General features: G+C 42.3%; 2 protein-coding genes across 3 annotated transcripts; both read right to left on the bottom strand.

Annotated features, from left to right (window-relative positions):
* Positions 1–7739: 7739 nt before the first annotated feature.
* On the bottom strand, positions 7740–14050 carry IL9R (interleukin 9 receptor). Its single transcript, XM_055338162.1, is given in 9 exon segments — positions 7740–8351; positions 9872–9899; positions 9901–9954; positions 11284–11358; positions 11871–12121; positions 12321–12466; positions 13020–13198; positions 13313–13499; positions 13888–14050. Coding segments are annotated over 9 exon segments (1695 nt in total).
* A 44059-nt stretch (positions 14051–58109) lies between these two features.
* VAMP7 (vesicle associated membrane protein 7) lies at positions 58110–123499 on the bottom strand. 2 transcript variants are annotated; one of them, XM_055338427.1, is made up of 9 exons: positions 123375–123484; positions 122975–123084; positions 113331–113485; positions 107679–107736; positions 105563–105700; positions 103007–103097; positions 66029–66096; positions 62950–63042; positions 58110–59981 (listed from the first exon to the last, which is right to left on the bottom strand). In XM_055338427.1, exons 3-9 carry the CDS (start codon positions 113474–113476, stop codon positions 59913–59915), a joined length of 663 nt encoding a protein of 220 aa, XP_055194402.1. In that variant the 5' UTR covers positions 113477–113485; positions 122975–123084; positions 123375–123484; the 3' UTR covers positions 58110–59912. The 2 variants fall into 2 exon arrangements, with proteins under 2 accessions (XP_055194402.1, XP_055194403.1); XM_055338428.1 differs by lacking the exon at positions 122975–123084 and having other exon boundaries at positions 123375–123499.
* Between the last annotated feature and the right edge of the window lie 1971 nt (positions 123500–125470).

The following is a 125470-nucleotide window of genomic DNA, read 5'->3' as shown; positions in this document are numbered from 1 at the left end:
TAACCCTAACCCTAACCTAACCCTAACCCTAACCCTAACCCTAACCCTAACCCTAACCCTAACCCTAACCCTAACCCTAACCCTAACCCTAACCCTAACCTAACCCTAACCCTAACCCTAACCCTAACCTAACCCTAACCCTAACCCTAACCCTAACCCTAACCCTAACCCTAACCCTAACCCTAACCCTAACCCTAACCCTAACCCTAACCCTAACCTAACCCTAACCCTAACCCTAACCTAACCCTAACCCTAACCCTAACCCTAACCCTAACCCTAACCCTAACCCTAACCCTAACCCTAACCCTAACCCTAACCCTAACCCTAACCCTAACCCTAACCCTAACCCTAACCCTAACCCTAACCCTAACCCTAACCCTAACCCTAACCCTAACCCTAACCCTAACCCTAACCCTAACCCTAACCCTAACCCTAACCCTAACCCTAACCCTAACCCTAACCCTAACCCTAACCCTAACCCTAACCCTAACCCTAACCCTAACCCTAACCCTAACCCTAACCCTAACCTAACCCTAACCCTAACCCTAACCCTAACCCTAACCCTAACCCTAACCCTAACCCTAACCCTAACCCTAACCCTAACCTAACCCTAACCCTAACCCTAACCCTAACCCTAACCCTAACCCTAACCCTAACCCTAACCCTAACCCTAACCCTAACCCTAACCCTAACCCTAACCCTAACCCTAACCCTAACCCTAACCCTAACCCTAACCCTAACCCTAACCCTAACCCTAACCCTAACCCTAACCCTAACCCTAACCCTAACCCTAACCCTAACCCTAACCCTAACCCTAAACCCTAACCCTAACCCTAACCCTAACCCTAACCTAACCCTAACCCTAACCCTAACCCTAACCCTAACCCTAACCCTAACCCTAACCCTAACCCTAACCCTAACCCTAACCCTAACCCTAACCCTAACCCTAACCCTAACCCTAACCCTAACCCTAACCCTAACCCTAACCCTAACCCTAACCCTAACCCTAACCCTAACCCTAACCCTAACCCTAACCCTAACCTAACCCTAACCCTAACCCTAACCCTAACCCTAACCCTAACCCTAACCCTAACCCTAACCCTAACCCTAACCCTAACCCTAACCCTAACCCTAACCCTAACCCTAACCCTAACCCTAACCCTAACCCTAACCCTAACCCTAACCCTAACCCTAACCCTAACCCTAACCCTAACCCTAACCCTAACCCTAACCCTAACCCTAACCCTAACCCTAACCTACCAACCTAACCCTAACCCTAACCCTAACCCTAACCCTAACCCTAACCCTAACCCTAACCTAACCCTAACCCTAACCCTAACCCTAACCCTAACCCTAACCCTAACCCTAACCCTAACCCTAACCCTAACCCTAACCCTAACCCTAACCCTAACCCTAACCCTAACCCTAACCCTAACCCTAACCCTAACCCTAACCCTAACCTAACCCTAACCCTAACCCTAACCCTAACCCTAACCCTAACCCTAACCCTAACCCTAACCCTAACCCTAACCCTAACCCTAACCCTAACCTAACCCTAACCCTAAACCCTAACCCTAACCCTAACCCTAACCCTAACCCTAACCCTAACCCTAACCCTAACCCTAACCCTAACCCTAACCCTAACCCTAACCCTAACCCTAACCCTAACCCTAACCCTAACCCTAACCCTAACCCTAACCCTAACCCTAACCCTAACCCTAACCCTAACCCTAACCCTAACCCTAACCCTAACCTAACCCTAACCTAACCCTAACCCTAACCCTAACCCTAACCCTAACCCTAACCCTAACCCTAACCCTAACCCTAACCCTAACCCTAACCCTAACCCTAACCCTAACCCTAACCCTAACCCTAACCCTAACCCTAACCCTAACCCTAACCCTAACCCTAACCCTAACCCTAACCCTAACCCTAACCCTAACCCTAACCCTAACCCTAACCCTAACCCTAACCCTAACCCTAACCCTAACCCTAACCCTAACCCTAACCCTAACCCTAACCCTAACCCTAACCCTAACCCTAACCCTAACCCTAACCCTAACCCTAACCCTAACCCTAACCCTAACCCTAACCCTAACCCTAACCCTAACCTAACCCTAACCCTAACCCTAACCCTAACCCTAACCCTAACCCTAACCCTAACCCTAACCCTAACCCTAACCCTAACCCTAACCCTAACCCTAACCCTAACCCTAACCCTAACCCTAACCCTAACCCTAACCCTAACCCTAACCCTAACCCTAACCCTAACCCTAACCCTAACCCTAACCCTAACCCTAACCCTAACCCTAACCCTAACCCTAACCCTAACCCTAACCCTAACCCTAACCCTAACCCTAACCCTAACCCTAACCCTAACCCTAACCCTAACCCTAACCCTAACCCTAACCCTAACCCTAACCCTAACCCTAACCCTAACCCTAACCCTAACCCTAACCCTAACCCTAACCCTAACCCTAACCCTAACCCTAACCCTAACCCTAACCCTAACCTAACCCTAACCCTAACCCTAACCCTAACCCTAACCCTAACCCTAACCCTAACCCTAACCCTAACCCTAACCCTAACCCTAACCCTAACCCTAACCCTAACCCTAACCCTAACCCTAACCCTAACCCTAACCCTAACCCTAACCCTAACCCTAACCCTAACCCTAACCCTAACCCTAACCTAACCCTAACCCTAACCCTAACCCTAACCCTAACCCTAACCCTAACCCTAACCCTAACCCTAACCCTAACCCTAACCCTAACCCTAACCCTAACCCTAACCCTAACCCCTAACCCTAACCCTAACCCTAACCCTAACCCTAACCCTAACCCTAACCCTAACCCTAACCCTAACCCTAACCCTAACCCTAACCCTAACCCTAACCCTAACCCTAACCCTAACCTAACCCTAACCCTAACCCTAACCCTAACCCTAACCCTAACCCTAACCCTAACCCTAACCCTAACCCTAACCCTAACCCTAACCCTAACCCTAACCCTAACCCTAACCCTAACCCTAACCCTAACCCTAACCCTAACCCTAACCCTAACCCTAACCCTAACCCTAACCCTAACCCTAACCCGAACCCTAACCCTAACCCTAACCCTAACCCTAACCCGAACCCTAACCCTAACCCTAACCCTAACCCTAACCCTAACCCTAACCCGAACCCTAACCCTAACCCTAACCCTAACCCGAACCCGAACCCGAACCCGAACCCGAACCCGAACCCTAACCCTATTCTATTAGATTTTAAAAATATTTTAAATTTTTTAAAAAGATTTTTATTCACGAGAGATACACAGAGAGAGGCAGAGACAGAGGGAGAAGCAGCCTCCGTGCACGGAGCCTGCTGTGGGACTTGATCTTGGGACTCCGGGATCACACCCTGAGCCAAAGGCAGATGCCCAACTGCTGAGCCACCCAGGCGTCCCAAAAATTATTTCAAAATTTTATTTTAAATGGGCTTCACACTCAGTGTGGAGCCTAATGCAAGGTTTAACCTCACAACCCTCATATTAAGACCTGAGCTGAGATCAAGAGTTGGACACTTAAGTAGCTGAGCCAACCAGGTCCCCCTCTTATTTGACTTTTAATTTCTATTCTCTTTTCCCCCCAGAATTGTCACAGTTATCTTATTAACTGAAGTTCATTTTGTGTCTAGTTCCCCTCTGTTCTAGCTTTGCCGCTCCAAGGTCCTGTGTGTGGCACCACATGACATGTGGTCATCATATCTCTTCAGACTCTTCTTGGCTCTGACAATTTCTGAGATTCTCCTTGTTTCAGTGACCTTGACAGTGTTGAGGAGGAAATGGTCAGATGTTTCATAGATTTAGCTCCACGTCTGTGATGGATGGCTGAGTGTCTACATCAGGCATTTGGAATTGTGCGTTGTTTTCTACTCATTACAAAAGAAAAGTCTATGTAATACGTTATCTTTACCAGTGTGAACACCTGGTAGTTATTTTAGGCTTTGGTTTCATTTCACCAGTAGAGTGTTCGATCAATTTATTCCTGCTGTGGCTCTTTCTGTTGTCTCCTGTTTCCTTTGACATAATTTCAACTTGGTGGGATTCTCATTATTGGTATTCACTCACTTTCTGATACTTCAGGATTATCCTGGCTCCTGTATTCATTATCTTAGTTCCTAGTGCCAGCCGTCTCTTCCAAAAGCCCTTTTTATAGAGAATTGTATAAAAAAACTTGTATACCATGGGAACTAAATCTGCTCAGATGACAATGTAAGGAAATATATGCATGTCTTCCAGCCTATGTCTACACTCCTAATTTTAGAGATTTTAAAGAAAGATTTTATTTATTCTTTCATGAGAGACACACAGAGAGAAGCAGAGACATAGGCAGAGGGAGAAGCAGGTTTCATGCAGGGAGCCCGATGTGGGACTCGATCCCGAGACTCCAGGATCACGCCCTGAGCCAAAGACAGACACTCAATCGCTGAGCCACCCAGGTGTCCTGCAGGACCAATCCTTACATTGATTTTCTTTGAGGGTGTGATAACATATATAACAAAGTTTTCCTCTCATTAATTTTTATTTTTAATTATGGTAAAATAAACATAACAAAATTTACCATTTTCAACATTTTTTAAATTTTTATTTATTTATTCAACAGAGACACAGAGAGAGAGGCAGAGATAGAGACAGAGGGAGAAGCAGGCTCCCTGCAAGGAGCCTGATATGGGGCTCGATCCCAGGACCCCGGGGATCACGCCCTGAGCCAAAGGCAGACAGACGCTCAACAACTGAGCCACCCAGACGTCCCATTTTCAACATTTTTAAGTGAATATTCACATTGATGTGTAACCCTCACCAGTATTTTTTCTCAACTCCATCCACAGAGCATGATAATTTCAATTTTTTTCACATCCATTTTTTTAGATAACAGCCATTCCCTGGGTGTGAAGTGGCATCTCACTGTGGTTTTCATTTTCATTTCCCTGATGTATAAGGATGTTAAGCATCTTTTCATGTGTTTGTTGGGTTTGGATTAGGCCAAGATTTGTTGTATATGACACCAAATAACATTCAGAATTTAAGAAAATGTTTGGAAATGGAATATCTGATATGACTTTGATATCAGAATATATAAAGAGCTCCTACAACTCTACACCACAAGGACAAGCAATCCAATTAAAAAATAGGCAAAGGACTTGAACAGGATTTTCTCCCAAGAAGACACACAAGAAGCCCACGAAAAGATGTTCAACATAACCAACCATCAGGAAAATGTAAATCAAAATCACACTGAGGTACCACTTTATACCCATCAGAACGGTGATTTAAGGGATGCCTGGCTGGCTTAGTTGGAATAGCATGTGACTCCTTTTTTTTTTCTCTAGGATTTTTTATTTTAGAGAGAGTTAGACTGGATGAGAGGAACAGAGGGAGAGGGAGAGAGAATCCCAAACACATGCCATACCGAGTGCTGAGTCCTACATGGGGCTCGATTGCATGACCCCAAGATCATGACCTGAACAGAAACCAAGAGTTGGACACTTCAAATCGAGTCCCAAGCATGGGACTCTCGATCTCAGGGTCGTGAGTCAAGCCCCACATTGGATGCAGAGATTATTTAAATTAAGAAACTTAAAAAACATTTTTTTAAAGGACACTAACAACAGTTGGTGAGGATGTGGAGAAATTGTAACCTGAGTACATCATTGATGTAAAATGCTGAAGTCACTGTGGAGAACAGCTTGGCAGTTCCTCAAAAATTCTAAACATAGAGTTACCATATGATTTAGCAATTCCGTTCCTAGGAATATACACAGAAACTTAGAAAACAGGTACTGAAACAACTTTTACATGAATGTTCACAGCAGTGCTGCTCACAACAGGTAACAGCCCAAGGGTCGAGCAGAATGGCTAGGTGCGGTCCCTCCACACAATGGAATACCATCGAGTCACAGTAAGGGTTGAGGCACTGATACTGCAAAGTGGGCGAACCTTGAAAACACTATGCTGAGAAAAAAGGCCGTGGAAAAAGTCATGTATCGTATAACTCCATTTCTACAAAATGCCCAGAAGAGGCAAATCTATGGAGACGGGGAGCAGGCAAGGGCCTTCAGAGGGCCCGAGGAGGGCCCGGGGGGAGCGACTGCTTAACGGGAAGGGGATTTCCTGTGGGAGTGACAATGGTCAGACAACATCACCATGTACTGAATGTCACTGAACTGTACACTTTGAAAGAGGGTTAAATTATGTGGATTTCACCACACTGAAAAAGAAAGAAAGAGGGGCGCCTGGCTGGCTCAGTTGGTGGAGCATGCAAGTCTTGATCTTAGGGATGTGGGTTCAGCCCCCACGTTAAGGGGAGAGATGGCTTAAAAATTCAAAAAAAATCTTAAAAACAAACCAAGAGAAACCGTTGGACATCCTCCCCCGTCAGGGAGATTCCCCTTCCCTCGCTGCCCTCAGTCTGGCCTTCCAGGCCTTCCATGGTCCAGCCAGCCACGTGTGGGGCCCTCGAGCTCCAGCAGCATCATGCACCCAACTCCCTGGAAACAGCAGCCGCATCAAGGACTGGGGTTCCCAGTCGCTGGCTCTCTGACTCCTTCAGAACCTGGTGCTCAGCAACTTCCTCCTCCCAAGATCTCCCAACCTGGCTCTGCTGTGAATTGGATCTCAGAGCACACAATGTCCAAGGGTCATCTCATCTCCAAAGGGGGAAGCCAGAGTTTTCTGGGCACAGAGGTGTGCAGGCGACTTGCTCAGGGGAACTCAGAGCAACGTGGCCAAAGGGGCAAGCATGGCTCACCTCCCATCACGCAGCCTCCAAGGGGTGCATGTTCAAGCTCCAGCCCAAAGTTGGGTCTCTGCATGTTACCGAGAGAAAATGTGATTCACAGGGTCTCCGGCCACGCAGAACAGGCGTCCCAGCTGTGGGTGGTCACTCGTCACATGCAGGTTCCCTGGGTAGCCACGAGGGCCACACAGTTGCTGCTCTGATACCAGCCCAGGGGTCAGCTCCAGGAGGTAGATTCAAGCTATTTTTTTAAATACTTGGTTAGAACTAAAGATGTCTGCACCTCACTTCCGTCCACACCCTTCCTGCTCTCTACATGCTAAAAATACATTCTGGGTCCTGTTTCACCCCTACTGACCACAGTCTGGCTCCTCTGAGGCTCCCCATAAACCCCCAGGGGCGCCACTGGCATGCAAAGGGGAGGGGGAAGCCTATCTGAGGCAGAGAGGGCCTGTGCCTTTGGAAGCCTAGGGCTGCAAGTGCTTTCTTCTGCATGGACCACAGGGGTCACCAGATCCCCAGGGGCAGGCACCTCCACCTCCACTTGACCCTACGTGTAAAACCTCAGCACCTCCAACCCCAGAGAGCCTGAGAATAGACTGACCCCATCCCTTTGTGCTCCTCTGGCCCCTCTCCCAGCCAGCAGCAGTTTGAAAGACCCACTGGACCCCTTCTAATCTCAGGAGGAGAGGGACCTCAGGAAGGCACAGAAAGAGGTCATAGCACCTCCCTTGCGTCTGCTGGGTGTAGGCAGACCCTTTAAGGGGGTGAGGGCAGAACAGGCTGTGGGCCCACACCCATCTTTTCTGAGGGGTCCGAGTGAAGCCAGAAAGCAGGGAGGGAAGTGGTGGGCCAGGGTGTGGGTGCTGAGTGGCAGGATGCTGAGGGGAGGGGAGGGGAGGGAGGAAGGGGTCACCTGCTGGCCTCTGTCCAGACAGGATGTCTGTGCAGAGGCTCCATTCTCAGAGAGACTTTGGTCCATTTTCCACAAAATGGACATTATGCAGCTGGCCAAGTCGGGGCTCTAGATCACACCCGGTGACTGCAGAGGGTAGGAGCGAGGCCAACACCCTGAGGTCCTCATGCAACCCATTCAGCAGGGTCTTTCCTCTCACCATGACCCACTCCCACACAGGTACTTCCTCGCCAGGCATCCAGGCTATGCTGGTCACCAGAAAGGCCATGGGCCAAAGCCGGGCTGGGCCCAGAGCTCCGTGTGCTTCCTGGGAAGGTAGAGGGTTAGCAGCCCCCAGAGCAGCCCAGTCACCACTGTTGCCCTCTGACTGTGGGGGAGCTGGCATGGGGGAGGTGCTCGCAGGGACCCAGTCCTCCTGCAGCAGGTAGGCAGGCAGCTGCCCTCCATGTAGCACATGCCCTGCTCCCAGCACAGCCCCTGGGAAGCCGGCACCAGGGCCCTCCTCCTCATCCTCTGGGACCACTGACTGCCAGGGATCCACTGGGTCATAGGTCAGCCACGCAATGACCTCCTGGACACTGGACTCCGAGGCTCCTTGTGGGGAACTGACAGGGTCTGGGCTCAGCAGCAGGCCAGTTATGTGGACCCCGATCCAGGTCTAGTACAGAGAGCATGGGGTGGGGGTAGGGGAAGGGCTCAGGCTGCATGTTCAGGACTCTCTCTGGAAGCAGAGAAGAGGAAGGACTCCTGAGAGTCCTTCCCTCCTCCTCCAAGAAGCTTTCCTGAAATCCTCGCCCAGAGTCCAAACAGTGACTGTGCTCGGAACATTCTATCTTACCCCCACGTGCCAGCCTATCAGTAGCCCAGGACCCTCAGTAATCCCCCACCTCACCACATGGTGCTCACAGCAGCCCGAAACAGGGTACAGGTAGTGACAGGTGCCAAGGACAGAGAAAGTCCCTGGCTGCTGCTTCAGCTGCTTCCATGGGCTACAGAGACTGTGCCCCTCTCCTGGACCCCCCACCCACACACTCACACAGAGACGCTGTCGGGAATGTCACCTTTGGGTTGAGGGCAGCAGACCTGTACCCCTCCGTGGGGCCACAAGAGGCACCCCCACCTCCTAAAGGGAAGTATTTCCTAGGTGAGACCAGGAACCACAACCAAATGGACCACACATACCTTGCCCTCTGTTACTGCCATGCTCCCTGGAGAGCTGACCCATGGCTCCAGACCACCCCCACGCCCACCCCACCCCTGAGGGGTCTAAATAACTTGGCAGGTGAATGGGTCTCCAAAGGAGGGCTGGGTGCGTGTAGCCCAGATGACCTCAGGGGTCCGGCCACTACCTGAGAGAAGGAGGTGGCCTCCACCAAAGACAAGATGCTCCGTGCTTTAAGTCTCGAGTTATACTTTTGTACAACAATCCAAAACTGAAAATTGGACTCGCTTTCTAAATTTTTTTCTGGGCTCCCTTTTTAGAGAGACAATGATGAGGCAGAGGGAAGCCCAGCAATGGCAGGGGGATCGGGGAAGAGCAGGCCCAAGAACCCCAGGAAGCATCACATGCCATCCTCCACCCGCAGTGGGGAACTTGAAACCACCTGCTGGAGCCCAGAGGGCAAGAGCCCCCAGGCCAGAGGGAACTGGAGGGGTCTGATGTGAAGACCCCGCTGGTGGTGCTCACCAGGGCACTACAAAGGGGGTATGTGGAGTGTGCTCAGTGGCCAGGGTGCCAGCACGCTACCCAGGGGAACAAGGAAGGGCCAGGAGCTCCATAGCAACCACCAGAGCAGTAGCCCACAGACCACCGAGGGCCCCAAGGACAGCACCAGCACCAGACCCTCCCCACAGACATCTTCAAAGAAGCAGGCACAAGACACATGGCAGCTGCAAGACACCACCATAGTCTGCACCACAAAATGACCATCTACCTTTCAGGGGCTGCTCCCTCCAAAACAAAAAGAAACCCGCAATAGAGAATACAGCTAATTGTTTTGATGCATTTGAGACACAGTGTGTAAATTTAAACCCACTATGTATACCAAAAGAAGCTCAAAGCACTGACAAAGGCCCCCACACTAGCCCCCGCTCTCATCGAAGCCCACATTCTGGTCAGGCCAGACCTGTAGGTGACCCCAGCCCCACTCCCACTCCTGCCACGGGCTGTGCATGTACCTGGAAGTCGCCATGGTGCACACTAGCGGGACTGGAAGAATGGCGCCAGAGAGGGTACGTTCTGGTAGAAGCTTCTCTTCATCCTGAGGCCAGGAGAGGACAGCTGGAGGCCTACGCACACCCAAGGGGTTGGGGGAGGGGGGTCCTCGGAGGCCCCAGTTCCAGCAGGCCTGAGGTCTCGTGGGAGCTTCACTCCCTTCCAGCCAGAGGCAGCCCTGCCTCATCTGTGCTGCTGCCTCTCTCGCCTCTAGCTGGGGGCAGACCTGCTCTCAGGGCAAGACCCAGCACGTGCCCGTGCAGCCTCCTGGGCTGATGACCCCGTAGGGCTCCTTACACCAAGACACGTGTCCTTTACAGGGTGAGCTGCGATAGTGGGTTTAAGGCCACAGGGAGAGCCCTCGCGTGCTCCTCCCTAGCAGCCAGGAGGCAGCTCACTGCCCCACCTGACTCCTCCCTGAGCAACAGACCCACTGGCCCCCCACAAAGATGTGGCTCAGGACTCTGACATAGCAAGTCCACATCAGCCTCCCCAGCCTCAGTTCCCCACACCTCAGGGGTCCACGGGTCACAGCTCATCTGCCCCATCGGCTTCTCTTCCTAAGGCCTGCCAATTCCCTCCACATGGCTCCCTCTCTACTTCTCCTGCTGGCTCCAAGCAAATCGACACCCTCTGGACACCACCAAGGCCTCCAGGTGGGTCCTCCCCCCACTCAAATCTATTCTCAAAATACAAACCAGGCCTTGTCACATAGTTTCACGTGGTTCAAGAGCTTTCCTGTGCTCCCAGGTCAAGTCCGGCCACCACAGCCCACCCAGCCATCTCCTTCCCCACCCCCCACCCACTCCCCCACAACACCCCACTCTATTGTTCCCACTTCCTCGCATCCTTTCTGCTGCCAGTCCACACCCAGTCCATCTCCTACGGGCCCCCTCCTATGACCTGACAGGGATGATGGTTGCCAACGGGGCCATGCCTGTTTTGTTCTCTGGGGCATTCACCAGGACTCTGAGCACAGCAGATTCCCAAGACTGCATTTTTGTGGAAAGCGTTTAAACATGAGCAAACCACAGAGCACCTCCAAAGGCCAGATATGAGGATCTTGGGTGGCTTGGGCCCGATGAATTTGGATTCTTCTGGGCCTCTTTGGAGCCATAGGGCCCCCAACACACCCATCAACTGGGGAACTCTCCACGGGTCCAGGGCAAAGGCTTCAAAACCAACGCCCCATCCAGGACCAGACGGTGGGGAGTGATGACCGGTCTGGCCCGAGATGCCCCACCTACCACACACCTAAACACGCACACACTGACTCACATCTGCACACATGAACATGCACACAGAAACTCACACAGAGACATGCTAGCACAATAGCACGTGTGCACACAGACACACACACACCCTGGCTACCAACCTGGGTGAAAGCCTGAACACTGCGAGGTAGGTCAGGCTGGTCAGCAGCAGAAAGACGGGCACAGCAACAAGGGTGCTGCTGTTGGGCTATCCCCGAAGCAAGAACAGGTGAGAACCTACGGGAAGGAAGGGCCCAGGGCTGTGAACCTCTGTGGCACCAGGATGTTCCTCCAAATACACACGGCAAAGCACCCCTAGGAGTGCCCTGGGCCACACTGGAAATTTGCTCATAGGCCACAGGGATTGTGTCATGCCTGCTAATGAATCGCCCACCCCTGGCCCTCACCTCTTACGCCTGCAAGGTCATCAGGGTCAGACCCCTTCCCACCAGTTCACAGGGGTCAGCCCTGCCCTCCCTCAGGACAGGGACAATGTCCAGGCTCCAGAGACAGAAGCACAGGCCTGGTGTGCCACCTGGGGCCACACTCACACCAGTGACAGACAACAACCACAGGTTCTGAGAGGCCCAACATTTAGCAGGTGGTTGTTTCCTCCTTAAAACTCTCCTGTTTCCAGGGGAGGGTGGTCAGCTGGGGCATGACTGCCTCAGGGATGGGGTTCCAAGAGGGTGAGAGGGTGGGACGGTACGATGCATGAGTGAGGGGAGTCCCTCTAGGAGGGAGACCCCCACCTTGAACAGGGCTCTGAGGAGATGGGAAGCACACAGACTAGCTCCATTCGCTCCACTGGCCCTCATGGTGCTGCTCCTGCACCATTTCCTCCTTCAGTGTGGCCATCTGGACACGCAGCCTGGCCTCATAGCTGGAGCCAGGGTCCAGTTCTATAGCTTCAAGGGTGAGCCAGGTCACCCCGACAATGTGATCCCTGTGCCGGGCCTGCTGTGAGGCAGAGAACAGTTAGCAGGCGGTGAGGGTGAGACAGGGTCCACTGACCCTCAAGAGCCCACACGCACACATATACATGACTGAGCACCCGCACGTGGGCACAGGTACACATGCACAGCACACGGGCCTACATGCACTTAATGCAGGTGCACTGAGCTGCTGCTCCCAGGAGAGAGAGTCAGCCCAGCATTACCTCCCAGGCCTCTTCCTGTTTCTTGAAGGCCAACTCGTAGCTGAGGATGGTGGCCAGAGGCTCCAAGGCAGGACTGACGCCCCAGGTCAGGACACAGGACCCAGAGCTGACATTGCTCTGTAAGTCCGAGGGAGGGTCCAACTTCCCTGAAACACAGTGAGGCTACATGAGGGCATGTCTGTCAGGATGCCCAGAACTGGGAGGTCTGAAAGATGCTGGGATGGGGGGACATGGTCAAAGCCCTCCCCTCCCAGATCAGGGGCCTCCCTGGGAGGCAGGTCTCCTAGGGAGGGCCCAGGTGCAACACGAAGACAGGGAGTTCCTCCAGCCCCTGCAGCCAGAGAAGGTGATTTCAAATCTTGCCCGCATCTTCCTTCACAAGCTGCTATGGCAGTGCCGGCCGGTGTCTTACTGGAGTCCCTCCTGCTATGACGGAAGTGCATTTCAAGTGACTCAAGTTGTACCCTTGCCCCAAACCTGAAGCACTAAATCTTCATCCTCCTCCAAAGCCCTGCCTCTCCGGTAAGCAGTGGGCTCTTGCCCTCCCAGGGGCCCAGCCTGCTCCCAGCCCTGGGCCTCTCTTAGCAGGGACGGAGAACATTCACTGGGCCATGGAGGTTAAGGGCAATGGGATCTTGCCTCCCAATCCCCTTGAAGCCTCAGATGTTCCCTGTCCAGGTACCCCAGCCCAGGCCTCACTGTGTCTCCAGGGCAGGTACTGTGGGTCCACCAAGCTGACCTGCTCCTTCCCAGACACGTAATGGTGGAAAGTGATGGTGAAGTTGTCGGGAGGCACGAGCACCTCCTCAGGTGGCAGCACCACAGCACACTCGCTGGCCCGGAAGACACATCTATGCTTGCTGCCCAGCCTGTGGTTGCTGTAAAGGGAGTAGGTCGGCATCAAGGGCTCACCACACCAGCCCAGCCCTGCTGCTGCCCTCACAGGGATCCCACCATCATGGCCTTCATGGAGCCTATCCCTTCAGACTCACCTGGTAAAGAGGAGCCAGGGACTGGGGCCCTGACCCAGCTCTGGGGCAGACCAGTGGCAGTCAATCCTTAGGACATTGTTCTTGAGGCAGGTGAAAGATCCAGCCTCGAGCCCTGGGAACAGTAATGGCTTGGAGCCCCACCCCCGTGGCTGCCTCAGGGCAGGATTAGGGCCTGGCAGCTGACACTCTGACAAGGAAGTCCCCTGAGAATGATCCCAAAAGACGGCATCACGGGCACGGCTGGGAGGTGATGGGCTCTGACCCCCAGCGCATGGGCAGAATGAAGTCCATGCGGGTCCCTGAGGACATGCCCAGCACCCTTCCTGCCAAACCCTTCCCTGTGGGGTGAGAGATGGCAGCCCTGTCTCTCAAGCTCTCCACCAACCCACCTCACACAGACACTGGTGCCAGCCCTCACCTCCTCCTTCCCTGTGGATGGAGACTCCAGGCCCGACCCAGGTGCAGATCAGGAGCCAGGTGCTCCACTCTGGCAGCAGGGCCTCTCTCTCCAGGGACCAGTCTGCAAAGGACTGGGCTGAGAGCGCTCCCCACGGGATGCTCCCCATGAGACCCACCCGAGGGCTGCTCCCCGTGGGGCATGCTCCTGGCCGCGAGCTCTGAGTGGGTCACCACCTGTACCGTCACCACGGGCCGTGCAGAGATGGGGCACCACCTGCTCAGCTGTGCTCCTGAGACACTGATGCTCCAAAACACCTGCTGGCCACAGCGCAGACTCATGGCCACTGACTGCCCTCAAACCCACTTCTCCTGAAGGGTTCTGGACTCTGAGCCCGCTGTGTGTCTGAGTGTGCCTAGAAGCATCCTATCTGGCATGGGCACCCCCTCCCGGCACAGCCCCCGTCGCTATCACACAGGGCACCTGGGGTCAGGGTGACCTTGTGCCCCAGTGCAGCACACATCAAACACTTGAGTCCCCCTAGCAGCCCCGCGAGGTAGACACACTGTCCCTACTTACAAACAAGCGAGTCCCAGGGAGGGGAAAGCCTTGCCCCAGGTCACGCGGCCAACATCTGCACATGCCCTCCCCTGCTGGACCCGCAAATAAAGACCTACTCTGGTGTTCTGATCTAGGACTACGTGGAGGGTGGCAGTGCAGAGGCTGTGCGCTGCCCCTCTGTCAGCTCGGCTGGCCGCACCCCTGTTCTGAGCTACCCGCCCTACAAAGGAGAGCACCTCAGAAGAGGGGGGGGGTCCACCTGGGCAACAGAATCCCTGGGGGGATGGGAGCTTAGCTGGGGACAGGGGCTGCTGCTAGGAAGCGCTTGGGTGCAGGGAGGCTGCTGACGTCCTATCACCCCATTTGTAGCTCCAGATGGTGCGCTGATAGTTCCTAAGCAGGAAGCAGGGCCATCCTGGTTATGCAAGCCTGATGGCTGATAAGGAGGCAAAAAAGCAGCAGATGCACTCACAGACCACAGCACGTAAGCCCTCCAGGAGCCTGCACATGCTCAGGCAGCAGATGCCAAGTCAACAGCCCAGGAGACTGTCCAGGTGCCCACAGGACAGACCCCTGTTAAGATCCATGCTCAGGAAGACTGCACCCCCATCACTTGGCACCAGCAGCCACAGCACGGGAGGCTGTAGCGAGCTTACCCCAACAGCATCTGTCCCCTCCTGTGCAGGGACAGGGTGGAGATGGGGGAGCAGCCTACAACAGCCCACAGTCAGGATGGTGATGACAGGATCAGATTGAACACCGAGATTTGGGGGGTGTGAGGCACAGCAGCCACTGTCCAGCTGAGAGCTGACCCAGGCTCTAGGTGGAGGGACCCCTCTGTCTGTGCATAAGTGGGCCAGCCCTGCCACAGGCCAATAGAGGAGCAGATGGTTTGAGAGCATGGGGTGGGGGAGCGGGGGTTGCAAGCACTGCAGACCCCAGGGCAGGGACAGCTGAGAGCTACCAGTGTCAGGACCCACTCTGGGCGAGCAGCAGAGACCTACATGGTGGGATGGTCCCTGCTTGTCCTCTGATAACTCTTTCCACAGAGAACGCTTCTGTCTACAAAGCGAGCTGGGCAGGGTGGGGCTGCCACCCTCTGAGAGGAGAAGCCAAGACCAAGGAGAGCAGCAACTCTTTCCCAACACCTGGCACCTCTATTCTCGGCACATGTTCAACTAGTGTCCACACAAGCCTGGGAGCTGCCTACCTTGTCCAGGGCACACACCACTGCTCTGCCTCCCCTTGGGGCTACCCACACATTTGACTACAGACACTGGGCCAGGCATTGTAGAAACCCCATCTGCACGCTCCCCGGTCCTGGAACAGACAGTGGGAGGACACCGGGAGATCTAGTCACAGCTCAGACGACACGAGACAATCTTGCAGGATGGCTGTCAGAGCAGGAGAAGGGAAGCCAGTATCTCCCCGTCAGGACAGTCCTGCTGGGGAGCACAGCTGATGCCACCATCTGGCACTGCCCTTGTCCCATCAGGTCGACACTGCCTTCAGCCCATGAGCACTCTGCTGCTTTCTCAGGACCCATCTCCTCTATGACCTCAGGGCAAAGGTCCAGCCCATGAGGTCTGACTGCTGGGGCCTCACAGCTTTCCTACCCTGGTTTCCTGGCCCACCATGAAGTCAGGGACCCCTGCCTCAGAATCCACACACACTGTCAGACCCAGGGGCAGGTCTCCAGACAGACACAGCCCCTCACCCACCCTGGCCCCCAGGGGAATCCCGCCAGGGCAGGGTGCCTTGTGACACAACCTCCCAAGTTGGCTTCACCTGATCCACTTACTGTCCCCTTTTACACAGACTACATTTTTAATGGAGTGATATCCCTGTCATTCTGTGTACCCACTCAGAAAGCTGGCAGACATAGAGGAATGGAGGTTGCTATATCAGTGGACATTTATTTAGCACTTTATTCCCTCTTCTGGGGAAAGAGGAAGCAATTCAAACCATCACGTATTTGGGTCTTGGGAGGTGCATGTCTGGGAGCCATGGCAACACCAAGCTGGAGCTGTGGAGACAGACAAGACAGACAAGCTGAGGTGGGCCTCTGGTGGGCATGGACAGGGGGAGGGACCTAGGGCAGAAGGAAGAAGGGAGCCAAGGATGGAAGTCTGAGGGGCACAGGCGGACAGGGGCCAGTGGAACTCACTCTGGGTCCCCTGCTGGCCTAACCTACCTCACACTATCCCTCCTGCCTGACTTCCTTTAGCATCGGGTGCCTCTTCCTTCACGAAGCTCTCTCTGGCCAGACCAGACACCCCAGGCGAGGCCAGTCAGCTCATGACAGGAGCAGGGAAGCAGGTAGTGCTGGGGGAAAGGTCTAGAGTAAGGGTATTGACACAGTTCTGGGGGACCTGGAGGCTAAAAGGAGGAAAATGATGCACCTGCTCTTACCACAGGTCAGTGTTAACTGGCCTTCTCTGCCCTGAAATGTCCTCATAGCTCCTTTGTAGGCACGTCAGCAAAGCTCATAACTATGCTGCCTCTTTATACAAGGCTCTTCCAGAGGGAGACCTGTCTGATTTACATTGTGCCCCAACAGGGTAAGAAATGATGACCTTGCCTCTAGATAGTGTTAATGCTTCAGACCCCTGGGAAGAGCGCTCTGGGACATGACTTAAGCACGAACCCTCATATCCCCTTCTTCTGCTTGGCCAAGTTGACCTTCCTTCTGGGATCCCACCGTCACCTGCTGCCTATCCACAGCCCCAAGGGGAGATCCCCAGACTCTGGCTCCTCTTCTGCCCGAAGGCCCCCCTCCCAGGACATAGGGTTTTAAGGTGTTTTGCCAACCCCAAGACTGGTACCTCATCTCCACTCATGGTCCTTACAGCTCAGACCATCTGGCCCCAGAACAACCCCTAGCTCAGTTATTGAGGAAGAAAAGTCTCTTCCACACCTAAAAACTCTGCCTAACAAACTCAGTACTCTTCCCTCTGCCCAGCAATACTCACACCTAGAAGTGACAGCCTGTCATTCTTTAGCAAATATTGCCAAAATGCTGTCTCTGGGAGACACACAAGATAAGGACACTGGAGGAGGTAAGACTAGGGTGATTCTCCCCACTGCTTCCAAGGTTCATCCACAGGTTCTTCCCAGGGCCCGGGCTGCCGGCCCCTCTCTGCCATCGGCTCAGGCTGACTTGACTGCCAGACTCACCTTCCCAGATGCATTTTCTGGGTCCCATGGCAAGTCTGAAGGGAACCCAACCCTCCAGACCTGGAGACGACCATTCCTGTGTTTGCAGCAAACCCTCTCAGTCTGATTCAGGATATAACTGCAGTGAGCAGTGATGTGAGCCCCCCATGGCAGGCTTACACAGGCCGCCCACATCTGAAACCACGATGCAGAGCAGAGCAGCTGTCCCAAGTGGGCCTGACAGACGACTGCCACCACTAATAATAAACCTGGGAATTAGGAGGTGGGATGACCCTTCATTCCCCATAACACCCAAGGTTGCCAAACATGGACATTGGTGACCTGTCCATTGATTGGCAGATTGTCTGTTAGATTCATTCCGACAAACTCCCCTGGAGAGGGTGCTAAACACAAAAGTGATGCACTCTTAAAGAAAACAAATGATACAGGAAAAATATAAAAATGAGTCCACTTTATCTCACCCCAGAGCAAGCTTCTGAGAGAAGTTGGGCCAAATCCTTCCAAAGACGCGAAAACAAATGCACATGTTTGATGGACTCATACTGTGCTCAGCTTTGCAGACTCCTTGTTCCTCTGGCTATTTTCAAAATCCTTTAGGTCAGCAGATAAAAACCTGTTTTTTGCCTTTAATGGTAGTATGTGCCACGGTTCAATAATCCTACAGATGAACATTTGGATTGCTGCCACTATAAGCTATTTTTATTTTTTGAGGTATGACATATAACATTATGTTACTTTCTGGTGCATATATGCAACTTTCAACAAAGGCAGTGAACAATTCTGGTCATGGACCTTTAATAACCAGAATGAGTACCCGTGGACAAAGAATTTTAGGGATGGAACTGTGAGATTCAAAGTTCAGCACTTTAAAATACAGGTACTACCAAGTGGCACTCCAAGAACATACCACCATCTACTCCACCAGAAGTCACCAACAGCGTACGTTATCAGTCTTTTAAATCTTTGCCTATCTGATAGGCAAAGATATTTCAGTGTTGCTTTCATTTACACTTCACTGGTTATTAGTAAAGATATGCATCTTTTCATTTACTTATTGGCTGTGTGTTCTTTAGGGTACCAAATAAGGTCACATTTCAGGATGCATGTGTGTGTTCTGTGCATCAAAACATCTGGAGTAAGGTTTGGATACTCCAGAGCTACAGCTCTGGAGGCTGAGAACAACCAGGACCCACAGAGAGATGAAATCAAAAGTTCAAGCCCATGAAACAACTTAGGAATGGCGAGAAACATAAATCACACATCTATTTTTTGAGGGGGGGAAGGGGCAGGGAGCAAGAATCTTAAGCAGGCTCCCTGTCCAGTGAAGAGCGTCTGATGCTGAAACTAGAATTTACTACCTTAAGTCTCCCAGACCACACAACCCACAACACAACCACAAAGGGTGGAAAGGGAGGAAATCCTGAAGGGGTGGAGTGCACCAAATTCTACATCTAAACTCTACTTCCTAAAATAAAAACAAACAAACTTTACCAAAGTCTCTGGATGACTTCTGAACTACATATGTATAGGTCAACTCCAAGCAACCCAGCTAAGGTTAAACAACCTGAACAGAAGTTTGGGCTGCTGCCTATATCAGAGACAGAGTTTACAGCCTGCTTTAAATACAAATAAAAAGTCAACACTCCAGAGAAACCTAACAGGATCTAGTATCTACAATCTATATCATTCACAATTGCCAAGATAAATCGAAGAGTATTAGACACGTGAATAAACAGAACTAGGTGACCCATACTTAAGAGGAAAAGTAATCGATAGGCAACACTCCCAGGACTAAGAGGTTGGAAACAGCAGAGGTTTTTTTTTTTATAATAAGTTTATTTTTTATTGGTGTTCAATTTACCAACATACAGAATACCACCCAGTGCTCATCCCGTCAAGTGCCCCCCTCAGTGCCCATCACCCATTCACCACCCCCCGCTCTCCTCCCCCTCCACCACCCCTAGTTCATTTCCAAGTTAGAAGTCTTTATGTTCTGTCTCCCTTTCTGATATTTCCTACCCATTTCTTCTCCCTTCCCTTATATTCCCTTTCACTATGATTTATATTCCCCAAATGAATGAGAACATATAATAAAACACAGTATAAAAATACATCGTAATAGTGCAGAAAACAAGAAAAACTCCTAAGACATCTGGGGAAGTTAATCCAGTGCCCTTCCTGGGTGATGGGAGGGATCCAGGGAGAATCCTGGAAAATCATGATGACCAGTCAGTTCTAAATATAAAGCAGCCATATAAATATAAAGGTACATTTTTTTTCCCTGAACCTATTATCAATGCATACCCATCATGACAAAACAACAAAAGTGAACCATGAATATAACATTTTTAACAGCACAGCACAGATTACTGAATCATCAAATTGGATGCCAAAGGACTGTTTACTATGGAATAACACTGCAGCAGATCATTATCAAAACACACACAAACCCACTGGCACTATTCTCAACACACCAGAGACCCCACGAACTCCTGTACCCTCAGCCTAACCCTCAATTAGGTCAATTAGGGTAGGAACTCTCCTAGCCAACAATCGTACCCGCACCCAGGGAATTGGGGAAGCCCTCTGTCACAGGAATTGTCAAGCTGCCACAGAGACGGAAATCGTTCCATGCGGAACCGTCACCAACAGAGAGTACGGCACAGACTGGAAGCACCCTGAGACATGAGTCCCCAGTCCACGGACTCTCCTGAGGGTCAGTGGGAAACAATTCCGGGGAGGAAGGCTCACTGCGAAGGCCCCTGTCATTTCCGCATCCTAAAACCCTTTCCACACCACCCACACACAGGAACCCAAGCGCTCCTGCTCCCTAATCCTCATCCAACCTGGAGGTCCCACATGACAATCCCAAAACTCTGCCTGTGAACCCCAGGGACTGGACCCGCGCCAGGAGACTCAGCGAGCAACATGCATGGAAAATGTGCCATTTGGAAGAGCGGTTGAGGGAGAGAGGTCGACAAATCCAAAGGCAATCCGTAGAGGGCCCTGTCCCACTGCGGTAGAGTGTGTATGTATTGTTCAGGACATGACCCAGATTCCCAGACCTGAGTCAGTCCTTTGGCTCCTGGCATAGAGCCTGCCCATCCCTAGCATGTGTCTACGGCCTTAGATACTGCTATCTCTCGAAGTATATCCAGAAAAATTGATTCCTTAAACAATCCATCCTTGTCGATACATCAATGAATCAATAAAATCACAGGCCATCCAGAACCGAGCCCCATGTTTCCTAATGCCTTGGACTCACACCAGAGATCCAGCCTCAGGCTATATGTTTCTCACAGTTGAGCATTCAAGGGTGGACTCGACAGTGCCTCTTCCTAGAATTCCATGACCTCCTGATCCCTAACTCACACCCTGATTAGAGCTACCAAATATTCCACGAACTGACATGGGTCCGAATGCCTGTGAGATTGGGACGTTGGAATGAAGGAAGACGTGTTCCACCGCTCCAGAGTTGGACATCTCCTCTTCGGGAGAAACGGACATCAGGGAGTGCACGAGACAGTGAGAGGACGCCGAGAGTGGAGCCCTAAGTTTCATGGCTCTCACACACAGTCCCGAAGCCCTTATTTGGGCTGAGACATGGTCCAGTCAACTGTACTGGCTAAAGCCCCCGAGCAGTTTCCGCTGGCGGATCGACCTGTGAACTTTTAGACCGCAACGTTGATGGAAACTGGAATATCTGGAAGACCAGCCCCTCAGAGTGAAGACGCCAACTGGAAAAGACACGCAGAAGCCAGCCCCAGATTCACCATCGCTGGTCTAACAAACCCTTAGAGTGAGCCTCACTCAGCCTACTGGCTGCCCTCAACTCATGATCCCACCACGGACCCCACACAGCCTCCATCCAGGCCCCAAAAACTAATGCCCCCAAACGATATCCTTACAGGAGGTTTGGAAGTGACGACGCCCACAACCAGGGTCATGAATCCCAAGGGATGGAGGACGCCAGAGCATCAGAATGGGCTCAAAGGTAACATAGATGACAAACGTGCCATTTGGAACTGTGGCCCATAGAACATGCCCAACCGAGGGAAAGACAGCTGCCCCTGAACTTCACGTGCCATCAGCCGCTGGAAACTGCCCCTGTGACTGAGCCCCACTCTCACGGTCCTCCTCCATTCAGCATTCCAGGGGGTCCCATTTTGCCTCATCAGTGTCCCCGCCAACTCCGGATCAAGCTTTTCAATGCACAATCATGCTGCAATCACTGAGACCAACGGTCTCACTGAAGACCCCAAGGAATTTCCTTCACCTCACTGATGACACAAGTCCCAGCCCTCAACACTCAGGCAATGGCTGACCAGAAAATGCAGGCCAGTTGATGGATAGTGACACTGTGTGAAAGGAATCCAGAAGCGAGTCACCTGTCAACCACCTCTTGGTCCCAAACCCACAGACTCATCTTCAGGGTACAGGCCGGCCTTCATTCAACATTTCAGGGGGGTCTCCACACTTCCTCCCTCAAGGACCCACCCATGGGCTCTTCCACTCTAAATTGAACCCGAATCTTGCCTCTGAGGTGACCTTGCCCACAATGTTGGTAGAGAATGCCTGACACGTATGCTGCCATGCCATCCCCATAAGTGTCGGCCCGCAGCACAGAGGGATGTTGTCCCACTTGGAAGAACAGACAATAGAGAGACCACAACAAAGGCACATGAACACCGAAAGGAGCCTCACTTTCCACGACCCCGTTGAACACAAAACCTGACTTTCAGCCGAGGGCTTAGCCTTCCTCTTGATTCCGATATCCAGAACGATCTGCACCGTACCACTTCCTAGGACCCCACAAGCTCCCATACCCTCAGCCGAACTCTCAATGAGGGTTGGAACTCACCTGGCCAGCAATCACACCTGCACCCCCAGAAATGGGGAAGGGGTTTGTCGCAGGAAGCATCGCACTGCCACAATGATGGAAATCGTTCCACACCGAAACTTCGCCAACAGAGTACGGCACAGACTGGAAGCACCCTGAGACAGGAGTCCCCAGTGCTCTGACCCTCCAGAAACAATTCCTGAGACTAAATCTTAGCGTAATAGCTGCTGTGATTTCAACATTCCTAGACACTCTCCACACTGCCCCCAACAAGGACCCTAAGTGCTCCTGCCAACTAACCCTCATGCTACCTCGAGCTCTGAAATGACCCCAGCCCCATACTCTGCCCGTAAACTCCAAGCAATTTGGGTCCCTTAACCAATGCCAGAATTGTCGGCAAGCAACAAAGATTGAGATTGTGCCATTTGGAATACTGGTGAATTGAGAGAGGTGACAAATCAAAAGGACACCCGGTACTGAGTCAGACATTAAATGACGCCTTGTATAACACATACTGAAATCAATCATCAGGCTAAAGTCTGCTCTCAATTCTGCATTCCTGGACAGTTTTCACAGTGCTTCAATCTTGGAACACAGGAGCTCCAGCTCAGTAACCCTAACCCTAATTTTTGCCTGAAAAATATTTTGTCCCAAATCTTGTTGCAAACCCATAGGATTTTGGGATGCCTGTCCAACCCCAGAAGTTTGAGACTGCAACACAGAGGGAAATCATGCCATTTGGATGACTGGCCAAATGAGAGAGGAAGACAAATAGAAATGACACCCAGGACTGAGCGTCACATTCAACAACCTATTGGACACCAATCTTGAGACTGAACCTCAGGATAACCACCACCCTCAATTCAGCATCCCATCAGTCTCCACACATCCTCCATCTAGGTAACCTTGAAAATATTCATCCTAACCCTAATCCTCATTTGGGCTCCAAAATGACATAGCCCAGGGTCCAGTGTCGGCCTGGAACATAGATGGAAATTGTGCCATTTGGAAGACTGGCCATTAGAGGATGACAATCCAATCAACACTCACAACTGAACCCCACATTCAAAGACCCCTTGGACATAAGTCCTTAGTGCAATCCTAGGCCTAATAGTCACCTTCAATTCAGCTTCCATGACGGTGTTGACACTGACATCATCATCTAGGATGCAATGAGCTCCTGTACCTTAACCCTAACTTGCACTCAGAAATCACCCAATACAAAATCCTGACCATGAACTCCGAGGAATTGGGGATGCCAGACTGACACAAGAAGGGTCAGGCCCCAACATGGATGGAAATCAAGCCATTCGGAAGACCAGCATTAGAGAGAGCCCAACAAATGCAAATGATTCCTGGAACTGAGCCTCACATTCAATGACCCGCCGGTAACAAATTCTAAGCCTGAGCCTTGGGCTAATGGCTGCCCTCAAATTAGCATTCCAAGTCCATCTCCACACTGCCTCCAGCTAGGTCCCCACAAGCTCCTGTGCCTTCTTACCCTAAACTTGGCTCAAAATAGCCCACAAGATCCTGCCCACAAAACCCTGGAAATTGGGAATGCTAGTGTGACCCAAAAGTGTCAGGCCATAACTTAGATGGAAACCATGCCATTAGGAAGACCAGCCAATAGAGAGAACACAACACGGTGAAAGGATACATGGATCCAAGCCCCAAGTTCAATGTCCTACCAGACACAATTGATGAGACAGAATCTCGGGCTATCAGTCACCCTCAATTCAGCATTCCACAACAGTCCCCGCACTGTCCCAAGCTAGGGGCCCCAAATCTCCTGCACCCTATCTCTAAACCTAATTTGGGCTCCAAAATGACCCAGCCCAATATCTTGGTTGTGAACTCCAAGGAATTTGGGACACTGGACCAACCCCAGAATTGTCGAACTGTAACATAGATGGAAGTTGTGCCACTTGTTAAACTGCCAATAGAGAGATCATGACAGAGTGATAGGACGCCCAGGCCTGAGCCCCACTTTAAACACTCACACAACACAAATTCTGAGACTGAGCCTCAGGATAATGGTTGCCTTCAATTCAGCATTCCAGGACGGTCTCCACACTCTTTCTAGCCAGAACCCCATGAGCTTCTGCCCCTAACCCTATATTGGGCTCCTAACTTACTCAGCCCCAAATCCTGGCCCCAAACCCCACTGAATATTGGACACAGAAACAACCCCAGAAATGTTAGACTGTAACACAGACAGATATCATGGGTATTCACAATACTGGCCAATAGAGAAGCATGACAGACCTAAACAACACCCATAACCGAGACCCACATTCAATGACCCCCTTTACACAAATCCTGATAATGAGCCTTGGGCTAATGGCCACCCTCAATTCAACATTCCAGGATGTCTCCACACTGCCTCCAGCTAGGACTCCACACACTCCTGTGCCATAACCCTAACCCTAAATTTGGCTTCCAAATGGTCCAGCCCAAAATCCTGTCCCAAACCCCAAGATATTTGGGATGCTTGAGCAACTCCAGAACTATCAGCCTGCTACATAAACAAAAAATGTGCCATTTGTAAGACCACCCAATAGAGAGAGGACGACAAATTGACACAACACCTGGACCCAAGCCCCACGTTCAATGACCCCCTGGACACAATACATGAGACTGTGCCTTGGGGTAACAGTTGTTCTCAATTCAGCATTCCAGGACGGTCTCCACAGTGCCAAGAGCTAGGAACACATGAGCTATTTCATCCTAATCCTAACCCTAGATTATGTTATGAACTGACCCAGACTGCAGTCTGGCCTTGAACCCCGAGGTATTTGGGATGCTGGTGGACCTCAGAAGCATCAGCATGCTACATAGATGGAAATAGTGCCATTTGGGAGACCAGCCATTAGAGAGAGCAAGAGAGACTGAAATGACCCAAGCCCCACATTCAACACCTTGGACACAAATCCTGAGACTGATCCTCAGGCTAACGGCCCTCTCAATTCAGCATTCCAGCATGGTCTCCGCACTGCCACCAGCTAGGACCCCACATGCTCTTGCACTCTAACTCTTGATTGGTTTCTGGTCCAACCCAGCCCCAAAGACTGATTCCAGACATCAAGGGGTTTGGGGAGCCTGAATAACACCAGAAGGCTCATCCAACAACAGAGAAGGTAATCATGCCATTTGTAAGAGTGGCCAATACCAAGAACATGAAATATTTGAAGTAATCCCTGAGCCAAGCTAAGAACTTTGGGACTGTCTTGCACCCAAGAAGTGTCGATCCACAACATAGATGGAAATTGTGATATTTGGAAGACTGGCAAATAGAGCACAAGAAATCTGAAGGGCACCCTGAGCCAAGACCCATGTTCAGCACCCCCAGAAGACAAACCCTAAACCTGAGACTTAACCAAATAGCTGCCCTTAATTCGGCACTCCTGCAGGGTCTGCACACGCCTGGCAGATTGGGCCCTGCAAGCTCCTGGGCCTTAACCCTAATGCTAGATTGGATTCTGAACTGACTCAGTAGAAATCCTGGTCCCAATCCCCGAGGAATTAGGTACACCTGAATAACCCCAGAAATTCAAGCCATAATATAAGACAGAAATTGTGCCTTTTGGAAGACAGGCAAATAAAAAGAGCATAACATATCAAAATGTTATCTTGAACCAAGCCCAAAGTTTAGCCACTCCTTGAGAACAAATCCTGAAACTGAGCCTCAGGCTCACCAGCACCCTCAATTCAGGGCTTCAAGATGGTCTCCACATTGCTGCCAGATAAGACCCCACAAGCTCCTGGGCCCTAACTCTAACCCTAAATTGGGTTTTGAACCAACCCAGGCACATATCCTGCTCCAAACCTCCAAGGAATTTGGGACACCTGGAAACCCCAGAAGTCTTGAGCAGCAACGCAAGAGACAATCAGGCCATTTGGAAGACTGTCAAATAGAGCATGAAATATTGAAAGGAAACTCTGAGGCCAGTCCCACGTTCAGCATCCATCTAAACACCAACCTTTGCCTGAGCCTCAGCCTAACTACTGCCCTCAATTCAATGTTTGTGGAGGGTATCCACACTCCTGTCAGACAGATCCCTCTGAGCTCTTGGGTCCCAACCCTAAACTAACCCTAGATTGGGTTCTAACCCAACCCAGCCCCAAGGACTGGCTCTGAAAACCAAGGGATTTGGGGCACCTGAATGCCATCAGAATGCTCAGCCAACAACAGAGAAGGAAACTGTGCCATTTAGAAGAGTGGGAAATACCAGAGCACAAGATATCAGAAGGAAACCCTTGGCCAAGCCTCATATTCAGCATTCCCCTGAAGGCAAACCCTGAGCCTGAGGCTCAGCTGAACTGCTGCCCTCAATTCACTGGTCCTACAGGGTCTCCACGCTGAGGGCAGATTGGACCCTGCAATCTCCTGGCCTTAACCCTAACCCTAGATTCGGTTCTGAACTGAGCCAGCCTGAAATCCTGGCCCCAAACCCTGAGGAATTTTGGACACCTGAGTAACACCAGAATTCTCAGCCAGCAACAAAGAGAAAATTGTGCCATTTGGAAGATCAACAAGTACCCAGCACAGGAGAAATTAGAAAGATGAACTGAGCCAATCCCTACATTCAATGTGCCCCTAAACCGCAAGTCTAAGCCTGAGCCTCAGACTAATCACTACCCTCAATTCAGTCCTCCTGGAGCATCTCCAGAGTCCAGGCAGAATGGACCCTCCAACTCCTGGGCTGTAACCCTAATCCTGATTTCAGTTCTGAACTGATCCAGCCTGAAAACCTGGCTCATACTCCAAGAAAATTCAGATGCAAAGGGACACAAGAAGTCTCAGCCAGCAAGAAAGGAAGAAATCATGCCATTTGGAAGACCAAAAATAGTGAGAGCACAAGATATTAAAAGGACTCCCTAAGCCAAGACCCATGTTCAGCTCACCCCTGAACATGAAATGTGAACCTCAGCCTAACTTCTCCCGTCAGCCTCTCCACACTGCCTGCTGATAGGACTCTCAAAGCTCTTGAGTCCTAACCCTAAACCTGGTCGGGGTTCTGAATGACCAGACCCCAAAGCCTGATCCAAATCCCCAGAGATTTGGCACACCTGCGCAACACCAGAAGTCTCAGCCAACAACACAATAAAACTGATTTGAAAATGAGAAAAATGTGAGAGCAGGAGAAATCCCAATGACCACCTGAGCCAACTCCCATGTTCTGCTCCCACCTGAATCCCAACCCTGTATCTCAGTCTCAGCTTAAGTGCAGCTCCTGGCAGATCTCCTCACTGCTAGCACACAGGACTTTAAAGCTCCTGGCTTCTAACCCTAACCCTAGATTGTATGCTGACCTGACCTAGCTCCAAATCCTATCTCTGAATCCCAAGGAACTTGGAATGCCTGAAAACACCAGAACTCGGCCAGCAACACAGGAAGAAATCATGCCATTTTAAAGACTTGCATACATCTAGAACAGGAGATATCTGAAGGATGTCCTAAACCACCCTCATGTTCAGCACCTCTCTGATCACTAAACCTAAACCTGGCTACAGCCTAGCCCTTGCCCCCAACTCAGCCCTCTGGTCTCCACACTGCCAGAACAGGGTATCCTTCAGCCACTGAGTCCCAACCCTAATCCTAGATTGTGTTTTTTTTCTCGACCCAGCCCCAAAGCCTCACTCTGAACCCTGAGAGATTCGGGACACTTGATCCATACCAGAAATCTCAGCCAGCAACACAGGAGGAGATCCTGCCATTTTTTAAAAAAGATTTATTTATTTATTTTATGATAGACATAGAGAGAGAGAGAGAGTGGCAGAGACACAGGAGGAGGGAGAAGCAGGCTCCATGCCGGGAACCCAACATGGGACTCGATCCCTGGACTCCAGGATCGCGCCCCGGGCCAAAGGCAGGCGCTAAACCACTGAGCAACCCAGGGATCCCCGATCCTGCCATTTTGAAGACTGGAAAAGAGAGCAGGAGAATTCTGGAGAAACACTTAAGCCACCCTACACAGTCATCTTTCCCCTGAACAACCCTGAGCCTGACCCCCATTCTCACCTCACCTGATGGTCTCCACCCTGATGGCAAATAGAAACCTGCAAGCTCCCAAGCTCTGACTCTAACAGTAGATTGAGTTGTGTCACTACCCAGCCCAAAAGCCTGTTTCCAAACACCGAGAGATTTGGAACACCTGAGCAACACCAGAAGACTCAGCCAGTAACACAGAATGAAAGCATACCCTTTTAAAGATTGGAGAGTATCTCGTGTAAGTGATGTCTCATGGAAAATGTAAGCCCACCTACACATTCAGGGCACCCCTGAACACAAACCCAGAATCTGACCCTCACCCTAACCATTATATTCAAATCATACCACCAAGCAGGTCTCCACACACCCGGCAGATTAGCATCACCAAGCTCCTGGACCCTAACCCTAGATCGAGTTCTGATACTACACAGCCCTAAGCTTGGCTCCAAACTCTGAAATACTTGGGACATCTGATTAACATCAGAAGACTCAACCTGCAACACAGAAGCAAATCTTGCCATTTGGAAAACCAGAAAGGAGCTAAGCAGGAGAAATCTGAAGGAAAACCTAAGGGCACTCCCATGTTCAGTCCCCCCCAACACAAACCCAGAGACTGACCCTCACCCTAACTTCATCCCTAAATCCTAATCCTAACCCCTAAGGCCTAAACCTAACCCTCACCTGAATTAGAAAATTGGGTCATAATGGTTAAGTCATTTTAGATAGTGGGCAGGTGGACACAGTTGAAAACTGTGCTTCAGGTTAAAATGTTTCATGTGTAATCATTTCCTCATATAGGGTTATGTGGTGCTTCCTTTTGGGAAAGTGTCCTTGATTAGACTAAAACACACTGAATTATTCCTTGTGAAGTGGCAAATGTGGTAAAGAGATGATAGTTGGGGAGTCTGAAGGTTTACATAAGGGGTATTTGTGCTGCTCTGACAAGTTTATTACAGGTTTGAATTCTCCGCAGAGTAAGTTACTCTTCCAAACGACCATGTCAGCACCTGGCCAGAGAAGCAGAGATGATATCACACTTTGTGATGGAGGCCAAACCCTACCCACACCCAGCTCATCCACAGCTGAGAGGCCACTCGCCCTTATAGGAGGCCACATGTTAGCAAGAGGCACCTGGAAGGATTAAATCAGTGGCACCTGTGTCCGGGGTGCAGCAGCAGTGGGATTTGGAATTCCAACTTTCCACAATGCTCCACAAAAACTGTTGAACTGTGAAAATTAATGAATGAAACTTTGGTAAGGGGATGCTGGAAGGGGAGCCCACCACCCCGTGTTAATTACAAGAACAATTGTCAAGTACAGGCCCCAACATTAGAACCCTCCACAGGAGAGATTTCTCAGGGACAGGCCCCAACAGGGGAAGTTCAGGGAATGTCCTACAAGACCCTGACCCCCCACCTCCATAGCTCAGCCAGTGAAAAACCTCCATCACCCAAAACCCTGCTTTTAGCCAGGGTACTTTCCTTCAAAACAATTCTCCCAACTTTCTTCTCTGTGAAATAAAGTCCCTCTCCTTTGTTTCTTGCTCTTGCCTGTGATTTTGGCTACAGCGTGCTTGTCCTGGATTGCAAGTCTCTGCTCTTCCTGAATAAACACATTTTTCTGGCAAAGTAAGTGGCAGTGTTATTTTTAAGGTTAAGAGAACTAATACATTTAAAACCCTGCAGGAGGGGATCCCTGGGTGGCGCAGCGGTTTGGCGCCTGCCTTTGGCCCAGGGCGCGATCCTGGAGACCCGGGATCGAGTCCCATGTCGGGTTCCCGGTGCATGGAGCCTGCTTCTCCCTCTGCCTGTGTCTCTGCCTCTCTCTCTCTGTGTGACTATCATAAATAAATAAAAAAAAAAATAAAACCCTGCAGGATACAAAACCAATACACAAAAATCAATTGAAGAGTGCTGGGTGTATGCACAACTGAAAAATCAACGAACACTACATTTGAAACTAATGATGTACTTTGTTGGCTAATTGATTTTAGTAAGAAAAAAACCATAAATCAATTGTATTTCCACACACAACGAGCCACTAGAGAGGGAAATTTGGAAAACAGTCTCAATTATAACTGCATCAAAAAGAATGAAACACATAGGAGTAACTTTAAGCAGGTGTGTCTGAGACATGTTAAGACACTGATGACAGAAACTCAGGGAGACACACGGAGATGGAAAAAACCTCTGTGCTCAGCGATGGGAAGAACCGATGCTGTGAAAATACCTATTCTCCCCAAAGCCATCTACACAGTCAGTACAGTCACTCCCAAACTCCCAGAAGCGTTTTCACACAGAACGAACAACCCCAAAGTGGTGTGGACACAGGAAGGACCCAGGCGGCAGGAGAACCATGACTGCAGACGGCCTGAGGAGTCGCAGGAACCAAATGCCACACCGACCAGCCCAGCAGATCCCGAGCTCAGAAAGGGGTGCCCCTGCAGGCCCCCGTGGGACCCCAAGTCACCAGACACACACCCACGGAAACCCCAGTGTTCCTGCAGCGTGCCCTTCCTCAGTGGGGTCCTGTGAACACAGACCCCCTTAGCACCCCCCTCCCAGGCAGCTTCTCCTCACCTGCTCTTCCTACGGAGGGTCCCGAGGAGGCTCCTGTCAGCTTGGACAGGGGCCCACATCCCTCCACAGCGGGTCCTGAGAGGGCCAGGGCTCCTGTCGGCATTGATGCAGACCCATGTCTTCCAGAAGCCTCCACAGAGAGTCCTAAGGAAGCGGGGCTCCTGTTGGCATGCACGACACCCCATGACGTCCCAAAGCCTCCACAAGGGGTCCTGAGGAGGCTGAGCTACTGTCAGTATAGACACAGCCACATGTCCTCCCGAAGCCCCCACAGCCGGTCCTGAGGAGGAGAGGGCTTCTGTCAGGGTGGACGCAGACCCACATCCTTCACAGCGGGTCCTTTCAGCATGGACGCAGCTCAACATCCCACCTCCACACAACGACTCCTACAAGACTGGGCTACTTATATATAAGAAGTAGTGAAAGGGATTAGAGGGAAAAGGAGAGGAACTGAGTGGGAAATATCAGTGAAGGTGACAGCTCATGAGAGACTCCTAACTCCAGGAAAAGAACAAGGGGTAGTGGAAGGGGAGGTGGGTGGGGGGATGGGGTGACTGGGTGACAGGCACTGAGGAGGGCACTTGATGGGATGAGCACTGGGTGTTATGCTAAATGTTGGCAAGTTGAATTCCAATAAAAATATATACAAAACAAAACAAAAACAAAAACAACCCACTGGGCTCCTGTGGATGCAGCCTGAGGTCTTCTGCAAGAAGTTTCTGAGGCGTTCTCCCATGGCTAGGGGAGCTAGGCTCGGGTGCCCCCCTGTGGGCAGTGGAGGCAGTGCAGGAAACGCTGCACTGTTCAGTGGAGGCATCTGTCCCCAGTTGGAGTCCAGCTGAATCCATTAAATTTTGGAGATTCAAACTGAAATTGAGCCCAATATCCCCTGACATCTTCTGGAGATGGAATAATTATTTGAAACCATACATAATAAAATAAAATTCAGATATGAACTTTACAACTTATACCAAAACTCACTCTAATTTGTAGGTAGGGACGCCTGGGTGGCTCAGCAGTTGAGCATCTGCCTTTGGCTCAGGCCATGATCCTGGGATCGAGTCCCACATCGGGCTCCCCACAGGGGGCCTGCTTCTCCCTGTATGTCTCTGCCTTTCTCTGTGTCTGTCATGAATAAATAACCTTCAAAAAATGTAGACAAATTTAAAACACAAAACTATCAAAATATCAAAAAGAAAACAAAGGAAAACGTACGTGACCTTGGTTATAACACAGGTGAAGAGTTTTAACACAACATCAAAAGCCAATCCACAAAAGAAAAGAATTGATAGTGGGCAGGGCAAGATGTCGGAGGAGTAGTGTCCCCAAGTGAACTGTCCCTATCAACTTACCTAGATAACTTTCAAATCATCCTGAAAACCTATGAATTCAACCTGATATTTAAATAGAGAACACCTGGAGTGCTACAGCGAGAAGAGTTTGTGCTTCTAACAAGGTAAGAGGGCCGGGGGGGGGGGGGGGAAGAAAGAATCCAGTGGGGGAGGGGCCCCGTGAGAAGCCAGGCTAAAGGGGGCAGTGAGAACCTCTGAGACAGGAAGGCCCAGCCCCAGGGAAGCAAAAACTTTAAAAGTCCACACCAGATTCTTTCTGGATGGAAGGGTGCTTAGCAGGGAAACCAGGCAGAACCGCAGTAGGGACAGTGAAGCCTCGTCTCCCGAGGTCACTAACAGAAAAAGTGCGCCCGGGGAGAGCGCACCACAGACTGTGGGCGAAGTTCGGTAAAGGGCTGGAGCTCCCGCCCTGTGGGGCCTCAGGAGAAGCTCAGGCAGCGGCTCTGGGCAGAGTGGGCCTCGCCTTGCTGCCTCAGGGGCCACGGCCTCAGAAGCACAATTCCAGCAGCACAGGCCCCAGATTTCAGGGCACCGGGGAACACAGCCCAGGATCCTGCAGTCCCCCTGGGACAGTCGGAGGCAGAGAGGGCCAAGGACAGCAAAGACACTCCTGCTGCCGGGCGCCCCCAAGCTGTGCAGATCAGCGCTCCTGCCCCAGGAGCATCCAGGCCAGCACACACTGGGAGACTGTGGTAGTTACTGCGGGAGCTGACTCCAGAGCTGGAGACCTGGCCGCCACCAGTCTTGTTGTTCCTCCTGGTGTCACCCTGTGCCTGGGACAGAGCCAGGCCACCAGGGAACAGGGGCCTCCCAGGATAAACAGCTCCCACTGAGCCATGCACCTGGCAGGGGGCCGGGCAGCTTCCCCAGGTGCACACACCTGAGAATCAGCACAGAAGGCCCATCCCCCAGAAGACCAGCTGGGAGGACAGGGGAAGAGCAAGTTCTTGGCCTAGCAGCACTGGAAAGCTCCAGGGGAAGTCGAGGGATTTACAGTATATAGAAACAGAGGATACCACTCCTGGTATTTTTTTGTTTTGTTTTTCTTCCTTTTTCCAGTATAACTCGTTTTTAGCCACTCTGCACTGAGCAAAATGACTAGAAAGAAGAACTCAGCACAAAAGAAAGAATCAGAAACAGTACTCTGCCACAGAGTTACAGAATTTGGACTACAGTTCGATGTCAGAAAGCCAATTCAGAAGCACAATTATAAAGCTACTGGTGGCTCTGGAAAAAAGCATAAAGGATTCAAGAGACTTCATGACTGCAGAATTTAGATCTACTCAGGCCAAAATTAAAAATCAGTTAAATGAGATGCAACCCAAACTGGAGGTCCTAACGACGAGGGTTAATGGGGTAGAAGAACGAATGAGTGACATAGAAGACAAGTGGATGGCAAGGAAGGAAGCTGAGGAAAAAAGAGAAAAACAACAGACCGTGAGGAAAGGTTAAGGGAAATAAGTGACAGCCTCAGAAGGAAAAATCTACATTTAATTGGGGTTCCAGAGGGTGCTAAGAGGGACGGAGGACCAGAAAGCATATTTGAACAAATCATAGCTGAAAATTTCCCTAATTTGAGGAGGGAACTAGGCATTCATATCGAGGAGATAGATCCCTCCCTCCTAAAATCAATAAAAAAAGCATTCGACACCTCAACATTTAATAGTGAAATGTGCAAATTCCAAAGATAAAATCCTTAAAGCAGTGAGGGACAAGAGATCCCTAACTTATATGGGGAAAAATACTAGATTCACAGCAGACCTCTCCACAGAGACCTGGCAGGCCAGAAAGGGCTGGCAGGATATATTCAGGGTCCTGAATGAGAAGAACCTGCAGCCAAGAATACTCTATCCAGCAAGGCTCTCATTCAGAATAGAAGAAGAGATAAAGAGCTTCCAAGATAGGCAGGAACTGAAAGAATATGTGACCACCAAACCAGCTCTGCAAGAAATATTAAGGGGGACTCTGTAAAAGAAAGAGGAATTCCAAGGAAACAATCCACAAAAACAGGGACTGAATAGGTATCATGATGACACTAAATTCATATCTTTCAATAGTAACTCTGAATGTGAATGGGCTTAATGACCCCATCAAAAGGTGCAGGGTTTCAGACTGGATAAAAAAGGAAGAACCATCTATTTGCTGTCTACAAGAGACTTATTTTATTTTACTTTTTTAAAAGATTTTATATACTCATTCATGATAGAGGCAGAGATACAGGCAGCGGGAGAACCAGGCTCCATGCCAGGAGCCCGATGCGGGACTCGATCCTGGGACCCCAGGATCGCGCCCTGGGCCAAAGGCAGGCGCTAAACCGCTGAGGCACCCAGGGATCTCCCAAGAGACTCATTTTAGATCTAAGGAAACCCACAGCCTGAAAATGAAAGGTTGGAGAACCATTTACCATTCAAATGGTCCTCAAAAGAAAGCAGGGGTAGCAATCCCCATATCAGATAAATTTTATCCCAAAGACTGTAGTAAGAGATGAAGAGAGACACCATATCATACTTCAAGGATCTATCCAACAAGAGGACCTAACAATCATGAATATTTATGCCCTTAATGTGGGAGATGCCAAGTATATCAATCAATTAAAACCAAAGTAAAGACAGATAATTATACACTAATACTGGGAGACTTCAATATGGTGCTTTCTGCAATTGATAGATATTCTAAGCATAATATCTCCAAAGAAACGAGAGCTTTAAATGATACACTGGACCAGATGGATTTCACAGATATTTACAGAACTTTACATCCAAACGCAACTGAATACACATTCTTCTCAAGTGCACGTGGAAATTTCTCCACAATAGACCACATACTGGATCACAAATCAGGTCTCAACCAATACCAAAAGATTGGAATTATCTGCTGCATATTTTCAGACCATAATTTTTTAAAAATTGAACTTAATCACAAGAAATTTGGAAGCAATTCAAACATGTGGAGGTTAAAGACCATCCTGCTGAAAGATGAAAGGGTCAACCAGGAAATTAGAGAAGAATTTAAAAATATCATGGAAACTAATGAGAATGAAGATACAACCATTCAAAGTCGTTGGGATACAGCAAAAGCAGTCTTGAGAGGGAAATACATAGGAGTACAAGCATCCCCCCCAAAATTGGATAAAACTCAAATACACAAGCTAACCTTGCATCTAAAGGAACTGGAGAAAGAACAGCAAATAAAACCTACACCAAGCAGAAGAAGAGAGTTAATAAAGATTTGAGCAGAACACAATGAGATAGAGACCAGATGAACTGTAGAAAAGATCAACAAAACCAGGAGTTGGTTCTTTGAAAGAATTGATAAGATAGATAATCCATTAGCCAGCCTTATTAAAAAAAAGACTCAAATTAATAAAATCATGAATGAGAAAGGAGAGATCACCACCAATACCAAGGAAATACAAACTATTTTAAAAACATATTATGAGCAGCTATATGTCAATAAATTAGGCAATCTGGAAGAAATAGACGCATTCCTGGAATGCCACAAACTACCAAAACTGGAAGAGGAAGAAATAGAAAACCTGAACAGGCCAATAACCAGGGAGGAAATTGAAGCAGTCATCAAAAACCTCCCAAGACACAAGAGTCCAGGGCCAGATGGCTTCCCAGGGGAATTCTATCAAACGTTTAAAGAAGAAATCATACCTATTCTACTAAAGCTGTTTGGAAAGATAGAAAGAGATGGAGTACTTCCAAATTCACTCTATGAGGCCAGCATCACCATAATTCCAAAACCAGACAAAGACCCCACCAAAAAGGAGAATTACAGACCAATATCCCTGATGAACATGGATGCAAAAATTCTCAACAAGATACTAGCCAATAGGATCCAACAACACATTAAGAAAATTATTCACCATGACCAAGTAGGATTTATCCCCGGGACACAAGGCTGGTTCAACACTCGTAAAACAATCAATGTGATTCATCATATCAGCAAGACTAAAACCAAGAACTACAGGATCCTCTCATTAGATGCAGAGAAAGCATTTGACAAAATACAGCATCCATTTCTGATCAAAACTCTTCAGAGTGTAGGGATAGAGAGAACTTTCCTCGACATCTTAAAAGCCATCTACGAAAAGCCCACAGCAAATATCATTCTCAATGGGGAAGCACTGGGAGCCTTTCCCTAAGATCAGGAACCAGACAGGGATGTCCACTCTCCCCACTGCTATTCAACATAGTACTAGAAGTCCTAGCCTCAGCAATCAGGCAACAAAAAGAAATAAAAGGCATTCAAATTGGCAAAGAAGGGATCCCTGGGTGGCGCAGCGGTTTGGCGCCTGCCTTTGGCTCAGGGGGCGATCCTGGAGATCCAGGATCGAATCCCACGTCGGGCTCCCAGTGCATGGAGCCTGCTTCTCCCTCTGCCAGCGTCTCTGCCTCTCTCTCTCTCTCTCTCTGTGTGACTATCATAAATAATAAATAAAAATTAAAAAAAAACAAATTGGCAAAGAAGAAGTCAAACTCTCCCTCTTTTCAGATGACATGATACTGTATGCAGAAAACCCAAAAGCCTCCACCCCAAAATTGCTAGAACTCATACAGCAATTCGGCAGTGTGGCAGGATACAAAATTAATGCCCAGAAATCAGTGGCATTTCTCCACTAACAATGAGAGTGAAGAAAGAGAAATTAAGGAGTCAATCCCATTTACAATTGCACCCAAAAGCATAAGATACCTAGGAATAAACTCAACCAAAGAGGTAAAGGACCTATACCCTAAAAACTACAGAACACTTCTGAAAGAAATTGAGGAAGACACAAAGAGATGGAAAAATATTCCATGCTTATGGATTGGAAGAATTAATATCATGAAAATGTCAATGCTATCCAGGGTGATGTACACATTTAATGCAATACCTATCAAAATACCACAGAGTTTCTTCAGAGAGTTGGAACAAATCATCTTATGATTTGTGTAGAATCAGAAAAAAACCCAAATAGCCAGGGGAATTTTAAAAAAGAAAACCATAGCTGGGGGCATCACAATGCCAGATTTCAGGTTGTGCTACAAAGCTGTGGTCATCAAGACAGGGTGGTCCTGGCATAAAAACAGACACATAGATCAATGGAACAGAATAGAGAATCCAGAAGTGAACCCTCAACTTTATGGTCAACTAGTATTCGACAAATCAGGAAAGACTATGCACTGGAAGAAGGACAGTCTCTTCAATAAATGCTGCTGGGAAAATTGGACATCCACATGCAGAAGAATGGAACTAGACCATTCTCTTACATCAAACACAAAGATAAACTCAAAATGGATGAAAGATCTAAATGTGAGACAAGATTCCATCAAAATCCTAGAGGAGAACAAGCCAACACCCTTTTCGAACTTGGCCACAGTAGCTTCTTGGAAGATACATCTATGAAGGCAACGAAAACAAAAGCAAAAATGAATTATTGTGACTTCATCAAGATAAAAAGCTTCTGCACATCAGAAGAAACAGTCAACAAAACTACAAGACAATCTACAGAATGGGAGAAGATATTTGCAAATGACGTATCAGATAAAGGACTAGTATCCAATATCTATAAAGAACTGATTAAACTCAACAGCAAAGAAACAAACAATCCAATCATGAAATGGGCAAAAGGCGTGAACAGAAACCTCTCAGAGGAAAACACAGACATGGCCAACACACACATGAGAAAATGCTCCGCATCCACTGGCCATCAGGGAAATACAAATCAAAACCACAATGAGACACCACCTCACACCAGTGAGAATGGGGAAAATTAACAAGGTAGGAAACCACACCCGTTGGAGAGGATGTGGAGAAATGGGAATCCTCCACACTGTTGGTAGGAATGTGAACTGGTGCAGCCGCTCTGGAAAACTGTGTGGAGGTTCCTCAAAGAGTTAAAAATAGACCTGCCCTATGACCCAGCAATTGCACTGCTGGGGATTTACCCCAAAGATACAGATGCAGTGAAACGCCGGGACACCTGCACCCCGATGTTTCTAGCAGCAATGTCCATAGTAGCCAAACTGTGGGAGGAGCCTCGGTGCCCATCGAAAGATGAATGGATAAAGAAAATGTGGTTTATGTATACAATGGAATATTACTCAGCCATTAGAAACTACGAATACCCACCATTTGCTTCAACGTGGATGGACCTAGAAGGTATTATGCTGAGTGAAGTAAGTCAATCGGAGAAAGACAAACATATGGTCTCATTCATTTGGAGAATATAAAAATAGTGAAAGGGAATAAAGGGAAAGGAGAGAAAATGAGTGGGAAATATCAGAGAGGGAGACAGAACATGCAAGACTCCTAACTCTGGGAAATGAACAAGGGGTAGTGGAAGGGGAGGTGGGCGGGGGGTTGGGGTGACTGGGTGATGGGCACTGAGGGGGGCACTTGATGGGATGAGCACTGGGTGTTATGCTATATGTTGGCCAATTGAACTCCAATTAAAAAATATACAAAAAAAGAAAAGAATTGATAACATGAACTTCCTAAAATTAAAACTTTTACTCTATGAAAGACCTTTTTCAGAAAACTGAAACACAAGCCCCACATCGGGAGAAATTACTTGAAAAACACATGTGATAAAGGATTTGTATTAAAATATACATAAAACTCTCAGAATTCAGGAAAACAGAAATAACCTAATCAATAATAGGTTTATATCTGAAGCTGGACAAAGAAGATAATACATAGGCACACAAAATATGCTCAGCATCCTTTATTATTAGGAGATTACAAATTTAAACAACAATGAGGTAGCGCTGCACACCTATCAGAAATCCTAAGCTACTACAAAAAACAAAAATACCAACTGCTGGAAGGTGAGAAATGACAGCACCTGTCCTTCACGCTGGGGGAATGCACATATGGCCACTTCAGGAGACAGTCTAGCAGTTTTTTTGCAAAGCTAAATAAGTCTCACCTTTAGGATCCAACAATCATACTTCTGGTATTTAGACAACTGCTTTGAAAGGCTATTTCCAAACAAAAACTCACATGCAGTTATTCACAGCAGCTCTTTATCTAGTGGTTAACATCTTACAGAAACCAGGATTTACTTCAACAGATGAATCCATAAGCAAACTGGAGTGCATCCATGTGAAGAGAGTAGAATATGCCACCCCAAAATATGCCAGCACTTTTGTCATACAACCTACAGTGAGTTTTTTCCTATCTGTTTCTAGAGTATTTGTCACATTCTGTATTCCACTGAAAGGGAGGAAGCATTCTCTTCGTCCAAGGTTCTCCTAGCTGCACTAAGAATGAAACTAACATGAGAAAGATTAACAGGGAAAAAAACCCAAAGCTTAATCCTGTACACATGAAGGGTCAATAATGAAATTGAGAGCCAAAGAAATGGCCAATCTAGGCAGTTTTTATACTTTTTGGACAACAATAAAGTAAAGTAAACCTGTGAAGAATTCGCAGGACAAAGAGAATGTAACCTTGGGAGCTTCAATTAGTAAGGAATTCTAAATAGAATTTGAGCTAGGGTAGTGAATTAGTAAAAAAGTAAGAATGATTATTTATACAGCCTTCTTGGCCCTAGATTTCCCATCTCTGTTGATAAGGAAGTCTCTTCACCTCCTGGTACAGGGAGTTCTTCACATGGGATATTTATTTCCTGCTTCCAGGGGGACTTTTTGGGGGGACTTCTGAGTGTCCTTGCATAGGCTCTTAAGTAACCTTTATTCAAAATAATCAACATGCCAAAGTACACATTTAAGGCAGCTTGATCTTGGGCCCTATACCATCCTGTGATAATATTACATCCTAAATGATTTAAGTAGATTATGATTACTGTTTGGGATGTCAAAATGTTTGGATTTTGACAGATGCATAGTGGCAGGTATAAACCATTAAAATATCATAGAATACTTCAAATCCCCCAAACCTTGATCCTGTTATGTCTGCTGTTTTGCCTTTTCCAGAATGGCCTGTAAAAGGGGTAGTACAGGGCAACTTGGCTGGCTCAGTGGTTTAGGGCTGCCTTTGGCCCAGGGCGTGATCCTGGAGACCCGGGATCAAGTCCCACGTCGGGCTCCCTGCATGGAGCCTGCTTCTCCCTCTGCCTGTGTCTCTGCCTCTCTGTGTCTCTCAGGAATCAATAAATAAAATCTTATGAATGAATGAATGATAAAATAAATAAATAAATAAATAAATAAATAAATAAATAAAATAAATAGGGTCACACAGTGTGTAGCCTTTTCAGACTGGATTCTTTCACTTACCAAAATACATATAAGATTCATCCTTGTCATTGTATGGGATGATGGCTTATTACTTTTTGTTGCTGAATAGATAAAGAGGAGAAAAACAAACAGACGTTTAATAACATGCATATGTCCTGTTTACATGGGAGATGCCCAGGAAAATGGAGTAACTCCCTGATGTGGCCCAGCCATCACCCTAAATGTCATCTTCAGCTTAAGACAGAAAGATTTGGGTGGTGGGAAGGCCAGTTAAGGGACATTACCAGGCCAACCACAGTAAAGGAGAGTGTGGTTGTTACATAGATTTAAGTCTGTGCCTTCTCTTTTGGTAAGAGTGTCTTGGGATTTACTCATTCTTCTGTACAGAGAGGGAGACACTCTTATAAATGGTGCTTTCCTTTATAAGTGTGCATTTCACTCACCAAATAGCAAGCTCTGCTCAGTTTTCAGAGATTCTCTTGTATCTGCTGTTTCTTAAAATTAACCAGCCCAAATCATCCCTATGCCAAAGAGGTATATTTTGGGGTGGTATATTCTGCTCTCTTCACATGAATGGACCCCAGTTTGCTTACAGATTCATCTATTGAAGTAAATCCTGATTTCTATAAGATTTTAACCACTAGATATAGAGCTGCTGTGCATAACTGCATGTGAATTTTTGTTTGGAAATAGCTTTTCAAAGCAGTTGTCTGCTTCCTCAGATCCCATAACCCCAGTCTAGTCATGAGTAAAACATATCTGACCAGTCCTCTTCAACACTGTCAAGGTCATCAAAAAAAGACAAGTCTGAGGGACTGTCCCAGCTAAGAGCCTAAAGAGGGATGATGGCCACATGTCACATGGTGCCCTGCATGCAATACTGGAGCAGGAAGACTTAGAGCAGAGGGAACCTTAATAAAGTATGGACTTTAGTAAATAATAACATATGAATATTTGTTCATTAATTTTGACAGTTATGTAAAAAAAATAGAAAGAGAGAAGGAATTAAAGGTCAAATAAGGGAAACTTATTGTACCAGACTGGAAACCTAGAGGAAATGAGTGATTTCCTAGTAAAAATACACATTAACAAAATGGACCCCAAAATAAGGACAAAACAAGCTGATCAATTAGTTATCCTGGGACCTCTTCCTTCGGCTGGTTTTCCTCCCACCTCTCTGGGGTTTTCCCAGAGAAGGAAAAGAGACAGAGCTGTTCTGGAGCTTCTCTGAGACACATAGTCTTCCTTACCTAACCCTGGCCCACCAACAGTGAGGACACTGTGCACAGGATCACAGGGATGTGTCAGCTAGTACTTTTTGGATTGCAAAAGCTGGACACACTTGCTAAGGTAAAATAAATATCTTTTAAATGGTGGAAAAAATTAATGCCTGCAAGTGGCAAAGTAAGAGTGGGTTTGAACCTGGCAGTTTCAGGGGTTCACAATCTCACAATGTGACCTAAACCCTCTCCAACTCTCCATCCTACTAAGTGTCTTTGGGGTAGCCCCATTCACAGACATAGTCTCTCTCACTGCATCTGGGATCTCTAGAAACTCCAGGCTGACACCCACTCACTGCCCATTCTACTGGTAAGGGTTTCTCTTTCCCTTGGGTTCCATGAAAAGTCATGTCTTTAAGTGACTTTGGCCTAGCTTGGATCACATTCTCATCCTTGAAGCCATCAGAGCCCCCAGAGATGGAGCACAGGTTTGGCTAGACTTGGATCACATATAACCATCTTTGAGGTGAGTGGAATGTGGCTGATGCCCTCTGGAGCTGCTTGGATGGGAAGCAGAGGAGATAAAGTTCCTAAAGGAAAGCTGAGGTGCTATACTTGGACATAGAACAGATATTGGGGTGAGGAAATCAACAGATTCCACATCATTTAGGGTCTGCTGCGCAATTGCAGAATCTAAAGCCTAAGAAAGGAAGGGGGTCCACTTAGGGTCAGGGAATACAGCTGCCCACCCAGTGCTCTTGTCCTCGCTGATGGCAAGATACTCTTCTTTTACTTGCTGAAAAAGCAACTTCACTCTTGGTGCTAAACTCAAGGTTCCTGGCTTGGGTATTGGGGTCCTCACATCTCAGAGACTGACAGGCACACATACCTCACTCATGTCACTGGGAGGAGGGAGCCCAGGAGTCACACCTGTCCCCAACCACATTAATCACTCATCCCCAAAGAACACACTGGCTCATTTTCCAGTCTCTTCTGTCTCCTTTACAAAAAACAGAGACCAAACATGAGGATGGCAAGGAAGTTTTTGCTTAGTGAACCAGCAAGAGGCCCAAGGACTATTACACAACACAAATCCAGAGTTGGCAGGCCACAGGCCTTGGGACATGCATGTGGCTCTCTGAGACCATGAAGCCTCAGTAAGAAACAGCTCGCTGGGAGACCCAGTTGCTCCCATAACCTTGATTCTTAGCAAGTATGCATGTCAAAGTTCTACATTACAACTGTGAGGTCAAAGGACTGCAGGGCCAGTCTGTTGTATGACTGTTGTGGCCAGAGTCACATTCAATGTTTGGCAGGTTATTACCTCTCTTGGCAGGCTAGGAGGCTATGAGGGAGGAGGCGCTTGTCTCAACCACACAGATATTCAGAATGGAAACATCCTGAAGGGCTGTCTACACTGCCTATGGACCTGTTAAATTGCCAGGAGTATAGTCAGCTCAGTAATTGGCTATGGGGGTTGTTGAGACCGTGGCTGGCCTTGGCTAGAGGACCACAGATGCCTGTCTATGTGGCCAGAGGCCAAAGACTGTCCTGTCTGAAACCTGTCTACTGATGCCTGCTCATATGGGATGGAAGGTTCAGCCAGTCCCAGAATGGCCCTACCAGCCCTCAAGAAGGCTGCGTATAGGGGCTGGCAGTTCGCTGCACTCAGTCCTGTATAAATCCATGTGTCTACTGAATGTCCTTGTGTGTTAAGGCTGTGCTGGAGACTGGGGATGCCCAGAGTGGGGCCAGTAGCCCCATACTGGAAGGAAGGTGGGAAGAAACCATGCATGACCTCTGAGCTCTTTCACAATCCTTGACCGTTCCATAACTCTTGAGGTTGAGTTAGATTTGAAACAGGCAGTGACCTCATCAGAGGAAGGGCTAGTATCCAATATCTACAAAGAACTTATCAAACTCAATACCCAAAGAACAAGTAATCCAGTCAAGAAATGGGCAGAAGACATGAACAAAAATTTTCCAAAGAAGACATACAAATGGCCAACAGACACATTTAAAACGCTCCACATCCCTCATAACAGGGAAATACAAATCAAAACCACAATGAGATACCACCTCACACCAGTCAGAATGGCTAAAAATAATGAGTCAGGAAACAACAAATGTTTGCAAGGATGAGGAGAAAGAGTAACCCTCTTACACCGTTGGTGGGAACACAAGCTGGTGCAGCCACTTTGGAAAACAGTGTGGAGGTTCCTCAAGAAGTTAAAAATAGAGCTACCCTACGAACCAGCAATTGCACTACTGGGTACTTGCCCCAAAGGTACAGATGTAGTGATCCAAAAGGGCATCTGCACCCCAATGTTGATCACAGCAATGTCCACAATAGTCAAACTATGGAAAGAGCCCCGAAGTTCATCGACAGATGAATGGATAAAAATCTCCCTCTCGGGATCCCTGGGTGGCGCAGCGGTTTGGCGCCTGCCTTTGGCCCAGGGCACGATCCTGGAGACCCGGGATCGAATCCCACGTCAGGCTCCCAGTGCATGGAGCCTGCTTCTCCCTCTGCCTGTGTCTCTGCCTCTCTCTCTCTCTCTCTCTCTCTCTCTCTCTCTCTCACACACACACACACACACATATCAGCCATTAAATAATGAAATCTTACCATTTGCAGTGACATGGATGGAACTAGAGGGTATTATGCTAAGTGAAATAAGTCAATAAGAGAATATAAGTTAATAAGCCAGAGAAAGACAGTTAGTTATATGATTCCACTCATGTGGAATTTAAGAAACAAAACAGGATCATAGGGGAAGGGAGGGAAAATTAAAATAAGAGGAAAATTAAGATAATATGTAATCAGAGAGGGAGACAAACCATAAGAGGCTCTTAACCATAGGAAAAAAACTGAGGGTCGCTGGAGGGAAGGGGATAGGGAGATGGGGTAACAGGGGGATGTGCATTAAGGAGGGCACATGTTGGGAATGAGCACTGGGTGTTATATACAAATGACAAGTCAATGACCATCTACCTCTGAAACTAATAATATACTATATGTTAATTGAATTTAAATAAAATTTAATTTAATATTAAAAAAATGAAACAGGCAGTGATCCGATGGGCATTTCATTCTTTTTCTAAAAGAGCTCAGGACTAGGGTGCAGACAACCAATGGTATAGCTCAAGCCTCACTTCATGTGTGCCCCTGGATGAGTTCTGTCAGTCCTGGAGGCTTGGAATGCCTGGGTGGCTCAGTGGTTGAGCATTGGCCTTTGGCTCAGGGCTTGATCCTGGAGTCCTGGGATCAAGTCCCATATCGGGCTCTCTGCAGGGAGCCTGTTTATCCCTCTGCCTGTGTCTCTGCCTCTCTCTGTGTGTCTCTCATGAATAAATAAATAAAAGCTTTAAAAAAAATCCTGGAGGCTCAGAGGGATGGAAAGAGAGGAGGGAAAAGAAGGCCAGGTGTGATTAACCGTGATCCTAAACATAACCCTCTAACCTCTAAATGTAACTGCCTAACTCCTAACCTATACTCCTCATCCAGGCTCCCGGACTCCAACCCTGATCCTCTAACCCTGACCTTCTACCCAAACACCAAACTCTGACATAAATAATTCTTGAGGCACCAAAACATTTGGAGAAATTTAGTGGGAAGGAAAGGGAAAGATTAAGGGAAGCCAACTTCTATTTTTTGGCACTAAAGTTGCAATGAAGCAAGAAGTAGCTCTGATATTAAACTATGAAAGGAAATGGACTGGGAGAGGGGTGAAAAAAAGAAAATCACTGAGGAGTTCTGACAGTACAATGGAGGAAGATCTCTTGTCTTATCAAGGTTTCTTGAAATACTTGATTTCTTTGTCAAGGCTTTGAAATTCATATTCTACTGTGACATTGTATGACATTTATTATGAAGAACTCAACACAAAGAATGGAGAAAAAGGAAACCTACACACTAACTCCTAATCCTTTTTTTTTTCTAACCTCTAATTCTAAACCACATTCAACCCCAACCCAAACTGTAAACCTTAATCCTGTATACTTAGTCCCAAGTGCCAACAGTGGTAAGGTTGAGAAATCCTGGTCTAGGCAAGACCCTTCTGAGTACTTTTCAAAATCCTCTGTGAGTCATAAGATTTTCCATTCTGCCTGGTAGGTACAGGCAAAATTCCTTGCCCTGAGTGAGTGTAGGATACTGTTCCCTGTAATATTTTATGGGTTCTTTGCCTAGCATTTGAGTAGTTTCCTCAGATCTCTGGAGTCCACTCTCTACAGCTCTTTCCTCTCCAGTTCCCGGCTCTACAAAGACTATGTGTCTTGGTCTCCATGGAAATCTCAGCTATGTCTCAACCTAGAGAATATGCCAGGCTCTTCCAGGGTTCCTTCTCACTATATAATTGTCTGGGTACCCTCTCAACATAATCCACTGGGACAATTGTTGGGTTCACCTCTTTGAAGAATCACTGCCCTATATTGCCTGGAGGCCAGTGCCTTAAAAACTGTTGCTTCATATATATGTTTTTCTTTTTTGGGGGGTGGGTACTTCAGAACAGATGGTAAACATGGTCCCTATTACTCCATCTTGCCCAGAAGTGAAAGACTGTAAAGGGCACTACTGAATGTTCTTTCTCTGTGCATGAGACCTTCAAAAATTTTCTTTATGTTGTTCCAAAATTGGAATGAGAACAAAAAAGGTAAATCAGAGCATCAGCCTGTGCATATGGATTTTCTCATATAGAGTATTGCCATGGTTTTCCTTCTTTTTGGAAAAGAGGTGTAAAGTGACAACATATTTCAGATTTTGATAATGTTTTGGCTTTAATAAGCAGCCTGAATTCCAAATAACTTTGTACAATGTACCCTGACCAAAAGAACATGTTAACTTTCTGAAATAGTCTTTCTTCATGATGTAGAGCAGTTGAATTGATCTTATGAATGAATCTAGGAAGAGATTGGCTGTGCCAGACTGAAATCACTGCTCTTGCCAGAAGGTGGGAATTCTATAGAAACTTCTTTACCTGATGGCTTCTGATGTAGGCCATATCCATTCATCTGAGGGAAACAAACTAATTGTGACACCATTTGACCCTGCAGCCAAGGTTTTGAAGTATAGTTAGCTTGTGCCACTTCATTCTCTGTTCATGACAACCAAATAAGCAGCCCATCTTTTTTTCTGTGTCTGATTAAGGAAGGAATACTCCAGGTGAAACCTGGAGGCCTGGAGAGAAGTTAAATGGGATATTTTGAGTTGCTTTAACCTTGACAAAAAAATTTTTTTTTACCATTCCTAACTTCAGTTACCTAGATTCAAGTAGCTGATTATTGTTTTGCTATGATCCAACTTTGTGTACACTTGATCTTTGCTTTTTTTTCTGTTTAGCTAACTCTGTTACAATGAATGATTGTCTCCCACTTTCTTTTATCTTCGAGACATTTCATACAGTATCACTCATTCAACTTTAGAAAGATTTTTCAGAATTATATCAAAATGCATTACAATGCCTTGAGTTCTTTTTAAGTTATGTCTCCACCATGGTCTAAAGATAATAGTTGTGGAGGCTATGTGGCCATTTTAGTATTTTTCGTTGGTTTCACTATGGTGTGTGTGTATGTGTGTATATATATATATATATATATATATATATATATATATATATATATTACTTTGCTGGTGTTTTAGGAAGTATATACACCTGAGACAATAGTCTTTACTGAAAGTTTCCAGGTCACATTTCGTTTTTTCTTTCATGTTTTTATTTAAATTCTATTTAGTTGACATGTAGTAAACATTGGTTTTAGAAGTAGAAATTAGTGATTCATCACTGACATATAACACCCAATGCTCATCACAAGTGCCCTCCTTAATAGCCATCACTCATTTAGCCCACCCCAACCACCTCCTCTCCATCAACTCTGAGTTTGTTCTCTATTGTTAAGAGTCTCTTATAGCTTGCCTACCTTTTTCCCTCTTCCCCCAGTTCATCTGTTTTTGTTTCTTAAATTCCACATGAGTGAAATTACATGGTATTTGTCTTTCTCTGACTTATTTCGCTTAGCATAATATAATCTAGTTCCATCCATAGCAAGATTTCATTCTTTTAAAGGGCTGAATAATATTCCATTGTATATCTATATACCACATCTTTTAAATGCATTCATCAGTGGATGAACACTTGGGCTCTTTCCATAATTTGGCTATGGTTGATAATGCTGGTATAAACCAGGGTGCACGTGTCCCTTCAAATCAGTATTTTTGTATCCTTTGGGTAAATACCTAGTACTGCAAATGCTGGGTCATAGGGTAGCTCTACTTTTAACTCATCAGTCTCCCTGCAGGAAGCCTGCTTCTCCCTCTGCCTATGTCTCTACCTCTCTTTCTCTCGGTGTCTCTCATGAAAAAAATCTTCAAAAAAATACATTGGCAAGGAAGAAGTCAGACTTTCATTATTTGGAAATGATATGATACTCTATATAGAAAACCCAAAAGAAGGACCCTCCACACTGTTTTCCAGAGTGGCTGCACCAGTTTGCATTCCCAACAACAGTATAAGAGGGTTCCACTTTCTCTGCATCCTCACCAACACCTATTTTTTTCTATGTTGTTAATTTTAGCCATTATGACAGACATGAGTTTGACATAGTTTTGATTGTATTTCTGATGATGGTTGATATTGAGCATCTTTTCATGCATCCATTAGCCATCTGTATGTCTTCTTTGGAAAAATGTCTATCCATGTCTTTGGACCATTTCTTAACTGCGTTATTGTTTTTTGGGTGTTGAGTTTGATGTTTTTTTTTTATATAGATTTAGGATGCTAACCCTTTATAAGATATGTCATTTGTAAATATCTTCTCCCATTATGTAGGCTGTCTTTTAGTTTTGTTGATTGTTTCCTTTACTGTACAGAAGCTTTTTATATTGATGAAGTCCCAATAGTTCATTTTCCTTTTGTTCCGCTTGCCTCTGGGGACTTGTAAGAAAGTGCTATGCCTGATGTCAAAGAGGTCACTACTTGTGCTATGTAGGATTTTGATGGATTCCTGTCTCACATTTAAGTCTTTTTTTTTACATTTAAGTTTTTTATCCATTTAGAGTGTGTGTGTGTGTGTCGGAAGAAAGTGGTTCAGTTTCATTCTTCTACATGTTTTTTTTTTATTTTATTTTCTTTTTTTTTATAAATTAATTTTTATTGGTGTTCAATTTACCAACATACAGAATAACACCCAGTGCTCATCCCGTCAAGTGTCCCCCTCCGTGCCCGTCACCCATTCACCCCCACCCCCCGCCCTCCTCCCCTTCCACCACCCCTAGTTCATTTCCCAGAGTTAGAAGTCTTTATGTTCTGTGTCCCTTTCTGATATCTCCCACACATTTCTTCTCCCTTCCCTTATATTCCCCTTCACTATTATTCATATTCCCCAAATGAGTGAGAACATACACTGTTTGTCCTTCTCCGATTGACTTACTTCACTCAGCATAATACCCTCCAGTTCCATCCACGTTGAAGCAAATGGTGGGTATTTGTCGTTTCTAATGGCTGAGTAATATTCCATTGTATACATAAACCACATCTTCTTTATCCATTCATCTTTCGATGGACACCGAGGCTCCTTCCACAGTTTGGCTATTGTGGACATGGCTGCTAGAAACATCGGGGTGCAGGTGCCCCGGCGTTTCATTGCATCTGAATCTTCGGGGTAAATCCCTAACAGTGCAATTGCTGGGTCGTAGGGCAGGTCTATTTTTAATTCTTTGAGGAACCTCCACACAGTTTTCCAGAGTGGCTGCACCAGTTCACATTCCCACCAACAGTGTAAGAGGGTTCCCTTTTCTCCACATCCTCTCCAACATTTGTTGTTTCCTGCCTTATTAATTTTCCCCATTCTCACTGGTGTGAGGTGGTATCTCATTGTGGTTTTGATTTGTATTTCCCTGATGGCAAGTGATGCAGAGCATTTTCTCATGTGCATGTTGGCCATGTCTATGTCTTCCTCTGTGAGATTTCTCTTCATGTCTTTTGCCCTTTTCATGATTGGATTGTTTGTTTCTTTGGTGTTGAGTTTCATAAGTTCTTTATAGATTTTGGAAACTAGCCCTTTATCTGATATGTTATTTGCAAATATCTTCTCCCATTCTGTAGGTTGTCTTTGAGTTTTGTTGACTGTATCCTTTGCTGTGCAAAAGCTTCTTATCTTGATGAAGTCCCAATAGTTCATTTTTGCTTTTGTTTCTTTTGTTTTCGTGGATGTATCTTGCAAGAAGTTACTGTGGCCAAGTTCAAAAAGGGTGTTGCCTGTGTTCTCCTCTAGGATTTTGATGGAGTCTTGTCTCACATTTAAATCTTTCATCCATTTTGAGTTTATCTTTGTGTATGGTGCAAGAGAGTGGTCTAGTTTCATTCTTCTGCATGTGGATGTCCAATTTTCCCAGCACCATTTATTGAAGATACAACTGTTCAAAATCTTTGGGATGCAGCAAAAGCAGTCCTGAGGGGGAAATACATCGCAATACAAGCATCCATTCAAAAACTGGAAAGAACTCAAATACAAAAGCTAACCTTACACATAAAGGAGCTAGAGAAGAAGCAGCAAATCGACCCGACGCCCAGCAGAAGAAGAGAGTTAATTAAAATTCGAGCAGAACTCAACGAAATTGAGACCAGAAGAACTGTGGAACAGATCAATAGAACCAGGAGTTGGTTCTTTGAAAGAATTAATAAGATAGATAAACCATTAGCCAACCTTATTAAAAAGAAGAGAGAGAAGACTCAAATTAATAAAATCATGAATGAGAAAGGAGAGATCACTACCAACACCAAGGAAATACAAACGATTTTAAAAACATATTATGAACAGCTCTACGCCAATAAATTAGGCAATCTAGAAGAAATGGACGCATTCCTGGAAAGCCACAAACTACCAAAACTGGAGCAGGAAGAAATAGAAAACCTGAACAGGCAAATAACCAGGGAGGAAATTGAAGCAGTCATCAAAAACCTCCCAAGACACAAGAGTCCAGGGCCAGATGGCTTCCCAGGGGAATTCTATCAAACGTTTAAAGAAGAAATCATACCTATTCTACTAAAGCTGTTTGGAAAGATAGAAAGAGATGGAGTACTTCCAAACTCATTCTATGAGGCCAGCATCACCTTAATTCCAAAACCAGACAAAGACCCCACCAAAAAGGAGAATTACAGACCAATATCCCTGATGAACATGGATGCAAAAATTCTCAACAAGATACTAGCCAATAGGATCCAACAACACATTAAGAAAATTATTCACCATGACCAAGTAGGATTTATCCCCGGGATGCAAGGCTGGTTCAACACTCGTAAAACAATCAATGTGATTCATCATATCAGCAAGAGAAAAACCAAGAACCATAGGATCCTCTCATTAGATGCAGAGAAAGCATTTGACAAAATACAGCATCCATTCCTGATCCAAACTCTTCAGAGTGTAGGGATAGAGGGAACTTTCCTCGATATCTTAAAAGCCATCTACGAAAAGCCCACAGCAAATATCATTCTCAATGGGGAAGCACTGGGAGCCTTTCCCCTAAGATCAGGAACCAGACAGGGATGTCCACTCTCACCACTGCTATTCAACATAGTACTGGAAGTCCTAGCCTCAGCAATCAGACAACAAAAAGACATTAAAGGCATTCAAATTGGCAAAGAAGAAGTCAAACTCTCCCTCTTCGCCGATGACATGATACTCTACATAGAAAACCCAAAAGCCTCCACCCCAAGATTGCTAGAACTCATACAGCAATTTGGTAGCGTGGCAGGATACAAAATCAATGCCCAGAAATCAATGGCATTTCTATACACTAACAATGAGACTGAAGAAAGAGAAATGAAGGAGTCAATCCCATTTACAATTGCACCCAAAAGCATAAGATACCTAGGAATAAACCTAACCAAAGAGGTAAAGGATCTATACCCTAAAAACTATAGAACACTTCTGAAAGAAATTGAGGAAGACACAAAGAGATGGAAAAATATTCCATGCTCATGGATTGGCAGAATTAATATTGTGAAAATGTCAATGTTACCCAGGGCAATTTACACGTTCAATGCAATCCCTATCAAAATACCATGGACTTTCTTCAGAGACTTAGAACAAATTATTTTAAGATTTGTGTGGAATCAGAAAAGACCCCGAATAGCCAGGGGAATTTTAAAAAAGAAAACCATAGCTGGGGGCATCACAATGCCAGATTTCAGGTTGGACTACAAAGCTGTGGTCATCAAGACAGTGTGGTACTGGCACAAAAACAGACACATAGACCAATGGAACAGAATAGAGAATCCAGAAATGGACCCTGAACTTTATGGTCAGCTAATATTCGACAAAGGAGGAAAGACGATCCACTGGAAGAAAGACAGTCTCTTCTACATGTTTTTTTTAAAAGATTTTATTTATTTATTCATGAGAGACAGAGAGAGAAGCAGGCAGAGACACAGGCCGAGAGAGAAGCAGGCTCCATGCAGGGAGCCCGAAGTGGGACTTGATCCTAGGATTCCAGGACCACGCTCTGGGCCAAAGGCGGCAGCTAAACCACTGAGCCACCCAGTGATCCCCTCTTCTACATATTTTTTTAAATTTTTATTTATTTATGATAGAGAGAGAGAGAGAGAGAGAGAGAGGCAGAGACATAAGCAGAGGGAGAAGCAGGCTCCATGCACCGGGAGCTCAACGTGGGATTCGATCCCGAGTCTCCAGGATTGCGCCCTGGGCCAAAGGTAGGCGCTAAACTGCTGCGCCACCCAGGGATCCCCCTCTTCTACATATTTTTAACCAGTTTCCCCAACACTATTTGTTGAAGAGAGAGTCTTTTTTCCATTGGATATTCTTTCTTGCTTTGTTGAAGATTAGTTGACCAACAAACGATCTGTTCTGTTCCACTGATCTGTGTGTCTATTTTGTGTAAGTATCATACTGTTTTGATGACTATAATTCTGTAATATAGCTTGAACTACAGAATCATGATGTCTCCAGCTTTGCTTTTCTCTTTCAAGATTGCTTGGCTCTTTGGGGTGTTTTGCGATTCCATACAAATTTTAGGATGGCTTGTTCTTGCTCTGTGAAAAATGCTGGTGGTATTTTGATAGTGATTTCATTAAATGTGTAGATTGCTTTGCATAGTATGGACATTTTTACAGTGTTTGCTCTTCCAATCCATGAGCATGGAATGTCTTTCCATTTCTATCCTTCATCTTTAATTTCTTTCATCAATGTTTTAAAGGTTTTCTTTTTTTTTCCTACTGAAAATAATTTCTAGAGTACAGGGCTTCCACCTCTTTGGTTAGGTTTATTCTTAGGTTTCTTATTGTTTTTGGTGTGATTGTAAAATGGATTGATTGTTTAGTTTCTCTTTCTGCTCCTTCATTATTGATGCATTGAAATGGAACAGATTTCTGTACGTTTTTTATCCTGTGACTTTACTGAATTCATATATCAGTTCTAGCAATTTTCTGGTGGAACCTTTTGGGTTTTCTATATAAAGTATCATATCATTTTCAAATAATGAAAGTCTGACTTCTTCCTTGCCAATGCATTTTTTTGAAGATTTTTTTCAGGAGAGACACCGAGAGAAAGAGAGGCAGAGACATAGGCAGAGGGAGAAGCAGGCTTCCCACAGGGAGCCCGATGAGGGACTCGATCCTAGGATTCCAGGATCATGCTCTGAACCAAAGGCAATTGTTCAACTTCTGAGCCACCCAGGTGTCCCTCCTTGCCAATTTAGATACCTTTTATTTCTTTTTGTTGTCTGATTGCTGAGGCTAGGACTTCTAGTACTATGTTAAATAACAATGGTGAGAGTGGACATCCCTGTCCTGTTCCTGACGGTAGAGAAAAGCTCTCCATTTTTCCCCATTGAGGATATTAGCTGTGAGTCTTTCGTATATGAGCTTTATTATGTTCCCTCTATCCCTTTGTTGAAGGTTTTTATAAGAAACATGTGCTTTGTCAGATGTTTGTTCTGTATCTACTGAGAGGATCCCATGGTTGTTATCCTTTCTTTTACTCATGTGGTGTACCACACTGATTTGTGAATACTGAACCATCCCTGCAGCACAGGAATAAATCCCACTTGATTATGGTGAATAATTCTTTTAATATCCTGTTGGATTCAATTTGTTAGTATCTTGTTGAGAATATTTTCATCCAAGTTTATCAGGGATATTGCCCTGTAATTCTCCTTTTTAGTGGGGTCTTTGGTTTTAGAATCAAGGTAATGCTGGCCTCATAAAATGAGTTTGGAAGTTTTCCTTCCATTTCTACTTTTTGGAACAGTTTGAGAAGAATAGGTTTTAACTCTAAGTGTCTGGTAGAATTCACCTAGGAAGCTGTCGGGCCTTGGACTTTTCTTTGTTGGGGGATTTTTTTTCTTATTTTGGAATCCATTTTTTTTTTCTGATTCTGGTCTGTTCAAGTTCTCTATTTCTTCCTATTATGGTTTTGGTAGTTTATATGTTTGCAGTTTATCCATTTTTTCCCAGATTGCCCAATTTGTTGGCGCACAGTTTTTCATAATATTCTCATAATTGTTTGAATTTCTGTGGTGTTGGTTGTGATCTCTCCTCTTTCATTCACTATTTTATCTATTTGGGACCTTTATCTTTTCTTTTTGAAAAGTCTGGTTAAGGGTTTATCAATTTTATTAATCCTTTTAATGAAACAGCTCCTAGTTTCATTGACCTGTTTCACTGTGGGTTTTTTTTTTTGTTGTTGTTGTTGTTACTTTATCGTTTATTTCTGCTCTAATCTTATTTCCCTTCTTCTGCTTGCTTTAGCCTTTACTTGCCATTCCTTTCCTAGCTCCTTTAGGTATAAATTTAGGTTGTACTTTTTAGACTTTTCCTGCTTCTTGAGGTAGGCCTGTATTGCTATATAATTCCCTCTTATGACTACTTTTGCTGCATTCCAAAGGTTTTGGACCATCGTGTTTTCATTTCCATTTGCTTCTGTGTATTTCTTTCTTCTTTAATTTTCTGGATGACCCATTCATTCTTTAGCAGGATGTTCTTTAACCACCACGTATTTCTGGTCTTTCCAAATTTTTTCTTGTAGTTGACTTCCAGTTTCATAGTGTTGTGGATAGAAAACATGCATGGTATGATCTCAATCTTTTTGTACTTGGTTAGGGCTGATTTGTGACGCAGTATGTGATCTATTCTGGAGAATGTTCCATGTGCACTCAATAAAAATGTGTATTCTGCTGCTTTAGAATAAAATGTTCTGAATATATCCATTAAGTACATCTGGTCCAGTGTGTCATCCAGAGTCATTGTTTCCTTATTGATTTTCTCTTTAAGTAATCTGTCCATTGCTAAAGGGAAGTGTCAAAATCACCTACTATTATTGTATTGTTATCAATGTTTATGTTTGTTATTGATTGATTTATATACTTGGGTGCTCCAAGTTGGGAGCATATTTATAATTTTATCTTTTTGTTGGACAGCCCCTTTATTATGAAATAATGTCCGTTTCCATCTATTGTTAGTCTGTTTTATAATCTAGTTTGTGGGATGCCTGGGTGGCTCAGCGGTTGAGCGCCTGCCTTCAGCTCAGGGCATGATCCCAGTCCAGGGATCAAGTCCTGCATAGGGCTCCCTGAGGGGAGCCTGCTTCTTCTCCCTCTGCCTGTGTCTCTGCCTCTCTGTGTGTGAATTAATAAATCAATAAAATCTTTTTTAAAAATCTAGTTTGTGTGATAATAAGCATGGCCACTCTTTATTTTGATATCCAATGGGATGATAAATGGTTCCCCATCCCCTCACTTTCAATCTACAGGTGTCTTCAGGCTTAAAATGAGTCTCTTGTAGGCAGCAGATAGATGGGCCTTGTTTTTTTTTTTGTTGTTGTTGTTAGTTTATATATATTTTTACCTATTTTGATATCCTATGTTTTTTGATTGGAGCATTTTGTCCATTCACATTCAGAGTAATTATTGATAGATACGAATTTAGTGCTACTTTATTACCTGTAAAGTCATTGTTTCTGAATATTTTCTCTTTTCCTTATTAGTCTTTGTTGCTTTTGATCTTTCTTTCCCAAAGTGTTCCCTTTAGTATTCCTTGAAGGGCTTTAGTTTCTATTTGTCTGGGAAACTATTTCTACTTTTATTCTGAATGATAGCTTTTTGTTGGATAAACTATTCTTGGCTGCATATTTTTCCCTTTCAGCAAGTTGAATATATCGTGCCGCTTATTTCTGGTCTGCCAAGTTTCTGTTGAGAGATCTCCTATTACCTTATTTGTCTTTCCTTATAGCTTAAGGATTTCTTTTCCCTTGCTGCTTTCAGGTTTCTTTCCTTATCTCTATATAATGCAAATTTCACTCTACATCTTGGTGTTGGCCTGCTTTTTGTTGATTTTGATGGGAGTTCTTTGTGCCTCCTGGATTTGGAGGTCAGTTTCCTTCCCCAGATTAGGGAAGTTTACAGCTATAATTTGCTCAAATAAACCTTCTGCCCCCCTTTTCTTCTTCTGGGACTCCTATGATATGAATGTTATTATGCTTTATGGAGTCATTGAGTTCCCTAGGTCTGCATTTATGACCCAATATTTTTCTTTCCCTCTTCTTTTCAGCTTATTTTCCATAATTCTATCTATTACTTATTCATTCCTCTGATACTTCCATCCTCATGGTCATTACATTGTCAGTATCATGTCTCAGTCATAGCATTTTTTTTTTTAATTTTGGCCTGACTAGTTTTTAGGTCTTTTAACTCTGTGGTAAGTGTCCTCTATGCTTCTCTAAAGCACAGCTAGTATCCTTATAATTGTTTTAAATTCTGGTTCAGGCATATTATAACTTTTAATTAGATCCCTGGCCATGACCTCTTCCTTCTTGTGGGAAGAATTCATCCATCTCAGCATCTCACTTGGGTCTCTTCTGTGTGTTATGAAAGCCTGTTATGTTTCATGCTCCTGAAAGTAATGGCTATATTAAGAAGAGGTCATAAAGTGTCCAGGGCCTGCCACTTCAGGAAGGACTTCTGATTTATGCTGTGTGCACTCTGCTGTTGTGTTTTGGCCGCTCTTTTGCTCCGGTCAGTCCTCTGCAGAGTTTTTCCTTGCCTGCAGTGGGGAGTGTTTGGAACTTATCCATTGTACAGCGAGTTTTAATTAGGTGGGTTTTGGTCTGCTTGTTAAAAGAGGCTAGATCCTATTTCCCCTAGAACTGAAGTTTTGTAGCACTCTATGTTCAGTAGATTTGGTACATGTGGGGTGGGGGATTGTGGTGGTCTTCTGGGGGAGCGGCCCGCTGCTGCTCTGATTCTCAGGTACACTTACCCCTAGCCCTAGTTAAAAAAAAAAAAAGCACCTACAGAGTGCACGGGGGCAGGGGTTGGTGTAAATGGCTCAAGCCTCCACTGTGAGCACTGTGCTGCTCACTAAAGTCCATCTATGCTGATGGGTGGGGGTAAAAATGGCATCAGCCCATTCTGTTTCATCCCCAGAGAAGCAAGTTCATGCCCATTGCTGTTCGGGAAGCCCTCACAGAAGAGTTAACAATCTTCCCTCATGTATTCCAAGCATCCCTCAAATCCCTGCCTTCACCCTGTGTCTGAACTGTCTGCCCACCTGGCAGCACAGTGCTCCTGTTTTATCTCGGGTAGGTTTCAAAACCCTGTATTTTAGGGACTTGGTACAGCAGACCCATGCTGATCCTCCGGGGGAGACTCACCATGTTATGGCTGTGCCGGTTTGTCCCAGGGCAGACGTATGAACACACAGGGATGTGGACTTTAAAGTGCAGCAAAAAGTCGGTGTCCAGGTTAGTTGCCCTCAGCAGGTGCCTCTGCTCCTATCCTAATGAACAGGGTAGCTCAATGGTGCCCACCAGGTAGGCCATGTCCTCTCTCCCAAATGCACTCCTAAGAAGAGGAACTGTCTATTCTGGTGTGACCCAGAGGATCCTCAGAGCACAATATCCATTCTCGTGCCTCTGCCCTCCTTCCCCACAGGAGTGCTGCTAAGCCTGCCAGGCATGATCCCAGCCATGGCATGGACTTCTAAAACTTCAGTTTAGAAGTTTTGTTTGGAGTTTGGAGTACTGCTGCTTATTAAAACTCGCAATAATCAGCCCCTCTTGTTTTCCCTGTCAATGGTTTTGGGAAGTGTTTTCCTTGTGCAATGCCCCGTGTACTGCTCGCTCTCTCCCCCCTACTCCCCCTGATCAGGGTTCCCTCCCCACCCACCCCACAGAATCTGCGATTCTTTTCTCCCCTTAATCACTTCTCCACACCTCCTACCTCCCATGATGTGGCCTTTTTTTCTCCTGCTAGTTGTGCAGTCTGTTCTCTCAGTCCTCAGATTGATTTCTTGGGTGTTCAGACTGATTTGGATTTATCTAACTGTGCTCAAGGAACAAGGCAAGCATAAGGTCCCCCTCCTCCTCCTTTTTAACTTCTCCCCAGGTCACACTTCTTAATGTATTTTTAGCATAAGTAAACTATGGCAAAATGTCATCAGAAGAAATCAGATTCCAAGAGTAAATTCTAAAGCTCATTACATTACTCTTAAATTTTATTAATGCCTTCACTTTGTGCATCATTTAAAACAAGATATGTGCTTTATAAAGCATTCTTATACATAAATAGAACAATGAACAATTAAGTGATTTATCCTTAAAACATGCACATCATTTTTATTCAGGTGTGTATAAGAAAGGGAAATAAGCTTTAAGTCTTTTTCTTTGGATTAAAGACATTTGGAAATTATTATTCAGGAATCCCAAATGTTTTTCCTGGAACAAATGTGTTTTCAAATAAGAAATGTTGATGTAATCAAAAGGCATTAGTGTTGATAAAGAAGACCAAGAAATATCTGTGCCATGGGTAATCACCAAGAAAAGAGTTCCAGGGGAGCCTAAAGTATATGTCAAGTAAACGAATCCAGTAGCATAAATAAAAAGGTTTAGATGGAAGAACAGGTAGCATAAGCCAGATTATGGGACACATATATATTCAAGGCACATGGCTAGGATTACACAGGTGGCTAAGTTTTATAGACTACTTTGTTCTTTCATTTGGAAAATAGTCAAATGTTATATAATTTCCATTTACTTGCATTCATTGATAAATAAATGCAATCAGATTTAGGGTAGCAAATGTCCTTTCAGATACACACCAAAAGTACATAATAGCTAACAGATGCCAGTGTAGCCAAAGCAGTATGATTATACTCCAGTTTTCCCACATTGCAGTTAAATGGACGTAAAGCTGTCTGGTACTATTCCTATATATCATCCTGTCTATTCTCAAGTTTCAAAACAATCCTTCAAAACTAGTCAGATTACAGAATTTATTAATCCATAAAGGATACCAAAACTATTATTCAACAGAACTCAAACCCAAACCCTATAGTTGACAATATTCAGTTTGGGCTTTTCCCAGACTGGAAAAAAATTCCCACACTACATCCCCCTCACACATGTAAAATACTAGTACATCCACTGTGGTTCTCTTATTTTTCTCTGGTGAACCAGGAGAATTTGCTTCTTCACCTCCTCCAGTATCCATTCTGTTAACTATATAATTGCCCTAAATATCCACCAAAAAAGGAAATATATAAAAAAAAACCCAAAGCTTTCAACCATATTTAAACCATCATCTTTTAAAATCAACTGCAATGGGGAAAAAGAGGATATCATGCTCTGCAAGGTTTATGAAAGGTCAAAACTTTCTTCCTGAACATGAATACTAGGAGGACAAGATTAATTTTGTGTTTCTAATGGGCTAGCAAAATGTTCCCCAGATGACTGACAGAAAATGTCTAAAACTTTACCTGCATGGGCTCCTAGAAACAAGCAGCACCAACAAATTAATTACAATCCCCCAAATAACAATTCTCCATTTATACTGTTTTCAAGCACCTAAAACTCTTCAATAGCAAAAGACATTAAGATGAGATGTTAGCAATGCTATCTGTCTCTGGCATACTTTTGTGTGCACATACAAAGTTCATCCAACATCTTAGTAGACAGCTCATAAGACTGGTGGTTTCTACCTTGGTGATGGCTTTGTGCAATCACAAACAAAAATGTTTTTCTAAATAGATGACTCTAATTAACATACTAAAGAAACAAAAGCCTTTTTAAGGCTACTGCTGCAATAAATGGTTCAATCTGAAGTGTGCTGGAATAAATTGGACAAAGATAAATCTGGAAGCGTACAAGATTAAAAAAAAGAAAAAGAGGGTTGAAGAGACTGGCAGACACCATCTGTCAGAATTCAAAGGCTTGAGTCACACAGATTGCTTTTAACTCCTTGTTGTCTCATATTCTTGGTTAATGATAACTTATCTTTTTTTTTATTTCTTCACACAACTTGGCCATGTAAATCCACCACAGAGAGGTGACACAATGATATAGATGAACACCTAGAGGGAGAAGGAAGGCAATTTTATTTTCTTAAATCTATCATAAGCTCATAAATAATATATAAAGCAAAGTAAAAACCTATTAACAGATACTGGTTCCATTACACAGTAGCAGTTGTGTAATAATATAATACACCAATCAAGTACTTTCAAAGGCAGAAGTGCAGTTAAAGTGATCCTTTCTGATATAAAACTCACACATCTGACATAAAACTTCATATCTATTTATTTTTTAAAGATATTATTTACTTTTAAAAAAAAGATTTTACTTATTCACTCATGAGAGAGAGAGAGAGAGAGAGAGAGAGAGAGAGAGAGAGAGAAAGACACAGGCTGAGGGAGAAGCAGGCTCCATGCAGGGAGCCCGATGTGGGACTCAATCCCAGGACTCCAGGATCACGTCCTGGGCCCAAGGCAGACGCTAAACTACTGTGCCCTCCAGGGATCCCCCTCAAAGTACATTTTTAATAATAAATGCTTGTTCACATTACTAGATTCCAAAAAATAGATTTATTTTAAATATTGGCTTCACTGCCAATTGATTTAGTCAATTGTCTTGCTTTAAATTATGACTTTTTTTTGATATCTTTAAGCAGTTGATTTCATAACTCAACACTTGGGGAAAAATATGTTTCTGAATTCCATGCTTGCTCCCAAAAGTCAGCAGTGTGTTTTTGCCTTACTTCTCTACAAATGAGCGGGAGGGGGATGGTTTACAGCAAATTCTGGTTATTAATGAATAAACTACTTATATATACACATACAGATATTCTGATTTGACATTAAGTTGACTGCCACAGCTGAAATATAAGGATTTTTAAAGCTTAAGTGCAATATATTAGGTGACAACAACTTTTGGGAAAGATTGAGACTGCATTAACAGCAGTGCTATGCATGTAATAAGTAGTCAGTAAATAAAATCTGAATTTAATGATAATCCAGCTTTATAAAACAACCTAAATTTGCAGATCCAACTTGAAGGAAGAAGCTAAGCTGAGGAGCCTAGAATGTGCCACCTGAGTTATTTGAGGCTATGGCACAATTTCCAGTATAAAATCAACAGATCAATTGGCTGCTCTTCTCTGTTAGGTAAATGCAGCTATTTAAGGTGGAGGTCCTTCAAAAGAGTTCAAGGAAACATGGAGCTGAGTCATAGGTAACTGCTGAGAGTTAACTTTGGGCTTCTGCAAATGGCAAGAGGATACGGAGAAAGTCGGCTTCTCCTTCTGCCCTTCCTCCTCCCTATGCTCTCTCCCTCTCTTATTCTTTCTCTCTCTCTGAAATAAATACATAAAATCTTAAAAATTTTGAAGCATAGCTATGAAAAATTAATACATAGAATGAATAGGGATGAAAAGAAAGTTAGCTTGCAGGAAGAGTGAGCTGAATAATTCTTTCAAATGTAACGCAAAAAAGAGGAGTTTAAGCATATTAAGGTTACCAGACATTCAAGATAGTTCAAAGAGGTCCAATATCTGCTTACATAAGGGTTACAAAAGGACAACAGTATATATAGACTCATTTATAAACAAGAGATCTACTAAATAAACCTTAGAAAATTAAACTACATAATGGCCACTTGGTATTTACCCCAGAAATGAAAGGATAGTTAGTTATAAGTATACTTATCAATGTAATTCTATATATTGATATTAAATGTAGATCATATTATCAAGTCATTGGGAAGAGAAATACCATTTCCCAAAATTAAATGCGTATTCCTGACTAAAACTTTAGGCAATTCAGAAACATAAAGTTCTTTAACTTGACAAGAATTCATAATATATACCACTCTTTTTTTTTAATTTTTTATTTATTTATGATAGTCACACACACAGAGACAGAGAGAGAGGCAGAGACACAGGCAGAGGGAGAAGCAGGCTCCATGCACCGGGAGCCCGACGTGGGATTCGATCCCGGGTCTCCAGGATCGCGCCCTGGGCCAAAGGCAGGCGCCAAACCTCTGCGCCACCCAGGGATCCCTATACCACTCTTTTTAAAAAGATTTTATTTACTTGAGAGAGACAGACAGAGAATGAATGGGGGGAGGGACAGATGGAAGAAGAAGGAGAAGGAGAAGCACTCTCCACTTGAGCAAGGAGCCCAATGTGGACCTCCATCCCAGGACCCTGGGATCACGACCTGAGCCGAAGGCAGATGCTTAATCGACTAAGCCACCCAGGAGTCCCTACATATCAGTCTTATAAATGAAATATTAGAAGCATTCCAATTAAAACCAGGAACTAAAGATGTCCACTGACACCATAATATTCAACATCGCTAGTAACTGCAAATCATATAGACATACATACCTATATAAAATTATATAGAATTATATATTACATATATATATAGATTTGATAAGGCTGAAATTATTAACAGATGGTATCATAATTTACATATAGTATGAATCAAAAAAATCACAGCCTATGGCTTGTGAGCTAGGAATGGTTTTTATTTTTTTAAAGGTTCAAAGAAAAAGGATATGTGACAGAGATTACATGCAGCCTGAAAAGTATAAAATATTTACTATATGGTTCTTTACAGAATGCTTGCTGACCCCTTAGAAAAGAATCAGAATACAGAAGAATAAACTGAAAACTATTACAACTAGTAAGAGTTGTACAAAGTTGACAGACACAAAAAATAGATATATTAGAAAAAAACAGAAATAAAGAAATGGAGCATGCAACCAACTAGAAAATAGAATTATAATTAGAAAATACGGAATTAATTACAAAATGTAATTTTAAAAGAATCTCATTTCAGTAGTGACAAAAACATGAAATATACAGGAATATTTGGAATGCCTTGCCTGACTCCTTACATATAAACATTCTCAATAGGAAGATGGGGTTTCAGAATATTTTGGAGTAACTTCATAGGAAAGCTGATTATTAAGAATTCCAGCATCCAGTTTCTTAAAGATTGAAAAATAAAACAACACACTAAAATGACAAAAACTTACGATTGATACGATGATGATGATGATAGTGAGTTTGAGATTCTTCATACACATGGCTCGTGCAAGATTTCTACTTGTTGTTTTGAAGGTGACAGACTCGAAAAAAAATAAAACATTAATTATTTGATCCCTGGCACAGACTATGTGACCGATTTGTAGTAATACCTGTAAAACTTTTACTTTCATTAATCATGTTGAATCATGAATTCATTACTCTTTTCATGGGTAGAGACTAGCCATTCATAATCACTAGATCTCAGCGGTACTCTGTCAGGTGTATGGTAGGCAGTACAAGCCCACTGGAAAAGCTTCTTCCCTTTTTCTTGTCCACTGAAGTAAGGCAGGTGGTGTCAAGAATCAGAAGTGGCTCCTCCTGCTACTGTGAAAGCCTTTTCCTCTTTATGATCCCAGGAAGAAAGGTTGCAGAAAGCCAGTCGGTTGCAAACACATTTGCCTGTTCTGCCCAATATAATCCTGAGATTTTGAGCCATAAAAATCAGTTCAATTTCCATATGAAGATATGTATTTACTTGTATGAGGCCCAACACCCAAGGAACTTTGCTCCTTCAGTTATCCATTTTCTTTTGCAACACTGACTTCTCAATATCTACTGAACCAGTCCCACCAGGACACAAAGAGTTCAAAACAACCAAACAACAAAATTCCCCAATAGCCCAGCAATTCTACTAAGTATATATCAAACAGAGCTGTATGCCCAAATTCACTAAAAGTGGAATGAACATTTCAATTATCCATATACTTCATATACTGAAGAAGGTAGAGGAAAATATGCACATGTATAGGAAACACGTGGAAGATATAAAAAAGAATCAGATCAAACTTATAGAGATGGAAACTCTATGAGGAGGGAATAACATATTATACACAACAAAAGAAAATTAATAGCAACTATCCTAAATGAAATACAGAAAGAAAGACTGAAAAAAATGAACAGATCAACGGAACAAAGTAGAGAATCCAGAGTAAGAATGGATTCCCCAACAGGAGAACATGGATAAACAAACTGTGGTAAATAGACTTATACAATCGAATAGTACAAAACAATAAAATAAACTGTCACATTGAACAATATGAATGAATCTCATAGTGTAACAGTGAAAGATGCCAGAGAGAAGCTAGTATATAACATATGAATCCATTTCTATACATTTAAGAACAGAACATCATCTAGGGTAATATAAGTCATAAAATGGTTACCTCTGTTGGGGATCATTAACAGAAAGGAATATGAGGCAGCTTTGTACAGTATTCAAAATGTGTTTTTCTTTTTTTATCTTAACCTAAGTGGCGGTTACATGCATATAGACACGTGTAAGGAGTAACTAAGTGGTACACTTGCTGCACTTTATTCCGTATAAAAATCTATACATAGAAACACACCCATAAAGAAACACACCCGTTAGTTAATTAGTACCTTTTGTTATTCTGGGTCACAGAGTCAACAAAATTAAAGACTTATTTGAAAATTACAAGCTATACTAACACTGGCCAGACCCAGACCATTCTAGCTAAAGAGAGTAATCTTCATGGATTAAGAATTTAAAAAAAATTTTTTTATTTATTTATGATAGTCACACAAAGAGAGAGAGAGAGAGAGAGAGAGAGAGAGAGAGAGAGGCAGAGACACAGGCAGAGGGAGAAGCAGACTCCATGCACCGGGAGCCCGATGTGGGATTCGATCCTGGGTCTCCAGGATCGCGCCTTGGGCCAAAGGCAGACGCCAAACCGCTGCGCCACCCAGGGATCCCAGATTAAGAATTTGATCTGCAGGTATGGGATCAGACACTTTTTTGCCCCATGGCAAATCCAGTAATGGATTACAAAGTGAGCCTTTATTAGAAACCTGGTATTTTGAGTTGCTATATGGTACTATGCTTCCTCGCTTCCTCCAATTAACATGTGCTTTGACTTAAAACTATTATCCTCCTAAGAACTACTGTTAATAGATGCCCCCATACAACTGATAATAACAATAAACACTGAAGTAGTTCTTACCATGCACAAGACACTGTGTTAGGCACTTTGTGTGCATTATCTGATTTAATGAGATACATCTCCATTTTACAGACGATGATCCTGAGGCACAGAGAGGTTAAGTAACTTGCCTAAATTCACACAACTACTAAGTGGCAGAGACAAGAATCAATCCCAGGCCGCCTGAGTGTAGAGCTTGTGCTCCTAAACACTACAATCTAGCTGCCAATAGATCCGTCACTCATGGATCCATTTCAAGGTATAAGCTTGAGGTATAAGCTACTCTGGTTTTAAATTTGTAATTGTGTAGGGCAGCCTGGGTGGCCCAGCGGTTTAGCCCTGCCTTCAGCCCAGGGCTGGATCCTGGAGATCCGGGATCAAGTCCCATATCAGGCTCCCTGCATGGAGCCTGCATCTCTGCCTGTGTGTGTGTGTGTGTGTGTGTGTGTGTGTGTCTCCCATGAATAAATAAATAAAAAATTGTAATTGTGTAGACCTAAAAAATTTAACTGATCTCTGCCGTCCATCTATCATCTTTCCTGAAAACCTTCATCCACTATCCAGACGGAAAATGCAAAGACACACATCATTGTAGCATAAGTAGGTAACAGGGACACACTGAAACTTTTAAGGCTCATTGGTCTTTCCCAATTTGACTCCTGCTTGATACAGTGAAGGCTCAAGCTGTCATGGTAAGCAAGAGAGTGACTGAATTGTCCAGTTTTCAGGATTCACACTGGATCACAACTGGCCTGCATATTTATTTGTTTCATGTTTCACAAAACGAATAGCAACAGAATGTTATATGCAGCTGAGCTAAACTATAAAGGCATCAATCTAAAGCTTTAAAAATTTGTTTCAGTACACTGAGTATGTTTCACAAATCAAAATTTCCTTAACGGTTACTAATGGGTTGTGGCTTTCATTCTATGCCTCATTGTTATCCTCGACATCACAACATAATCATGTAATAGAATCAGAAAGAAAAAACCCTGTAAATAATTATATTTAACATATTTCCCTATTATGTTAGTCATCAGTTTGTCTACTTTAGATGCTGAACAATATTACCATATCTCATACTTACCGAATCCACAAGATTTTCTGTTTTATCTATCAGTAATTCTAATCTTTCTCCTCGCTGAGCTACCAGATCTGAAAATGTTGGAGAAACCAGAAAATATTATGTTTATATTACAAATAGGCAATTTTTGTCTTTAAGCAAAATCTAGTTTTAATTATACCTGGTATTCTTGAAAACTCATATATATTAGAGAAGCACTTTTATCTTTAAGTAATAAAAGACTTTATTTAGTAAAGCTGATCAACTATAAAGTAAGGGTTGGCAGGTTTTTTTCTGTAAAAGGCCACAGTCCTAATATTTTAGGCTTTCTTTTTTTAAGATTTTATTTATTTATTCATGAGAGATACAGAGAGAGAGGCAGAGACACAGGCAGAGGGAGAAGCAGGCTCCCTGCCGGGAGCTCGATGTGGGACATCAGGATCACACCCAGGAAAGGAGGCAGACGACCAACCACCAACCGACCAACCGCTGAGCCACCCAGGTGGCCCTATTTTAGGCTTTCTGAATCAAATGGTCTTGCCATAATTACTCAACTCTGTCAGATATAGATAATATGTAAATAAATGGGTGTGACAGTATTCCAATGGAACTTTATGCAGATTTGATCCAAGGTTTACAGTTTGCAAACTCTAAATTAAGGATACAATATGAGAGTCTAGTGAGAGTTGGATAATTCCAGAATTATAGTATGAAAAATTCTACAGACCCTCTCTCCAACAAAACAACTATAACTTGAAAAATCATGAAAACAAACAACACTCATAACCACTTAAAATCTCTGAAAACTATGAATGTCCTAAAGGCATACAGCAAATGGAGAAACCTATACAAAACAGTTATGTAATACTTATTTTTTAAAGATTTTATGTATTTATTCCTGGGAGACACAGAGAGAGGCAGAGACACAGGCAGAAGGAGAAGCAGGCTCCCTGCAGGAAGCCCGAAGTGGGACTCGATCCCAGGACCCCGGGATCACACCCTGAGCCACCCAGGTACCCCTTATCTAATTTTTAGTAAGTCAGTCTATGGCACTTGAGCCATAACACGCTCCACCCCACAGCTGAGCCAGAAGCTCTACTTCTGGCAAGTCTGGAGGCTCTTTCCCTCCAGGTCTCCATCAAAGGCTATGCTTTCTCTGCAGCTGGGAAAAGTCATTAACATTTCTCCTCCCATCTTACCCCAGGCCTAGATCCATGATGCACAGAAGTTCTATTCCCACAAGGCATGCCTGACAGGTCCGGGGTTCCTTTCCTTCACCTAGCTCTACACATAGGGCACAAGCTCTTTTAAAATTTGGATTAGATTTCCCTGGATCAATTTATGTCTGGGGAACTGTTACCAAAAAATACAGCAGTTAGCCTGCAATTAGTGGAGGCTAACATCTGGTTGTAACAGCAACAGAGACAAGCTAGAAGGTAAACAGGGAGAACAGGAAGAGAGACACTCAGGGAAGTTGTGTCACTCCAGTGTGACTACACGCTCAAGGATAGTCCCTCTGGGAAACGACATTAGAGACTGCACACTGTGGGAAAACTAAAGTTCAAAGACAAAGTCCGGCCCAGTCATTAAGCAAATAACCAAACAACCAACCTCACAGGATAGGAATCAGTACCCAGAGTTGCTATAATACATTAACTAAAACACCTAGTTTTCAACAAAAATTATAAGATATGGAAAAAAACCCAGGAAACGGATAAATATACAGGAAAAAGAGCAGAGGTTGGAAACTTACTCTGCGGCGGGGAGGGGGAGCACTCAAGCTATTGGAGTTACCAATGGAATGGTATTAGAAATCACTAAGGAGGGATCCCTGGGTGGCGCAGCGGTTTGGCGCCTGCCTTTGGCCCAGGGCGCGATCCTGGAGACCCGGGATCGAATCCCACATCAGACTCCCAGTGCATGGAGCCTGCTTCTCCCTCTGCCTGTGTCTCTGCCTCTCTCTCTGTGTGTGTGACTATCGTAAATTAAAAAAAAAAGAAATCACTAAGAAGGAAAATTTATGAGATGAAGCAAAAGCAGTGCATAAAAGGAAATTCGTAGCAGTAAACACCTACGTTAAAGGGAAGATAACACACAATTCAGTCTATAATTGTATTCCCCTGAAATTCATATATTGAAGCCCTAACCTCTAACTGGATGGTATTTGGAGATAAGGGACTTTAGGATATCAGTAGGTCTAGATGAGGCCCTGAGGGCTTATGGTGGAATTAGTGTACTTGTAATAAAAGTCACCAGAGAGCTTACTCTTCTGTCTTACTTTCTGCCATGTGAGGACACAGTGAGAGAGGCCATCTGCAATCCGGGAAGAGAGTTCTCATCAGAATCTGACTAGGCAGGCACCTTGATCTTGGACTTCAAGCCTCCAGAATCATTGAGAAAATGAATTTATTTAAACCATCCAGACTACAGTAATTTTTTTATAATAGCTGGAGCAGATTGAGAAAAAAAAGATCTCATACTAATAACTGTCTACCTTAATTAACATACTAAATCCTAAGCTAAAGGAAATAAAAAAACAAAAATTTAAAGACAGAACAGAAAAACACTAGAGAAAAATCAATGAAACGAGAAATAGGTTTTTGGAAAAGATCAACAAAATTGACAAAACCTTGCATAAACTGAGCAAGAAAAAAAGACAGACAACTCGAATTACTGGAATAATCACTATCAATTTCACAGAAACGAAAGGTATCCTAAAAGAATACAATAAGCAAGAGTATGTCAATGTAGTAGGCAACTTAGATGAAATGGATAAATTCCTAGAAAGACATAAACCAGCAAAACAAATTCTAGATGAAATAGGAAATCTGAATAGTTACAACAAATTGAATGATTAAAATTTTTTTAAAAATTTGACTATAGTTGACGCACAATTGTTACATTCATTTGGGGGCACAACACAGTGATTCAGTTTCTCTGTATGTTACGCTATGCTTAGCACAAGGGTAGCTACCCTCTGCCTCCGTACATGCTCTCCTCAACTATATTCCCTGTGCTCCACCTTTCACCCTTCTGACTTACTAATTCCCGTAACTGAAACCCTGTATCTCCCACTCCCCTTCACTCATTTTGGCCACCCCACCACCACCCTCCCCTCTGGTAACCATCCATTTGTTCTGTGTATTTATGGGTCTATTTCTTCTTTTTTTAAAAAAATTATCTATTTATTTGAAAGAAACAGAGAGAGAACGAGTGGAGGGATGGAGAGAGGGAGAGGGAGAAGCAGACTTCCCGCTGAGCAGGGATTCCCCATGCGGGGTCCAATTCCAGGACCCTGAGACCATGACCTAAGCTGAAGATAGATACTTATCAACAGAGCCACCCAGGTGCCCCTTTGCTTTTGTGTGTGTGTATGTTCCTTTGCTGTTTAGATTCTACACATGAGAGAAACACATGGTATTTGTCTTTCTCTAATTGACTTATTTCACTTAGCCTAATACTCTCTAGGTCCATCCATGTAGTCACAAATGGCAAGATGCCATTTTTATAGCTGCATAATATTCCATTACATGTACATACTGCATCCCCTTTATCCACTCATCAATGGACACTTGGGCTGCTTCCACATCTTGGCTCTTGTAAGTAATGCTGCAATAAACATAAGTATGCATATATCCTTTCCAATTAGTGTTTTAATTTTTGGGGGGGTAAATACCCTGTAGTGGAATTATTGCATCATATGGTATTTTGATTTTTAATTTTCTGAGGAACTTCCATACTGTTTGGACAGTGGCTGTCCCATCTATACCGACGAATGCTGCGTGAAGGTTTTTCTCCACATCCTCACAGATACTTGTTATTTCATTATTTCTTGATTTTTGATACTAGCCATTCTCACCAGTGTAAGGTGATAACTCATTGTAGTTTTTATTTGCCTTTCCCTGATGATGAGGGATGTTAGGCATCTTTTCATGGGTCTGTTGGCCATGTGTATGTATCCTTTGGAAAAGTGTCTGTTCATGTCTTCTACCCTTTTTTAAATATTTTATATATCTATTCATCGAGACACACAGAGAGAGAGAGAGAGGCAGAGACCCAGGCAGAGGGAAAAGCAGGCTCCATGCTGGGAGCCCGACGCGGGACTGGATCCCGGGTCTCTGGAATCACACCCTGGACCAAAGGTGGCGCAAAACTGCTGAGCCACCTGGGCTGCCCCTTCTGCCCATTTTTTAATCAGATTGTTTTCTTGATGTTGAGTTGTATAAATTCTTTGAATATTATAGGAATTAATCCCTTATCAGATATCATCTGCAAAAATCTCCTCCCATTCTGTAGGTTGCCTTTGAGTTTTGTTGATGGTTTTCCTTTACTGTGCAGAAGCTTTTTATTTTGATGTAGTCCCAATAGTTTTCGCTTTCGTTTCCCTTGCCTCAGGAGACACCTCTAGAAAAATGCTGCTAAGGCCAATGTCAAAGAAATTACTGCCAGGGTTCTCTTCCAAGATTTTTATGGTTTCAGGTCTCACATTTAGTTCCTTAGTCCTTTTTGAGTTTACTTTTTATGTATGGTTAAAAAAAAAAAGTGGTCCAGTTTTCCCAACACCATTTCTGGAAGACACCATCTTTTCCTCATTGTGTGTTCTTGCCTCCTTTGTCATATATTAATTGATGACATAAGTGTGGGTTTATTTCTGAGCTCTCTATTTTGTTCCATTGGGCTGTGTGTCTATTTTTGTGCAAGTACCATGCTGTTTTGATTACTACGGCTTTGTATTATGTTTTGAAATCTGGGATTGTGATACTACCACCTTTGTACCTCTTACGATTGCTATGGCTTATTTGGAGTCTTTTGTGGTTCCATACAAATTTTAGTATCACTTGTTCTAATTCTGTGAAAAATACTATTGGTATTTTGATTGGGATTATATTGAATTGTAGATTGCTTTGAGTAGTATGGACATTTTAACAATACTGATTCTTCCAATCCATGAGCTTGGAGTAATATCTTTCTGTTTCCTTGTGTTGTCTAAAATTTCTTTCATGAATGTTTTATAGTTTTTAGAGTACAAGTCTTTCACCTACTTGGGCAAGTTTATTCCTAGGTTTGTTTATTCGTTTGTTTTTGGTTGTTTTTTTGTTTTGCAAGTGGAATTGTTTTCCTAATTTTTTTCTGCTACTTTAGTTATAAGCATATAGACACACTACTGACGTTTTAGTATAAATTTTGTATCCTGCAATTTTACTGAATTTATTACTTCTAGTACATTTTGGTGGAGTCGTTAGGGTTTTCTTCATATAATATCATGTCATCTGCAAATAGAAACAGCTTAACTACAACCTCACCAATATGGATACCTTGTATTTTGGTTGTCTGATTGCAGTACTCTGTTGAATAAAAGTGGTGAGAGTGGGGACACCAGGGTGGTGCAGTCGGTTAAGCATCCAATTTTCGGTTCTGGCTTAGGTCATGATCTCAGGGTTGTGAGATCAAGCCCTACACTGGGTTTTGTGCTCAGCACAGAGTCTGCTTGAAATTCTCCCTCTGCCTCTGCCCCACCTCTCTTGGACTCTCTAAAATAAATAAATCTTTTTTTAAAAGGTGGTGCGAGTGCACATTCTTGTCGTTTTCCTGATCTTAAAGGAAAAGTGTTGCGATTTTCGCCAGTGAGTATGTTAGCTGTGGGTTTGTCATGTATGGCATTATTATGTTGAGGTATGCTCCCTATAAAATCACTTTGTTGAGAGTTTGAATGCATATTCAATTTTGTCAAATACCTTTTCTGTATCTATTGAAATGATATGATTTTTATTCTTTTTAAAAATTTATTGGAGTTCAATTTGCCAACATATAGCATAACACCCAGTGCTCATCCCATCAAGTGGCCCCCTTAGTACCCATTACTCAGTCACCCCCACCCTCCACCCACCTCCCCTTCCACTACCCCTTGTTTGTTTCCCAGAGTTAGCGGTCTCTCATGGTTTGTCACCCTCATTGGTATTTTCACTCATTTTCTCTCCTTTCCCTTTATTCCCTTTCACTAATTTTTATATTCCCCAAATGAATAAGACCATATAATGTTTCTCCTTTTCCGATTGACTTATTTCTCTCAGCATAATACCCTACAGGTCCATCCATGTCAAAGCAAATGGTGGGTATTTGTCATTTCTAATGGCTGAGTAATATTCCATTGCATACATAGACCACATCTTTGTTTTACTGATGTGGTGTATAGCGTTGATGGATTTACATATATGTTACCATCCATGCATCCCCAGAATCCATCCCATTGGATCATGGTAGTGATCTTTTAAATGTACTGTTGGATGTGGTTCACTAATATTTTGTTGAGGATTTCTGAATCTATGTTCATCAGGGATATTGGTCTGTTTCCCTTTTTTTGTGATGTTTTTGTGTGGTTTGGTATTGGGATAATGTTGGCCTTGTAGAATGTATTTGGAAGATTTCCTTCCTCTTCTATTTTTTAAAATAGTTTGAGGAGAATGGGTATTAACTATTTTTAAATGTTTGGTAGAATTCCCATGTGACCATCTGGTCCTGAATTTTTAATTTTTGGTAGATTTCTGATGACTGATTCAATTTTGTTACTAGCAATTGGTTTGTTCAGATTTCCTATTTCTTCTTAATTTGGTTTTGGAATTTTAGAATATTTCTAGAAATTTACCCATTTCTTCTAGGTTGTCCATTTTTCTTGGCATATAATTTCTTAGTACTTTACTATAACATTTTTATTACTGTGGTGTTGGTTATTCTCTTTTATTCTGATTTTATTTGGGTCATTTTAAAATTTATTAAATCAAAAAAAATGTAATTCCAGTGTAGATAACATACAGTGTTATATTAGTTTCAGGTATACAATACAATGATTCAACAGTTCCATATATTACTCTGTGCTCATCAAGATAAGTGTACTCTTAACCCCCTTTACCTGTTTCACACCCCACCATCCACCTTCCCACTAGTAATCATCTGTTCACTATTAAGAGTATGTCTTTTGGTTTGTATCCTTTTTTACCTTTGTTCGTTTTATTAATCCCACATTATGAGTGAAATCATATGGTATTTGTCATTCTCTGGCATATTTTGTTTAGCACTATACTCTCTAGATCAATCACGCTATTGCAAATGGCAATTTTTCATTATTTTTTATGGCTTAATAATATTCCTGTGTGTCTGTGTATGATATCTTTATCCATTTATCTATTGATGGACAATCGGGCTTCTTTCATAGTTTGGCTATTGTAAATAATGCTGCTACAGACATAGGCATGCATATATTCCTTTAAATTGGTGCTTTGAATTCTCTGGGTAAATACACAGTAGTGTAATTAAGAATAGTAAGGTAGTTCTATTTTTAACTTTTTGAGGAACCTCCACACTGTTTTCTATAGTGGCTGCATCAGCTTGCATTCCCACCAACAGTGTAAAAGGGTTCCCCTTTCTCCACATCCTCACCAACACATTGTTTTTTATTTTAGCCATTCTGACTTGTGTTAGGTGATATCTCATTGTAGTTTTGATCCACATTTCCTTAATGATGAGTGATGTTGAGATCATTTTAGATGTCTGTTGGCCATCTGGATATCTTCTTTAGAGAAACGTCTGTTCATGTCTTCTGCCCATTTTTTAACTGGAATAGTTGGTGGCTTTGATGTTGAGTTGTAGAAGTTCTTTATATATTTTGGAACAAAGCTTTTAACAGGTATGTCATTTGCAAATATATTCTTCCTTTCAGTAGGTTGTCTTCTAATTTTATTGTTTCCTTTTCTGTGTGGAAGCTTTTTATTTTGATGAAGTCTCAATAGTTTATTTTTGCTTTGGATTCCCTTGCCTCAGGAGACTTATCAAGAAGGATGTTGCTACGATCAATGTCAGAGAACATAATGCCTGTGTTCTCCTCTAGGATATTTATAGTTTCAGGTTTCACATTTAGGTCATTAATCCATCTTGAGTTTACTTTTTTGTGTATGGTGTAAGGAAGAGGTCCAGTTTTCCTTCCACTTCTCAAAGAGACTTTTTCCCCATTGCATATTCTTGCTTCCTTGGTCAAAGATTAACTGATCATATAATTGTGGGTTTATTTCTGGGCTCTCTGTTCTGTTCCATTGATCTATGTGCCAATTTTTGTGCCAGTACCATACTGCTTTGATCACTACAGCTCTATGATATAACTTGAAGTCTGGAATTCAGATACTTCCAGGTTTGTTTTTATTTTTCAAGATTACACTGGCTATTCCAGGTTTTTTGTGGTTCCATTCAAATTTTGGACTATTCGTTCTACTCCTGTGAAAAGTGCTATTGATATTTTGATAGGGATTGCATTAAATCTGTAGATTGTTTTGGATAGTACAGACATTTTAACAATGTTTGTTCTTCCAATCCATAAGCATGGAATGTCTTTCCATTTCTTTGCCTCATCTTCAATTTCTTTCATCAGTGTTTTATAGTTTTCAGAGTACAGGTCTTTCATCTCTTTGGCTCAGTTTATTCCTAGAGATTTTATTACGTTTGATGCAACTGTTAAAGGGATTGTTTTCTTAAGTTCTCTTTCTGCTGCTTCAATATCAATGTATAGAAAGGCAGCAAATTTCCATACATCAATTTTGTATCCTGTGACTTCACTGAATTGACTTATAGTTCTACTAGCTTTTTGGTGGAGTCTTTAGGGTTTTCTACATACAGTATTATGCCATCTGCAAAGACTGAAAGTTTGGCTTCTTCCTTGCTGAACTGGATGCCTTTTATTTACTTTTGTTGTGTGAATGCTGTGGTTAGGACTGCCAGTCATGTTGAATAAAAGTGGTGAAAGTGGACATCCCTGTCTTATTCCTTACCTTAGGGGTAAAGCTTTAGAGGTTTCTCCCCATTGAGGATGTTAGCTGTGGGTTTTTCATATAAGGGCTTTATAATGTCGAGGTATGTTCCCTCTAAAACTACTTTGTTGAGGGTTTTAATCATAAATGGATGTTATTTTTCAAATGTTTTTTCTGCATCCTTCAAAATGATGATATGGTTTTTATCTTTTCTCCTCTTGATATGAGGTAGCACATGAATTGATTTTCATATACTGAACCACCCTTGCAGCCCAGGAATAAATCCCACTTGTGTGAGGTGGATGAGGTTTTTCAAATGTATTACTGGATTTGGTTTGCTAGTATTTTGTTGAGGACATTTTCATCTATGTTCATGAGAGATATTGGCTTGTGGTTCCCTTTTTTTGTGCTGTCTTTATCTGTTTATCTGGTTTGGGTATCAGGGTAATTCTGGCCTCACAGAATGAATTTGGAACCTTTCCTTCCTGTTTTATGTTTTGGCAAAGTTTTGAGAAGAATAGGTATTAACTCTTCTTCAAAAAATGCTTCATAGAATTCCCCTGTGAAGCTGTCTGGTCCTGGACTTTGATCTGTTGGGAGTTCTTGTTACTGATTCAACTCCATTGCTGGTGATTGGTCTGTTCAAATGTTCTATTTCTTTCTGCTTCAGTTTTGGTAGATTATGTTTCTAGGAATTTGTCCATTTCTTCCAGATTGGCCAGTTTGTTTGCATATACTTTCTCTTACAATTATGTGTATTTCTGTGGTGTCAATTGTTATTTCTCCTCCTTCATTTCTGATTATTTGCTCTCTCTCACTCTTTCGCTCTTTCTCTTGTCTGGCTAGGTTTATGAATTTTGTTAAAATCTTCCAAGAAACTGCTCGTTTCTTTGATTTTTTTTTTTAACTTTCCACTTCATTTATTTCTGCTCTAATACTTATTTCCTTTCTTCTGCAAGTATTGGGTTTTATTTGCTCTTTCAATATTTAGGTGTAAGGTCAGATTTATTTACTTGAGATTTTTCTTGTTTCTTGAGGTAGGTCTGTGTTGCTATAAACTTCCCTCTTAGAACTGCTTTTACTGCATCCCAAAGATTTTTGGACCATTTTATTTTCATTTACAATTCTCTCCATGTAATTTCTGATTTCTTCTTTGATTTCTTGGTTGACTAATTTATTATTTAGTAGTATGTCATTTAACCTCCATGTATTTGTTGTGGTCTTTCCAGATTTTTTTGTTTTTTTTTTTGTGGTCAATTTCTACTTCCATAGCTTTGTAGTCAAAAAAGATACAAGGTTGGGATCCCTGGGTGGCGCAGTGGTTTGGCGCCTGCCTTTGGCCCAGGGCGCGATCCTGGAGACCCGGGATCGAATCCCACGTCGGGCTCCCGGTGCATGGAGCCTGCTTCTCCCTCTGCCTGTGTCTCTGCCTCTCTCTCTCTCTCTCTCTCTCTGTGACTATCATGAATAAATAAAAAAAAAGATACAAGGTTATGACTTTGATCTTTTTTAATTTGTTGAGACTTGTTTTGTGGCGTAATATATGATCTATTCTGGAGAACATTCCCTGTCCATTTGAGAAGAATGTGTATTCTGTTTTAGGATGGAATGTTCTTTTTTTTAAAAGGTTTTATTTATTCATTCATTCATGAGAGACACACAGAGAGAGGCAGAGACACAGGCAGAGGGAGAAGCAGGCTCTCCACAAGGAACTCGATGTGGGACTTGATCCTGGGACTCCAGAATCACACCCTGAGCCAAAGGCAGATGCTCAACCACTGAGCCACCCAGGTGTCCCTAGGATGGAATGTTCTAAGCATATCTCTTAAATCCATTGTTCTACGGTGTCATTCAAAGCCACTGTTTCCTTGTTGATTTTCTGACTGGATGATCTGTTTATTGACTTAAGTTGGGTGTTAAGGTCCCCTACTATTATTGTATTACTACCAATTACTTTCTTTATGTTTGTTATCGACTGTTTTATTATTTGGGTGTTTCCATGTTGGGTACATAAATGTTGATAATTGTTATATCTTCTTGTTGGGTTTTCCCCTCTATTATTAAATAGTGTCCTTTTTCTCATTACAGTCTTCATCTGGAAGTCTAGTGTTTCTGATATGAGTATTATTACCCTGGCTTTCTTTAGGCATCCATTTGCATAATAATGTTTCTCCATCCCATTCCTTTCAATCTGCAGGTGTCTTTAGGTCTGATATGAGTCTCTTATAGGCAGCATATAGATGGTTCTTTTTTTAATATTCACTGTCTCCCTATATCTTTTGATTGGAATGTTTACTCCATTTACATTAAAAGTAATCATTGATATAGATATGTATTTGTAGCCATTTTGGATACTTGTTTTGTGGTTGTTTTTGTAGTTCTCTGATCCTCTCTTCTCTTGTGTCTTTCATAGTTTGCTGGCTTTCCTTAGTGATGTATTTGCAATCCTCTTTATTATTTGCATATCTATTAATGGTCTTTGATTTGTGGTTGCTATTAGATTTGTATATAATATCTTCTGCCTATGGCAGTCTATATGAAGTTGATGGTCATTTAAGTGTGAATCCATTCTCCACTCCTCTTCCCTCCCCCATGGTTTATGTATATAGTGTCATATTTTTATACCCTTCCATCTAGTGAATTCCTTCACTCATTTTTGCAGATATACTTGTTTTTACTGCTTTTGTGTTTCCTACTTTTCCTACTATTAATTATGGTCATTCCTTTCCACTAAGAGTTCTGTTTAATATTTCTTACAGGGCTGGTTAGTGGTCATGAACTCCCTCCGCTTTTGTTTCAGGTAAACTGTCTCTCCTATTCTGAATGATAGCCTTGCTCAATAGAGTATTCTTGGCTGCAGAGTTTTTCTTTTCAGCATTTTGAATATATCATGCCACTCCTGTCTGGACTGCAAAGTTTCAGCTGAAAACTCAGATGATAGCTTTATGGGGTTTCCCTTCCCTTGTGTGTAGCTACCTTCTGTTCTGCTTTTTTTTTTTTTAAGATTTCATTTATTTATTCATGCGAGACACAGAGAGAGGGGCAGAGACATAGGCAGAGGGAGAAGCAGGCTCCTGTTGGGAACCCGATGCAGGACTCCATCCCAGGACCCCGTGATCATGACCTGAGCTAAAGGCCAACACTCAATCACTGAACTACCCAGATGCCCCTTTCCTGCTGCTTTTAAAATTCTCTCTTTATCAGGAGACTAGTTTACTCATTTCAGGGTGTATCCCTGAAGAACATTATTATGCAAATGGTGCCTTAAAAAAGCCAGGGTAGTAATACTCACATCAGAAACACTAGACTTCCAAACAAAGACTGTAATGAGACAAAGGACACTATTTTATAATAGAGGGGGAAACCCAACAATGCCCCCAGGCATTTTCCAAGCTGCTGTTGCTACGCTGTATCTCCACAGGCTGTTCACTGTGCTGTCTCTTTAATGTAGTGGGAGTGGGAGGGTACTCACTTTCCTCTTATCATCCAGGCTCTTCCAGAAATGAGCCCCCTGATTTTTAAAATTCCAGGCTTTAAGTTCCACTGGTTGTGAGAACTCATGAGATTTTCCCCTTCTGGTTTTCAAAGACACATGTTATGTGGATTCATCTTCCCCACATGGGCTTCCTAGTGTGATAGTCTAATTCTCTGTCCAGTTCATGCCTTGGCTCCCTCCCCCACATTCCATAAATGGCTGTGCTCCCTTACACTCCCCACCACATCTCCATCCTTCCTACCCTCTTCAGTGTGGCCTCTTCTCTGCTTTAGCTGTGGAGTTTGTTCTGCCAAACTTTGTATGAAAGCCTATGTATGTCATACGATATAAAGTATTACTAGTCAGGCCTTCTTTATTTACTGCCATTTCCATGGTAAATGTTCTCTCATCTTTTCAGACTGTATGTGTCTTCAGGTCTGAGGGGAGTCTCTGTTAGGCAGCATAGAGATGGGTTCTGAGGGATTCTTTAATCCATTCTGCCTCCCTATGTCTTTTGATTGGGCCATTTACAATAGAATTACCCCATTAAGTATATACTTATTGCCATTTTGTTGCTTTCTGGTTCTTTTTCTAGTTCTTCTCTATTCCTTTCTTCTTCTCTTGCTCTCTTTCTTTGTGACTGATGAGTTTCTGTACGGTTATGTTTGGCTTCCTATCTTTTGTGAATCTCATACAGGTTTTGACTTTGTGGTTACCATGAGGTTAATATGTAACATCCTAAGTATACAGCAGTCTATATTAAGTTGACAGTCTTTTAACTTCAAACACATTCTAAAAAATTTTTTTTATTCTCTCCTATACATGTTATATATATGCTGTCATATTTTACATTTTTATTCATAATTTCCTTTTGTCTAATTATGTTTTTTTTTTGCCTTTTCTTTTTCACTTCAAGAAGTCCCTTTAACATTTCTTGTAAGGCTGCTTTGGTGGTGATAGACTCATTTAACTTTTATTTGAGAAATTCTTTCTCTCTCCACAATTCTGAATTATGACCTTTACAGATGAGAGCATTCACGGTTGTGGGATTTTTGTTTCTTTCATCACTTTGAATATATCACTCCACTCCCTTCTGGCCTGCAAAGTCTCTCCTGAAAAATCAGCTGATAGCCTTGTAGGGTTTCCCTTATAGGTAAACATTTCCGCCTCTCTTGTCGCTTTAAAATCCTCTCCTTAACTTTAATCTTCGACATTTTAATGATCATGGGTCATGGTATGGACTTCCCTGAGTTCATCTTCTTTGGAATAATCTGTGTTTCTTGGAACTGTATGTCTATTTCCTTCCTTAGGTTACTGAAGTTTTCAACTATTATTTCTTCAGGTAACTTTTCTGTCCCTTTTCTCTCTCCTTTTCTTCCTCTGGGATCCCTAGAACATGAACATGTGTTTGCTTGACGTTGTCCGAGCGATTCCTTAACCTAGCCTCACGTTTTCAAATTATTCTTTTCTCTTTTTGCTTGCTTTCCATTACCTTGGGTGCTTTCTATTACCTTGTCTTCCAGACCATTGCTATGTCCTTCTGCACCCACTAGTCTACTGCAGATTCCCCCTAGGGTATTTTGTAAATTGCTGTTATTGAATTCTTCGACTCTGATCGGTCCTTCTTAGTACTTTGCAAATCTCCTTGTTGAAGGTTTCACTGAGTTCTTCCATTCTTATCTTCAGCCCAGTGAGCATCTTTACCATCATTACTTTAAATGGTTCATCAGGCATATTGCCTGTCTCCATTTCATTTAGTTATTTTACTGATGTGGTATCTTGTTTCTTGGGGAGCATGTTGCCTTGTCTCCCCATTTAGCTTAACTTTCTAAGTGTGTTTCTATGGCTTAGGCAGAACAGCTACTTCTCCTGAAATGGAAGGAAGGGTCTTGTGTCTGGTTGTCCCACGTGTAGACTGTGTATGCTTGGCGATCTCTGCTGGCTGGAGCTGTGGCTAGCATGGCCCGGGGGTCTGGGAGTTCTCCACACAGAGAGCACCGCGGCAGGAAAGCTAAAGCTTGAAGTGGGTACAGGTCAGTACAGTCCCTGGACTCTTTACACAGTGCGTCGATGTTGTCCAGGGTATTCTGGGTTTTCCATATGGCAGTGCCCTGGCAAGGTGGCTGGAACTGAGGCTGTGGGTCGGCCAGGAGGTCCCAGGGCCCTCCATACAGAAGGTGCTCTGACAGGATAGCTGAAGCCGAAATGGATTCACACTGGGATATGCCAGGACTCTCTACACAGAAGGTGTCCTGAAGTGGCAGCTGGAGCCAAGGCAGGGTATAGGCCGGGGGTCCCAGAATGTCCCATACGGGGGGCATCCTGGCAGGATGACTAAAGCTGAAGTGGACGTGGACTGGTATGATGCCTGGGCTCCCCCCACAAAGTGTGCCTGACGGGACAGCTGATGCTGAAGTGGGCACAAGATGGGATGTCTTGGGGTGCTTGACATAGGGGGTGCTTTGAATAGGTGAATAGAGCTGAGGCTGTCACGGACAGGGGTCGTATGGGGTGCTCGACACAGGGGTGCCCTAGTGGGGCAGGTAGATCCAAAGCAAACGTCAGATTGGAGGTTCCCTAGCATCCCATCTGAAGCCAAAGCAGTTGGGTCCTGGAGTGTTACACAGTGCCTTGACCCTTGTCACCTTGGTACAATGGCTGGAGCTGTACTGTGGTCACCCTGGTGGGATGGCTGGGGCCGGTGTGGGCAAGAGGTCCGGGGTTCACTGAGGCAAAGCAGACTAATTTTGGTGCCAAGACTGTGTACTGGTCTGTGCTTTCAAGGTGGCATGAGGAGAATAGACCATGTCTGTCAGGCTCTCCCACCCAGAGACTGTTCTAGCAGCTCCCTGACCATTTGGTGGCATTCTAATGCTGGCTCTCTCATATGCCAATTACTCTTTTAAACTAGGTTTTTCTGTGCAGCAGGAGTTCAGGGATGATGTGGGATAGGAGAGCTGGGGCTCGCTAAAGCAGCAAACCGGCTTTGGTGTCCAGACCTGCTCCCGTCAGTGCTTTCGAGAGGAAGGGGGAGCATAAACCATGTCCTTCACCAGCCCCTCTAACCCAGAGAGTTCCAGCAGCTATTCTGCTCTTTGGTGCAGTTGCTGGGGTAGCTCTTTCATGAGCTAGTTTCTCTTTTAAACCATGGCTCTTTTTTCTGTGCCCAAGGACAGATGACTGTGCTCCCAGTCCCTCAGTACTATCCCTCACCACTGCAGTTGGCGGCATCAGGGGTAGGGGTTCCCTTCATTACTGTGTCTCCATCTCTCTTGCTGTTGTCTTTTGCTTTTCTATCTTTTGTTGTGCAGCCACTGTTCAGCAGGCCCTCCGTTCCTCCTCAGGAGCAACTGCTCCATCAATAGGAGTAATTTGGTGTGTTCCATGGAGAAGATGTGATCAGGATCATCCCACATCTCCATATTGAACTAGAACCTCTGAACCAAAAATTTTAAGATTTACACAATGGAAAGCCCTTATCCAGATAGCTTCAAAGGTGAATTCCACCAAACATTTCAAGAAGAATTAACACCATTTTTCAAAAACTCTTCCAAAATAGAAGTGGAAGGAACACTTCTCTACTCATCCTATGAGGCCAGTATTTCTCATATCAAAATCAGACAAAGACTTTACAGTAGGCTGAGGAGGAGGAAGATGTCAGAGTAGGGGACCGTAGGTTCATCTGTTTCCTGGAATTCAGCTAGATAACACTCAAATTCTCAATACCTGTGAACTCAATCACAGATATAAGAAAAGAATTCCTGCAATTCTACAAACAGAAAAGTGAACCATTTTTTTGCAAGGTAGAAAGTGTGGAGAAGTGAATCCAAAGTGACGTATCAGAAGATAAACCATGGTAGGGGAGGAGCCTCCATAAGCTGGCTACCAGAAAGTGACAACAGCAGAGCACAAAATTGTTACTTTTAGAAGTCTGCTCTGGTGAGGGATATCCCTGCCTGAAAGGTGCTCAAGTGGCGAGGCTGAGCAGAATCCTAGGTGAGACAATGTGGTCTCAGGATCCCTGCGGTCACAGAAAGAATGGGGGTGCCTGAGTGTGGCAGAGGTCCCAAGGAAGGGAAGCTGGCTGCAATCAGCGAGCCCAGGAGTGGTCTCTCAGCTCAGTGTTACCATAACCATGAACTGCAGCATGATTGGGTGACTGGTCTCTGAGCAGGGGCCTAGCAAGCAGCAGAACCATGAGGGGACTCTTCTCCTTCCCCAGGAGTACCATGGGCGCACGGCTTAGGAATCTGCAAGGGTTTGGACACTCCAGCCATGGGGAATGAACTGCAGGAGTCTACAGAGTTTGGAGACTCAAAAAGGGGTCAGTCCCTGAGATAAAAATGCTTGGTCACAGGCTGAGTGAACACAGAGTACAGATGGAAACGAGGGAGACAAAAATGACTGCTTTTCCCTGAGAGCACACCGAAGAATGGAGGCCAGGACCTTTCAGCTCTGGGGCTGGAAAATGGGACACTGGCATTTTTATTTTCATCCTCTAAAGCAGTATGGAAAGGCTTCAGGAAACAAAAGCCACAGAGAGCAATTCGGAGCAGCTTATACTACCACCGCCACCCCCAACCCTCACTCCGGCAAGGCTGGCGCAACTCTGCCCAGGCAAAGAAGTTCGAGATCAGCACAACAGGGCCCTCCTCCAGAAGACCAGCAGGAACATCCAGCTAATACCAAGTCTGCCAATCACAGAGTACTGTAAAACTTCAGCACTAGGGGAAAATAGTATATAGAATTTGAGATTTTTCTCATGATTCTTTACTCTTTCAGCTTAAAATTTCTTGTTTTCTTTTCAAAGTTTATCAACTTTTTAACTGTTTTCTAATTCTCATTTTTACATTTATATTAGTCACTGTATATATAGTCTTCATTTTTACCTCATTTCATTGTATTCAATTTTATTTCTGTCTATATAAGTTTCTCTTTCTTTACAATTTTGGGGGTCTAATTTCTTCTAACAAACAGACCAAAATATACTCAGGACCTAGTATGTTACCCTGTTCTGTTCACCTATTTGATTATATTCTCTATTTTTCCTTTTTTTTCTTTTTTGGTTTCTGATCTTTTGTGATTTGATTAGTGTGTATTTTGCTGGGGTCATGACTGGTATTTCTGTATTCTGTTCTTCCTTCATCTACTCTTCCTTGAACAACACAAAAAGACAGAGAAACTCATTCCAGGAAAAAGAACAAGAGGCAGTACTAACTGCCAGAGACTTAATAAATATGAATATTATTAAAATGTCAGAGCTAGAATTCAGAATAATGATTATAAAGATACTAGCTGGGCTTGAATAAAGCACAGAATATAAAGCACAAAGAATCCCTCTCTGGAGTAATTAAAGAACTAAAATCTAATCAGATCAAAATAAAAAACTGTGTTTTTTTTAAAGATTTTATTTATTCATAAAAGACACAAAGAAAGAGAGGCAGAGACACAGGCAGAGGGAAAAGCAGGCTCTATGCAGGGAGCCTGATGTAGTATTTGATCCCGGGTCTCCAGGATCAGGCTCTGAGCTGAAGGTGGCGCTAAACCACTGAGCCACCCAGGCTGCCCAAAAAGGGTATTACTGAGATGCAGTTAAAAACTGGAGGCTCTCTCACTGCCCATCGAAAGATGAATGGATAAAGAAGATGTGGTGTATGTATACAATAGAATATTAGCCATAAGAAACGACAAATACCCACCATTTGCTTCACCGTGGATGGAACTGGAGGGAATTATGCTGAGTGAAGTAAGTCAATCGGAGGACAGACATTATATGGTCTCATTCACTAGGGGAATATAAAAAATAATGAAAGGGAATAAAGGGGAAAGGAGAGAAAATGAGTGGGAAATATCAGTGAGGGTGACAGAACATGAGAGACTCCTAACTCTGGGAAATGAACAAGGGGTAGTGGAAGGGGAGGTGGGTGGGGGGTTGGGGTGACTGGGTGATGGGCACTCAGGGGGGCACTTGACATGATGAGCACTGGGTGATATGCTATATGTTGGCAAATTGAACTTCAATAGAAAAATAAAAAATAAATAAATTTTTTTTTAAATGGAGGCTCTAACTGCTAGGATAAATGAAGCAGAAGAAAGAATCGGTGACAAATATAAAATGATGGAGAAAAAGAAATTGAGGAAAAGAGAGATAACTACTGGATCACAAGGGGAGGACTCAAGAGGTCAGTGATATTATAAAGTAAAACAATATTAGAATAATTGGAGTCCCAGAGGAAAAGACGGGGAGCAGAAGGTATATTTGAGCAAATTATAGCTGAGAACTTCCCTAATCTATGGAAAGAACAAGCATTCAAGTCCAGGAGACACAGAGAATGTCCCTAAAAATCAATAAAAATAATTAAACATCTCAGCATGTAAAAGTGAACCATGCAAATTTCAGAGACAAAGAGAAAATCCTGAAAGCAGCTCAGGAGAACAGGTCCTTAACCTACAGAGGTCAAAACATAAGGCTGGCAACAGACCTATCCATAGAGACCTACAGGCCAGAAAGGATTGTCATGATATATTCAGGGTGCTAATTGAGAAAAATATGCAGTCCAGAATAACTTTATCCAGCAAGACTATCATTCAGAATAGAAGGAGAGATAAAGAGCTTCCAGGACAAACAGAAACTAAAAGAATTTGGGATCCCTAAACCAGCCCTGCAAGAAATATTAAAGGGGATCCTTTGAGAGAAGAGAAAGCCCAAAGTAACAAAGAGCAAAAAAAAGAAAAGAAATAGTGACTTTACAGGTAATATAATGGCACTAAATCCATGTCTTTCAATAGTTATTCTGAATGTAAATGGGCTAAATGCTCCAATCAAAAGACACAGGATATCAGATTGGATAAAAAAAAGCAAAACCCATCAATATGCTGTCTACAAGAGACTAATTTTATTTTATTTTATTTTATTTTTAATAAATTAATTTTTATTGGTGTTCAATTTACCAACATACAGAATAACACCCAGTGCTCATCCCGTCAAGTGTCCCCCTCAGGGCCCGTGACCCATTCACCCCCACCCCCCGCCCTCCTCCCCTTCCACCACCCCTAGTTCGTTTCCCAGAGTTAGGAGTCTTTATGTTCTGTCTCCCTTTCTGATATTTCCCACACATTTCTTCTCCCTTCCGTTATATTCCCTTTCACTATTATTCATATTCCCCAAATGAATGAGAACATACACTGTTTGTCTTTCTCCGATTGACTTACTTCACTCAGCATAATACCCTCCAGGTCCATCCACGTTGAAGCAAATGGTGGGTATTTGTCGTTTCTAATGGCTGAGGAATATTCCATTGTATACACAAACCACATCTTCTTTATCCATTCATCTTTCGATGGACACCGAGGCTCCTTCCACAGTTTGGCTATTGTGGACATGGCTGCTAGAAACATCGGGGTGCAGGTGTCCTGGCGTTTCATTGCATCTGAATCTTTGGGGTAAATCCCTAACAGTGCAATTGCTGGGTCATAGGGCAGGTCTATTTTTAACTCTTTGAGGAACCTCCACACAGTTTTCCAGAGTGGCTGCACCAGTTCACATTCCCACCAACAGTGCAGGAGGGTTCCCCTTTTCTCCGCATCCTCTCCAACATGTGTTGTTTCCTGCCTTGTTAATTTTCCCCATTCTCACTGGTGTGAGGTGGTATCTCATTGTGGTTTTGATTTGTATTTCCCTGATGGCAAGTGATGCAGAGCATTTTCTCATGTGCATGTTGGCCATGTCTATGTCTTCCTCTGTGAGATTTCTCTTCATGTCTTTTGCCCATTTCATGATTGGATTGTTTGTTTCTTTGGTGTTGAGTTTAATAAGTTCTTTCTAGATTTTGGAAACTAGCCCTTTATCTGATATGTTATTTGCAAATATCTTCTCCCATTCTGTAGGTTGTCTTTTAGTTTTGTGGACTGTATCCTTTGCTGTGCAAAAGCTTCTTATCTTGATGAAGTCCCAATAGTTCATTTTTGCTTTTGTTTCTTTTGCTTTCGTGGATGTATCTTGCAAGAAGTTACTGTGGCCAAGTTCAAAAAGGGTGTTTCCTGTGTTCTCCTCTAGGATTTTGATGGAATATTGTCTCACATTTAGATCTTTCATCCATTTTGAGTTTATCTTTGTGTATGGTGCAAGAGAGTGGTCCAGTTTCATTCTTCTGCATGAGGATGTCCAATTTTCCCAGCACCATTTATTGAAGAGACTGTCTTTCTTCCAGCGGATCGTCTTTCCTCCTTTGTCGAATATTAGTTGACCATAAAGTTCAGGGTCCACTTCTGGGTTCTCTATTCTGTTCCATTGATCTATGTGTCTGTTTTTGTGCCAGTACCACTCTGTCTTGATGACCACAGCTTTGTAGTACAACCTGAAATCTGGCATTGTGATGCCCCCAGCTATGGTTTTCTTTTTTAAAATTCCCCTGGCTATTCGGGGTCTTTTCTGATTCCACACAAATCTTAAAATAATTTGTTCTAACTCTCTGAAGAAAGTCCATGGTATTTTGATAGGGATTGCATTAAACGTGTAAATTGCCCTGGGTAACATTGACATTTTCACAATATTAATTCTGCCAATCCATGAGCATGGAATATTTTTCCATCTTACAAGAGACTAATTTTAGACTGAAAAACAATTCCAGATTGAAAGTGAGGGGGTGAAAAACCATTTATAATGCTAATGGGCATTAAAAGAAAGCAGGAGTAGCAATCCTTATATCAAATAGATCTTAAACCAAAGACTGTAATAAGAGATGAGGAGGGTGCTACATCATGATTAAAGGGTCCATCCAACAAGATCTAACAATTATAAATATTTATGTTCCTAATATAGGAACAGTCAATTATATACACCAATTAATAATGAAATTAAAGAAACGCATTGACAATAATACAGTAAGAGTAGAAGACTTTAACACCAAAATCACAGCAAAGGACAGATCATCTAAGCAGAAGATCAACAGGGAAACAAGGGCTTTGAATAACACACTGGCCTAGATGGACTTCACAGATACATTCAGAGCATTCCATAATAAAGCAGCAGAATACACATTCTTCTCCAGTACACAAGGGATATTTTCCAGAAGAAATCACATACTGGGTCACAAATCAGGTCTCAACCAGTACCAAAAGACTAGGATCACTCCCTTGCATATTTTCAGATCACAGTTCTTTGAAACTTGAACTCAATCAAGACCACATCACACCATATCACACCACATCACAGAGGAACTCAAATACTTAGAGGCTAAAAATAAAAAGCATCCTACTAAAGAATTCCTACTAAAAAATTCCTGGTCAACCAGGAAATTACAGAAGAATTTTAAAAACTCATGGAAACAAATGAAAATGAAAACACAACTGTTCAAAACCTTTGGGATGCAGCAAATGCAGTCCTAAGAGGGAAGTATATAGCAATACAAGCCTTTCTCAAGAAACAAGAAAAGTCTCAAATAGACAACCTAACCATACACCTAAAGGAGCTGGAGAAAGAACAGCAAATAAAGACTAAACCAAGGAGGAGATGAGAATAATGATCAGAGCAAAAATCAATGAAACAGGAACCAAAGAACAGTAGAACAGATCAACAAAACTAGGAGCTGGTTCTTTGAAAGAATTAATAAGATCAATAAATCCCTAGACAGACTTATCAAAAAAAGGAAGGACCCAAATTAATAAAATCAAGAATGAAAGAGGAGAGATCACAACCAACATCAAAGAAATACAAACAATTTTAAGAATATATTATAAGCAACTATATATTAACAAATTAGGCCATCTGGAAGAAATGGATACATTCCTAGAAGCATATAAACTACCATAACTGAAACAGGAAGACACAGAAAACCTGAACAGATCCATAAGCAGCAAAGAAACTGAATCAGTAATCAAAAACCTCCCAACAAAAAAGAGTCCAGGGATGGATGGCCTCTCAGTGGAAGTCTACCAAACATTTAAAGAGGAATTAATACCTATTCTTCTGAAGCTGTTTCAAAAACAGAAATGGAAGAAAACTTCCAAACTCATTCTATAAGGCCAGCATTACCCTGATCCCCAAACCAGTCAAAGATCCCACAAAAAAGGAGAATTACAGACCAATATCCCTGATGAACATGGATGTCAAAATGCTCACCAAGGGGGTAGCCAATAGGATCCAACAGTACATTAAATGGGTTATTCTTGACGACCAAGTGGGATTTATTCCTGGGCTGCAGCGGTGGTTCAACATTCACAAATCAAAGTGATACGGCACAACAATAAAAGAAAAGGACAAGAACCACATGATCCTCTCAACTGATGCAGAAAAGGCTTTTGACACAGCACAGCATCCTTTCTTGATAAAAACGCTGCACAGTTTAGAGACAGAAGGAACATACCTCAATATCATAAAAGCCATCTACAAAAAGCTCACAGCAAATATCATTCTCAATGGGGGAAAACTGAGAGCTTTTCTCCTAAGGTCAGGAACACGACATGGATGCCCACTCTCACCACTGTTGTTCAATATAGTACTAGAAGTCCTAGTCTCAGCAATCAGACAACAAAAAGAAATAAAATGCATCCACATTGGCAAAGAAATCAAACTCTCCTTCTTTGCAGATAACATGATACTATACATAGAAAACCCAAAAGACTCCACCCCAAGATTGCTAGAACTCATACAGGAATTCAGCAAAGTAGCAGGATATAAAAGCAATGCACATAAATCAGCTGCATTTCTATTCACTAACAATGAGACATAGAAAGAGCAATTAAGGAACCAATCCCATTTACAATTGCATCAAAATCTGTAAGATACTTAGGAATAAACCTAACCAAGAGGTAAAGGATCTTTACTCTGAAAACTATAAAAAACTCATGAAAGAAATTAAGGAAGACACAAAGAAATGGAAAAACATTCCATGCTCATGGGTTGAAAGAACAAATATTGTGAAAATGTCTATGTTTCCCAAAGCAATCTATACATTCAATGCAATCCCTATCAAAATACCATCAACATTTTTCACAGAGCTGGAACAAATAATTCTAAAATTTGTATGGAACCAGAAAAGACACTGAATAGCCAAAGGAATGTTGAAAAAGAAAACAAAAGCTCACAATTCTGGGCTTCAAGCTATTACAAAGTCATAGTCACAAAGACAGTTTGATACACAAAAACAGACACATAGTTCAATGGAACAGAAGAGAGACCCAGAAATGGATCCTCAACTGTATGGTCAACTAATATTTGACAATGTAGGAAAGAGTATCCAATGGAAAAAGGACAGTCTCTTCAACAAATGGTGTTGGGATAATTGGACAGCCACAGGCAGAAGAATGAACCTGGATCATTTTTTTTACACCAAACACAAAAATAAACTAAAAATGGATGAAAGACCTAAAGGTGAGACAAGATTCCATCAAAATCCTAGAGAAGAACACAGGCAGCAAACTCTGTGACCTCGGCCACAGCAACTTCTTGCTAGACACGTCTCCAAAGACAAGGGAAACAAAGGCAGAATTGAACTACTGTGGCTTCATCAAGATAAAAAGCTTCTTCACAGCAAAGGAAATAGTCCACAAGACTAAAAGACAACTGACAGAATGGGAGAAGATTTTCTGCCAATGTCTTATCAGATAAAGAGCTAGTATCCAAAATCTATAAAGAACTTATCAAACTCAACAGCCAAAGAACAGATAGTCCAGCCAAGAAATGGGCAGAAGACATGAACAGAAATTTCAGAAAAAAAGACCCACAAATGACCAACAGACACGTGAAAAAGTGCTCAATGTCACGCAGCATCAGGGAAATACAAATCAAAACCACAATGAGATACAACCTCACACCAGTCAGAATGGCTAAAATTAACAAGACAGGAAACAAAAAATGTTGGCAAGGATGCAGAAAAAAGGGAACCCTCTTACACTGCTGGTGGGAATGCAAGTTAGTACAGCCACTCTGGAAAACAGTATGTAGGTTCCTCAGGAAGTTCAAAATAGAGCTACCCTATGACCCAGCAACTGCACTACTAGGTATATGCCCCAAAGATACAGATGTAGTGATCCAACAGGCACCTGCTCCCCAATGTTGACTGCAGTAATGGCCAAAATAGCCAAAGCTATTTGGCTGCACCCCAATGTTGATCACATCAATGTCCACAATAGCCACTATGGAAAGAGCCCAATGTCCATAAACAGATGAATGGATAAAGAAGAGGTAGTGTATACACACATACACACTGGAATATTACTCAGCCAACAAAAAAGAGATCTTGCCATTTAAAACAACATGGATGGAAGCAGAGGGCACTGTGCTGAGTGAATAAGTCAATCGGAGAAAGACAATTATCACATGATCTCAACTCATATGTGGAATTTAAGAAACAAAACAGAGGACCATAGGGGAAGGGAGGGAAAAATAAAACAAGACGAAATCAGAGAGGGAGACAAAGCCTCAGAGACTCTTGATCAAAGGAAACAAACTGAGGGTCGCTGGAGGGGGGGTGGGGGGACAGGGTCACTGGGGGATGGGCATGAAGGAGGGCACGGGATGTCACGAGCACTGGGTGTTATTAAGACTGACGAGTCACCGACCTCTACCTCTGAAACCAACAATACACCAAATGTCAATTAAGTTTAAAAAAAGATACAAGAGAAAAACAGATCAATATCTCTTAAATTTAGACATAAAATCTCAAAAAAATAGAACAAATCTACAATATATTAAAGAGATTATACAACATGATGAAGTGGCATTTATTTCAAAAATGCAAGGTTGATTTATTTATTTATTTATTTATTTATTTTTTTTGCAAGGTTGATTTAATAACCAAAACCCAAATATTGTGAGATACTGTATTTATAGAATAAAGGACAAAATCCACACAATTATTTCAATAGATGCCAAAAAAGAACCTGGTAGAACCTAATACCCTGTATATAGAAAATCTTAAGGAACTCATTAAAAAGCTAGTAGAACTGATCAAAAAAATTTCAGCAACATTGCACAATACAAAATCAATATGCAAACATCAACTGTATTTCTACACATTACTAATGAACCATCCAAAAAATGAGAGAAAAGTTATACAACAGCGGTCGAGATGATCATAACAGGCAAGAGCTCAAACTGAGCTCAACCCTAAGTACAAGTGGGGTGATGTCAGCATCATGGCAGTGTAAACTTCATTGACAACAGCATCAATAATTTTTCTAGCACTGACCCTTCCCAAAGGTGACACACCACAGGGCTGACGGAGCTGTTGGCAATCTCTCCCCCAGGGGAAAGGGACAACAGTGAGTGAATACATGGCTACTCCAGCTATGTGACAAGCTACTGGAGAAAGCCATTTCTCGCCTGCAGCACCTAGACTAGTGAGGCAGAACCTCCAAGACTGGGGGCAGGGAGGAGATCAGGAAAGAGTCAATAAAAATATCACAGGACATTAAAAGAAAATACTTCCTGTAGCTGTGCTCAGGACTTAAGCAGGAAGTCCACCCCCAAGCCTCTGGAGACCCTCACCCAATGCTTCCTTCACCAGTCCCACAGTCACCTCCTCCTCCTCTGTGGCTAGCTTCTTATGCATGGTCCCAAGTGGAGTGGCAAGAGTGAGCTCCAATTAAATGTAGTACTCCCAGAATATCTGGGAGGCAGGGTCTGTGGGCAAGGGAGAAACCATAAACTTAACCTGGAAACCAAGAGGTTTCTGGCAGCCAGCATGGCAAGTTGTTAAGTCCAGAGAAGACATAAAAGCTTAAGAATTCTACAGGAGCAAGTAAGAAGCATGGAGCCAGACTATCCAGACAAGGTTGGAGAAAATCCCAGATAATAGGGCCACAAATGCTGTTTCCTACCTAAGGGTAACTACTAAACATTTTATTTTTTTAAAGATATTATTCATTTATTCATGAGAGGCACACACACACACACACACACACACACACAGAGGAAGAGACACAGGCAGAGGGAGAAGCCTCTTTTTTTGGGCTTTTTATTATTTAACATTTTATTTATTGATTGATGAAAGACAAAGAGAGAGAGGCAGAGACATTGACAGAGGGAGAAGCAGGCTCCCTGCAGGGAGCCCGATGCAGGACTCAATCCCAAGACCTGGGGATCATGACCTGAGCAGAATGTAAATGCTCAACCCCTGAGCCACCCAGGTGTCCCCATGCTGGCCTTTTAAAAGCTTGACAGGTGTTACTCTATATGTTGGCAAACTGAACACCAATAAAAAAATAAATTTATTAAAAATAATAATAAAATAAAATTCCATAAAACTTGCAAAAAATTAAAAATAAATAAATAAAAATAAATAAACAAATAAATAAATTAAATAAATAAAAGCTTGGCAGGAAATGGGAAGAGAGATCGAAGTTGGTGTCTAGCGCCACCTTCAGCCCAGGACGTGATTCTGGAGACCCGGGATGGAGTCCCATGTCAGGCTCCCTGCATGGAGCCTGCTTCTCCCTCAGCCTGTGTCTCTGTCTCTGTCTCTCTCTCTCATGAATAAATAAATAAAAACTCTTTTTTAAAAAAAGTAATGAAAAATAACCAAAAAAGCCTGTATGATCAATTGGACTCCAAACCTACAAATATTATAATAACTAGGGTTCCAGAAGGACATAAGAGGGAGAACAAGACAGAAAGCTTATTTAAAGAAATAATAATGGAAAACTTCCCCCTGGACATCTAAGTTCATGAAGCTAAGAGATCACCCTATTATCTCAAAGCAAAAAGACCTTCTTAGGATACATTATAATAAAACTGTCAAAAATCAAAGATAAAAGGAGACTCTTAAAAGCAGCCAGAGGAAAAACAAAATTGTAATCTACAAAGAAATTCCCATTAGGCTATGAGTGGATTTTGTAGCAGAGACCCTAGGCCAGAAGTGAATGTGGAGTAACATATCCAAAGTATTGAAAGAAAAAATTTCCAGATAAGAATGCTCTTTATGGGGACATCTGGGTGGCTGAGTGGTTTGGTGCCTGTCTTCGGCCCAGGGCGCGATCCTGAGTCCCAGGATTGAGTCCCACATCGGGCTCTCTGTGTGGAGCCTGCTTCTCCCTCTGCCCGTGTCTCTGCCTCTATCTCTGTGTCTCATGAAATAAATAAATAAATAAATAAATAAATAAATAAATAAATAAATAAATAAATAAATAAATAATAAATAAATAAAATCTTAAAAAATAAAAAGAATACTCTATATGATAAAGTTATCCTTCAGATATGAAGGAGAAATAAAAATATTCTCAGACAAATAAAAGCTAAGGGAGTTCATCACCACTAGACTTGCTATGCAAGAAATACTAAAAGGGAAAGACACTAATTAGTGACATGAAGACATACAAAAGTATATAATGCACTGGTAAAGGTTAAATATACAGATTTAGAAAACTCTCATTCTATAACAGGATGTGCGTTCAGCACTTAGCTATATAGTATAAAGGTTAAAGGAAGAGTGTTAGAAATATCTACAGCTACCATAAATTTTTAACAAATACACAATAGAAAAAATCATGACACTAAAAGTATAAAAGGGGAGTAAACAGGTGGAGTTTTTGTATGCAAAGTTAAGTTGCTATCACCTTAAAATGTACTGTTTTATCTATTAGACGGTTTATGTAAGCCCCATGAATACTGCAAAGCAAAACCTAGTATAGATTCACAAAAGACAAAGAAAGGGGATATGGAACACACAATCCCAAAACATTACCAATTTTAAAAGGTACACAGTCATTCAGGACAATATAGATAGGCCTAGAGGATATTATGCTGAGTGAAGTAAGTTAAACAGAGAAAGACAAACACCATATGATTTCACTTATATGTGGAATCTAAGAAACAAAACAAACACAGAAACAGATGTACTGGTGGCTGCCAGAGGGGAGGGGTATTGGGGATAGGTGAAAGGGATTAAGAGGGATAAATTTCAGGTTATAAAATAAATAATAGGGATGAAAAGTACAACACAAGGAATATAGTTAATAATATAATAACTTTCTATGATGACAGATGGTAACCATACTTAACGTGGTGAGCATTCCCTAAGGTATATAATTGTCAAATCACGATGCTGCACACCTGAAACTAATGTAACATGGTGCGTCAACTATATTTCAATTAAAAACTACATATATTTTCTGGGATACACACTATATTCTGTGGGAAAAAATAAACAAAAGACAAAAAATTAAAAGGTAGGCATATATGGAAGGAAAAAGGAACAATGAAACTATATAAAACATCCAGAAGAGCAATGAATAGGATGGAATTAGTAGGTTTTTACATTTCAGAAAGTACCCTAACTGTATGTTCACCAATCAAAAGGCACAGAGTGGCTGGATGGATTAAAAAAAAAAACACCCAACAATGTGTTGCTTATGTGGGACTCCCTGTAGATTTAAGTACACACATAGGTTAAATGAAGGGACGGAAAAAGATATTCCGTGCAAATGGAAACCAAAAGAAAGTGGGCATAGCTATACTTAGACAAAAATGGTAAAAAAAAAAAAAGATGAATACAGTCATTATATAATAATAAAGTGGTCAATTCATTCAGAAGGTATAACAATTTTAAGTATATACACAAGCAGGGGTGCCTGGATGGCTCAGTCGGTTAAGTGTCCAACTCTTGATCAGAGCTCAGTTCATGATCTCAGGGTGGCAGGATTGAGCCCTACATGGGCATCCATGCTCAGCAGGGAGCCTGTTTGGGATTTTCTTTCCCTCTCCCTCCATCCTTCCCCCCGACTCGCATACTCTTTTTCTCTCTCACTAAAATAAAAATAAATCTTAAAAATATATATATATATATGCATACAATATCACCTAAGTATCTTAATACTGACATCTTAAGGGAGAAACAGATAATAATACAATAATAGTGGATGACTTCAATACACCCCTTTCTAGCAATGGCTAGATCATCCAGACAGAAAATCAACCAGGAAACATTGGACTTAAACTATAAAAAGTGGTCATAACAGACACACACAGAACATTCCCTCAAACAGCAGCAGAATACACATTCTTTTCAAGTGCACAAGGAACATTCTCCAGGATACATCATAGGATAGGACACAAAACAAGTCTTAGCAAATTTAGGAAGACTGAAATCATACCAAGTTATCTCTTCCAACCACAGTAGTAGGATACTAGAAATCAATAAGAGGAAAGCTGAAGAATCTATAAATATGTGGAAAATAACACATTCTTGAACAATCAATGGGTCAAAGAAAAAAAACAAAAGGAAAATCAAAAAATAACTCGAAACAAATGAAAATAGAAACACAACATAATAAAACACATGGGATGCTACAAAAGCAGTTCTGTAAGAAAAGGTTATAGTGATAAATCCATATATTAAGAAAACAAAAAGACTTCAAACAGCCTAACTTTAACCTTCAAGGACTAGAAACAAAAGAATAAACTAAGCAAGCCCAAAGTTAGTGTAAGGAAGGAAATAAACAAAGACCAAAGTGGAAATTAATAAAATAGAAACCAGAAAAATAGAAAAGATCAATAAAACTAATGGCTACATTTTTGGAAAGATATAATTGACAAACCTCTAGCTAGACTAAGAAAAAATAGAAGATTCAAATAAAATCAGAAGGAGGAGACATCACAACTGATACCACAGAAATACACGGGATTATAAAAGACTCTTGTGAACAATTATATGACAACAAACTCGTTAACCTAAAAGAAATGGATACAGTCCTAGAAACATACAACCTACCAAGACAGAATCAGAAAGAAATAGAAATTCTAAACACTCCCATAATGAGTAAGGAGATTGAATCTGTAACCAAAAACCTCCTATCAAAGAAAAACCCAAAACCAGATGGCTTCATTGGTTAATTCTATCACACATATAAAGAAAAATTAATGCCAAACCTTCCCAAACTCTTCCAAAAAAACCAAAGAGGAAGATATACTTCCAAATTCATTTTACAAGGCCAGCATCACCCTGATACCAAATCCAGATAAGGACACAACATGAAAACTATAGACCAATATCACTGATGAACACAGATGCAAAAATTCTCGAAAATATATTAGCAGATTGAATTCAACATGACATAAAAATGATCACATACCATGACCAAGTGGGATTTATCCCTGGCATATAAGAATGGTTCAACCAATACAACTCAATACATGTGAAAATCATATTAATATTATACAAGATCAAAACTTATAATCATCTCAATAGATGCAGAAAAACATTTTACAAAACATAACATCGTTTTCATAATAAAAATCCCCACACTGAGTACAGAAGGACATTTTTCAGTGTGATAAATGTCAGATATGACAAACTCAAAGGGAACATCATACTCAATGGTGAAATATTAAAAGCTTTTCTTCTAAGATCAGGAACAAGACAAAGGTGCCCATGCTCACCACTGCTATGTACTGGAAGTCCTACGTAGAGCAATCAGGCAAGACAATGAAATAAAAGGCATCAAAATAGAAAAGAAGAAAAACTAGCATCATTTGCAGATAATATAATATATACAGAAAATCCTAGAGTTAACTAAAAAACTGTTGAACTAATCAACAAATGCAATAAAGTTGTAGGATATAGAATTGATATACAGAAATCAGTTAAATTTCTATATACTAACAATAAAATATCCAACAAAGTAATAATGAAAACTATCCCGATCATAATACCATCAAAAAGAATAAAATATTTATGAATAATTTTTAAGATTTTATTTATTCATTCATGAGAGAGAGAGAGAGGCAGAGAGACACAGGCAGAGAGAGAAGCAGGCTCCCCGTGGGGAGCCGGATGCAGGACTCAATCCCAGGAATCCAGAATAACAGCCTGCGCCAAAGGCAGACGCTCAACCACTGAGCCACCCAGGCGTCCCACTTATGAATAAATTTAACCAAGTAGGTGAAAGATCTCTGCAATGAACTCTACAAGACACTGATGAAAGAAATTAAAGACACAACAAATATAAATATATCTCATGTTCAATGATCAGAAGAACTAATTTTTAAAAGATGTTATTTATTCATTCATGAGAGAGACAGAGAGAGAGAGAGGCAGAAACATAGGCAGAGGGAGAAGCAGGCTCCTTGTGGGGAGCCCAATGTGGGACTCAATCCCAGAATCCCGGGATCACGATCTGAGCCGAAGGCAGACAATCAACCACTGAGCCACCCAGGTGCCCCCAGAATAACTAATTTTAATAAAATGGCCGCACTACCCAAGGCCATCTATAGATTCAATGCAATGTCTTTCAAAATTCTAAAAGCATTTTTAACAGAAATAGAAAAAAACAATCCTAAAATTTCTATGGAACCACAAAAGACCCCAAATAGATAAAGTAATCCTGAGAAAGAACAAAGCCAGAGGCATCACACTTCCTGATTTCAAACTATACTACAAAGCTATACTAATTAAAACAGTGTGGTACTAGAATAAACACAGACACATGAACCAATGGAACAGAACAGAGATCCCAGAAACAAACTCCCACATATACATTTGACTATGATTTTTCCAAGGGAGCCAAGAACCCTCACTAGGAAAAAGATGGTCTCTTCAACAAATGGTGCTGAGAAACTAGAAAATGACATGCAGGAAACTGAAATTGGATTCCTTATACAATCCTCCAAAATATAACTTGAAATGGATTAAAGATTTAAGTTCGAAGACTAAAACCATTAAATTCCTAGAAGAAAACAGGAAAGAAGTTTTGTTTTTCTTTATTCATGATAGACAGAGAGGGGGGGGGGCAGAGACACAGGCAGAGGGAGAAGCAGGCTCCATGCCGGGAGCCCAACGCAGGACTCGATCCTGGGACTCCAGGACCGCGCCCTGGGCCAAAGGCAGGCGCCAAACCGCTGAGCCACCCAGGGATCCCCCAGGAAAGAAGTTTTTTGACACTGGTCTTTGCAATGATTTTTCTGGATAGGACACCAAAAGCCCAAGCAATAAGAGCAAAATTCAACAAGTGGGACTATATCAAACTAAAAACCTTCTGCAACAGTAAAATAAACAATCAACAAAAATGAAAAGGTAACCTACAGTATAGGAGAAAATATTTATAAACCATATATTGGATAAGAAGTTAATATCTAAAATAAATAAGGAATACATACAACTCAGTAAAACACAAACAAAAAATCAACAACAACAAAAAAAAACCCACTATTAAAAATGGGTAGAGGAACAGAAAAGGTACTGAAAAGAAGTCATCCATATGGCCAACAGATGCGCAAAAAGTTCCTCAACATCACTAATCATCAGGGTCATGCAAATCAAAACCACAATGAGATACTGTGGATATCTCACACCCATTTGAATAGCTACGATCAAGAAGACAAGAAATCACAGATGTTGGTGAGGGTGTGGAGAGAAGGAAGCCCTTATGAATTGTTGGTAGGAACATAAATTGGTGCAGCACTATGGAAAATAGTATGAAAATTCCTCAAAAACTTAAAAATACAACTGCCATATGATCTAGCGATTCCACTTCTGGGTATACACCCAAAGGAAATAAAAACAGGATATTGAGAAGATACTTGCACTCTCATGTTTAATGCAGCATTATTCACAACAGCCAAGATGTGATAACAACCTAAGTGTCCATCAACAGATAAAGAAGATGAAGTATATATATACAACAGAATATTATCAAGCCCCAAAAAAGAATGAAATCCTGCCATTTGTGACAACATGGATGGATCTTGAGGGCACTATGTTAGTGATATAAGCCAGAGAGAAACATATATTATATATTACTTACATGTAATATAAGAATCTAAAAATGCCAAATTTGTAGAAACAGGGAATAGAATGGTGGTTACCAGGCTCTGAGAGATGGACAAAGTGCAGAGATAGTATTAAAGGGTACAAACTTGCAACCAGAAGATGAATAAATTCTGGAGATCCAGTGTACAGCACACCAATCATAGTCAACAATACTGTATTATACGCTTCAATATTGCTAAGAGACTACATCTTTAATTTTCTCAGTGCAAAAAAGAAATGACAATTTACATGATGTGATAGTGGTGTCAGCTAGAAGTAAAAGTGGCTATCATATTGTAATACATAAGTCAACACGTACACCTTAAACTCACATGGTGTTTATGTAAATTACATCTCAATAAATTAAAAAAAAACAAGGACAGGTAAAGATTTATTAGCCAACAAGCAGAGCGAGAGGGTAGTCAGTGGATGAAAAATTACTGACAAAAAAATCAAGGGTAGGTCTAAACTAGCTTAAAATAATCTTTCTAAAGACAAGCCAAGAACTTATACATCAAAGGGAGAGGATGAGGAACCTGATCAGCTATCAATGGTGATCAGATATCAAGGGTAGGAGATGAACTTAAGACTGGCTCAGGTAGACCTGACACAGCCCAAGAATCAGGCCTAGCCAAATAGAGGGCTCAGAGGAGATGGTCTAACATTTGGTCAAGCAGAAAGTCTTTGTCATCTAAGATCTATATGCCAAAAACTACAAAATATCATTGAAAAATTTAAAGAAGACCTAAGTAAATGAAAAGACATCTCATGTTCATGGATCAGAAGTTTAATATTGTCAAAGTTGGCAATATTTTCAAATTGGTCGCACAACTCTCTGAATAGATTAAAAACCACTGGATAAAAAAAAAATAAAAAAATAAAAAAATAAAAACCACTGGATATTTTACTTTAAATGGGTGAATTGTATGGCATATTTTTATCTCAATAAAGCTGTTTAAAAAATCAGAGGGAGATGATTAGAAATGCTTTTGCTAAATTTTAATTTGATATCTCAGTAATTCTAAAAACAAGTAAGTCATTTAAAAGAAGCTGACTTAAAAGTTTCACTTTCTGAGAACCTTATGCATTTGCAATAAGCAAAACTGTAGCAGTTGGCTGATTCACTTTCAGGTAAAATAAATATATTTGGTAACCAAAAACAGATGGAAAAGAAATATTAGTAGTTTATTCAATAGGTGCTATAGTCTGTATCTAGACATACAATTAAAACTAAAATCAACAAGAGGAAATTACCTCAAATAGCCAAGAGACAAACATATCAAGAGCTGTTTCTCCCTTTTTTTTGTTTTTTTTTTTGTTTGTTTCTCCCTTTTATGCTCAACATCACTGATCTTCAGGGAAATACACATCAAAACCATGATATGATATCCCTTCACACCAATCAGAGTGGCTAAGATCAACAACACGGGGAAACAACAATGTTGGTGAGGATGTGGAGAAAGGGAAACCCTCTCACACTATTATTGGAAATGCAAACTCAGTCACTGTGGAAAACAGTAGGGAGGGTCCTCAAAAGTTAAAAATAGAACTACCCGATGACCCAGCAATTGCACTACTTCTTACGCAGAGAATACAAAAATACAGATTTGAAGAGATACACACAATCCACTTTTTTTTTAAAGGCAGACTTGTGTTCTTGCAAAGATCATCTACTTTCTCTTCTTTTTTTTTAAATTTTTTATTTATGATAGTCACACACACACAGAGAGAGAGAGAGAGAGAGAGAGAGAGAGAGAGAGAGAGAGGCAGAGACATAGGCAGAGGGAGAAGCAGGCTCCATGCACCGGTAGCCCGACGTGGGATTCGATCCCGGGTCTCCAGGATCGCGCCCTGGGCCACAGGCAGGCGCTAAACTGCTGCGCCACCCAGGGATCCCCACAATCCACTTTTTATAGCAGCATTATCTACTATAGTCAAATTATGGAAAGAGCCCAAATATCCGACTGATGAATGGACAAAGAAAAGGTGGTATTTACACAATAAAATATTACTCAGCCATCAGAAAAAGAATGAAATCTTGCCATTTGCAATGATGTGGATACAGCTAGAATATATAATCTAAGCAAAGTAAGTCAGAGAAGGGAAAACGCCATATGATTTCACTCGTTTGTGGAATTTAAGAAACAAAACAAACGAGTAAATGGACAAAAAAAAAAGAAACAGAGGCAAACCAAGAAATAGACTCTTAACTCTAGAGAACACACTGATGGTTACGAAAGGGGAGGGAGAGTGGGAGAATGAGTTACATTGTTGATGAGGATTAAGGAGGACACTAGTGGTGAGCACTGAGTGTTATACGGAAGTGCTGAGTCACTATATTGTACATCTGAAACTAATATTATACTGTATGTTAATTAATTGGAAATAAAATAAAAATTAAAAAAAATGTTTCTCCCTTTTGCTCATCAATCTTGTTCCTGGGAATTAATCTCAAGAAAATTAAGAGAAATAGGCCCAAAACCATTTATAGCAGTACTGTCATTATAACACAAACTTCTAAATCAGTGCTACCTAAGTGTCTGCTACTGCTTCAACTAAGTCTCTAAACACACAGTTCAGGCCAGCTGGCACATTTATAACAAGACATTCTCAATGAAGGAAGCACAGCACTGACTGACGTGCTGGTGCAAGTTCTTCATCCGGTTGTAAAACAGTACTCTGAGTAACACCTCTCTAAAGAACCAAAGGGTCCAAAATACGGATATGATTCATAACCTATGATCTAGCCCAATGAAACACTATGTGGGCATAAAGTAGTTTAATGACAGCTAATGATAATTCCAATCTTACTACGTGCCAGGCACTGTACAAAATGCTTTACATACAGTAACCCTAACCCTAACCCATCTCCTTTTTGCAGATTAGAAAACAAAGCTCAGAGAAGTTGAGGATTGACCAAGGGTTCACAGTAGGTTGCAAGTGAAATCAGGACTCAAACTCAGGCACATATGACTCCAAATCTTGGTCACTATATTATACTGCCTCAACAAAAGTGAATATGAATTATTATTATAATATATAGATAGATAAAAAAATTTTAAAAATCGAAATGAATCTGAGACGTAGAGCATTTCTTTTCTAAAATGTCTTTATAGCTTGTACCTGTTCTAGTAATAAATGTACAAGTGATTCAAACAGGAATTCCAAGATTATAAGTTCATTGGCATCTATGAAATTTGACAATGTCTCAAAAATCTTATAAAATGACAATATAATCATTTTCACTTTTTTAATACAAGTTATTATCTGAGTTATTTCCCTTAAAAAACTTAATATGCATTCAAATCTCTGGAAGGCTTGTGTAAACAGATTGCTGGGACCCATGCAGAGTTTCAGATTCAATAGCTTTGGGGTGGGTCCTAGAAACTTGCATTTCTAACAGGTTCCTAAGAGATGCTGATGCTGCTGGGCCAGGGACTACATATTGAGAAGGGGTGCTTTTAAAAAATTAGCATCACTCTAAATCTAAATTCAACTGCATAAAACATAAACTTGATGCATTTCTCTGGGCTATTTTAACGTGCTAAATAGCTTGAAAAAATATTCATAGGCTGACAGAATTTATATCATAGTTCATTCTTTGAAGAGTACAACGGTTTTTTGGACCAATTCTTTCTCTCAGTCAAGAGCTACAGACTTTCTGAGGAGGTAAAAAAGTTATACTTTAAGTATCTACTGATAATATCAGCTATCTGGGTATTTTTAATTGCTGAAATGTTGTAAGAGTCTCAGAAATTAGTCTTGCTAAGCCAACGAACAAATTAGAATGGAGAAGAGTCATAAGTACTAAGAAAACACAATTCATACTGGAGACGGGATCATAGGTAATTTCATATTTCAGTTAATAACTAGTTTCCAAAACTAAGAATAAGGAAGTACTATTTCAGCCTTTCAAGAATAATTGGACCCCAATCAAGTAATCTATTATCATTTTTGCCCATATGCATGCAGACTATAACATGAAACATACCTATGTTTCTGACCATGATTCCTTTCAGTTCATCCACTTGGGCTTGAGTCTCCACCACTTTGTCTATGCCCTTATTCTCAGAGTGATGCTTCTAAAAGAAAAGAAGATTTAACTTACTCAGACATTATTTACAATAGTTAAATGAAAAGGAATGACATTGAGGAATGCTATTAAATTATGCCTGTAAGGATACAAAAGATACATGCAATTTCATTAAAAATTGTTATCAGGCAGCATTAAAAAATGTTACTATGTAAGTCTTATAGTACAAAATATCATTTTTTAAAATGAAATAAAGGTAAATGTATTATAATCGACCTGTTTTATCTATCCATCCATCCATATATATATCTGAGACTCTTGGGGCAGAACTATGGGCTCATATCATCTGTGCTCAGACAAGAAGGGAAAAAAAGAAGACCATAATTGGGGCAGGGAGAATAGGACAGGGAAAAGTACTCTAAATTGTTCCCCACTGCTTGGGTATGATGAGGAGGGGCTGGCCCACCCTCTGAGCATCTACTCTTCTATCTATTGGGATCAGAGTATGCATCCTATTTTCACTGGCTTCTTATAGGATCTAGAAATGTAAGACATTGATAATAGTATATATTTTTAAATTATTATCCATAGCTATCCACAAGTCCTTTAATATACAATATTCCAGTCACTTCACTGTGCTAAATGCTTCAAAGAGAGAACATTGTTTAATCTACCCAAAAACTCCGTAATTGAGATGCTCTTATTACCATTTCCATCTCCATCTTATTATTATCTCACAGCTGTTATGTTATAGATGACAATCCGGGCACACATTTGTTCAGAGGGTCACAGACATGTTGCTCTGGACAAACTGGCTAAGTTGAAAGTACTGCTGCCAGCTTACCCTATTTACCTTTGACTATACATTGGTAGATTTTTGGTTGCTGATGTTTTTATAGTTTCACATATATGAATGTTTTCTAGTGCAAAGTATAAAACAAAGCAACTGACCAAGATTTATAACCATTTAAAAGAACTTCACCCCCAGAAGAATACATATTTAAAAGTATAACACTCAAAAAAAATAAAAGTATAACACTCAAAAAAAATGCTAAAAAGAATACTTAAAGGAGAAGTAAAAAGAAACGGATTCAATTACAAGAATTCTTTTTTTTCCTCATTCACAACACAATCATAGAACATATGTCTTTGCACTCAAATAGTTTCATGGCTAAAAGGGAAGCATTTTTAAAGGTCTCAACATCATTAGTCATCAGGGAAATGCAAATTAATACCACAATGAGATATCACTACACACCCACTAGGATGACTAAAATTAAAAAGACCATAACAAGCGTTGGCAAGAATTTAGAAACAGAAGAACTGCTGGCGGGAATGTAAATGGTACAACCACTTTGGAAAAAACTTTGATGATTTATTACAAATTGTGGTGTATGCATACACTATTCAGCAAAAAAGAAGAGAACTACTGATTTATGCAACCTGAATGAGTACCAAGACACTTACATTGAACATGCAGGACACAAGAAAAGTATGTAATATATAATTCCATTTATAGGAAATTCTAGAAAAGACAAAACTACTTCATAGTGACAGAGAATAGAGCAGAGGTTGCTGGGGCAGAGTTCTGGGGAGGGGACTGACGGCAAAGGAACATTAGGAACTTTTAGGGTCACGGAGATCTATTTTGAAAAGGGCAGTATTTCACAACTGTATACTTACACAAAGGTTCACTGAGCTGACCATTAGGTATTCATACAGATGAACAGACTCAAATGACTGCATTAAGCTGTTCAAAAATTACAGTTGCCTTGGGAAGCCTGGGTGGCTCAGTCATTAAGCACTGGACTCTTGACTTCAGGCTCAGGTCATGATCTCAGGGTCATAAGATAGGCCCACATTGGGCTCCCTACAGTGTGGAGCCTGCTTGAGACTCTCTCTGTGCCCTACCCCTACTCCTCCCTGCCACTGCCCCTGCCTGTGCACACATGCACTCTCTCTCACACACACACAAAAAATTACATTGCCACATAGGAGGGTAGAAGTTTAATGTACAAGGTAAGAGGTCATTTGGCATATTGAGTGGATTCATGCATTAGACAGGTAGCTCAAGTTTTCAATCTTTTGTTTCCTGATGAATTAATTTCCTTCTTTTTAAGATTTTTATTTTTTCATTTGACACAGAGAGAGCACAAGCAGACAGAGTGGCAGGCAGAGGGAGAGGGAGAAGCAGGCTCCCTGCTCAGCAGGAAGTCCGACATGGGGCGTGATCCCAGGACCCTGAGATCATGACCTGAGCTGAAGGCAGATGCTTAACTCACTGAGCCACCCAGGCACCCCTCAAGTACATGATCTTTAACATCCTTCCCCATTCCTAGATACTTTGAACCTATAATAGTATCACTGAGTATTTAAAATTTTTCTACCTGGGAAGTTTTATTATGTTGACATTAATAGCACAATCAGAAAAATATAGGGTCCCCTATATTCAAAGTACTTCAAGGTAATAAAGAAGATATGAATCAAAATACTACATCCTGAAAAAGATCTTACCAACTGTGCAGCCAAGACACTTGAGAACTCGCTGTTCATGGCATATGGGAGTGCTGTCTGTGCTCTTGAACCATATGTAGTCTGGAACCTCTTCTTAATCTCATTCAGAAAATTAAATGCTCGGGAACGTTCAAAATCCTGAAAAGAGACCAACACAGAGTTCACATCAGAAAGTAAACAAAGATGATATGGATGATTAACAACAACCATAAGAACAGATAACATTTACTGAGCGATGATTCCAAGAGAGGGAACTAACACTGACCTAATTTCACAATTAGGAAACAAAGGCTCTTAAAAGGTAACTTGGCAAAGGCCAAACAAGTACTAAAAGAAAGAACCAAGAGTCCAATCCAAATATATTTGACTACTGCTAACTAAAGATAACAGTATCTAGGTTAGTTTCCTCAGAGCAAGAATTGGGTTTCATTTCCTCCGTATCTTTCACAGGATCTATTAGAAGGCCCAGCACAAGAAGAGGCTTAATAAATCCATAATAATAATAATACAGTCTTTCACACACAAAGATAACACTACTGATATAAACTTTGAGTTGAGTTTCTTTCAATTGTGATGGCATACTTGAAAAGATCAAATGATGTACTCTTATCTGATCCCAGCCAGTCAGAAAGTATGTGTGTATTCACACACAATTATAACTCAATAAATAGAAAACTCAACTCTGATTAACTCAAATTAGTGATATTTCTCATCTATTTCAAGCCTTTTCACATCAGTCATTTCAGATATAGCTGGATATTTAAAATAATTTTAGAAAATACTATGAAACCAGAGAATAAAGATCATTTTAAATTGATCATAGAAAATACTGTGAAACCAGGGAATAAAAACCAGGGATGATCACAATGGTTGACACTCATCTCCATTTCAGCCAAGATGATTAGTCTAAACTAAGGGTTCTTACACTGGGCTCAGTGATCCAAATTCAAGGGGTTCATGCACTTGGATAGAAAATAAATCACATTAAGTCTTAAATTTCAAATCTGAGTGTAGGTAACAAACCAGAATAGTACCAAACAGTACCCATGACACTGTCACCAATAGAAATCTTTTTTTTTCACATACCATCAGTTATAGATAGATCAAAATATCATTAAATCATTATTGACATATGACTAGATCTTGTTACTTAATGAATTCATAAAAAGGCATATGTATTACTACATCAATTTTAAACTACTCAGAATACTGTATTTCAATATAATTGATTTTGTTTATAATCATGTATTTCATACATTTTAAAACATCCTGGGAGGGGCCCATGGGTGTAAAAGGGGTCTGTGACACAATAAAGGTTAGAAACCCTGACCTATGGCAATCATACCAATTCCATGCCTCTTGTCACTGACAGATTTCAAAATAAGTATATAACCCAGTCCTAGCCAATAAGACATGAAAAGAAGTTCACTTTGAAAGAGGAGAGAGGAGGGTGTGCTTCTGAGAACTTCCCTCATTCTTAAAGTAAGAGATTTGAAAAGACATAGTCCTCTTCTCTGGACACAGATAAATAAGCATGTGGCTCCATGCAACCATAGGGTAATGTATCTAGGAAGAAGCTGACACTAAGGATAGCAGAGGAGAGAAATGACCTTGATGGTGTTAAGTTACTGAGCATTTTGGTCTAGAACCTACAAAATACTCAAAAAACAACCAATGTAAACTACAAGTTGACAAAGCTGACCATAATGTGTTATGATTTTGTTTTCCAATGGTCTGTATACATTAAAAAATTCACTACTGATTGAATAAAATAACCTATTTATTTTAATATTTCAGATAAATAGATTTTAGAGGATTTGATATCAAAGGGTCATGATTATGAAGACCAGTTCTTACTACACAATAGGATAAATGTAAAAGTTGCAAGAGGTTAGTTAAGCTAAAACTCTACCAAAATGAGCTGATTTCCATATACCCAGAAATCAAGTCTTGTCATTTGCTGCTCCATATGATAAACGCAAAGTATCAAAAACATTTCCAGCTATGGACAGTTATAATCACATCACCTTTATCTACCAAAGATATAGTATAATTAAGAACTGACTCTATTAACAGTACACACAGTTAAATAGCAACATGTCTTCAAGTTACTTACATCATCAGTGATACAAAGATATACAATCCTGTCTTGGCAGATGTAATGAAACAAATAACTGTAGGATAAAAGATATAAAACTTACTGTGGTTATGAGCAATATCTCTTTCACTTCCATCTTCTATGTATAAGCAAACTTAATACTGCCAATGTGACCGTTTCATTTACAGATACTATATTTCTCCCTCTGCCCCTCCCCTATACACTTGTTACCCTCAAGTCCAACTGGTAAGAATAAATTAAGACATTAAAAGAAAGTCTCTACCCTAACTATGTAGCACAATGGTATGCACATTACTCATTAAAGTGGTTAGCTGCAAAAGTGTAATTGGAATCTTAGGGCCTGAACAAGAGATGACATTTTAGGAGGGACACGTAATTAAGATTAACCTCCAATGGGCTATAGGTCTTCCTTGCCTTGTTTTCAGATCTCAAAGCAATCACGTTTTCCACCAAATACCCAACATTAACATTTGTTTGGCATCTACTTTGAGCCAGTTACTGGGCTAGGTGCTGAGGATACAAATAAGCAAAACCATCAGGCCCTGCCTTAACAAAGATCACAGGGCAGGGAATTCTAGAGCAGCAGGGTAAAACAGGATGAGGAGTAAAAGGCAGCACACGGTGCTCTGGAAACATAAAGGAGACACCTAACAGAGTTTAGCAGAGAGGGTAATGGGAAAGACATCCTGGAGCAAGTGATGTCTGAGTCAAGGCCTGAAGAACAAGATGGCAAGGTAAAGAGCAGACACAGAGCGTTCCAGAGTGAAAAACCAACAAGCAAAAAGGCCTGGAAATTACAAAAAGCACATAATGGGTTTAGTAAAGTCAAATGAGTTCACATGACTAGAGTGTGAAATAGAAGGAAAAAACAAATTGCCTGCACAAATGAGGCTGGAAAAGCAAGCAAATAGCAGGTTAGGTTATATAAGATGTCAAAACCTCATTAAGCACTATCCTAAGAATAATGAACAAGCATCAAAGGGTTTTAGCCTGAAGAGAGTGTGATAAGATTCATCTTGAAAAAGGATGTTTTGGCTAGAGCATGGAAAATTGACTGAAATGAGGACCAGACAGGAGACAACTGCAGTAGAGCAGGTAAGCAAATGAAGAGGGAAATAAATTCAAGTGCTATGGGCAATGAAAAAGAAAAGGCAAAAGAAATTTAACAGAACCTGATAACTGGCTACTGGAAATAAAGCAGAGGGATAACTCAATTTTGCCTCCCAGATTTCCACCTTGGGCAAGTGCATAGATAGGAGTACCTGCTGAATTATACTTTTAATGTTCACATAAAGGCTTGATATGAATTACAAGGAGGTATGGGAATTCAGGCAAAAGGTCTTCCTCCACTACTGTAAAACCGTTCACATCAATCCCACCAATGACTTCCACATCGCCGTACCAGAGAGTGGCCCTCTCTGAAACATGATTCTGTTGACCACTTCCTTCTTCTGGAAAGCGTTTTCTCTCCACTACATTTCCCAACACCAGACTTGCCGGGTTAATGTGGTAGTCTCTTTCTCACCCTATTGGTATCCTCTGGCATCCTCAGCTCTCCGTTCTTCTCACACACGCTCCCTGGATGGTGGCATCCACTGTCCTGTTTTATTGTTGTTTTCAGCTACCACAATTATGCTGATGATTCCCAAATCCAGATCTGACTTACTTCCTGAGCTCCAGGCCGACATATACTACTGTCTACTAGACACATGCAATTGGACAGACCATAGAGCACTTAAACACAGCATCCAAAATGGAAGTCATACTAGAGAGTAACTTGATGCCAAGACCACAAAAGTTGCAAGGTATGGTCCCTGCCACCAAGGAGCCTACAGTCAGGGGACAGAGGCAAAAAGTAAAGATTGCAATTATAATCCAGTGTGTTACTACAAAATGAAAAAACAAAGGATGCTATGGAGACAAGCCATAAGGGGGCACCTGGTCTGGTCTTGGAATTCAGGGTTTCTAGAAAAGGAAATATCTAGGATCAGAAAAGCAAAGTCATTTTTTTTTTCAAAGTAAGATTAACATATTCCAGGAAAAGGTACTAGCTACTGCAAAGAACAGGAAGAAAGAACCCAGTATTGAAATGCAAATAGCTAAGCAAGGCTGGGGAACAAAACTGAAGCCCAAAGCAGTGAGATATGAGGCCAGAAAAAGAAGTAGGGGCTTACACTGAAGTCTTCCAAATCATGTTAAGAAACTTAAAGTGCACAGAATACCTGAAGGAAAGGGGATGTGATCAAAACTGCCCTTTTAGAAGGATTAAATAATAGTGAAGAGAGTACCTCATCTGGGACCTGTAAAATGAACAAAAATTTACCAGGGGGCTGGGAGGGGACAGACAGTCCAAAAGCATGAAAAAAAGATACAACAAAGCTTGAAATGACACAGCCAGGTCAAGGAATGGCAAGGACTCCTACAGAGATAAGGGTAGAAAGGTCAGGAAGGGACAAAATTATGAAGGTTAAGTTTGGGCTTTACTCTAAAAACAGTGGATTTTTTTAAAGCAAGAAAGTGTAGTCACATGAATGTGAAATACAGATTTAAGGAGGGTGCAACTAGAAGCTGAAAAACCAGTTGGAAGGAGGCTATTAAAAATGAAAAAATGATAAAGCCCTAAACTAAACACTGACAAGTGGGATTAGAGGAAAGGGAAGGCACTGTAAATCTCTTGTAGGAGAATGGCTAGGATTCGGTGAGGAAGTCAAACATTATCCTTAAGTGTTAGGCTTGACCAACTCAATGGCTGGTGAAATACCAGAAGGCAGATTCGATTTCGGGTGGTAATTGGCCGTCTTACAGTAAAATGGACTTTTTTCTTTCAGTGTACAATAGTAAGAGATATTTTTAATCAAGATGATGGAATATGATTATAGGAAAGATACCAAGGCAGAAGGCTAAGAGAAAAAACTGGGTGATGGAGCCTCGCTCAAGAGGACTTCGGGCAGGACGGGATCAGTATGCAGGTGGAGAGGCACAGCAGAGGGATCATGTTGCCTTCTTTACCATAACCACATTTTGACAGGATTACATATTCTGACATCCCTTGTAGCTAGATATGGCTACGTAACTAATTTCTGCCTAATAAAATGTGAGTGGAGGGTATGTCCCCAATTCCAGTCTTGCCTCTAAAAGGACTGAATGTGCTTTCCCTGGGCATCTTCCTGGAAACTGACCTGGAATACAGGGACCATAAGCCTAGTATTTTTTTTTTTTTGGTAAGTTTTTTTAAACACTATAAAGCCACACTCACAAAAAAAGCTGGGATCATTCCACCCCTCAGACAATGTCTGGACCTCTAAACTCTACCAACAGGCAGCAGACTACAAAACCTGTCCAGTCCCCAAAGATGATACTTTCTCACACCCACTTTGGCTGTGGCCAGATGATAATGGACAAGGAAGAGCCTCCCGGAGAACAAATCCAAGAATCAGGGATAAGAGATAAGGGAATTCCTCCAATAAAGCAGAACCACTGACCACTGCAGGATGAGAACAGGGAGCTCTTGAAATTGCTATGAAGTAGTTACTGGAACACTGCTAGGAAGCAGTGACTTCTGTTTCTCATTCTTCCCTTTTTGAGATGTGAATTTGTAACTTCCATGTTGCTGATGTTCTTCTACCACGCTCTTTTGGGTTGGGCGGGGAGGGGGGGCGCAGGAAGAACATAGGACTTTGCTTCTACTTTACGGTCAGTAGGTCACAGGAGCCACCCCTGGGCCTGATGGAGAAGAGGCGAGTCACCCCCACTCTCTGAGCTGGACAGTTGATCAGATGAGTCTTTGCAGCCATCTCCAGCAGAGAGGATATGTACACCCAGAGAGGAGTACACCCAGATACGTGAGTGGCCCAGAAGAGTAGAACAGAAGATTGTAACTTGTCTCCTAATATCCTGTAACTTCTTCCAGAGTAATAGAATTTTAACTGAACGTACAGCTGCACAGCTATAAATGACAAATTCTAGCCTCCCTTCCAGCATGTAAGCTACATAACTATGTGGGGAAAAATAAAATGTAAGCCAAAACTTTTCAACAATATAATGTCAGCCTACTTCTGGGCTTTGCCTTTAAAAGTACTAGGCAAAAACTGTGGAAGGAGCCTCGGTGTCCATCGAAAGATGAATGGATGAAGAAGATGTGGTTTATGTATACAATGGAATATTCCTCAGCCATTAGAAACGACAAATACCCACCATTTGCTTCGATGTAGATGGAACTGGAGGGTATTATGCTGAGCGAAGTAAGTCAATCGGAGAAGGACAAACATTATATGGTCTCATTCATTTGGGGAATATAAATAATAGTGAAAGGGAATAAAGGGGAAGGGAGAAGAAATGGGTAGGAAATATCAGAAAGGGAGACAGAACATGAAGACTCCTAACTCTGGGAAACGAACTAGGGGTGGTGGAAGGGGAGGAGGGCGGGGGGTGGGGGTGAATGAGTGACAAGCACTGACGGGGGCACTTGATGGGATGAGCACTGGGTGTTATTCTGTATGTTGGCAAATTGAACACCAATAAAAAATAAATTATTAAAAAAATAAAAAATAAAAAAAATAAAAGTACTAGGCAAGCACATGAGAGTTAAGAACTAAAAGGAGCCGCCTTGGCCAGAGCTGAGGACACTATCTGAAAATGACAGAGCCACCCCACCAGCCTGGAAGTACTCATCTCTGGGCTATCTCATTTAAGTAACACTGTACTTTGAGTATCTCTCTTACAGTAGCTTAGACTAGACTAGATCCTAAATTATACAAGGACCTAGCTTTGGAAAGTAATAAGAACCTCCTTCTGAGATAAGAACTAAGGAAATTAGGATGGGTTAAATAACAAAAGTTTTTTTAAGTATTGATGAAGAAGGCTGAGGCACTTTTTATCTGATTTACTAAGATTTCCCATCTATGCCCTCCCTAATCCATTCTCCAACCAGCCAGCAGAGTGATCTTTCTAGAGCAAACCTGACCGCGTCACACCCCAGCTGAAAGTCTTCAGTGCCTTCCCACTACCCACAGGGTAGAGTCAACCTATTCACATGGACTACGAGGCCCTACAGGACTTCGCTTCTACCTATCGCTCTAGCTTTATTTTCACCATGCTGGGTACCAGTCACGGAATACCACCTGTAGTTTCCTAAACATATGCTATGATTTCATCACTCCATACTTCTCTACGTTGCCATCCTCCTATCCACTACCTTCCACTATCTACTACAATTATCTATGGATTTGACTGTCTCCTCCATTAAACTGTAACCTCTCTGAGGGCAAATACTGTGTAATTTCTTGTTGTATCCCCAGCACTAAGCACAGTGCCTGGCAATAGTCAAATGCTCAGGAAATATTTACTAAAAGAATGAACAAAGGATAATCATGCCTCTCAATCTGTATCATGTAGCAAATACCCTAGAACTCTATAGCAAAGTCATATTTTACAAGTAACATTACCATGTCTTTCTTTAAAATATATCACTTCGATGATAAAATAATTTGAATTCATAATGAATAGAACCAAACCATTTTCTAAGCCGCTAAAGGTTACTGTCCTGTCAGTTTATTTATCTACCAAGAACCTTGTTTTCTAGTTTTCTATTATTCTTATTATAATCAAATTCATTTCTTTCACCCTCTACCCATGCAGAGCAGAACTCACTTGCCATGTGAGTACGTGAGTTTGTTATTTTCAGAAGGTATCTTAGCCAGAATCTGCTCTGTCACCTCCAGGAAGTTTCCTCCACACCAAGCATGTTTGGCAAGGATAGTCGTTCCCCTGGCAACAACTGCAAAAAGAATGGCCATGGCTTCAATCTATCAAAAGGAAAAAAAGACACACAAAACTTAGAATATTTTTACATGATCTTTTAAAAGAAAACTATCATTTACAACATCTACCTGAAAAGTTTTTTCAATATTCATTTTTTAATTGATCTCTATTTGACACATAATGTTACCTTAGTTTCAGGTGTACAACACTGTGATTTGACAAGTCTACAACTTATGCTATGCTTACCACAGGTGTAGCTCCCATCTGTCACCATGCAAAACCATTACAACTCATTGACTATGTTCCCTGTGATGTACCTTTCGTTCCTATGACTTGCTCACTCCATAATGGAAGCCTGTACCTCCCACTCCCCTTCACTCCTTTTTGCCTATCCCCCTTCCCTGTCAACCATCAGTTTGTTCTCTATATTTATAGGTCTGATTCTGCTTTTCGTTTTTTTTAATGCATTTTTTAGATTCCGCAGATAAGCAAAATCATACGGTATTTGTCTCTTATTTCACTTAGAATAACACCTTCTAAGTCCATCCATGTTGGAAATAGCAAGAACTCATTCTTTTTCATGGCTGAGTAATAACATTCCGTTGTGTGTGTATATATACACATATATCTGTGTATGTATGGATATACACACATCTTTAACCATTCATCTATCAATGGACACTTGGGTTGCCTATCTTAGTTATTGTAAATAATGCTGCAATAAACAGAGGGGTACACATATCCTTTCAAATTAGTGTTTTTGAATTCTTTGGGTAAATACTCAGGTGGAATGACTGAGTCATATGGCATTTATACCTTTAATTTTTTGAGGAAGCTCCATACTGTTTTCCACAGTCGTTACACCAATTTACATTCCCATCACCAGCGCACAAGGATCTCTTTTTTTCCACACCCTCACCAATACTTATTTGTCTTCTTGATACTAGCCATTCTGGCAAGTGTGAGATTCCTCATTGTGGTTTTGATTTGCATTTTCCTGATGGTTAGTGATGTTGAGCCTCTTTTTTCATGTGTTTGTTGGTCATCGGTACGTCATTTTTGGAAAAATGTCTACTTGGGTCCTGTGCCCACTTTTCAATTGGATTTTTATCTAGGGGATTTTGCTGTTAAGTTCTTTATATATTTTAGATACTAACCACTTATGAACATACTGTTTGTAAATATCTTTTCCCATTCAGTAAGTTGCCTTATAGCTTTGTTGGTGGTTTTCCTCCACTGTGCAAAAGTCTTTATTTTTGATGTAGTACCAATAGTTTATTTTTGCTTGTTTCCCTTGCCTCAGGAGACATACCTAGAAAAATGTTGCTAAGGCTGATGTCAAGGAAATTACTCCCTACTTTTCTTCTAGGAGTTTTATGGTTTCACATTTCACATTTAGATATTTAATCCATTTTGAGTTTGTGTATAGTGTAAGATGGTGGTCTAGTTTTCCCACCATCATTTGTTGAAGAGACTATCATCTATTATTCCCTGTTGTATATTCTTGCCTCATTTGTTGACTAGTAGTGGATCATATAATTGTGGGTTTATTTCTGGGCTAATATGTTCCATTGATCTATGTGTCTGTTTTTGTGCCAGGACCATGTTGTTTTGATCACTATAACTTTGTAATGTATCTTGAAATCTGGGATTGTGATCTCTCCAGCTGTGTTCTTATTTCTCAGGACTGCTTTGGCTATTCTGAGTCTTTTGTGGTTCCATATAAATTTTAGGATTATTTGCTCTAGTTCTGTGAAAAATGCTATTAGTATTTTGATAGGGAATGCAGTAAATCTGAAAAATTGAAATGAACATTTCAAAAATACTGATTCTTCTAATCTATGAACACAGAAGATCTTTCCATTTGTTTGTGTACTTAAGAGACAATATTGACCAAGGTGCTATAACATTAATGTAAGACAGTAACAGGCTTAACAAAAAGGTCACAGTCTCATACAAGCTTACAACCCTAAACCATGTCGATAAGCATACATATATACAGACACACCAAATATGTGCATATGTGTGCATACAATATATATATATATAACACACATTGATAATATACATTTTGCATTTATAAATTATACAGCATGATCAGATATCACCATCTGAAAAGCAATTAATTACCATAAATAGTAAAGGGGCATAAAGAGATGGTTCATCCTTTTTTTACTAAAGCATAATTAACATACAGAGTTATATTAGTTTCAGGTGTACAATATAAATTTCCAACAATTCTATGCATTACTCAGTGCTCATGCTCATCACCATAAGTGTATCTTAATACCCTTCATCTATTTCACCCATTCCTCCAACCTTCCCTCTGGCAATTACCAGGTAGTTCTCTGTATTTAAGAGTCTGTTTTTTGTTTGTCTCTTTTTCTTTGTTTTGTTTCTTAATTCTACATATGCAGTAATCCCACTCTGAAAATTTATCTTAAGGAAACAGTTCAACAAAAGTTTGACTCTAGATTCAGAAAGATATATATTAACAATATTAATAGCCCATATTTATTAAGTGCTTACTGTGTGCCAGGCACCATTTTAAGCACTTTATATTAACCCACTCAATACTTACATCAATTAAATTATACATTATTATGATACTTATACTAAAACGAGCAAACTGCAATAAAGATGACCTAGATTACCCAAAATTAAAAAGCTAGTAAGGGATAAGAGTTGAGATTCAAACTGAGTCAGTATGGTTCTATACCCACAATCTTATCCCTATAGAAGATACTGCCTCTACCATCAAGGCATTATCCATAATAGAAACAAACTGAAAAGAACCCAAACCTTCCACAAGAGGAATGGTTCTCTAAATTATGGTAAGATTCTTTGTAAACATAATATTTCTAAAACAATACAGCATGAGTTAAGTCTATTTTTCTCACGTTAATGAATTGTACTATTTCTCTACAAAACAGTCCTATTTCTTTTATCTAGAGAATAAATTTATACAAAGAGATGACCAAGTACCTTCCTATTCTTCTACTAAATCTTCAGCTTAATGTTATTTGTTAACATGTTCAGTTTCATCCAATAGACAAGTGGTTCTTCTTTTTTAATTTATTTATTCATGAGAGACCCAGAGAGAGAGAGACAGACAGAGAGAGAGAGAGAGAGAGAGAGGCAGAGACACAGGCAGAGAGAGAAGTAGGCTCCATGCAGGGAGCCCGATGTGGGACTTCATCCTGGGTCTCCAGGATCAGGCCCTGGGCTGAAGGTGGTGGTAAACCACTGAGCTACGAGGCTGCCCTAGACCAGTGGTTCTTAAACTGTAGGTCAACAAGTTATCTTGGGTGGAAGAGCAATAGTCACTGTTAAAAATTCAAATTCTTGGTACTATCACCTAAAATTCCGACTCAGTAATTTTGAAGTAAGACTCTGGAATACATATTTAAGGTAAGCCTATCTAGATGCAGGTGATTCACACAACCATATTTTATGAAACACAGCAAGACCATAAAGTGCTTCAAGTCAGGGAATCCAGATTCCTTCTTGGAATCCCAGCACTGAAAGACAGCACATGGAGAAGAAGCGTTCATCTATCTCTTGAGCTGAACAACTCTCAGGGTCTCTTCTTCATTCTCTAAATGAGGGTGTTCCCCAGGTTGTGTCATCTTTCTGGATTTCTCTTTATACGTATGCAGCAAGTTACAATTTTCCAAATCACTTTCTCATTCATTATATCCCTTGATCCTAAAAGCCTCAATTGACCCTATAACACACTCCAAGTACTGTGCCATTTCTTAAAATCATAATCCAGGGCAGCCTGGGTGGCTCAGCAGTTTAGTGCCTACCTTCAGCCCAGGGTGTGATCCCGGAGACCCAGGATTGAGTCCCACGTCAGGCTCCCTGCATGGAGCCTGCTTCTCTCTCTGCCTGTGACTCTGCCTCTGACTCTCTCTCTCTCTCTCTCTCTGGTCTCTCATGAATAAATAAAATCTTTAAAAAAAAAAGAAGGGAGTCACTGGCTAGTCAAAGATATGCAGCAAAGTGAAACAATAACACAAAGAGAACAGAGATGAGAAATCATATTGTCCCTGAGACAGATGAAAAAGTAGCAGCTTTAGTCCCTTAGTAGCTTCAAGAAGAAAACTGAAGTTGGCAACAATAGAAAAAAAATAAAAATCTAGTGTCTTAGTGGACCATACGCTCATTAAGAACTGACATCAGTTAATTGCTTAAAATGCTTACATAATCTTAAATTACATTAAGAAACAGGGTGTCTTGATCTTTTTAAGTACTATTACCATTATACTCTGTGCTGGTTAGAACACATGTGGAATACGGAGTTCAACTCCAGGTATAGTATTTCAAGACTGGATGGAAGGGTGACATTATGGGTAAGAGACCTGGACATTCTATCCCTTGAAGAATGGCTAGAAAAACTAGAAATATTTAACATTAAAAATAGAAGACGTGGAGGGAAGGTGACAGCAGCCTTCAAGTTTACATGAAGTACAGTCACCGAGAACAGGGAGTGCATTATTAGAAATATAATTAGGAAAAATAAAATAAAATAAAATAAAATAAAAAAGAATATAATTAGGAACAATGGATATAAGTTACAGGGAAGTAGTGTTTTGTTCAATAAAATCAGTCCCCAATTAAAAAATCTCTGTTAAATATCAGGTACATAGTTTACTTTCTTCTCAGATATTGATAATAGGAATTTCTTACTCTCTTCTAGACTGTGAAAAACATCACCTATCACCAAATGTCATCTGCCCTCATTGTAATTCTCTTTTCTTTAAATATTTATTTATTTATTTATTTATTTATTTATTTATTTATTCATGATAGACAGAGAGAGAGAGAGAGAGAGAGAGAGAGAGAGAGAGGCAGAGACACAGGCAGAGGGAGAAGCAGGCTTCTAAAAAAAGGAAATATCAGAAAGGGAGACAGAACATAAAGACTCCTAACTCTGGGAAACGAACTAGGGGTGGTGGAAGGGGAGGTGGGCAGGGGGTGGGGGTGACTGGGTGACAGGCACTGAGGGGGGCACTTGATGGGATGAGCACTGGGTGTTATGCTATATGTTGGCAAATTGAACTCCAACTTAAAATATATACACACACACACACACACACACACACTCAGAAAACACGGGAGCCCGGGTGGCTCAGTGGTTTAGCACCGCCTTCGGCCCAGGGCCTGATCCTGGAGACCGAGGATGGAGCCCTGCGTTTGGCTCCTTGCATGGAGCCTGCTTCGCCTGCTTCTCCCTCTGCCTGTGTCTTTGCCTCTCTCTCTCTCTCTCTCTCTCTCTCTCTCTCTCTCTCTCTCTCTCTGTCTCTCATGAATAAATAAAATTTTAAAAAAATATAATTTAAAAAAGTACAGAAAACCCAGCACTGCTAATTACTAGTACTTTGTGAATGTCTAACAAGTCATAAAGTGCCGTATAAATATAATATTCAAGAAAAAAGAATGGAAAAGATAAGCCAGAGAGAAAACAGAAGGAAATAAAAAACCAATAATGAAATATAAAGGGAAACCCTGTCTCAACACTGTTCCTCCCTGTTCTCTTATTCGTTCCTTACTTGGTCCCAGAGCCGTTATCCCAGTTCTACTTCCTTCCTGCTAAGAATCCTGTATGAGTTTCCGGTAGTTGCCTTGACACAGTACCAAAAACCACAAAGGCTTAGAACAAGAGAAATTTATTGTCTCCTACTTCTGGAGGCTAAAAGCCTGAAATCAAGGTGTTGCCAGGGCCAGGCTCCCTCGGAAGTCTGTAGGGGACAATCCTTTCTTATCTCTTCCTAGCTTCTGGTAGTCTGCTGGAAATCCCTAGCATTCCTTGACTTTCAGCTGCCATCACTTCAAATTGTGCCATATGGCATATGTCATATGGCATTCTTCATGTGTGTCCATGTCTTCACATTGCAGGCTCTAGGTCTTTTCTCTTATTAGGTCACCTACTCCACTATGAGTAGACTCATTTTAACTTCCATCTTAATTACACCTGCAAAGACCCTTATTTCCAGATAAAGTCACATTCACAAGTAGCAGTGGTCAAGATTCAAAATATCTTTTTTGAGGGCATAAAACATCTTACAAATTCATTGTTCCTCCCAAAGCATTCTTACTCTTCCCTCTCTATATATTCACAACATGCCAACTTGACTCCCTCTTCTCTCCAAAACCTTTATCCCATCTCTTTCATTATTCTCATTAAAGGCCTGTCCTTAAAGAGATGGGTCGAAGGGCAACCTCCAAGAGTTTGAGTTAGAATCTTGCCTAGAAGATTCCAAGAAAAGGACATTTTTATTCCCGTTGCTGGGATTCCAAAGGAAAAAAAGATATGCTACAGGGGAATCCAACTGAGAATTCTAGATGTATTTTTTTTACAGAGAAATTATTAAATTGTGGTGAAGGTCTTTAAGTCCATGAAAGGTTAAGATGTTACTAACTGGCATAATAACTGAAATGCCTGAATAGCATTATTATAAAGAAAAAGGCATCAACTTACAAAAATATCTTTTTTTCCTATATTATTTATTTATGAGACACAAAGAGAGAGGCAGAGACATAGGCAGACGGAGACAATGTGGGACTCGATCCCCGGACCCAGGGATCACACCCTGAACTGAAGGGAGATGCTCAACCACTGAGCCACCCAGGTGTCCCTCAAAAAATCTTAAAAAGGAATGTTTGAAATATGCCCATTTGTAAGTAATGGATTGTCTGTATTAAAATCAAAAAACAAATTGCTCAGAGCACCTGTGGCACAGTTGCTTAAGTGTCCAACTCGGTTTCGACTCCGGTCTTGAGATCGAGCCCCGTGTCGGGTTCTAAGCTCAGTGCAGAGTCTGTTTAAAACTCTCCCTCTGCCTTTCCTCACCCCACCCCCACTACATTCTCTCTGTCTCAAATAAATTTAAAAAATCTTTAAAAAAATTCCTCCCCAATCCCCATGTCCCTCGCTAGAAAAAAAATACATCATAATAAAAAAAATAAAAAAACAAACTGCAAATAAAATAGCACAGCAACGATGCAAACACTACTCCTCAGTGGAGGCATCTTTAAGTAGACGGTGAGATGGTTTTAGGGAACTGAGTAAAGAAAAAGGCCAAGTCAGTTTTTCTCACATTCGAGTCTCTGTGTTGAGGACGCTTTTTTTTTTTAATTCTGTATTTTTATTTTAATAACATTAAAAAATGTATGTAAATATGCTGGATCTACACATGTATCTTATAAATGAGTGATAGCACACAATCCCATGCTGCAATTTGCATCATGAAGACCTAAGAGCCAAGAAATTCTCTAAGATGACAGTGCTGGGAAGCCTGGGTGGCTCAGAGGTTTAGGGTCGCCTTCAGCCCAGGGCGTGATCCTGAAGACCCGGGATTGAGTCTCACGATTGAGTCTCACGTCAGGCTCCCTGCATGAAGCCTGCTTCTCCCTCTGTCCGTGTCTCTGCCTCTCTCTCTCTCTCCTCTCTGTGTTTCTCATGAATAAATAAATAAAATGGCAGTGCCTGACAATCATGACTCAAGCACTCTTGTATTCCTGTTGTGTTTTTTTAATCAGTCAAAAATACAAAATTTATCTTTCGCCATAACAATTTACAATCGAAAGATATCTGCATAATAAAAGCCTTTTATTTGAAGAATGAAGACTTGATATTCTGAAAATGACATAGTGAGAAAGTAACAATTATCTCAGGCTAAGGAAAAAATAATACTTGAAGTTCTGACTGTACCAAGTGGAAACCAAATGATACTATAATGTGCTGTATGAACACAGATTGTGCAACTGTTCAAACAAAAAAAAGGTGGAAAAATGGAGTTCTCACATAGCACATGGTATAATAGTGAATGCAAAATTCAAATGAATGCATTCCGTATCATTATTTATATTATTGCAAAGGGATGTATTATGTTAATGCTTGCAACAGCTCATTAGCAGAATGTTTCATAGGAAATACACATGGAAATTAGATTGTTTACAGTCTTATATACTGTTAAGTTGGCCCATTAAATTAAATAGGAAAGCTCAGGAAAGAGATGGGAACACATTTTATGGGAGAGCTATGGAACAAGAGAAGGCACAGAAGTGACAACCAAGTAGGGAAGGCAAAGTAGCCTGATGAGATGGAAAGCCCCACATTCGGTGAATGAGAAGGTCACCTTCTATAAAGGTGAATGACCTTATATAAAGAAGGCCTTGTGTAAATGAAATAATTAATGGATTGGATCAAATTATTTTTCTATTTCAGTTCAACACATATGTTTTGAGGGTTTACAATATGACAGCCAATGTGGTAGACAGTGGAGATATGAAGGCCAGTAAGAAAGGACCTCCATACTCAAGAGCCATAGTACAATGGGAAAGACAGACAGAAATAAATGCAATAAAGTGTAAGCAGTGAATAATCTAAAACTGTACAATATTATTCAGATTTTTTAAACATGTGTGGTTATCTCACCATGGGTGAAGAAAAAATGCAGGTGTCAGGCTATGTACTAGGAATTTCCTCAGCATACCGTTAGAATCATGTCTCTGGAAGAGAGGTCAAAGTCTATTTTATCCTATCTTTCCAGAACCCAGCACAGTGCCTGGCATACAATTTTCCCTCAAATATTTGTTAAATAAATGAATGAATCATGAGCATGTTCTGGTTTAAATAACAGATAACTTCACATTCTGTAGGACCTGGTAAGAAGGATCTTTTCATTACTAAACTATCTCCTTAAGTAAAATAAAGCAGTTGAGCTGCTTTCATCTAATATAATCCCCAACTCTTCTGTCTGGGTCTTAGGAGGAAATAAACCAACGACAAATAAACCACCAATTCTGATGTAATAACCTTGAAGATAGAAGAATGAAGAAAAAAATATCAATATGGCAGATGAAAAGAAATGTGTATGAAAAGTCTGAAGTCTGGTTAAAGACTTGTATTCTTGGTGGTGTCACAAATATTCTTTTAGGGTCATGTTCTGAGACCCAACCCAAGCGCTCGGACTTTCTCAGGATAGGAGCCTACCCCTATGTCAAGTCAACCACCTGTTCTACTTTGCATTAAGCACCACCACATCCCATCATCTGGATTATTTCTTGTTTGCCCACACATACGCAAACACGTAAGCTACTCAGAGTAATGATCTCCTAGATCTTCTTTCTAGCTGTATCCCTTGAACTCAGAAGAGTGTCTGGCACACATTAACCTTTGAATAAATATCTATTAAACATATGAGTGAGTCTGCTCTCAGTCACAGCTATTTAAAGGGATCAAGGGTGGGACAATGGAGGTACAGGTAGTTGGGCGCAATGAATAAAACAGAAAAGGACCTGACAACTGGTCATCTGTGGGGGTTATGGGAGGGAGACGTAAAAAATTCATCAAAGAGTCTAGTACATGGTCAGAGCTTGTTAAATGCTGGCCAATTTTAACCGCATCATACAGATCTGATGCTGCGGAAATAGGTCTGGGTAGAGATACGGAGTCCCTATGCGAAGTGAGGAAGAAGAGGAATGAAACAATGGGCGGTGAGAAGGGCACGCGGAGGAGTACAAACCCACGAAGGAGCTCCGAAGTAGGGAAGCGGAGTGACGTCATCAAAACAAGGGCGTAGAGACGAGTTTTTAGAAGACTCAGATCACAAGATTGAATCTCAGGATTCAAAGGCTGAGGAAAGGTGTTGGAGAACGCGAACTGAGGGAAAGTTAACGTTCCCCCACCCGTGACAAGAACTTAAGTGACGCATTCTGACACTCTTTCATTGGAGGCCTTTTCAGCGGCAGGAAACGCAGTTCATCAAAACTGAACCTGCCCGACAATTCGAACCGTCGACACCAGAGAAGCCCAAGTCACCCTTGCAGTGCCTCCTCGCTCCACCCCGCCCCGGCTCGTCCACACCTCCGCCCCCCTCCGCGTCGTCTCCCCGCCTTCTGCCCAGCGCGCCCCGTTCCGTTTACCTGGCCGGCGGCCCCTGAGAGCGCGTGGGCTCAGAGCAGAGGGGCGCGAGTCGGAGCCGGACCGCCGACTGCCCGCTCCCAGAGGAGGCTGGGACCGGACGCCACCGGCTTCCGCGTAAAGCGCCCCGCCCGCGCGCGGCCTCCTGGGAATGTGAGCGCTACTCCAATAGGAGTGGGCCGTGGGGCGGGGCCTGCTGCTTTCCCAGCCCCGGCACTTCCCAGTGCCCGCACTGCATTCTGGGAGTGGTAGTTCCAACTGGCGTAGCGCCCGGTCCTCCGCAGAGTCAATAACTCGTGCTAAACGACGTCAAGCGAGGTTGCTGCTGCCAAGGGAAGGATGCAGGGCCGCGAAGAGTGCACCGGCACCGACTCGGGGGGACAGATGAAGAGCGAAGCCTGCCCCGCTGCCTCGGTGCTGGGTCTCGGCAGGTAACGTCTTCTGTTATTTCACAAAATAGAGCTGGTGTCCCAGGAACCTTCTGCTTTCTCTACGGAATTCCCTGACCGCCTGAAGACCCCGACAACCCTTCCTCCCATTCATTCGTTGCCAATAATAGAAATAACGTCTCCTCCGCCTCTGCGCTGCCTCCGCTCCTCGGATCTGAGCTCCCCCGCGCATCACCCCGAGCCTCGCTGCACCGCTGAATCCTTCTATCCCGTGACTCCTCCAATGGTCCCTGCTAACTTGCTCCTGACGACTAGCTTTGAAAGGTTGGCGGACTTGCTCTCGCCCACTGCATTCCGGAGTCACCTTGCTCCATTTCGTGCCTTCGAACCTGTCACCACACAGACGGAACCTGTGGACTTTTGCTCACCTCTCCTTTCCAGTCAGAATTCTCGATCCTCTTGCTAAAACACTGACACTTCTCGACAATGACCGTCCTTCAAACCTGCAAGATTTCACATGATTATTTCCGCCCTCTTTAAATCCTCTTAGTGTGGAACAAAATACGACAAACTGGATGGCTTAAGCCACACAAATGAGTTCCTCACCGTTCTGGAGGCTGGGAAGCTTCGGACAGGAATGCCGGCGAGCCTGAGTTCTAGCGGGAACCCGCCGGCCCCCTTGCAGGCTGCTACCTTCTGGCCGCATCTCCCCGGGATGGAGAGACCTCAGCTCTTGCACAGCTCTCGGCGGGGCAGCAGTGTCACTCCGGAGGGCTCCACCCTCCTGGCCTACTTACCTCGGAAAGGCACCACCTCCACATACGCTCACATTGAGCAGCAGGACTCCCCCGACTAAGTTGGGGGGAGGGGACGCAAACATCCACTTCATGGGACCTTCTCTTCTTCGTCTCTGGCCGGCGCGCATTCCTGTTCACCTCCCGCTTCTATGGCAGCTCCTCATTTTCCTTTGAAATCTTCATGATTCATACTGTTCTGCCCTATGCCCTTTGGTGATATTCACAGGTGTCTTGGGTGATGTCACCATTCCCACTGATTTGGGTGTCATCTGTATGCTGCTGGTTCCCACGTGCAGGAAGCCCAGTAAAGACTCCTGAAGCCCAGACTGAAACATCTAATGACAGCTGGGCACCCCTTCTAAGCACTTAAAACTTAATGTAGTCTTCAGATGACCTAAAACATTTCTTCCCTCCCCTCTCCCGTAGCCTGTTCTTTCTCCTCCTCTAATCACCGCTCAGTGAACACCACAACCGTGCAGTCGCTTCCTAACACCAAATGTCGCCTCTCATTTTGAGTGATTCCCCCCTCCGAGTTCACATCGAAACCGTCAGCAAGCCATATTAACTCTATCTCCTAAAAACGTCACTTGCCAAGCTTCTATTTTCTCATCTTTAGATTGAGGATAATAACAGTACCTGTCTTCAAGGGTTGATGCAATGATTAATGAACAATAGTGCCACACAGAGAGGAAGCACTTGAGGACGCTAAGAATTTATCAGACAAGCATTGTGTTTGTCACTGTCTCTCTTTTATTGGGTCTTACATAATGGTAACTAGCATTTACTTTTTTATTTAGTTTATATTCAGGGAGAAAGAAAAGGAAAAATAAGAAATGCTGAGACGGATGCCTGCATGGCTCACTGGTTGAGCGTCAGCCTTCAGCTCAGGGTGTGATCCTGGAGACCCTGGGA

This window comes from Nyctereutes procyonoides, unplaced genomic scaffold (genome assembly GCF_905146905.1).
Source record: "Nyctereutes procyonoides isolate TBG_1078 unplaced genomic scaffold, NYPRO_anot_genome, whole genome shotgun sequence".
NCBI classification, from domain to species: domain Eukaryota; kingdom Metazoa; phylum Chordata; class Mammalia; order Carnivora; family Canidae; genus Nyctereutes; species Nyctereutes procyonoides.
This window is presented reverse-complemented; position numbering and strand designations above follow the sequence as displayed.

What these genes read in the sequence shown, in the direction of transcription:
- VAMP7 (XM_055338428.1), bottom strand. Translation starts at nt 113,476, where the DNA reads ATGGCCATTCTTTTTGCAGTTGTTGCCAGGGGAACGACTATCCTTGCC. An exon ending in ATCTTTGTATCACTGATGAT is followed by an intron (nt 105,701 to 107,678) that starts GTAAGTAACTTG and finishes GTCTCTTTTCAG; the next exon opens with GATTTTGAACGTTCCCGAGC. An exon ending in TCATCATCATCGTATCAATC is followed by an intron (nt 59,982 to 62,949) that starts GTAAGTTTTTGT and finishes TTCTCCCTCTAG; the next exon opens with GTGTTCATCTATATCATTGT.